This window comes from Marmota monax, unplaced genomic scaffold (genome assembly GCF_021218885.2).
Source record: "Marmota monax isolate L192 unplaced genomic scaffold, Marmota_monax_Labrador192_F-V1.1 WCK01_AAM20220418_F8-fsc00023, whole genome shotgun sequence".
NCBI lineage: Eukaryota > Metazoa > Chordata > Mammalia > Rodentia > Sciuridae > Marmota > Marmota monax.
In genome coordinates this window covers 7,240,387-7,384,565 of record NW_026692907.1, presented here as the reverse complement: position 1 = coordinate 7,384,565, position 144,179 = coordinate 7,240,387, and the positions used below count along the sequence as shown (strand labels likewise).

The 144,179-nt window shown below is 45.1% G+C and overlaps 1 long non-coding RNA gene and 1 other non-coding gene across 2 annotated transcripts; one reads left to right on the top strand and one right to left on the bottom strand.

Moving 5' to 3' along the window:
- Positions 1–25,636: 25,636 nt before the first annotated feature.
- Positions 25,637–137,824, bottom strand: LOC131424421 (uncharacterized). Its single transcript, XR_009227385.1, has 5 exons — positions 137,705–137,824; positions 110,622–110,852; positions 71,111–71,210; positions 68,991–69,045; positions 25,637–26,500 (listed from the first exon to the last, which is right to left on the bottom strand). It is a non-coding gene; the product is annotated as an uncharacterized LOC131424421 (long non-coding RNA).
- Trnaa-ugc (transfer RNA alanine (anticodon UGC)) lies at positions 118,405–118,477 on the top strand. The gene has a single exon. It is a non-coding gene; the product is annotated as a tRNA-Ala (tRNA).
- Positions 137,825–144,179: the final 6,355 nt, after the last annotated feature.

The following is a 144,179-nucleotide window of genomic DNA, read 5'->3' as shown; positions in this document are numbered from 1 at the left end:
TGGGGAAAAAAAAGTAGCTGGGGAGCCTGGGAGAGCATTTGACTGTGATACAAGTCTGACCCCAAATGAAGGTGAGAGGGAATGAAGGGAGGAAGGTTGAGTGGAGGTGTCTCCGGCTACTGTGCAGTTCCAAGGAGAGTATGGCAGAGTTGGGGAGCCAGTGTCGCTCATCAGAGGAGCCCCCATCTCCCAGAGCTGGATGTTTTCATACTCCTGGATCGTCCAGTCATTGGCTGGGAGCAGCTGTGGGAGCATGGCTCCGGCACAGATGCAGAAATGGATTTCGGGACCCAGCAGCGAGGGCCCCTGTGCTCCTTACAATTGGAGATCTGAAAAGCCCATTCTCACTGCCAATATAGCAGCAGTAATCCAGGTGCTCCAAATCAGTGACTAGACTCATCGTGTCTTAGAATCAAGTCCCATGTTCCATGCTAGAGACCCACAGGTGAACAGATCCCTAGATCTTTTGTTCTATTCATCAGTAGACCAATAGATCTATTTAACCAACTCACACGTCTTTAAAGTCATTATTTTTTTATCAGTGAAAATCTTTTTAACATATATTATGCTAATCGACAAAAAACTTTTGGAGTTGAGTGGAGATAAACATAACTGAAATGTTGTCTCTGAAGTGTGGCTTCTTGACTAAATGCTGGCTAAATACCTCTGGAGTGTGTTTTTTCTGCCAAGGGCAACTGGCCATCCCAGACTTACAGTGTTCTCTGAATCATGTTAATGCAAACTAGAGAACATATAACATAGTGGTAGTCATATATGGCAAAAATCATGAAGGTGGGGCAACAATGACGAAAATCTTGGAGCTAATCTGCAGTCACCTTTTGAACTCTACCATGAGTGGTAAAATTACTGTTGTGATATTTCATCATATTACTATTTGATAGAGTTTTGTAGTACTATGGAAAGAAGGGACAACCAGGATTTCCTCATTTCTCTGCCAAGGTATGCACAGACGCCAGCAGAGGATGAAGCTTATGGTATTCAGGGTAAGAAAAGAGGGCTGAACCTGTGTGTGTATAACATACATGGGATGTGTATGGACAAGTGTCTGGATTAGGTGAATACTAGGAGGGGAGGCTACACCCCTAACTCTGTGCACAGGTGTGTCACAGGGGGATCACCGGGAAGACACTACCATTCAGGTGGAACTTCTGATGGATCCGCATCTGTGTCAACATTACAATGAATATTTACACAGCCTTTGCAGTTTTTAAAACCTTATCCCACACTTATCTAATCATCATATCCCTTCAAGACAAGTGGTATTTTTTTCTGCACTTTATAGGTAAAGTTTCAAACATATCATTTATTTATTTATTTTTAGTTAGACATAATATTGGGATTCATCTGGACAAAATTATAAAAGCCTGGAATATAATTTGTTCTAATTCCATCCCTAGTACTTCCCCCTTTTCTTTTCCTTCTCCCTCCCCCTCTTCCCTTCCCTCTACAGATCTTTCTGCTATTTTTTTAAATTAATGTCTTGTGGATATTCATAATAGTGAGATTCACTGTGGTATATTCATACGCGTACATAGAAAACTTAGGTCAGATTCACACCACTGTTCTTCCTTACTCCATCCCTCCTCCCTTCCCCTCATTATCTTTTGTCAATTTCACTGATTTTTTTTCTATTTTTTACTCCCCCGCCACCTTTGGATTAGCTTCTGCATATCAGAGAAAATATTCACCCGTTAACTTTCTGGGACTGGTTTACTTCACTTGGCCTCGTAGTCTCCAGTTCCATCCATTTACTGGCAAATGGCATGTCATTCTTCTTCATGTCTGAATAATACTCAGTTGTATATATATACCACATGATAGTCATCGTGAAGCTGAATAAGAAGCCAGTTTCTTCTGTCTTCCAGACTCACATTCATCTATCACCTGCCATCACTAGTTAGTGTTAAGAATACAGAAGTAACAGAGCACGTTCTGTGCTCCCAAAGAACTCTTCTCTACAAGAATTCCTTGAAAATACAGCAGCACCCCACTTATCTTTGTGGAATACATTTCAAGGTGGATATTTGAAGCCACAGGTAGGACCAAATCCTGTAGATACTGTGTTTTTTCCTGTACACACACACCCCTGTGATAAAGTTTAATGTATAAGTTAGGCACAGTAAGATTAATGATAACACATAATAATTTTAGAACAGTTATAGCAATAGCTATAATAAAAGTTCATTAATATTTATGAATTATTTATTTCTGGAATTTTCCATTTGATATTTTTGGATCGTGGTTGGCCACAGGTAGCTGAAACCATAGAACATGAAACGGTGGCTGAGGGGGACTACTGTATTTGGCACTGTTGGGAATTCTGAGAAGATGGAGAAAAAATACAAATTATGGTCTTTTCCTTGGAAGAGTTCACAGTCTTAGAGTTGTTTTTTTTTTTTTTATTTTTAACTTTTCATTTTGGAACAATTTTAGATGTATAAGAAAGTTACAAAGCTGGTGTAGGGAGTCCCCATCTACCCTTTCTTCGGCTTCCCTCCATGTTAACATTTTACATAACTGTAGTGTATTTGTCAAAACTAAGAAATTAACACTGGTACATTCCTGTTAACTAGACTGCAGATATGATTCCGGCTTCATCAATTGTCCCACCAGTTCTTATTTCTGCTCCAGGCTACAATCTTGGATTCGACTTTGTGGTCTCCTGTCTCCGTTCTTTAGTTTTGATCTGTGACAGTTTCTTCCTCTTTCTCGTCTTTCATGACCTGGACCTTGGTACCAGGCAGATATTTTTGTGGAAGGCCCTTCAGTTTGGGCTTGCCTGGTGTTTCTTTCATGATTAGGCTGAAGCTATGAATCTTTGCCGCCTCATCTCCTGGTACAGGTGGGTGCACAATGTCAGTGTGACCTGCCACTGGGGGACTCAACCTTGGTCATTTAGAGAAGGTGGTGCCTGCCAGCTTTCTCTACTGTAGAGCTCTCTTTCGCTCTTCCTGTGCTCTGTTCATTAACAGTGAGTCATTAAGGCTAGCCCACTCTCAGAGGTAAGGGAGGGAATGACATCCCACCTCTTGGAGAGAAATTGTCAAGTAATTTAAGACACACGCCAAAACCCTCACAGCAATATATACTATTCTGAACGAGATAGTGTGGGGCCATACAAACATCCTCTTCCTACTTAAATTCTCCCCCATTAATATTAGCATTTGTTAATGGATCTGACCTGAGAAAAATCAATACTATTCTAGTGGCGATTTTCTATTTCCCTCTTCCTTTCGTACTTCTTAGGATTCTTCTGCAAGGGAAATTTGACCCTTTTCCTCATTACTTTATTATTCAGTTGTTCTTTCATTTGTATTAGGAGAGACTCATGGATTTTATTCTTTCAGTTATACTCCTAAATAATTGCTATTATTTTGTTGCTGAAGTTATCCTAGTTTTGACCACAGGGAGCTATTTGAGGTTGGACCCATGTCTCTTTGATGTGCTTCATTCTCTTTTTTTAACACTTTCTTATTTTTTGTCATTACAAGCTACCGCAGGCTTATCTTGTATTTCTCCCAGGACTCCTGATTTATTTTGCCGGAGAATGGTATTTAGAAACCAGTACCTGGACACGTACATCGTTCTTGTTGCTGAGATCATTGCTTCTCAGTCTTGATGGCCAGAGCTGGGGAAAGTATGCATGTTTACTAAGCCATGGACACCCACATGTCTGTCCACATGGATCTTCCTTAATCTAACTGGGGCTGCATCCTGATGTCTCTGATACTAGCCCAGCATACAGTTTTGCTTGTTGGCTCTTTCCTTCTCCAACCATGAGACACCTCAGAGAGGTTTGTAAGCTAGAAAAAGATTCTACAATCATATGGATGATGAACTGACTCTGCATAGAAGAAATAGGAAGTTGAACAGTTGGCCCTAGAACCCATCTTGCACGTGAACTGCAGGAGACTCTATTGTGTAAGGCAGATTTGCCCAAACTGCAGAATCCTTGAGAGATATCCAAAGGGTTCCGGGTGGGGGGTGGGGAGTCACATGTAATTCAAAGTACATATGAAAGGTTCTCTAATGTGAAGTCCAAGCAAAGTTACTTTCTTTTCTTAAAAAAAAAAAAAAAAAAAAAAAAATTCCCTGGATCCCAACTCCTTCCCCCACTTGACTCCAAGATCAAGACATAAGGTGACTGGTTGACAAGGGTCCCCAGCCAGGACCATCCGGGGAGACAGCAATCTGAGTAACTTGCCCGGGGCACACAACTCCCTTGGAGGAGGCTCCTATAGAGCAGATCTAGAACTCAGATCTTGATTCCTAAGCCTGTGCTCTGTTCATAACACTACATTGCCTCTGATTGGTTCTCTCTAATTACCTGCTGAAGATGACTAGCTCTAGGGGTATATGTGTGTGGGGGTGTGTGTGTGTATAATCCCAATAGAAGGGAGAGTTTTGTATCTGTGTATGGGGAGGAGGCGAGCGTAGGCAGCAGGCCAGCATCTCTGGCTAGGGTAATAACCCTTTCAAAGCCAGTACCTGCCTGTCCTCCAGCTGGGATGACCCAGGCCTCTTTCTTGGGAGGGAACTGAGGCATCTTCTGCAGCTCTAGCAAAAAGTAGGGCACAGGAAATCAGGAGTCTGCAGACACTAGCATGGTTGGTACCACACAAATCTAGGCTTGACTCCCAGCCCTGCCTGTGACCTTGGGCTAGTTTATGAACTTCCCCATTTCCAGTTTGCTAGATCCAAGCCTCCTAACTGGGCTTCTTGTCTTCTCTCTTGTTGGCTTTCAGAATTGCAGTGTTGCACCCAGGAGTACTCTACTTAAAAGGTGAATCTAGGGCTGGGAATGTGGCTCAAGTGGTAGCGTGCTCGCCTGGCATGCGCGGAGCACTGGGTTTGATCCTCAGCACCACATAAAAATAAAATAAAAATGTTGTGTCCACTAAAAACTAAAAAATAAATATTAAAAAATTCTCTCTCTCTAAAAAAATGTTTAAAAAAAGGTGAATCTAATCCACTCAGGATTCCTGCAGCTCCCCCAGCCAGTTATCAATAAACCAGTCCCAAGGGTTCTCATCATACTTAGGACAAAATCTCACATCTTTCTATGGTCTGTCCCCCGTTTACCTCTCCACCTCTCCACCCCTCCCCTCTGTTCTCCAGCCCCACTCTGTCTAGGTCATTTCCTGGAACACTCCTTTCTGCCTCGGGTCCTCTGGCCTGTAGTTCCCCCAGCCTGGGACTCTTTCCCTTCTTTTCACTGAGTTAATGTCTACTCATTCTCTAAGTTCCAACTTCTCCCCCTCCTAAGAGAGACATGCCCTGAACCTTCTGCTTAAATCCAACTCCCTCCCTCATTGGTTCATGCTGCTTTCTTTTCTTTCACCTGCAGTGATTTGCCATTGTGCCTTTGAGTGCGTGGTTCCTTGTCTCCTCCCACAGGTTGTGGGTCCCTTGAGAGGAAGGAGGGATCTCTTTTGATTCATTCTGTCTATTCTTGGAGCCATTACGGTGCGTGGCACATAGTAGCTGCTCAAGAAATATGGAGTATGAAGGAACGGATAATGAAGAGTCAGATGTGAAGTTCACATAACGGAGAGCTTCAGCATATCTTTGTCTCCTTCACCCCTCTCTTCCCCCTTCTAGTGGGTGCACAGCACAGTTCTCAGGAGTGGGTGCAGACTCACCCCAATGCTCCTCTATTGAGGAGAAGTCCCTGACCCTGACCCTGACCCTGATCCTGACCCTGAGGGGTTGGCTGGATGCAGCCACAGAGGCTGTGGAGCCAGGCTAGACAGAACCGATGGTGGCCATGTCACCCCATCAGGAGTGGCCTGGAGGGAGAGGGGAATGGGTACTGGGAGCAGGCCCCCTGGGTCTTCCTCAGAATCAAGCCCTCCCTGTGCTCTTCCCCCACTGCAGGAGCCTGTCTGCCCTGTGCAATGCCCACGGAGCGACGCTGTGCTTGTTTTGTTGTGTGCGCTGCTAGGCAACTGGCCTGTTTTTGCTTATTTACCTCCCCTGGGCCGTTTCACAACACTTTGTAATAGGCGCTGCTCTCTCTGGTGCACATCTGGTTTGGATTCCGCCTGTCAGAGCCCCTCTGCAAGGAGAGAGCTTGCACTTTCCCCAGCAGTCATGGCACCGCAGGGACCCCACCTCCGGCTGCTCCTGGGTGTTGGCCCAATCCAGGCTGTCCCTCGCCCAGGCCCACTGCCCTCCGCCCTGCACTCCTACGCTTTTTCTACAGTTTACACATCTCAAAGTTTCCCAAGGAGGGAAAACTTTTGAAAAGGGCACAGGGAAACAGGGACAGACCCAAAACCAGGTTCCATGTCTCTCCCCTTCATACCGAAGCCACCAACAAGACCACCTCGAGTTAGACCAAGCGTTAGGTTCCAAGGAGATAGTAGGTTTCCCCCTCTTCTTGCCACACTTGAAGATTTCCTGTCGGATTCCTGTAAAGGAGCAATAGAGAATCAGAGGTTCAGTAGATGACATCTTAGAGGAGGAGAGAGAAGGAATAAAAGTTCTGCTTTCTTTACCCACCTGGACAGAATATAATGGCTAAGGCAGGGCAGGGCAGGGTCAGCCCCAGGTGAGTAAGTAGGGCTGGGAACAAACCCAGGGCACCTCTGTCTGCTCTCTGCTCCCAGGAAAGCCCAAAGCCTTGACAGTGGCTCACAGGGCCCTCTGGGGCCTGGCCCTGTTACCTCTCTGACCTCATCTTCCCCTCCTCCACCATAGGCAAGCAGCTCCAGCCACGTGTGCCAAGAAGCCAGAGAAGGTTGCCTTGGTGGGAAGCAACTCAGCAGCTGGCAGAGCTCAGTGAGCTGAGCAAGGACTGGGCCGCCACCCTTTCTCTACCAGCGGGGTCTCGCTGCCACCGAACAAAATGCTCAAAGAGCCGAAGCGCACGAGTCGCCTGGTTCTTCTCCATGGCATCTGTCTGCCCCTGACGTGTGGGCATATGATCTGTTTACTGCCTGTCTCCCGTTGGAATATGAGCTCTTCCTCGAGGGTGGTCCCGAAGTGCTTATGCACAGGACGATTTTGTGCAAATATCTGGCTCAATGCAGATTTGTTGGATGATGCATGAATGTATGGATTAGTTAAGTCATTTATGAGTTTGTTTTTCCTCCCCACTCTTTTACCTGATGATCTTGCCTTATTTTTACCTCTCACCTACAAAAGGGTGCAGACCTGTCATTTCAGACTGTAAGCTGCCCATGAACCCCCTCCCCCTCTGTTTCCCCTCCACCCCCCTTCCTCTGGCCTGCCTCTACCCCAGCAGACTCTGCACCTCGCAGTGGGGTTTGCCCTGGTCACTTTGCGGACTAGCATGGACCTGTTGGCAATCTCTGAGTGCCCCTGTAGTTTGCTGTGATTGTGCTGATTCCGTTCAGACGGTTCCACACTGATGAATCAACAGGGAATAAGGGGACTAGATGACCCTTAGAGCCGCCCATGGCCTTCCATCCCCAGGGTTCTCTGTTGATTCCTTCTCAGGTTGGGCAGTTGTGGACCTTACATGCAGACCTGTTGTGGGGCAAGAGTACAGAGTGAGATGCCAAACAGAACCCTGGTTTGCTTTTTTCTCCTAGGTCTTCATCTTCCTGTGACCCTCTGTGAGTGGCAACGTCATCGATTCAGTTTCCTAAGATAAGACCCAGGACTTAGCTATTGCCCCAGCCGAGCCGTTGTGCTTGTACCTCCATGATACATCTCACCTCATCTTCCTTTCTCCACGACCATAGTATAATAGATTCTCAGCCTTTTTCATGTTTACAATCCTCATATTTTTACTCTCCATTGCCCAGTAAGTGATCAGAATCAGATTTTAAAACAGAAATTCAATCATATTGCTTTATTAAAACTGCCCGAATGGCTTTCTGCTGCACTTTGAACTAAAACCCAACCCTTCAGTTGGGCCCCCAAAGCCACCACCTGGCCCCTGATGACCTCTTCAACTTTGGGTCACAATAACCCCTTCTCACCCCTTGTATAACGTGCTTTGGCTGCTCCAGTCCTCTTTCTATTCCTTGAACAGGTCATCTCCTTCCAAGATGGATGCTTTTGCATCAAGGGTCTCCTCTCCATGGAATATTCCTCCTTCACACTTTCACCTAGCTGAGTCTTTCTGATCATTCAGTTCTTGGATTCAATGACATTTCTTTAGAGCAGGCTTCCCTGACTTCTCAATGTAGAATATCAGGACCACCCTCGCCCATCCATAGGCTCAGAGCCATGGTCTCTCATCTCATCTTCTTTTAGATTTTTCCTGACATGCACCACCAGAGTTTTTTCTGTCTGTCTATCATCTCTTGTCTCATAATCACAATGAAACTCCATCAAGACAAGGACCCCAGCACCTAGAAGATGACCTGACACATAGTAGATAACCAAGATGTTTGTCAAATAAACCAGTGAGTGATTGAATGGAAGCCTGAACTGGACCAAGAGTTGGGAGTCCTGTGTTCAAGTCTAAGCTGGCTGCTCTCAAGTTGTTGGCTTTGAACATGTCATGCATGTGCTCTGGGCCTCCATCTCAACATCTGGAAAACAAAATCTGATTTCATGATCTGGAAAACCCACCCAGTTTCCTGATACACTGATCCTATCTATCTTTCCATACTGTTGACCATTAAAAGCTGTCAAAGGTGGTGATGACAGCAATAACCCAACTATACTTGATAAATTATTTTTGTAATCTCATGCAACATCCCAGGTTACATCAGTTATTTATATTTATACGTAAGCTACATATCCAAAAAGGATTTGATGCAGCTCAAGTTTCAGACCCACTTTCCCATTTCCCCAAACAAGTTCTTACTTTCTTTCTTAGGGACGAAGAGCAGGAGAAGAAGATTAACATTTAACAGGGATGAGAGGTGGGAGGGAAAGGGAGAGAGAAGGGAAATTGCATGGAAATGGAAGGAGACCCTCAGGGTTATACAGTGGAGGGGGTAGAGAGAGGGGAGGGGAGGGGAGGGGAGAGGTGGGGAGGGGAGGGGAGAGGTGGGGAGGGGGGAGGGTGGAGGATGGGAAAGGCAGCGGAGCACAACAGACACTAGTATGGCAATATGTAAATCAATGGATGTGTAACTGATGTGATTCTGCAATCTGTGTATGGGGTGAAGGGGGGAGTTCATAACCCACTTGAATCAAAGTGTGGAATATGATATGTCAAGAAATTTGTAATGTTTTGAACAAGCAACAATAAAAAATTTAAAAAAAAAGAAGAATAAAATACTCTAACTGCTGTGGTAGAATAGAGCCTTATGATTGAAAGCAAGAGAAATCTAACTCAATTAGACTATCGCAATGAGAAAAAATGCCTTGACAGCCCATGAGCTTCAGGAAAGAACTGAATCACAAGGTCAACTGGTAAGGCAGTGAGAGAGCAGGCTTCTCACTGTTGGAACCAGGTGCACAAATCCCCACTAGAGTTCCTTCCAATGCTGTTTGTTTCTATCAGTATGTTGGCTGCGTTCTCCTCTCTCAATATATCCTGGCTCTTTCCACATTGTCCCAGCACAGAATTTATCACACTCTGCCATACCTTATTTATATTTTTTTATTTTCTTGCTTACTTTCAGTCTCTTCCAGTACCACGAAGTTCATTGAGGGCAGGAACTTAATGCACATATTGTTCTGTATCTTTTGCACCCATCCCAGTGCCTGGAGCATGGAAGGTGCTCAATAAATAATAATTGGATAAATGAAGGGCAGAAAATGTAGCCGCCAACTTCTCCAGCCCTTACTATCCAACAACTTCAGGTGGGGAAAGGCCAGCAAAGCTCTCTAAAGACCCACTTTTTAAAAAAGTAATACATTAGTAAATAAATACATAAGTGAAATCTCAGGGAAGGGACTCTTTGGTCCAATTAGAATACATGCTTTCCCTTGTACCAAACAACAGAGACCATTGAACACCTTTGCATCCCATCATGTGAGGTTGGGGAGGAGGAGCTTTTTGGAAAGTGCTGTGGGAGGAAATCTCAGCAATATCGACATACACTGTTGTGCAGATCAAGTGACACGTTGCAGAAGAGCGTGCTGTTAAAAGCTATTAGGAGGTTGCCATTTCTGTAGGTCTAAATTGATCTTGTATTGGGAATTTTGTATGTTTCAGCTTTTAGAAGTGTTAAAAGTGTTGCACAGATGTAAGATAGGACAACTTTGGTCACACATCAGCAGAATAAGAAAAAAACAACATGATTTTAAGGGCTGAGTGGATTCTTTTTGTAATGAAGGTGGTAGCCAGATTCATTTACTGGGTGCTAACTCCACATAGAAGAGTGCTGTCACACTCTATGTGGACTATCTCATTAATTCTTCCACCCCCTTCCTGGAGGTAGATATGATAATTATCCCATTCAGCAGACAAGGAAGCTGAGGTTCAATTAGGTGGAGTTATTTGCCCTGGATGAAACAATTCAAAAGACAGAACCAGGATTTGAACATACATTTCTGAAATCAAAGGCCATTCATTACACTACATTGGGAAAGAGGTTGGAGGTTCAGTCCCTCCAGGCAGATTAATCCATTGCTACCAGGAAGAATGTATCTTTCTTTCTCTGTAATCTGTAGACCTGGGATAGTCTGCTTCCAAGTCATTTGCATGACTTATAACTAGTAGTGAGTGCCTATCATCCATGACCAGACATTTCTCTTTGAGGGCCCCTCTTACTCATGTTTGCACTGAAAATAAACCTTGTATTCTACTAGCATGTGAAAGGTTCTCACCACGAATTAACTGAATTAAAATAAGTGGGCAGAATACAAAAAAAAATGATTTGATATCTCCAAGGGATGTAGTATTTGGTCTAAATGTTCTGGAATAGTAAGGAAATGGTTCAATGATAATAATAATACCCACATCATGGGTAACTTTTGTTGGAAGCCTGTCAAGTTATCTCCAGTTTTTTGTACTACCTGGAAAAGTAAAGGATGGTGTCTCTGGGTCTATCTGCTTTAGAGCAGCAAAGGTGTCTCCAGAGGCTGAAAACATCTCCTCTGTGATATCAAAGCCAGGCCATGAAAATGTGTTTTCACCACATGGTTGTGCAAAGCATTGAACCGAAAACCTCTCCTAGGTTAGAATTTTACAGAATTCCATTCTGGGCAGGCTCCCTATTTCTACTGAATGCAAACCTCACCCACGCTCCAGAGCCCTACAACTCTTGTCAAATACATCCTTAACTTGATTTTGTACATGGACTTGATTCTGAGCCATGGAATTTCAGAGCTGTGCCTGCTAGTTAGGAATTTAAATATTAGCCTTCCCGACCTGTCCAGCTTTGATCTCCTAAGTTTATACTCACAAGTATTGATAGCATGGCTCTACTCACAAGCAAGAACACTGGGTCTGCAGCCCACTGTGGCTCACTGTGAGTGTGTATATAGATTTCTGCTAAGATCCAAATGGACTTAGGTTACTCAAGAGCTTATCTGATGGTGGGGGAGGCTGCCCATGAGGCAGAGAAACAGAGCTCATTTTTATTCAACCAATCTTGCTTGCTTTATCCTGCAAAATAGACTTAACAGTGAACTGTAAGTGAACCGTGGCATGACCAGGCCCTTATAACACGGCCGATTTTCCTTAATTTCGTAGAGTCTGCTGTTCATGAGGAATGAACATAGTTAGCCAGCTACCATTTGCCATAGTTGGCTACTATTTGCCAAGTATTTCTTGGTATTTCTTGTACCAGGTACCTTAAGCATTTATATAATATCAATTAGAATATGTACAATTATCTATGCCAGGTGCTATTCTGGGTTGTTTACACATTCTTTATTTTGTCTGCACAACAATCATGTGAATTTGGTACTAGTATTATCTTCATTATTCAGATGAAAACACTGAGTCTCAGAGAATGTAATTAGCAATTGTCATGCTACAAGTCAAGGGCAGAGAGGATCTGAACCCAATATCTGGCAGTATCTCTTTCCATCTTCTATGAGCCCAGTGAGGCAGCTTTAGTCATTTTGCAGAGAAGGAAAAGGAAATTAAGTAGCTTAATACACAGTCCATTAGTAGCAGAAATAAAATTCAAACTCAGGTCAAAATCTAATACCATGATTTTAAAAAGATGCCTGTTTTTGAACAGCCTGTTTCTGTATGGCCTCTGAGTTAAGAATGAATGGTCATAACATTCTTAAAGTATTGTCAAAAATAATAATAATATTCAATAGTGAGCCCAAGTGGCCCCACAAAACAGGAAATATTTGCTATCTGACCCTTTATAGAAACAGTTTGGTGACCTCCCCACTCCACTGTGTCCTCTCCATGCTGCCCTAACCTAAGGTAATGAAGATCTAAAGAAATAATGCAGGTGGGAGTGTCTTACATATTCAGGAAAACTATTTCCCCTTCACTGGGCCTGTTTCTCCATTTAGAAGGAGAATTTAGAGACCACAGGCCCGAATCTGCCCTAACAGAAGGTACCGTGTGAGGTATTCCTTTTTCTATTTCACCTCCTAGCTTATTATTCTGTCACCCACCTTATTGTAAGGAATTCAGACATGATTATTTATACTTCATTGGGGAAGAAAAACATAGCCCCCAAAATCATCTCTGAAAGCTTCAGAATGCCCCACTTTGGAACATCAGCACCTCTGCAGAGTTCCCAGAGCACAGACTGCTCCCTCTCTCAGCTCTGGGCAGGCCTTTTGGTACTCTCCAGCCTCTTGGTGTTTGAAGTTGTTATTTTCCTGAGAAACACTGGCTTCTGATCCTCCCAGTGGCTCCTACTCTCTCCTTCCCTCTCACCTCCCATAGTACTCAACACCAGCAAAAAGAAAACAGAAAAAAATGAAAGCCATCAACTAATTTCCCTTCATCTGTGTCCTGGCATCAAATGAGCACAGCTTCACCTCTTGGGTCCTTTTATTGCCCAGGCATGGTCTCCCATGTTCTAAGAACAAAGGCAGCTCCTCCTTATCTTCTGACCTCTTTTCTCCTTCTCTTTCCCGTAGGGTCCATGCACGCTTCCCCGTTTATAGATTTGCAATCTTTTCATGAACTCTCTCCACCCAGAGAGAAAACCAATCCAGAGCTCTCCCCAAGACACTATGGCCTCACTCTCCTCCTCAGCACTGGTGAGCTCCAGGGCTGAGCAGCAACCACCCTTCCTGCACACCTAGCCTTGAAAGGAGACAAAACACTGTGGAGATCGAGGTCCAGGCCCTGTGGCACCTGCAGGTCTTGCTTGTCTTCGTCTTACTCCAGGGAGGGTGGACTCCTGCCTGTTCGGACTCTTGGCCTTGTCTCTCCAGGATGGTCACAAAAGGCTCCCAACAGGTCCCTCCACTTGCAAACCTTTCTCATTCCCTGAATCATGAGCCACTCTGTAGTCAGAGGAATTGTCCCAACCTCCACCCCATGGTCTTGACCGCTTAGATGCCTTCAGGGGTCCTCAGTACCTGCAGAACGGCCTCCTAACCTAGCTGTTCATGACCCAGCCCCTGCCTGTCCAACCTCCTTTCCGTCTCTCATCCCCAGTGCCTTTGCTATCCCAAAGCACTCAGAACGCTCTAAGTGTTCCTGACCAGAGATTGCGCACCCTACCTTCCATGGATGTCCTAGGTCAGCTCTGCGATACAGGACACATCTGCGCAGTCTCTGATCTGATCTGTGCAGCACATCTTTCATTTGCATCTCTGCATTCATATTTTCCTTTCCCATCTGCTCTATAGCAGGAAGCCAATTAGTGGGGATCATTTCTACAGGTTCTTGAGCCTCTTCTTCTGTTAGATTGACCAACTAGGAGACTCAGGAAACTGAAAGGGAGGAAGGGGGATAGGTGGGAGAGATTTGATTCCCTTTTGATTCTCCTTGCCATTTTCCCAGGACAAATTTGGGTCTTGCTGTTTCTCCCAAGGTGGCAGCTCTGCAGGACTCTCCCTCCCTTTGTGGGAAGAGTTTGGCAGTTTCTAAGCTTTTATGTTCTCCCTTGTCATCCTTCTACATCTGCATCTTCACAAATAAGTCCTTTCAAAATAGGCTACTTAGTGGGAACAGCCACTGGGGCTGTTCTGACCCTAACTAGTACACAGTGACCCAGCGCAGAACTCAGGGAGTGCTCCGTAGGCACTTCTGTCAAAGATCCTGTTACAGCACTTTGCTGATTGGCTCCCTGCCCTCTGCCCTCCCATCAGACTGTTTCATTTCAGTTTGTCTTACAGAGATGCACGTGGCCTACCCACAGTTACTGAGCAGCTACTATATGCTGGACCATGGCCTAGGCACTGCAGATTCAGAGGTTAATAAATGATCCATCCTAACCTTGAAGGTCTCTGATTCTAGTGCAGGGAATGGAACTTGAGCCTCATTTGACACTGTGGCAATAAGCACAAGACCAGTTGGCCATCTGCTCAGTAAAATCCCAATTCCACCATGGATGAGCTGTGATCTGAGTGAGTTCTCTCTCTCAGCCTCAGTTTCTTCATCTGTAATTGAGTAAACAAGTTACCTTACAGGATGGTTGCAAGGACTGAAGTAGTCAGCATAGGAACCTGGCACATACTTGGCAATAAGTGTCCATTATTATTTTTATTATATAGCAGGTGTGTGGTTTGTATACATTAAATAAATGAATGAGCATTCTCATTTGTCTCCATAGCAACCCCTTCCCCACCCTTCATCTCTCTATGCATTCCTAGCAGGCAGGGGAGGATTCCTTTTCCCATTCTGCAGATGAGGAAAATGGAAATGAATGAGTGAGTGAGTGAGTGAATGAGTGACTAGCCAACCCACCCAGTCTGCTGTCTCCCACCTCCTCCTAGTGACCCCAGCTAGGATGTTTGTCTGGAAAATTGGGGCCCAGAGAAGGGATCCTGGCTTTCTGCCCAACTTTCCAGCTCCAGAAGATGGTGCCCACGGCTCTGGGTGAGCTGCTCTGGACCTGACACAGCGCACGGGCAGGTGCCCTGGAGTTTGTAAACACTGAGGCCCGAAGCTCAGGGCTTCCCAGAATCGATGGCCCCAGTTCCTGTTCAGCTGATACTCTTTCTGTAAGACCTTTACAAGCTCCACTGCCCCTTCTGGTAAGTGGGGGGCCCAGAGGGAGTTCTACTTTCACATTTGCTGTGACACCCACGGGAGGGAGATTTCTCAGTGAGGGGTGGGCGGCGGGGGGGAACTTTCCTTTCTCCTTTGCCCTAACCTCAAGTTTTCTCCTAAGCTTTCGTTTCTTCAGGAGATACTAAATTTCCCACTGAAGCTGAGGTAGGACAAAGGTCCTCACAAGAGCCAGACTTGAATCTACCCCAGAAATATGGAAACCCCTGCCCTGTGCCCGGTATGCTTTATGTACAGCGAGTCCCTCTCCTCTCATCCATGTCGTGTTCCTCCAGTTTCGGTTACCTGAGGCCAACCTCAGCCTGAAAATATTTAAATGGAAACTTTAGAAATAAATAATTCATGAATTGCAAGTAACCTTTTATTACATTTACTGTGTAATTGTTCTATTTTATTTGTAGCTATTATTAATTTCTTACTGTGCCTAATTTACAAGTTAAAATTGATCATAGATATGTATGTATAGGAAAAACTTGTATCGGTAGGGTTCAGTATTATTTGCACTTATCTTGAAACATATCCCCAGCAGATAAGCGGGGTGGGGGGGTGCCTACTGGACACTCTTGTGCTCTCCTCCCAACATGGTGGACCTGAAGACCGCTGATTGAACTTTGGGGACTGAGACTACCTAGAGTTAGAGTCAAAGGTTTAAATGAGGAAAGTTTTGACCTTTAGAAACATTTGTAAATTGCTACAGAATGGAAGTCCCCCAAATGGAATTCATCTCTGCTGCTTCTGTAGCATATACACAGCGTTATTGTTCTTCTTTCTGTAAACTGTCTGCCTGTCAGTATCCATGTCTGTGTCTTCTACTTGTCTGTCCCTCCTTGAGTAGGTGACTCACCCAGGGCCCTCTCCCTGGCCCCAGCACATGATCTGAGATAGGGGGCATGTGCCATCTTGGAGCCCAAAGCAGCATGCCTGGTGGTAGAGAATGGGTGAAGAGGAGATGTGGGGTCAGGTCACCCAGTACCCTGTAGGACACTGTGAAGGGCTGACTTTAATTCTGGGGGTGGAAGGGAGTCACTGAAGGTTTTTGAGCAGGACCCTCACATGATATCCAACGCTCATTCTGATGGCATTGCCAAGACAGGGCAGTAGGGAGGAAGCAGGATTAGAGCTCTCCCAACAGACCAGGCAAGAGCAGAGGGAATCTCTCTGGTCTCTGGTCCCCAGGCACAAACAGGCATCAGAACCTTTGCAGGATTAGGTAAAGCACAGTTTGCTGACTGGAGTTTCCCATTCAGTTGTTCTGGGAAGGGCCCAAGAGTTTGCATTTCTATCCAGGCCCCAGTTAAATTTGATGCTGCTTGTCCCCAGTCACCACCAGTTTAGAGAAGCAGAGAGGGAAAGCATGGACGAGACATAGACTTGTCCTCAAGGAGTTTTCCTCTCAAGTGAGCACTGTGTAGACGGTGAAATTCCAGAGAGGCAGAATGTCCCTTGGAGGATCCTGGGAAGGACCACTCCCCCAGTGTGGGGGTGGGGAAAGGCTTTGGAGAAGCTTCTGGAAGAACTCTTGATGGAGCTATACTGGTTAAATGGCAGTTGATCAGGTAAGGGAGGTCCCCAGGGAGGACTGGAAGGAGAGCATTCAAGGCAGAGGGCATGGCCTGAGCAAAGGCAAGGAGGCGGGAAAGATCAAGGTGTGTTGAGCAAGTGGGGCCATGAGCCAATAGAAAATGCTACAGGTAACCACTCTACCATGGCGCGTCACGTGTGCCCTTAAGGCTAAGGAGCTTGAACTTTATCCTGTACAACAGAGGTTTGCAAACTTCTGGGGGAAACGGATGCTCACAGACCTCTCTGAAAGTCTGATCAAAGTTAAAATGCATACAGAGAGAGTTAGGCATACATTCCAGGGTGTTTACAAATTCCTGAAGTCTTTCCATGAACTTCAAGTAAAGAATCCCTGTAGTAGATGATGGGTTTTAAGCAGAGAGTCAACCTAATTTATACTTGACTCATTCCTAGTCTGTGTAAAGAATGAATTTGGTTAGGCGTAACCGGGCACAGAAAATCCAGGGTTCAGTAGTCTGGGGGAGAGGTATTAAATGGTCATGCAGATGGAGACCATTTAACACCTGCAGGCAAGTGTTAGGGTGGTGAATGTCAGGATCAGACTGACTTTTTAGCAAAGTCACTCGACTCAAAAAGCATCAGCTGATTGCTGAGCTGAGAGGGCTTCTTTGCCTGGGTTGAATCCAGGCTGATGGGCAACGCAGGCCAACCCAGCAAGAACAAGCCATCTCCACCCTCACTCCACATACTGGAATCTGTTGGTCATCAGTTGGTTGGGCCAAGATACCCCCCATGCCTTTGAGGGCTGGAGGCCAGGGACGTGGAGAGAGGCAGTGCTCTGATGAGCAGGAGAAAGACTGCAAGGGCAGAAGTGGGCAGTGAGTTCCAGGGAGGCAGCTGGGGTGTCATTCCTTCCAAAGATTTCGCAACAGCCTAGGGAGCAGACAGAGCTGAGATGATTGCCTCCTTTATAGAAATGGAAAACCCAAGGTCAGTGGACAGTAAGTCTTGCCAAAAGATGTGCAGTGAGCACCAGGGTGAAACTGGGACTAGAAGGCTATCAGCACCTGACCCTTGTTTATGTAGTCAAATGATCACAATCGAGCTAATTAATATATCCATCACCTTGCAATATTTACTTTTTGAGGTAAGGCGAGAACACTTGAGACTACTATCAGCAAATTTGAAATACAATTTTCCTAACTCTAGTCACCCGCTGTACCTTAGATCCATAGAACGCATCCATCTCATAACTGCAAATGTGTATCTTTGACCAATGTGTCCCCACCCCAGCCCCTAGCAGCCACCATTCCGCTCTGTTTCTGTGAGTTCAACTTTTCTAGATTCCACATATAAGTGAGAGCTTGTGGTATTTGTCTTTCTATGTCTGGTTTATTTTACTTGGCATGATGTCCTCAGGTTCATCTATATTATGTAAAAGGCAGGATTTCCTTTTTAATGGCCAAAAGGTATTTCATGATCTGTATGTGATATATATATATATATATATATATATATATATACACACACACACACACACACACACATATACATGTGTGTTTATCACATTTTTTCCCTTCATTCATCCATCAGTGGATACCTAAGGTTTTCCATTATCTTAGCCAGTGTGAATAATTCTACAATCAACATAGTAATACCAATATTTTATATTTCATTTTCTTCAGATAAATACCCATTAGCAGACTTGCTAGATCCTATAGTAGTTCTATTTTTAGTGTTGTCCATAATAACTAAAATAATAGACCTTCCTCCCAACACTGTATAAAGATTTCCTTTTTTCTACCTTCGCCAACACTTGCTTTCTGTTATCTTTTTATCATAGTTACCCCAAAAGGTCTGGATGACATCTTGCAGGGTATGAATTTGCATTTTTCTGATGGCTAGAGATTTTGAAGCACTTTTTCACGTACTCATTGACCATTTGTATGTCTTTGTTGGGAAAATATATTTCAGTACCTTTGCTAATTTTTTGATAGGGTTATTTACTTATTTATTTTTGCTATAGACTCCTATGAATTCCCACTAATTAAAAGGATCATAAATGGGACACTCTAATGCCTCATGTGCCTCACTTTTCTTATCTAAAAATAGGACTCATATTTTTATTGTAGAACTCAGTTTCACAATAGTTGCTCAAGGAATGGTTTTTCTCCCCAGCAGTATAGTGCTGGTATGGGAAGTGATTGTGGGATCATGAATCATGGCAGATGCTTCAAGGCATGGGGGTGAGAGGAAGGTTGGTGGTAAATTTCAGGCACCTGTGGGACCCCTAAAGTTCCATTGCAGATTTGTAACTCACCTATGGGATTCAGGTTTGGGATGAAAGTTTGGCAGATGTCATTGTATTAGTAGCAGCTGAAACCACTGGGACAAGTAAAAATAGTGTTCTTTCCCTTTCCTATGGTCATATTATGCAATATTTTCATGGTACTAAGGTGTATCTTGAAGAGCAAATTAAAAATCATTTAAAGAAGTATTAAAATAAAAAATTGGTATCATATGAAATGAGGTAAAACTTGTTCCAGAATATGAGTCTCACGGAAGCCAGGGAAAGGTGTGCATTTCCTGAAAGTGTAGTTTAAAGAAAAACTGATCAACTACATGGTTGTCAGTAATCAAGGAAAAGACAGCAGTTTAGGCAGCCTGGGTCTAAATCAATGAGGCTCAAGTCCTTATCAAGGCCTTTCCCTCTATCAGCACCACCTACTTATTAAAACAGTATAGTTTCTGCTGCTTTAGGTCAGCTGATAGTGCATGAGTTGGTCAGTGTTTCTGTATCCGTGGGTGGGATTTGGTTAGAGGGTTCATGGGCTCCCTGAGAGATGCTACATACAAGTCCACTTCCATGCAAAATGTTTATGTTGTAGAGTATGTTTATGTGGAGCTGGTCAATTAGTATTTTCTCTATGAACTCCTGGTACCTGGGAATCAGCAGAACTGGGCTCCTGTCCTGGCTATCATCACCCAATGTCATCTGCAAGTTGAGATGGTGGCTCTCCATAGTTGCACAACCATATGTAGTTCGGGCCCCGCTCCATGTGACAGTCACTGATATGCTGAGATTCCAGGAAAGGGGAGCCAGGTTGAGTCAGAAGGAATAGGATGCCTGGAAAGCTTGTAGTATAAGGAAGGGCTAAAAGAAAGAATTCTTTGTATAAGCATGAATTTGGGAGGGATGTAATAATGCCTTCAAAAGTTTTAAGGGTAACTGTGAGTGAGAAATTGACTTGTTGCTCATCCACGTGGACCAGTATATGGAAGTGTCAAAGAGAGAGATTTTGGCCCATTGTTAAAGTACTTCTAAGGGCCTTTGCCATCTAACAGTGAATGGAACTGCCCTTGGAGGAGTGTCTGTCCTCAGAATGATTGATGGAAGCTTTTAGCTTGGGTTCAAGTATCAGATCTAACATTGATGAACATATTCTCCAGCCTCCTTGCTTCTCCTACCCATTATCTCTCCCTTCCCATCTCAATGGTCCTCTGGTTCTAATTCCAAGGAACAAAACTGCATGGATTTTTTTCTAAGTAGGAATCAAACTTTAGGCCCCTTTTTCTGTCAGTTTGATCCAAGATATTCATAATTTTTCCAAATGATTAACTGGGGAGGCAAATACCTCTCATTCCCCAGGGCTACTGAGGCCCATGTGGGGTCTAACCTCATCCGGGCACTGAATGGCAGCCCAGCCCTTGAGGGTGCTTTCTCCTTGGTGTACCACCCCCCAGGTCAGGGCCCATCAATTTGGCTTTGAGGGGAGGAATGTGAGGCATGTCCACCAAAAAAGGGCAGAACAGATGTTGTGTTGTTCCTTCGTGACTGCCTTTGCTGAGTGGCTTATGACTGAGTCCTGGAAAGTCAAGTCAGGAGCAGGCCTCTCTAGAACAAAGGGGAGCAATCCAGTGGGTGAGACGGAGGAGGTAAGTTGTCACAGGAGCTGGGGGACGAGAGAGCAGTTTGCAAGCTGAACAGGCCACATAGTTTGACCTCTTTGTTTTATAGATGAAGAAACTAAAGGTCACAGATGTTGACATCCTTGAAGTTGTGCACAAAGTCAGCCCTGTCAGGGCTGGAATTAAAGTCAGTCACGGGAGGCACTTGCACAACCCTGAGTGATCCCTCCTTAAGTTTTGTAGCCTAGGTACCTCTCTCAATTCACCTCATAGCAGCTGAAACCACTGGGACAACCAGTGGACCCTGGACCACCCAGGCCATGGGACACTTGCCCCACACTCAAAGGTCTTCAGAGGGATTGCTATGGTCTGAACATTTGTGTGCCCCCCACTCCCTGCTCAAAATTCATCTGCTGAAATCCTAATCCTCAAAGTGATGGAATTAGAAGATTGTTCAGGAGGTGATTAGGCCATCAGTGTGGAGCCCTTCTGAATGGCCTTAGTGCCTGTTTTAATCCATTTGTGCCTCCATATAAAAAAAAAGAAAGAAAGCCAGACTGGGTAACAATTAGAAATGTAACTCTTCCAGTTCTGAAGGTTGGAAAGTCCAAGATCAAGCTCCCAGAGGGTCTGCAGGCTGGGGAAGCTGTTCTGTGGTTCCAGGATGGCACCAAGTTACTCCACACTCCGGTAAGGACGAATACTGTGTCCTCATATGGTGGAAGGGATGGAAGGGCAGAAAAGGTCCAAATGCTTGGTGAAGATTCTTTTATAAAGGCTGTACTCTCATTCCCAAGAGAGACACCCTTCTGACCTAATGACCTCCTAAGGGCCCTACCTCTTAATACTATTGTGTTAGAGATTACATTTCCACATGTTTGGAGGGACACAAATCATAGCAGTCCCCTAACAAAAGAGCTCTAGGGAAACTCCTTTTCCTCTTCCACCACATGGGGAAACACGGCAAGAAGGTGCCATCTTTGAGGAAGTGGGCCCTCATCAGACACTGAATCTGCCTGCACCTTGATCTTAGACTTCCAAGCTTTCAGAACTGTGAGAAATAAATGTCTATTGTTATAAGCACCTAATATGTGGTATTGTTATTGTATCTGGAACAGATTAAGATAAAGGTTCCACCATGGAAGGTGCCGAATTTCCAGCAGGTGGGCTTTCCCACTGAGGCAAGATGGGCCTCTGTCTATAAGAACTTCGAAGTAGCCAGGTGGGCAGCGGAGTTGGTCTGGTGTGGGCAGCCGCCCCACTGGGGCTTGAGAAGTTGAATTGCCAATGAGTGGAGACAGTTTTAGCAGTCAAGGATAAAGTCAAGGGTTCCTCAGTTATCATTAGTTTCATTGTCTTCTACCCCCTCCTGTGATGGGAAGGGAGATGACCACCCCTATGCCTGTCCCTGCAGGTAATACAAGCACCTCTTTCACCACACACTGTTCAGATTACTGTTCACCATTGTGGGGACCCCCTGCTTCCCCATTCATTTAACAATGACTGAACACCCCAAATTTGCTAGGCACAAAGGTAAATAACATTTAGGTATTTATACTTTGGCAGGGAAGGTAGAGGCAAAAAGAGATAAGTATCACCACTTGATAGTCATAACGATAGAGAAAGCAACAGCTATTACTGGGGCTCCAGGAAAAGAGACATAAGCCATGTTGGAGAACAAAGAATGGAGGAGGAGTTGCCTGACCTGATTTTAAAGGGACTAGCAGGGTTTCAGCAAATGAGGAGCAGCAGGGAAAGCTTGTTCCAGGGTGGGTCAAAGGCACAGAGCTAAGGACCAGCATGGTTTATGTGTAAGAACTGCAAACAATTCGATGGTCGTAGGAATTTCAAACCAGGCTGGGAATAGCAAGGAGGAGCTGTAAGCCGGGCTAAGATGCTTGCACTTTGTACTCCAGGACAGCTCTCACACACTGACAGTCAAGGCTAGGCTCTCCATCCCAGGACAAGTTTGATTTAGCCCATGGGAGGTTTTAAAGAATTCTGAATTGGAATGCCTTTAGAAAACCAAGCTCCTTGCAGGCCAGGGGCCGGCAAGAACCTCTGCCTTACAAAGATTTCCTCAGGGATGGTGAAGAACAGGCTTAGAGGGACGCCCTGGGGAAGAGACGTGCTTTGGGAAGTCATTGCAAAAATCCAGGCAAAAGACATCAAGGCTTGCAGTTGTGCCAGAGGAAGAATGTGGTAAGCAGAGAGGGATTTCCCCACCCATTCTTTACTATGGACCCTTAGGCCAGGGGAAATAAAGAAGATAATTGGCTTAGAGCCAGAAATTCTATGTCTAGTGCCTCTTTAAATGACAGAAAGCTGTGAGGTTCCCTAACCTACTAGGAACAGACAATGTCCCTGAAGAATAACATTCATCTTGTAATTATCCCAACAAACCCAATCCTGCACCCACACCCATTCTACAGAGGTTCTAAGAGGTTAAATAATTCCATAAAGTGTTGGTCTGAAATTAAGACCCAGAATTATGTGACTGCAAACTGGGGTTTTGTCCTCAGCCGTGCACCTGTGTGTGTTTGTCTGGGTGTCTATGCTGCCCAGAAGCCATCAGAGTGGTTCATGACTGACAAAATAGAACTAAGGAAATACTACCCATGAAGGATGTGGACCCAGCAATCTGCTTCCACAGACCTGCTAGGGGACTCTGATTGTGCTGAAGCTTGAGAACCACTGCAGCAAATCACTTCAGTGATTCTATGTATTTTTACTATCATGTACTGAGTTTCCTACAAATGAGTGAAGACTTTCTGCAGTCACTCAGGGTTCAGAGAAATCCCAGGTGTGCCTAAGAGTGGGCATGACAGGCAGACCACTGGCAGGTTAGAATTCAATCCCTATGTTGGCCTTTTTAAAAATGTAGGTTTCCTGGTCTGTTCTCGGCTTCACTGGTGCCTCCTCCCCCTCTGGGAAGACTTCCCTGACCTTATTGGGCCAGGATGGTGGCTCCTGTCAATATTTTTTCAGAAGCATTCCCAGTTCCTCTCATCATGCTTACTAAGCCCAGTGAGGATGGAAACAGGTTTTCCTGTTTGTTCTTAAACCCCTAGAACCCAGCTGAGGGACCTCTGATAAATGTACATTTCAGGTAAACACCAGGCTCTCCTTTGCCAGGAGGGAGGGTCTTGCTAGGGTATCGCTTGGCCCTGATCATTTCTCCCAAGTCCATCCTGTAACTTGTCCCAACCTAAGCTGCTGGGTCATTTCAGCTGTGGGGGATACCACCTCCTGACCCCCAAATCAAGCTGGCATGAAACCTGTCACTAGGATCCCCACCATGTTGTAATAAACACAGAACTCATCACTACCGGAGAGTTCTGTGATATCTCTTGGTCTGCCACCACTTGTCCCCTTTATGGATGTAGGTTCCACAGTCGGGTTGCTTTGCTTTGCTCAGCTCTACCTTCAGCACATGGGAGTCCCTCGTTAGTGACTTTTGAAACAACCCTGACTTTTCACTGACTCATTTACCCAAATACTCCTACATCATCTATCTATGAAAATTTTAGAGATGGGGAGAAAACAAGCACAAGAAAGTGGGGGACTCTCCAGGTCCCACAGCCATTGGGAAGCCAACGAACTGCTGGAGCTCTCCAGGCAGTCGTCTATCACGTCCATTACCTCTTTGCTGCATTCAATTGTTTAATATTTTTCCAGTAAGTAATGGGGAGCCATTGAATATTTGAAGCTTCAAGGAAATGGCATGTGTTGTTTTTTAATGTAAGGTAAGTGCCTCTTTCCTCCCTCTTGCCACACACACTAGTCCTAATTCAAAGACTTTTCCATCTGGGGTCACAAAGTCACGGCTGCATACCATAAATCCTTCCAAATGTTTCCTCATAGCGTTTTAGTTGACAGCTCTGAATCACCAGCACTGTGACAATGCCAGGAGGGCTGTGTTGTCAAAGCCTGACAGCTCAGGACAGCCCGTGGTCGCCGATGGTTGCGCCAATGCACCTGCGCTGTGGGAGAGGCCTCCATTCTCCCTGCAGCCACAGAGAGGGTACAGTGGAGATGAAGGGATGTCACCTCAGGAGGCAGCTGATTTGTGTTAGAAGATTCAATATGACCCCACATCAAGCTCAAGTCTCCTAAGTCTCTCAAGCTTTAGAGAAAGGTTGCCCTTTCACTATCACTTGGGACAAAAGGAGAGCACAAGTGAAACATCTTTTGTAATGGCAAAAAAAAAAAAAATGGTAGGGAGTTAGTTAAAGCAACTGTCATACTTTCATAAGAAGGAATATTATGTAGCTATTCAGATCTGGTTTTTAAAAATGGGAAGACATAACTGGACTATCCTAATAAATTGGTTAGAAAAATTAGGATACAAACTGCTAAGTATCTTATAAGACTATTTTTGTTTCAGAAAAGTATGGATGGAAAAGTGGATGGATGAAAGGATGATGGATAGAAGGATCATTGATATGCAGGAAGGTATGTATAACTAGATGTATAGACATATGCATAAAATAAAAAGACACAGAAAAAACTAGAAAGACCTATGTCAACATGATAACAGGTGTTATATCTGGATGGAGGAATTAGAGTAATTTTTAAAATTCCTTACTTTTATTTTATTTCCTGATAATTTAGTAATGAGCTTATGCTGCTTTTATTAGCACAGGTTTTATCAATACAAAATATCCTAATATTCAGAGTCAAGAGCTCATCTTTTACCTGTTTCTTCTTATATTCTCTTTATTTTTCCTAAGTGGATGTTCCTAGAACCATCTGTCTATCCATCTATACATTCAGAGGCAGAATCTATGAGGACTTCAAATGACACTTACACAACCCCCTGTTGCTGTTATTTCTATCTCATGTCCTTTTCCCCTATGTGGCCAACCACACTGGCTCTCTTGTTCTTTTTCCAGACATTGGAGCCCTTGCTGTTCTCCACCAGGCCATCCTTGGTCTTTCTTGCCCACTCCCTCTCATGCTCTAAGACTTTCAGATCTCCCCTTTCAACCTTTCCCTTTATGGCTTCCATCCCTGCCCTCCTTCCCTCCTCCTGCTATGACCTTCACCAAACCTTGTACAATACTCTAGCTTAAACTTTTCAACTTGTACTTTCCTTTCTAACCACCCCCACCCACCAGCCCTGTGCTCCTAATATCCCCGCTTACTTGCAAGACAGTCTTTTTAAAAAATATTTTTAGCTGTAAGATGGACACAATACCTTTACTTTATTTATTTATTTTTATGTGGTGCTGAAGATCGAACCCAGTGCCTCATATGGGTGAGGCAAACGCTCTACCACTAAGTTACAACCCCGGTTCCGCGAGACAATCTATTTACATCTGTTACCTTATCTGTCTTCCCTACCAGGTCGGGAGCTCATGGAAAGCAGATGCCTTACCCTAACCATGCTTTACCCTAGGTACCTAGCACATTTCTGGCACGTTTTGGTACTCAGTAGATGTGTTTTAGTGACAACTGTCCTAATGGCTACTATTGGTGAAACCTTATCCAGTTGGCAGTCATTTTGATAAGCACTTACTTACTAAGAATTTGCTCATTCTCACAACAATGTGAAATAGATCATATTTCCATTTTACAGACGGAAAAGTGAGTCTTAGGAGGCGAAATGGCTCAGCCAGGTTACTTAGCCCAGAAACACTGGAGACATCAACCACATCGAGGTTTCACAGTGTTGCACCTTCTTCTTGAATTCATTTATATATTCATCCCACCAGTAATGATTGTATGCTTCCATGTACCAAGAACTATTCCAGACTGGAGGAACGTGTCTGGAAGAAGGGATGATCCCATATAGGTAAAAATGGGTGTATGATTGAAGTTCAGAGCATCTCAGAGGCATGGGCATCTTGGCTGTGGATCAGAGAGGAGCAAGGGAGCTGTGGATATGCAGTCCAGGCAGAAGAAAGGGCAATTTCAAGGACAGGGCAGAAGGCAGTGGATCCAGTCTGGATGTTGCCAACTGCATCTTGAACACACTATTTACATACGGGGATACAGCACCTGAAACTAAGCAGTCATTGAAAGTTAGATAAATGCATAATATGGGTTCCTACATTTTTAAAGAAAGACAGAAAACTTCGAATTTCAAAAAGACACCGGAAGGCTGAATGGGCAGATGAGTCTGACTTCCATGAGTCCCCCAAAGATGACCAGAAAGAAATAAATGTTTTTACCAAGAACTTCTTTGGCTCAAAACATTGCTCAGCCCCCTTTTCAAATCTGCTCCTCTATTTTAAAAATGCAAAACCAGCGCTGCCTGAGGTACTGTGGTTTTACACGTTGCTAGGATATCAGTGTATTTACCTACAACCACAGACGTCTGGCTTCGTAACAGCCCACTCAGCCCTCACATGAGGCTGGGTCGTGGGAATTCAATCAACGTGCGGTCCTGAGGGGGCTTTGAAATCAACCAGGGAGTCAGTAATTGCCTCGAGGTGCCACAACTGAAATTTTTCTCCAGGTTTTGCTATAATAAGCTTATTTTGTTGTTGTTAAGTTGATTTGCTTTGGCTTCTTTTGGGGTTTCCAATTCAGTTGTGATTTGCACCTGCTTTTTTGAAGATATATATATATATATATATATATATATGGAGAAAATGGAGTCACATTTTCCTACTCCACAGTCCCTGGGCTTTCAACCTGGGGATGCTTAGGGTCTAACAGCTCAGGGGGAATTTTGAACATTGCAGGGAGGTGGACGTTAGATGAATGTGCAGGAGATGTGGCCTAGACCAGGTTGAAATCCTAGCCCAAGTGCTGCACATTGCAAGATGTTGCCTGTGCAGTGCAGAGGGGGACTGTCCTTGGTCAATTTGCAGGACACGGGACAATCTCTATCAGGGCTAGGTACGCACCTTCCCAGTACCTCAAATGCAAGTCAATTGGACTGCATCAGGGGGAAGCAAAATAGACTCAGTCCCTGATTTTCAAAGCTCTTCTGAATCATTACACTTTCTAAACCAAACCAAACACAACGGGATTCTTCCAGCCCAGTTTGTCCTTTTTAAAAGAGCTTCCACCTTCTCTTGGTATCACCATCAACAAGGTCCCTTTATGTGACTCAGGGCTGCAAAGGCTAGTACTCGACTGTACCTGTCATTGTTGGAACAACTAAAAAATGTGTCCCATCTCACTTTCGCATGGAGCCTGGAGAAAAAATATTTCCTCTTTCATTGAAGTTGTTATTTCAACAGGCGAATAATCTTGTAATTAGGGCAGCAAGGGTGACTTAATATCCACACATCTGAAACTTTACTTTGGGCTGAGAACCACAAAAATGCAAAAAATGCAGTTGTCTCAGCCCTCAACCCTCACAATGGCTCAAGGTCCACCCCGTACCCTGTAACCTTAGTGACATAATTGGCAACTAATTCAACCTGGAAGTCTCATTGGCTAGTTATATTGTTGAAAACACATGTTCCATGATACATCATTGACATATTTTCTTCAGTTTTAAGGGGTTCCCTAAATATAACTGGCCAGTCCTGCTTTGAAAAATGTCCAGGTCTAAATCATCATGACTCTATTCAGTGGTGTATATCAGTATTTTCCAAAGCTTCCTTTGGCAAATAGTACCCGGAGAAGATCATCTGTGGTTGAATGAACTGTGATTGGATTTGATCATGAGGCTGCACAGAATCTGTTGAACAGTTCATCAGTAGAAGTTTTGAGGGTCATTATAATCTGTAGGTTGGTGTTTTTCTGCCACTCGGGTTTAGACATCTAAACTAATTTTATTTTTCTACACCTTCCTGCTTGTTCTATATTTTAATTTTAACATTTTCAAATATTATAGTAATGCAATTAACTTGGGACATTTTAACCATCACTGGGACCCCACTAACTCCTCTCCCCCTCAGAGCCTAAAATGACCCTTTCATGTTTTTACAGATTGTGTAAGAAACAACCTCTGATCTCAAAATAGACACCGAAAGAGGGCAAGTGAACCCCACATTCTGCACTTGAGCTCCCCCAGATTTGGAGAAATCATATATGCTTACATGAAGTCAGGTGTGCTGTGGATGGCTTTGCCAATCCTGATGTGCTCTAGAAATGTCTGTTAATTGGGTAAGTACAAATAGCATGACAGGCCCACAGGATGAATTCCAAATCCTCCATCTTCTGTTACTTTCTAGCTTTCACTTTTGTGAAAAAATCTTTTACTCCAGCCCAGTTGGTGTCTTCTCAGAGGTGAAGATGTCTTCTACATCACCTCCCTTCTTCAGGGCCTCTTCAGCCCCTCCTCATCCACCTACCCCAGGACGTCTCCCTCCTTTTCCCATGTTCACTCATTCAATCACTCTCTTCTTCCTCCTTTCCCTCCTTCCTCCATCCCTTCCTTCTTCCTTTCATATCTGTATCTATATATCTGCAACCACCTTATTGGGCAAGTAGCATCTGTTGCTATGATCAGTAGAAGTCCAGCTCACCTTGTCTTGGTACTAGAAGTACAAGACAGATAGGCCCTATACTCACCAGGTCAGCTCCAGTAGTGGGTGCTGATCCCAAGACCCAGCGCTACCTCCTAGCAGCTAAAGCAGTGAGACTGGGGAATACTGCCACACCAGGGGGTAAGCCTGGTGTAGACTGAGGACTCCTCATTTCTGGATGAGGAAGTGTTCCAGGCCTAAGGCCATTCTTGTGCAGAGGAGAGGGTGTGGAAACACTGCACGCACCGCACTGACTTTCCCAATACGCACCCAGATCCTCATCAGGTGTGCATACATATCCATATCTGTATCCATTCTGTATCTAAATCAACATCATCTCCCAAGTATTACCACTTGTTTTCAATTCTACTCATTTTTCTCATTTTGATACTCTTATTTCCAATGCAGATATCTTCCCTAATACAGTAGTATTAGACTGAGATTTTTGGAGATAGAGGCATGAATTACTAATTTTTGTATCTTGAACTAGCTCCAAGTAGGTTATCCAGGTATAAAAGATGCTGGAGAAAGATAGCATCTCTCTAATGTAACCCCTGTTTAGGCCATTGTCCTGGACAATTCAGACATAACATTTTGTTTATCTATCATCCCTGACTTTGTCTCCATTCTAGCAGTTAATATAGGCTTAAGCAAGGCAGGCATTTTAATGCCTTAAATCTCTCTCTGACCTTGCGCTGGCTGTCCTTTCACTGACACACTCTTCACTGCGCCCCATATTCCTCTATGGTCAGCCCTTTCTTTTCATTCTTAACTTTAGGAGTCATCTCTTCTGAGAGTCCCACTCTGACCACCTTACCCAAGGAACACAACCTGATTCCCCCACAAAGGCGTTCTGTATTCCAGGGTCCTCTTTCACTCTTCCCACAACACCTGAAGTTAGCTTGTGAATTTATTATCTTGCTTTTTTTTAATTGTCTATCTCCCCTATCCCCTTTTTCCAAATAAAACATAAGCACTATGAGGGCAGGGGTTTGCCTGCCTTGCTTAAGCCTATATTAACTGCTAGAATGGTGCCTGGCACATAGGACGTGCTCACTTATCACCCCATGAGAGACTCTGGAGGGGAAGGTGTGACGACACCTGCACTGGTTGGCCAATGTCCCTCCCAGCCTCCAGCTGACTGCTCTGATTCATGATCCCTGGATTGCAGGAAACCTGAGACAACCCAGTTTTCTGCCTGGGTCATTTTCTAGTGTGGAGTATGGTCAAGTTGTCCATTAAATTTACAAATTTCCTTGAAATTTTCAAAGCTTCTTGAAGAGTAAAAAAAAGAAGTGATTTTGTGTGTGTATGAGAAAGCCATCACCTGCGAGTGAATGTTTCAGTGCTGACCAGGGGACAAGGGCTTCCTGACCACTATGGGTTCTTATTGGACTTTAAACCAGCAGTTCCCAAACCCAAAGCAAGTTATCCCAAAACAGGGTTCCAAGGAGAAACAGAAGGCACATTCACACTGGGTTACTGGGAGATGATCTAATGAAAAGGCCGTTGTCATAGGTGCAAAGGAAACCACGGGGCTTGAGCAATAGGGACCGATTGCCATACCAACCTCAGGAGGCAAGAAGAGGCAGCACCTCCAAGAACCACAAAAAGGTGGGAGGAGCTGCCTGACAAGAGGCTGCCTTCATTAGAGGAAGGGAACCCAGCAACCCTGAGCTCAGGGAACCAACTCCCCATCCTTCCTTGCCCTCCGCCCACTTGCATCTTCTGTTGCTGCCCCCCTAGGCCAGGCCCTGTTGTTACGTTTCTAGGAAAGGAAGACTGGTGTTCTCAGGGGCAGGAGTGATCTAGAGAGGCATGAGAACTTACCAGCACAAGAGTTATAACAGCTAATAACAATTAAATCAGGATTTTGATAAATAACCGTCATAGACTACCCCCATCCCCCCCTATATCTGGACTTTGGAAGTCCTTTGTGGGTTAGCTCATTTGATCATCTCAGGAAGCCCATAGGTAGGCACTATCCGGTCTCACTGGGCAGACTGGGGAACTAGGGATTATAGAAGTCAAATGCTAGTTGGTACATGAAGGAGTATAAAGTCACGCCAGATAGACAGATCAGTACTCTTTGTCTGCTGGACCACCCCTCTGAACCCACATGAAAACTGTTGAGGTAAATCATTGCTAAAAATGTAGGGAAAAACCAAAGGTGTGGCCCAGGAGACAAGATAAAACATTTGCATAAGCATTATTTGTGTTCAATGAAGTCAAATACACTCCTTTTAAAACATGTCAGGAGGATCCCAAGTTCAAAGCCAGCCTCAGCAAGCTGAAGGCTTCCCTGGGCAACTTAGCAAGACCCTGTCTCAAAATTATAAATTTAAAAAAGAAAAAAGGCCTGGGATATAGTACAGTGGTAAAGCACCCCCAGGTTCAAACTCTAGGACTGCAAAATAAACAAAAAAAAAGAAAGAAAAAGAGAAAAATTAAAGTGCAACCCAAGAAAAGAAAGAACATGAAAAAGAGAAAGAAAGAGAAAGAGGAAGAGAGAGCCACTTGCACACAGAATACAGGCCAAATGTCTAATTATAGCTGATAAGGTCCCTCATGATCTGTGCCTACCGGACTCATCTTTCCCCATTCCCCTTGTGGCACTGTGTCCCAGCCAAAGTAAACTTTATTTAGCTCTCTTAATAGCCCACAGGTCTTTGCCCAAGTTACCAGTTCAGCCTGGAACACTTTACCACGCCTTCTATTCATCCATCTCAACTCTTATCTAACAGGTTCTAGTTTGGGCCTTTCTTTCTTCCTTCCTTCCTTCCTTCCTTCCTTCATTCCTTCCTTCCTTTAACAGATTATTGGGCAGCAGGTCCAGTAGTAGGTGTTGCTGATGTAGGTCATCCATGAGGAAACCTTATGTAGGCTGGGGGTTTCTCCTGTGTATTCTGTAGCAGCCTGGACTTAGGCTATGATAGTCTCTCTTACTCTGTGCTTGAGTACCCTGGTTATATGACTGTCTCCTCTATTTGACCAAAAGCTCCAGTATGATAGGGTACTTCTCTATGCGTATTAGTTTCCTATTGCTGCTGTAACAAATTACCATGAGTTAGTGGCTTAAAGTCATGTAAAAGTAATGATGTGAGGTTCCAGAGGTAAAAGTCTGACACATCTTGCTGCACTAAAATCAAGGTGCTGGGAGTCTGTATTCTTTTCTGGAGGTTCTGTTTTCTTGTCTTTTCCTATTATAGGCTGTCTGTATTCCACTAATGACGGCCCCTTCCTTCATCTTAAAGCCATGCATCACTACAACACTGACCCTTTGCCTCCCTCTTCCACCTTAGAAGGATGCTTGTGATTATAGTGGATCCACCCAGGTAAACCAGAATAATTAGCCATCAGTTGATTAGCAACTTCCATCTGCCATCTTAGTTCCCTTTTGCCACATGATATCACATACTCACAGGTTCCAGAGATTAGGACATGGGAAATTTGGGGGAGCTTATTCTGCTTCCCACACTATTTATCCCCAAATGCTAGCCTAGGGCAAAATTGAATGTCTGAATGTGCTGACAGGGATGTGTGTATGTGGAACATATAGAATCTCTATGTGTCTAAGGCAAGTGCTGTGCATGTGACATATGCTGGGAGTCGTTTGTGTGGGTGGTGGGGATTCAAGGGAGATACACTGTCTGATCTCATTAGTGCGGGTCAGATGTATGTATGTGTGTTGGGGGTGGGTGGGAAGACCACCTGAAGGGAGATATAGAAACAGAAACTAGACAACTGAGTACTAGTCTCCTGACAATTCAAGTTGTGAAATACTTGGATATTCCCTGTATGGACACTTTTAAAAATTGTTTTCTTTATTTTTTATTTTTAGACTTATATGACAGTAGAGTGTATTTTGACATATCATACATACATGGAGTATAACTTATTCTAATTAGGATCCCATTTTTGTGGTTGTACGTGATGTGGAATTTCACTGGTTGTGTATTCACACATGATCCACACGGACAGTTATGCTTCAGGACCTGTGCTCACATGTGCTCTGTGCTCACGTGTGCTGATGACCATGCTCAGAGTGAAGACAGCTTCCTGCCTGGGCCAGGAAGCTCTTCCAGAATGGCCTGCATGAGTCAGCATGCAGCTCAGACACTTTCAGCACTGCTAGCAATGAGGAGAGCAATTAAATTAGTTTCCCATCTTTACCGAGAGGGTGTTACAGTCCTTGATGTAGAATCCTCTATCCTTTTCAAATCCCCAGCCCGTCCCTTACCTAATTTCACAGATTCAAAACTGGCAGAGCCTTTAGGTCACATCTAGATTTCCTCCTTCATTTCACAGGTAGCATAGGGCCCAAGGAGTGGGGAGACTTATGCAGGCTTGTAGGATCATGCAGGGCATGGCCCATTTGCAGTTAAGATCTTTACAAAGTGATGTCTTCTCTGAGGACAAGGATTCTGCATCACATGCTCCTCTAACATCAGGCTTCCTTAGATCTCTCTGCTCCCCAGTTCCTTATGTTCCTAAGAGATAAAACCCAGAATGGTGCTTTGAGATGCAGTCTCTATTCTTGAGAGAAGTTTCTACTCAGGATCTCTGTTACATTTCCCACATAGGGAGCCAGGCTCGACAATCTAAAATGCTCAAGGAATGTCTTCCACACCTTTCCCTTCAGGTTTAGAACAAAACCAGACCCAAACTGGAGCTACAGGCTCAGTGTCCCTGGCCCTGCCCTGACCTCCTCCATCTCCCCAAGCAAACATTCCTTATTTGTGCATTTGTACAAAAATATCCATGGTCCCCACCAAGGGTGGACTATGCTAGATGTCAGGTACACTGCAATGAGCACACTGACATAGATTCCCTCCGTCAGGGGCTTATTAATTATAGAGCTTCTAGGTTACATCCAACTCCAGAAATCCACAAGCTGTTTCACTTTTAAAGAGAAACAGAAAGAGTGTAAGCTGCACCATAGTAAGAGGAATGGGAAAGGAGCAAAGAGATCATGAGAGCAAGATAAAGACAGTTGGGAGCACACCAAGACTCAGAAGGAGAACACTGTGATAAAAGATCTAGAAACACAGGCAGAGACTGGGCTGAAGTCACCCAACCACAAGAACCTCTCTCCATCTGCAATGAATTGCAAGAAAGGAGGGAATCCCAAGAAAGGATCTTGCCTCCAGATGAGCAATCCCTGTGGGTCTCCTTGCCATGCTCGAGAAGAAGGAGGCCAAGACAGAAAGGTTAGACCACAGACTCCATAAAATCTTCCTTGGAAGTTTCATGGTCTCACATGAAGCTCTGAGGGAGGGTTCAAGAGTACACAGTTTGACCTGACCCTAGGATTACTCTAAATTCCTCTCCTCCATGTAAACCCTTCTCATTCTCCCTGAACAGAAGCCTCTCTCTCTGAGAAAAAGCATACCAGATGTCCATACTTAGTCCACAGTTTGTGCAACCTGGTCTAGTCAGCTGTGCTTATATTGGTCATATTGGTGGTGGTCACAATGCGCCATGTTGGTCTTATTAGCCATGGTGGTGACATAGGTAAAGCACAGTCCATATTCTGTAGGTGTTTGTGCCCTTCCTTAATAAGACTTAGACATTAATATAGTCTCATTTATTTGACCAATGTTTATTGAGCACCTACTATGTGTCAGAAACAGGTGCATGCTGGTACTCCTAACCTTATCCCAGGGCTCCACAGAGCCAGCACTCATAACCTTAAACTACAGTCAGAGCAAAGATGCTGATCCCTATTATACAGTCATGGGAGAGTAAGACTCAGAGACAATTGGCAAGACTGAGATCTTCCTGGGCCTCTTTACCTCGAGTACATCCCAGAGTTGTTTTCCCTTGAAATGGACTCAGTAACATCTCTCAACACCATTTGCAGTCCCTCTCATAAGCTAGACTGTACTAGGTAGAAGGAATATAATAGTGGGAATAACTCAAACCCTGCCCACTAGAGACTCCGTCCAGGTAGGGGTGTGGGGTGGGAGAGGGGGAGTGAGTAGGTATTAGTACTTTGAAAAGATGTCTACGAACTGCTTCAGGAATTCTGACAGGGAGCAACAGATTCCATTGAGGGGGATTTGGGAAGGTCTCACAGGGGGGCTAATACGTGAATCAAATCAGGCTTTTATGGATAAGCAGATGTGTGCCAGCTGGAGAAGGGGCAGAAGAGCAGCCCAAGTCAGCGAAGCCCATCAAGCATGGAAGAGTGAGATGTGTGTTTGGGGAGTAGCCAGCCATGTGGGTGGGCGAGCAGCCCTGGACGCAGAGTGGTAGAAAACCTGGAACTGCCTTAGGGAGGGCACCGAGAACCTGCTCGAGGGCTGACCAGTCTGCATGGATGATGGGGAAGGGACACAGGCAGTTTCTAAGCAGGAAAGTAATGATCCCTGTGGGGTTAAAAAAAATTCCCACAGCTTGGGAGGTGACTGGAGGGAGGAGATTTGCAGGGAGGCCAACCAGGAGGCGGGAGCATTGGTTTTCGTGAAAAGCAATGAGTCAAATGGCTACGGGAAAAGAGTTGACAAATTCCATATCTGAGATATGGGGCAGGTAGAATGGACAGGGCCCAAGGCCTGATGAGAGAAGGGAGCTGAAGTTTGGACACCTAGTGCCTCCTGCAACAACTTTTAGTGATTAATGGTGTCCCTCATCCAAGTAGGGATTTGAGGAAAGGACAGAGTGGGAAGAAGAGAAAAAAATATTGTGTTCTGGACAGGATGGTTGAGGTTCCTTCTGGTTATCAAGTAAGATGCTAAGAGGCAGGTTCAGAACTTCAAAATAGGTCAACCTAGAAATGTGGAGCTGAGCTCCTAGAGCCACAGACTGTAAATGCCCCAAGAGACATAGGAAGAGGTTGTACAACAAACCACTGTGGCACTTAAAGCCATGTAAAAGGAGAGAATCAAACAGCATCCCCTCCTTCTGAGCCTCAGTGGCTCTCAGAACCCAGGGTTTCTATTATGAGAAACATTCTTCCATCTTCAAACTGAACTTGTGAATATCAAGAGGAGGCGCACACCTTTCAGTTAGAATAAACCATTATTTGCCCCATAATGCAAGATTTGCTAGTATACCCTAGCTACCTTTAGATGTTCTAAATCTGCATTTCCTTAAAATACACCAAATATCTGTCTGTGCTCAGAGGCAGAAAGATCCCAAGCAAAATGAAGCTTTGGGGACAGGCTGTTGCTGAACCTTGGAAACACTATGCTGCCAAAGGTCCCCGGCATGGGATAAGCAGATTTTCCACCATTACCAATTTACATATTTTTTTTTTCTTCCAGCCATCCAAAGGGGTGTTTCCGAGTTTTCCAATTTCCTTCTGGCAGGTTACACAATCAGAAAAGGCAACATGGCCCCGGTCACCAAGGCTCCCATGTGCCCAGGAGAAAATGTTTACGGTACCAGTTAGCCTGAAGCAAATCCACTGTCAGCGTTTTTCCTAAACCTCGGAGAAAGAAGAAGAAACAAAAGCTGTTGAAATGTGAAAATAATTAGAGAAGAGACTTTCCCAGGGAACAAACATGGCCCACGCTGTACAGAGGGAAGAACAAACAAACTTTGGAGGAGATTATGGAGCTGTAAAATCCTTGTTTATTTCTGAAGAAAGAAATAAAGTTGGAGAGAAGCCACTGGGTCTGCAAAATAATAAATCACGTGCTGGGGGTGGGAAGGAGGAGCTGGCCTATAAATTCAGAGACGAAAACAAAGCAGCATTCCAGCAGTCCCCGGTGGCGTGTGAACCTGCACCGTTTGATTTCTGAAGCCATCTGGCTCCTTCCCTGTGTCGCTGGGCGTTCCTCAATGTGGTCGCCCCGTCAGGAAAGCATTTGGTTTGGGTTAAGGTTTCTGAAAGGACATCTTAGCGTTGTTCGGTTTTCAAAAAGCAAGGGGGGAAACATCCAACCCTTGTTCCTTCTTCTTCTCAAGCTGAACTTTGCAGAAGAGTTTCTGCACCGACAGAAACCACAAGGACTCAGTGAGGCGAGGCCAGGGCCAGCCCAGGAAGGCCGAGAGGAAATTCCCACAGCCCAGTGCCCTTGGAAAGGGGAGCTCCCTGGTCTCTTCCCGCTTGCCCAGGGCTTTGGGTAAATTTGCCTGTGAAAGGTCACAACTCAACTGACTCTTGGCTGAGGGATTTTTTCAGGGCTAACACCTCAGGTTTCTGGGAGAGAGAGGTCCTGTTTCCTGAGAAGACTCAGGCTATCAGCATGGAGAGCAGCTAGAACCTTGGCCTTAAAAAGTGGGCTGAAGGGTGAGCCTCGCTGCAGCTTTCACAGTTGGTGAATAGCCCTGGGGCATCCCCTGCCCCAGACTTTCTGACCTTTCTCCCACTAATTTTAAATGGAAGTAAAAGTAAGGTCATTTAATTCACTGAATACTGACTACTCCCTATTATGTGCCAGGTGTGCTAAGCCACTTCCACGCACCATCTTGTTATTATATAAGATAAATGTCATTATAGCCTCCTGGTATAGTTTTCTAGTACAGATGAGGAAACCGAGGCTCAGATTTTTTCACGATCAGCCCAATTTTGCACAGCCAACAAATGGTGGCAGGAGGCTGCAGACTAAGATCTGTCTCCACCTGCATTTCTCTGAACTCTAAGCTCTGCAGTTTCAGTAACTCAAGCTTTGTGCCTACAGAAGCTAAATGGGAAGTGATTTGCCAGAGCAGAATCAGCCAAATGTTTCAAAAACCAGGATAAGCATTCAGAGCTTTTGACAGTTCCCGTAAGATTATTTCAAGCACCTACATTAGTTCCACACCTCATCCTTATTTCTTTATTTCTGCCTTTTCTTTCCCTCACTTGCTAAATTAGTTCCCTATTTATACTGTAACTAATTACTATAAGCTTGGGGGCTACCACACATTTATTTTCTTCTAGTTCAGAAGACCAGAGGTCCAAAATCAGTATCACTGGGCTGGATCCACAATGTTGGAGAGCTGCTCGCAGGTGGAGGCTTGCAGGAGACTCCAGCCTCAACTTCTCCAGCATCTTGCGCTGCTGTCCTTGTCTATCTTAGCTCATGGCCCATTCTTCCATCTTCATAGCCAGCAGCAGAGCATCTTCTCACTCTCATTTTTCTTTCTGCTTTCTTCCAACCCATGGCCTTCTTCTCCTCTGGAGTAGTCAAATCTCCCTCTCTGCTTCCATTCACACACTGCCTTCTCTTCTGTCTGTGTCAGGTCTCTCGATACTTCTGTCTCATCCTTAATGCTGGGATTGTATTTAGGACCCATCTGGATCATCCAAAATAATGTCCCCAACTCAGGATTCTTAACTTGATCAGATCTTTTTCATGTAAGGTAATACTCACAGCCCCCAGCAGTAGAGTCTAGTATCTTTAGGGGACATTTTTCTGCCTATCAAGACCTGCTTTCCCTGTGAAAGTTGCACTTTGCATTATGTTTCCAGGAGTGGAAGTAGAATTCAGTCTGACAGTCCACATCCTCTTGCTATGAGCACTCTCCAGTCACCTATTTCTTTGCTGTTGTCCAATTTGGTGTGCCAGGTGTCCATTAGAGTCTTGTCCTTGGTGTTCTCCCTTACAAACAGTTGCTGAGAAAGTTATAAGACAGTGCCTGGTCTACAGTAAAGTACAAGGAATTAAACTTAAGAGAAGGTGAAATTCAGAAAACAAAGGGATCCAGCGGATTCAGAGAGGTCACAAAAACTTCCTGGAGGGACTGCTGCCTATTTTAATCCAGTTTTGAACATTAGATTTGTGAGAAGTAGAGGCAGCTACGGTGTAGAACAGCTTGCATAGGCTGGCTCAGCCTTATATAACTGCCACCTCATTTTCTTTCCATCAGCACCCGGTGTGGTGGGTGTTATATGTTTAAAGATGAGGAAACTGAGGCTTGATGATCAGAGAGATCATGTCCCTTGCTCATTTGTAGGTGATGGAGCTGAGACTGAACCTTGGACTTCCGATTACAGCTTCTACACCCCAGCATCCTTGACCTGTAACCTTGGCCTTAGGCTAAGAAATGGTAGCAAAATGGTGGTGTTCAGTGGGCATAGGAAAGAAGATGCTCAGATTGCAATAAACAGAGGAACAGAAACCATCTGGCATGAACAGTCAGACCAGCAGAGATTGTACACTAATGGCCCACAAACTATATAAGACCTGAAGATATATATTTGGAGGGGTTTACCCAAGATTTAAAGAAAATCTAAAACTAATCCCTCCTGTTAAATGCAAAAAATAGCCATCAGCATGGGGAAAGAGGTAGATTTTCATTCCTGCCTGACAAAGGTCAGGTGGCATTAGATTGGACAGGAGCTCACTGCCACTTTCAGGCATTAATCTCCTGACTTTGACATGCATGTGAGTTGGAGACTCCTGATAAACTATGTCTTAGCATCCAGCCACCCATTTTGAGAAACAAAATCAGATATCTTCTACTTTCAATGTTAATGGAAATTTCTAAATAATGCCACTGTGCTGACTGAGGACCAATCAGAGCACCATGTGTTTCCAGCCACACCTACTACAGATCTCTCACAGGCCACTTCTTGGGCATCACTGACACAACGCTATTTAAGATTAAGGATAACCCTTGCCAAACACGTATGACTTTTTGCAAAGCATTTTCATATTCCTTAGTCCTTTTTGTCCTCAGAACAATGCTAGGAGTTAAAGAATAATGATAAAGTCTCCAAAGGTTGTTGTTAAGGAGAAATAAAAACACGAGGGTGAGGAGCCTGGCACTGTGCATAAAGGCAGCCATTGTTGTTAGAGTGTGACTGGGTTTTGCAGAAATTGAATGTGGTTCAATTCCTGTTGCTGATGGACCTGAACAGGAATGAAGTACATAGAGTGGGGCCAGGAATCATGATGGGCAGCTCTAGAAGCTCCTAGTTCCAGAGGCTCTGGAACCCATTTCACCCAAACACATCAAAATAAATAAAATAATAATAATAAAAAGTCAATGACCACATGTTCAAACCTCTCATTGGTTTTGCCTTTACTTTCCCCACATACTGTCTCTAGGAAGAGCTGTCTCAGCCATCGCCCTGCCAAGGAAATAGGGTGGTTCCCCTGACCACTGGCCTCCACTCTGTGCCTTTTCCTAAGCTTTGGTGCACAAGCCCACAACTGATCTTAGAAAATTATAAAATGCTGCTCTATAAATATACTCTTCTGCTTTTTGCTGTAGGTCTTGGAGGGATGAGCTTCCTGTTCTTTTGAACTCTCTATGGGCTAAGTTTCCTTCCACAGAAGAACTGCATGTGGTGAAGTGAGGGATATTCTGGAGAATCACCCACCATTGTGTTTTTCACTGGTGCAGGAATGGCAAAGTTCCAAACTTAAAGACCCACCACTGCACAGCAACATGCACGCATGCCCTCCCTGGAATACCCCATCTCCACTTGCCCTAGAGATTCTACTATTGCTGCCCTGATATCTCAGAGCCAGACAAATTAAGAATTTGCAAGGATTTACTTGGTGACCCAGAGAAGCAGATAGAAGATGAGTTTTGGAATCAAGAGACCTGGATTTGAATTTTGACTTTGCTTCTGATTAGCTGTGTGACCCTGGACAAAAGACCCACATAGCCTCGTGCAAGTTACTTAGCATCTATGTGCCTGCCTCTGTTTCTTCGTCTTGAAAATGAATATACATAGTCTATAATTCATGGAGCTCTAGTGAGAATTATCTGAAAAATGCATTGAATGCCCTAAGCACACAGTAGGTGTTCAATAAGTGGTCATTGTCACCAGATCATAAGTTCTCAACATGACTAATTATCAGTAAGGTAAAGAAGGCTCACCTTACTGTGACTTGAAAGTAGATTTAATGAAGGGAAAATTTACAGGGATGGGGCGGGTTAAGGGAACCACTAAGGGTGCACCTGATAACTGCAGCAGTGGGAACCCACCACCTCTGCACCTAAGGGGACAAGAGGAGTGAGGTGTGACTGATCTCAGTTAGCGGTGGAGCTGTAGAAACAGGCCACAGGCAGGAGCTGGGTGGCAGAGGAACACAGTCAGTGACACATGCTGGCTCAGAAGCACAAGGAGCAGTGGGGAAATCCCCAAGCTCCCTCTCCTCCTTTAGTGTCTTGCTGATGCCCACCAGGTCAAGCCCAGCAGATAGAGGCCGGGGAGTTCCCCTGATTCAGTCATGGGACTAACCCTCCCTATGGCACAGTACAGACCAGAAGAACAGATCTGAGTGGGATTGGGGTGCAAATGGAGAAATGGCCGCCCGGTCAGAGAGAATTCCATTTGGGCTCATACTAATCCACCATATGCAAAACTCCTGCAAAAATCCTACACTGATCATTGCAACCTCCTCACTCCCCCTCCCCTACATTAGTTCCCCAGTAATAAATGCCCCCCATCCTGTTCCAGGGCTTCTCTCCAGATTCGCCTTATGCTTCCCCCCTCCTTCTGTCTCTGGAACGCATGTGTCCTGCCTCGCTTCTCTGGTTCCCAGGTGTAGACCACTGGAAACTTTTGATTGGTGAAAATGTGACTGATCAAAGTCCTTGCTCATCCTTTCTCTGCTTGGCTAAGTTCCTGACATCTTCCAATATTAGGGCTGGGCATCACCTGATCCGTCCTCCTCTGTGTTCCCATTCACAGGAAGCAGAGTGTCACAAACAAGACTCTGGAGCCAGACTGCCTTGCTTGCAATTCCTGCCTGCCCTGTTTCCTGCTGCCGTGTGCCCCTACCACACTGTGCTTTCTGTGCCTCAGAACCATCATCTGTAAAATGGGCTGTTAATAGTACCAATCTCACTGGGACTTTCCTAAGGGTTGAACAAGCAGGGTAATGGTGGCGCACGCCTGTAATCCCAGCAGCTCTGGAGGCTGAGGCAGGAGGATTGCAAGTTCAAAGCCAGCCTCAGCAAAAGCAAGGTGCTAAGCAGCTCATTGAGACCCTGTCTCTAAATAAAATACAAAATAGGGCTGGGGATGTGACTCAGTAGTCTAGTACCTCTGAGTTCATTCCCTGGTACCTCCTGTCCCCTCAAAAGCAATGACTGACATATAATATGAGTGTGGAAGTAATAAATAATGGACAATTTATGTGTATTATCAGTATGCACCATTGAATGTAAAACAGTATAGAATAATTCAAAGTTTATTTCATCCTACCATTGATTCAGTGAACAATTCAAGGATGGGCTCTACATGCATATTCCCAATGCCTGACATAGTATTTGGCACTCACTAAATAAATGATCAATGGTGCTCAATAAATGATCAATGGGTGGATGAACAAGTGATACGAGGACTTAAGTCTTTGGAATCTGGGTTTTCATGTGACACATATCATAGGCCTTTTCTCAAGAAGTTAGGTCCAAAAAATTCAAAACCCTCCAGAGCAAGAAGGGGGCCACCCAGCAGAGAGATTCTCCTATAGGCCTCATCCGGGTGGGTCCCTGCCCTGAACAACCAGCCAGTTTCTAATCTAATTATGTGCTAAAAGAAACAGCTCCTCCACCCTTCACACTTCCTCCTCCCACATTAGAAACCAAGAGTAATGAGGTGTATTTGTGCCAGAGCCCCAGCCATCTCTGGGGAAGACACACACCCCCCACCCTCCCCACCCTCACCCAAGCAAGATCACCATCAGGACGTGCATGCACGGAGGCCCTGATTGGAGAACCTCGTGGGTGCTGGCAGCTCCAAGGACAGATGAAGTCCTAGTACTGGTGTATGCTTGAGGAGGGGACTCGCAGAGGCTCTGCTCAGCCCGCAGCAGCTGGGATACCTTTCGGGGCTTCCGGGACCCTCCCTCCTTCCACTCACTCCTACGTGTCCTCCCATCATGTTCCAGCATCTCCATTGAAAATAAAATGCACAGTCCTGCATGGCCTGCTTGCTGGCTGCCCTTCAGCCCTCATTCCCTCCCCAAGTTCTCACCCACCCCTGCAGGCAGGCAGGCCCACGGCTGTTTTTTGAGAAGCAATACCCTTGCTATTTCCTTGATCAGAAGACTCTGGCTTCAGGCATCCTTGCTTCTATCCTCCCCATCCACTTATTATCTCTTCAATGTAACAGACAACTATTTTAAAATATATATATATATATATTTTTTTTTCACTGTGGTAGCATAAGCATCACATAAAATTCAGGATTTTACCCATGTTGAAGAGTCCAACGCCACGGCATGAACGCCAATGAACGCCAATGCCTGACATAGTATTTGGCACTCACTAAATGTAAATGATGGCCACCGTCCATCCACGGAGCTCTTTTCATCTTGCAAAACTGAAACTTCTAACCCATTCAACAGTAATTTTCCATTTCCTCTTCCCTCCAGTCCCTGGCAACCATCATTCTACTTTCTGTTTCTATAAATTCTGTTAGTCTAGGTCCTTCCCAGGAGTGGAATCATTCAATATGAAATATGGCTTTACTTCACTTAACCATAACGTTCCATGGATGTACCCCATGGTTCATCCATGTTGTAGCACACGACAGATTACTTTTTAGAGGCCAAATAATACTCCCTTATGTGTTGATGGCACATTTTATTTATCTAGGTAACTTGATGACTCTTGAGTTGCTTCCACCTCTCAGCTAATGGTGAATAAGGCGGCTGTGAACCTGGGTGTGGAAATATCCATTCAAGTGCCTGCTCTCATTTCTTTTGGATATACATCCATACATCCATAAGTGGAATTGCTGGATCATAGGGCGATTCCGTACTCTTTGAGGAACTGCCATTCCGTTTGCAGAGTGACTACGTTATTTTGCATCCTCATCAGCAATGTGCAAGAGTTATGACTCTCCACATCCTCATCAGCACTTGTTAATTTCTATCTCCTTCCCTCCCTCTGTCCTTCCTTACTTCCTTCCCCTTCTCTGATGGTGGCCATTCTAGTGGACATGATATGGTATCTCACTGTGGTTTAACAGACCATTTTGGAGTGCCCACTATGATCTGAATCTAAACTGGATGATTGTCACGGCATGCAAATAGAATCCAGTCCCTGACTGCCAGGAGGGGAGGGAGCAGCAAGATTAACCTGCAGTGAACTATATATGAAACTAAGCCCTTGCTGATATTATCTCATTTAATCCTGTCTTCCAAAGGAGAGCATGATTACCCCCAGGAAACCAAGATTTTAGGGAAGAAACCAAGACTCACCGAAGTCCAGTGACTTGCCTCCTCATTATAGAGCTAATACATGTGACAAAATAGAAAACACATGTTTTGAGTCTTAAAAGCGTATACTCTTTTCTCTGTGACTATTGTTCTCAGATTTTTTTTAAAAAAAAATTAACTGAGCAGAAAAATATAAAAATAACTTTGAGGCACCCAGAGAATTGCCAAATTTTTATTTGGTAAAATAAGAACACTGGAAAGCAACTGATTTAACATTTAATGTCACTATCTCTGCATCAAAAGAAATTTTAGGCACATACCCCCTTTGGAAAACACACACAATCAAGAAAAGTTTGTGCAACTGAATACACTGAGCTCCATGACAGCCCCTGTCTACACTCGCCTGCCCCAGCATTGAGGATTGTGTCCTAAACCATGGCAAGTCCTTGACTGTTAGATGTCAGGCGATCCAGCCTCGCAGGTCCTCTGCTCTGTGCTGTGAGAGACTCCAGGTTGAGCACTGCCTTCAGAACTGCAGGTGGAAATGCAGACATGCTCACAGCCAGGAGAATTCAGTGCCTCCCAGCTCAGCCAGCCTATGCTGTAAGTGATAAGGAAGTAGGAAATGTCACCAAATCCTGCCCTTTCTGCAGCTTTCATGACTCCACTTGAGCTTCTCTCCTTCTCTCCCACCACCAGCTCAAGGCCCATTTTCCAGAGGGAGTTAAAGACTTCTATACAACAAAAGCCACCGTGAATCAAGGGAAAAGGTAAGGCCTGCCTGGGGTGGATAATTGCCAAACAGAACACAAAACAAAGGTTTGCATTAAGAATATAGAAAAATTCAGCAAGAAAATCAGTAAGGAAAAAGAGGCCAGATAAGAATGTTCCTCTACCTCTCTACCTCCATTCTTGCCTGGGTCTACACTGCTGCCCACACCACAGAGCAATCACTCCCAAGTAGAGCAGGCTGTGGTTTGTTCACACGCTAATCAGCTCAGTATTTAGGACCGGACTTCAAAGTTTTCCTGCCAGCAGTACCTAACTACTGAGCCGTTTTTTTCTTTTCTTTTTTTTAATTTTGAGACAGGGCCTTGCTAAGTTGCTGAGGCTGGCTTTGAACTTGTGATTCTCCTGCCTCAGCCTTCTGAGCCACTGGAATTACAATTGTGCAGCACTGTGCCCAGCTCAATTTCTCTACCTACACATGGGAATACACGCAACAGGTTGTTGCATGAAGTAAGTAAATTACTGCTTCTAGAACTTACTTCTTTAAGTGTTGCCTGGCATTAGCAACAACTTCAGAAAGCCCTCCAAGACCAGCCTTCTTTCTTCCTTCCCAAGGCTTTGTGTCTTCATAAAATAAAGTCCTGAATGTGCTTAACTCATAGTATTGATATACTTTAAATATAGAGTATTTATGTATATTTTTAAATTATAAAATATCAATAATCTAGAAAAATATAGAAGGCACTATAATTAGTAGTCATGCCTCTTCTTCTCTTCTCTTCAAATCTTATCATTTTGTTATGTTTGATTCAGGTTTTAAAATGGAATTCCAGCATTACAGCAAAGCAGTGCAGTAACATGGGCCAATCCTTTAGCCTTTTCCTCTTTTCTCACCTTCAGGAGAGGTCTCCACTCTTATTTTAATGTCTGTCATTCCCTTGGCACCCCCACACTCTGCCTTGCAGGGTCTACGCTTTCTTAGCCTCTAGCCAGAGAGAAAAAGTTTGTCTTGGAGTTTTCACTGTCCACGTTTACTGCATAGTTCAGGGATTCAGGCTGCCCTAGCATCCAAGCTGACTTAGGAGGAGGGGGAACAGAAAACACCGAGTGTAGTTCATTTTATCTGTCAAATTGACTGGGCTACACAGGACACCATACATTTGGTAAAATGTCTCTAAGATGTTTCTGAGTCAGATTAAATTTGAGTTGGTTCACTGAATAAAGCAGATCGCCCTCCCCCTTGTGGGTGGGCCTCATCAAATCCTTTGAAGATCTGAATAGAATAAAAATTTAAATCTCTCATAAGGAGAAAGTATTTCCTCCTGACTTTCTGCCAGGAATGTTTTGTTGGTTTGTTTTTGCTTTGTTTTTATTTAGTTGTTTTTTGTTTGTTTTGTTTTCCCTGCCCTTCAAGATCAAAATGAAACATCAGCTCCCCCAGGTCTCCAGCCTCTAGACTGGAACCACAGCCCATGAACTTACTGCATCTTAATTTCAACCTGGACTTCCCAGTTCACCTAACTAGTGTACAGCCTTAGCATTCCTCTGCATAGATGTGCTGTAATTCTTTTCTCTATTGATAGGCATTAGGGATGTTTCTGCATAGTCTTTGTGAATGTGTATGCAACTTCTCCAGAATACATATTTGCAAGTGAAATTGCTGAGAGGTAAGGCATATCCACCACCAAATCTACCAAATAGACAGGGCAAGGCCCTCTCCAAAGTGAGGGTAAAAATTTCTACTTCAACCATCAAGGCATGACTCGTCTCGTTGTTTTAGATGCTCATCAGCTTTTGGTATTGCTGGATTCTTAAGATTTTGCCAATGTGGCAGGTGTAAAATGGAACCTTCCTGCTTTAGCTCACTGAATACTAGTGAGATTGAGCTTTTCAAAAGTTTGTTGCCCATTTACATCTCCTCATCTGCAATTCATTTATATGCATTCTCTTTTGCCGTTAATTTTTTTTCTGACTGATATTCTCATTTCAATGCTTACATATAGTCTATTATCTTTCGTGTATGTAGCAAATACCTTCCCCCATCAATCTCTTGTCTTTCTCTGTTTATAGTGACTTTTACAGAACTCTTACAAAAAACTTTTACAAAATCATGTTTTGATGCCAGAAGAGGGAAACACTGTAGATACTTTCTTCTCCCTCGCCCTCTACATTGAATTAGTTTCTAATCCCTGTGGGTTTTTTCCTCCTACCTTTGCCATCTATCCCATATTAACTGGGTTACCCTGGCCCAGGCTCCCCATGACTTTCTCTCTAGGACAATTGCCTTTTTTTGCTCAAGAGCGTCCCCTATATCCACGCTGACCCAGACATAGAGTCCCTCCAGAGGACTTTCAGGAACACAGGTCTAGCTATTCTTCATATATCCCCTTCATCTTTGGGGCTAAGCATAAGCTACTCCCCTGAAAAATTGTGACAAGGCACTGCTCTGGGCCCCGGCCACTGCAGTCCCTCCAGCCCAAGGTCTCACTTCAGCTCATACCTGTGCTCCAGAGACACTTCTCGTTGTGTCTTCCTCTTCACACCCTGACTTCCTGACACCTTTATGTTTAAAATAACCAGTGCCAACGCCCCTCTGCCCTGCTTCCAGGTAATATTTCCAAGGCTTCAAGGTAGAAGTAGGAGGCTCTGGCCTGGAAATTAATAGCTACTGTGTACACAACAGAGATTCACACCTTTGTTACAGCCACATTTAATTCTCCCATTGACCTCATTTTACAGGCTCAAAGATGTCAAGTGACTTGTAAAAGACACAGCTAGAAAGCAGCAGAACCAGAGGGAGATTCCAAATATTCGGTGGCCTAGGATGGACCCAGAGCCCTTCCTGGCCTACGAGGACTGGATGTGAGTCCTGGCTCTGCCACACTCCCTGGCTTTGTGATCTGGGGTAAGTCACTTCCCTTCTCTAAGCTTGCATTTCCCTCTTTGAAAGAAGATTGAACCTGATGAACTTGATGGTCTGTTCTGCTCTTTCTTCCTAGAGAAGTCTAAGCCTCCACGGTGCCCAGAAGGTCTGCAGATTCCTCCAGTCCAGGGCTTCCCATTCAGAGCAGTCAGTAGGATTCCGGAGTCAGCAGAACCCCACAATCCTCCCCCACTCCTGTTAAGTCTTTACACCTGTCTCTGAACTAGCACAGCGACTCTGCCACCTGTGACGTGCCTGGGCTCATGCCCGACTTACTGCATCTCCTCCTGGAGCCAGAAACCCATCAGGAGAAGGGAGATGGTAAACCCAGACACAACATTCTCATGGAATTACATTAAACTCTGCTTACTTCCTGACTATGTGCAACCCAGGGTCCTGCTGAGTCTTGACATCCTCATTTACATAGCAGGGCTTGGTTAAAGAAGACAGAGGTCCCTTCCAGGTCTCACTTTTCTGATGCTGGGACAATACAAACAACCTGTGGTGAGAACTTACTAGTCAAGGAGTGATCCTCCCACCAAGGCCCACTCTCCTAGGGAGAACCTGACTTCAGTAAGTTCAAGGTGTCTCTCTGGGAATTATTGGCTACTATTCCAAATTCCAAGTCAAGCTTCAGTGAAAGTTCCCAAAAGAGCAGGGATTTTTCAACTGAAGAGAGGAGGAAGGCAAGAGATTCAAGCAAAGTTCCATCCAACCAAGTCAGGGCCATCAGGATGGCAGAGGGGTTGGATTGTCTTTAAAGTCAGGCAGCCTCAGATTCAACTCTCCATCCCATCACTGTGTATCCTTAGGCATTCCACATAACCTCTCTGGGCTAATTTCTTCATTGTGGAAAAAATAGGCTAATCACATTTACTTACAATTACTAGTGAGGCTTCAAGGAGATGGGATGTGAAAGTGGCTGTTTACTACTATGGAGATGTTCAAAAATGACCACCGGAATATTATCCTTGTGTGTTTTCTATTTAAAGGGAATCAGGGACTGCCAAGAAGACACGAGAAAATTTAAGGCCAGATGTTTTCAGAAAAACAATATCTGTGGGAAAAAAAATGTGCTCTGGTAGCATCCTGAAGCAGAGTCCTAAAACTGGAAGTGGCTTTAGCAATGATACGATTCAGAGTAATTACCAAGCTTAACATTCTATTCCCCACTGTCCACTACTACTTGGGTGCTGGCACTGATTGGGGGGCCGGGGATGTTCATTTCTTTTCAGAATTCAGAGAGGCATGTTGGGGCAAATCATTGAAGCTTGGAATGTCAGATCCAAGAGCCTTTTTATAGTGAAGCCTCCCTATCTCCTTTATAATCTGACAACCACCAAAACACATCAGTCTTCAGCCTACCCCAGGCTTTACCATTCTACCACGACTTGGTATTTTCTGGGATGCCCTCTCCTCCTTGCCCTCTTCTTCAAGTAGGAAGACTCATACTCACCATTGAAGATGCAGCTCAAATATCTCCACTTCTGCAAGGTCCTCAGTGACCTCCCCAGCCCAAGCTTCTCTGTCCCCCCAGCTCCTGTTTGTAACAGAGCAGCGCTAAGTGACATTATCTGTTTGTACTGGTCTAGACTAGACTCTGGTTCCCCCAAAGTGGGAGCCTTCACTTCACACCCCTATGTCCCTAGTTCCTCCCACAGGACCTGACTCCATGCACAAATGCTGTGTGAGGAGTTGAGCCCCCCAAAGGGATGGCAAAGTCTGCACATAGGAGGCGAAGGTTGTGCTGCCCAGGAGGGTCTACGGCAGTGGGTGTAGCTGGATCTGGTCTCCTGAATGGGAGAGGTCTTCATTTTTAAAAATCTCTGGCTGCTGTTTTGGCTTTAGCCTGCATGCCACCAGCTGAAGTTAAGAAAGAACCTGTTCACAGCACCACAAGGGGCTTTGCTCTCTCCCTCCATCAGCTCTGCCCAACAAACGGGCAGAATGCTTGACTCAAGTTTCAACCAAACTGTACTCCGCAAACAAGATGCACAGGACATTGTGGTGTGAAGCCATTAAGTTGTGGCCAAGTCACTCAATAACTTGAGAGAAGCAGGGATGAACAATGTTTTGATGCATGTACTGGATACAGTGGCAAGTGCTTGCTACACTTCATCTATAATAAAGCTGTAGGGTGAGGGATTGCTATCTAGTTCACACTTGCAGAAACTAATGCTAAATAGGTGTCAACTAGTCCCACATCTAGGAGAAGACCTACCGAGCTATAATCCAAAATGCTTTTTTTTTTTTTTTTACAGTTCTATAACCAATGTGGAAGAGATGATTGTAAATCACCTACCAAACATCTATGTCACCGCACCCTGCTGAGATTCAGAACTGCTGTTCTCTGCTGGGCAAATTGCCATCTAGAATGTAGACATTTCCATGTCCTCTTTATAGCTGGAGAGGGCCCAAGGCAGGTTCTGTGCAGTGGTTTGTAATCAGAAGGACCAAGTGGGGCTTCAGTGAAGGCTCCTCACAAAGAATAATGTGTGTCCTTTTTTTTCAGAATTTCTCCTGTTGCTACACTAGAGCCAAATATGGCACATGCACTGCCTGAAACCTTATGGATCTGGAGTTGAATTTGAGGAAGGAAGCCATGTGCTAGAGCAGGGCTTCCCTGATAACTCTGGACCCTTCAACCAACCCCAGATCTGCAGATAGCTGCTACACATCAGAGGACATCTTCATGTGGTTAAACCTCTGTTCCTGAGACGTAAAATACTCACGAAGTCTCAACTAGATCACAAGTTCACAAGGGACTTTAGGCAAGTTAGATAAACATTTAAGAACTTGGTTGTTGTTTTTTTTTTCCCCAATCAATACAATAAATAAATCGAATTCAAGTGGCATTTTCAAAGTTTTTTTTTTTCTCATGTTAAGGTACCAATCACAATTACTGAGCAACCAAGAGTGGTTCTAAAAATACCATGAAAGATCAGCCCTTTTTCCAAGAAGATGTCCATTCATCCATTCATCCATCCATCCATCCAGTGCAATGGATCCTGTTATGCCATGCTACCCAATTGCCCAATGAAGGTCATTTCCCTACTTACCAACAGCACTGGTGGCTGACAACTTACAGTGCTGCCCCAAGCAACATTATGCTCACTCTCTAGGGGCCATCCATATCAATGCATAGATTCGTGTGAAAGATCTGCTCACTTCACTTTGTTACAACTCAGAAAGGCCATACAAGCTGCAGAGCCTCTAGCAACTGCATCTCAGGTCAATGTCCCCCTGCAGCCAGTCCTGCCTTGATTGCTCCCTTGTGGCTGGTGTCTTCTAAAGCACTCGCCTATAAACTTTCCACAAGCAAATACCTGCCTCTGGGTCTGTTTCCCAAGGCACCCAGGCTAAGACAGTGGTACCAGGAGTGGCTTTACACTAGGACGTTGGCACTGGATCACCTGCCAGCTGGCTGGCAGTTAGGATCCCTTCGCTGAGGTAGAGAGCATACTGATAGCACCTGGCTCAGTGTCGCCTACAGTTGAAGAAGTTTTGCTCTTGAAAAACCAAGGAATATAATCTAAGACCATCCGTAATTACACACTGCACATCCCTTGTGGGAAGAGTACTGTGATTGTATCTAGGATCTTAAGATGAATAGCGTTGGTTCTGATGGTCTCTGAGATGGTTCCCATGGGAAGCTGTGATTTTGACATAACGAGACTGATACCTAAAAACAAAATCCACTCACAGTAAATGTATCCAAATCAGTGTGACTCTTCTAAAAAGCCCCCCTCTACCCCGAGATTTCAGGCATCTCACTATTGTGGAGGAAAGACAGGGGAGGTAGAGTCATGTAGACCTGGGTTTAAGTCTGATTTTGTTCTAACTTCCTTTAGACCCACAGACCAAATCTGTATGACCTTGGAAAAATGTTTTAACTTCTCTGATCCCTAAATTTCTCATCTGTAAAACTCAAAGAAATATCTGTTCCAATGAGGTATTATTCCATTTAAATTAAAGCAAATCACATGAGCATCATGCCTCGTTCAGTAAAGATATTCTAAACACTCAGTAAAGGCTGGCTCCTTTTTCTTTTCATGTTTCTGCATATTACTCTGCCAACTCGCTTTGGTAAAGTGCCACTTAAGTTTAGTTTAAAACCAAAATAAGCAAGTGTGTCTTGCTTTTTTCTTCCTGCTTTCCCTTCCTCATTTCTTCATTTATTTATTAAGCATGGCTGGGGCATCTGTTAGGAGCCAGTCACGACTCCCCTGACTCCCTTTTCCTCCTTGCTTGGTTCCAAAAGACTTTTTGGCATTTCTGCACAATCAGGTGACAGTTTGCCCCTCTAGGATACAAAGAAGACCACACCTTTGGATCTGAAACGGCTGGGAACTCAGGAGCCACTGCAGCTTCCCAGGAATACACCTTGATCTTCATAATATGTGACATGTTTTGCAACTGGTCCTGATCGGGATGCCCGACTTACACATCCAAAGATGAGAAAAGAATGAAGTAAAAGTGCAGAGCAATGAATGCAAAGAAGAATTAGCTGTAAAATATTGACAAACCAAACATTTAGGTGTAGACAGACAGAGATGCTGGACAGGTGCAACAACAGGGAGACAATGGTGACTGAGATAGCTTCTGAGAGCTGAGTCTAGTGGGGGAAGCCAGGCTCATGAGTAATTAACCAATACACTGGAAGCAGTTCTCTCTGTCCAGGCAGTCAGCAGGCTTCTGGTGGGAGACATGAATCTTAAGCATGAGATGGGCTGGACCAGGAGGGTGGCATTTCAGGCAGAAAAAATAGCACGTGAAAAGCAGAGGGCCAGAACTAGCAAGAGACACTTGGTAAACTGCAAATTGTTCACCATATGCTGGAAAACATCTGCAGAGGGGTGGGAAGGTCCCCCAGGAACTGTATGCCTGTGGTTTGCTGAGTGCCATCCTAGTTTATTTTTTAACGATTTTCCCATCATTTTTATCATTGCCTTATAATCATACATAATAGTGGGATTTGTTTTACAGATTCGTACATGCACATGATATGACAATATAATTTGGTCAATAGCATTCCCCAGTATTTCCCCTATCTTTGTCCTTCTCCTTCCCCTGGCCCTTTCCTCTACTCTACTGATCTCCCTTCCATTTTCATGAGATCCCTTCACTTTTCTTTTCTTTTTTTTTTCCTTTCTCACTTCCACATATGAAAGAAAACATATGACCCTTGACCTTCTGAGTTTGGCTTATTTTGCTTAACACAATGCTCTCATTGCATCCATTTTCTGCAAATGTCCTAATTTCATTCTTCTTTATGGCTGAGTAAAACTGCATTGTGTATATGTACCACATTCTCTATCCATTGATCCATTGATGGACACCTAGGCTGGTTCCATAGTTTGGCAGTGGTGAATTGTGCTACCACACACACAGGTGTGCAAATATCATTATAGTATGCTGACTTTAATTCTTTAGGTTGGACACCAAGGAGTGATAGCTAGGTCATATGGTGGTCCCATGCCTAGTCTCCTGAGGAAACTCCACACTGATTTCCATAGTGGCTGTACTAATAAACAATCCTGCCAACAGTATAAAAGTGTTCCTTTCCCCACACATCCTCTGGCACTTCAAGATTGGGTTTAAATGGTAAGAGAGGCATGAGGTGAACATGGTGTGAAGTGGGGATAACCAGGGAGTGCAATGAGAACACCTGAAATGAAAAAGCTCTTGCCTGCCATGTCAGCAGCCACAGCTACCATCAATCCAGTAGCAGTTCACATGTGTTTCCTCTCTTCTTCCTTTGGATGTCATACATGTCCCTGGAACATGTTAAGGCTATGTGTTAACCTGTGTTTCCAGAGCATTCGAGCACAACCCTGGAAGCCTTTCCACATGCACAGAAAGGCTCAGTGGAGAGTCTGTGTCTTCCTACACCATCTGCTCCCAAGAGCACCATCCACCCTTACAGTTTTGGGGCTTAGAACAGCAAAGACACACAATAGTGTTGGCAGATTGTTTGGACAGAGGCTCAGAAGGATTGAGGGACTTGCCCAAGTTCACATGGGGAGCAGGAGCTGACACTGAGGCTTCAGTGTAAGACTCTAGGACCCTACTCTTGCCACTGTACAATGTGGCTCCAGCTACAGATCAGTGCCCAACGCAGAAATAGTGTTGTGAGGCATTATAGCTGAAAAGCCATTCCGACTGCAGAGGGTTTACATCTATCTCTCAGCCTCTCCTTGAGGAATCCTCTCCTTTGTACGTCTCTGGTGGCAGGTCCCTCAGTCCAGAATGACCTTCCCCTTCTATCCTCCACAAAATCTCGCACATCCTTCAGGGGCCAGCCAGAGTATCCCTCCTCTATGGTTCTCTTCCTACCTCTCTGGCCAAATGATCAAGCCTTCCTCTGTGCCATAGCATTATGAGCAAATAGCAACCATCAGCATGGGGTACAGTGGGGTTCTTACAAGGAGGAGTACATAGTAATATCTACCCTCTATGCCATGATATGAGCCCTTTGGGGACAGGGAGCTCTATTTTACTTATCTTTATACCCACAGCACCCAGAATAGCTCCTGGTATTTGATGAATATTTGTTGAATGTAAGAAAGAATGAAAGGATGAATCAATGGATCTGCCCAGCCCTTATCAGGGCTCTCGCTGGGATCCTATGCTAATTGTACCCTCACCTTATCAGCTTTTCAGTTGGGTTCAGCCCATGGGAGGCTCTAGCAGATCAGAGGCTGGGAGGAGAAAGGTGAGCTATTTATTTCTTTTCCTGCTTGTCAAACTTAGAGTAAGGTACATTCAGTTTCTAGGGCCGCCATAACTACAGACTGGGTGGCTTAAACAACAGAAACCTGTGTTCTCATAGCCCTAGAGCTGGAAGTCTGAGATCAAAGTTTCTCCAGAAGTCTTTCTTCTTGGCTTGTGAATAGCCATGTTTCCTGTGTCCTCATATGACCCTTCCCATATGTCTGTGTCCAAATTTCCTCCTCTGATACAAAAGCAGTCATATTCAGTTAGAACCCCCACTCATGACCTCTTTCCTACTTAACCATCTACTTGAAGACCCTATCTCCAAACAAAGATTCTGAGATACTGGGGTTAGGTCTTTAAAATATGAATTTGGGGGACAGGCCACAATTCAGTCCATAACAGGTGCTAATGGCTCCCCACTGTAGCCAGTGCCCAGGTGTTCCTCTCCAGCCCTCCCTGCACCTGTGCAATAAATTCTTTTTAATCTGAGCCCATTGTGAGTGTTCGGCTGTCTCTAGCAGGCTTGTTGACAGCTATGGTGGTGAGAATCTATAACCACTACTAAGTTCCTTGGAAAGGACAGAGTTTAATGCCAAGTTTAGTGAAAAATTCAAAGTCAAAGAATAGATGCTTCCCTCTTTGTGCCTCATTCTCCCTGTCTGCAAAGCAGGGACACTAGAAAAAGACCTCTCACATGACCCCTGAGGGAGTCCACTGTGATAAAGTGGGTGAGAGATTTGCCAACTGAAGAGAGAAGCAAGAGTGAAGGGTTTGAGTCCACAGAGTGAGCCTGCTATGCCAGAAGCAAGCAATGCCACAACTCTAGATGCCAGGCTGGGACACAACCACTCACGCTGCAGAAAGGAGAGAGGCCACCCAACGGACCAGGCCCAGCTGCTAATCGAGGGAGAGGGGTGGGGGGCGGGCGGGGTGCTTTTTAATGGACTTCAGTCAAGAAGGCCTCTTGTCAGGGTAAGGGAGGACCTCCTTGCTCCTGTTAGTAATAATGACCTGCTTCACGGGTTTGCTGGGTATCTATGGAAAATAGTCCAGGCAGAGATCCTGGATACGTTTATTTATGATGCTGTTGACATAGAGAAGACCAGTACATTCATGGAGAGGCCATGTTTCCTGTGTCTATAAACATCTCCAATGTGAGAAAAGGCTTCAATTGGTCCATGGGTACAATTTATAGTTTGCTCTGTTGCCAACATAAATCAAGCATGAATACCATCCCAATGAAATCATGCAGATCATTGATTTAGGGTGATGAGGACTACAAGCAGGGTGGATTTCCAAGGTAGCTTATTCCTGCACCCCTGTTGAGCAGCTCGCCTTCCTCTTGGGGAGAAGTGAGGACCAGTCTGGCTACGATGTGCAGTCAAAATGGGCATGAGCTTTGGGGGTCAGCAGTGTGGGCTCACAGCTGGTGTGGGACCTTGTTGAATGCTTCAAACTTTAGTTTTCTCTTCTTTAAGACTGGGCTAGTGGGGTCACCTCCAGAGATATTTGGGTGGGGGCTAAATGAGGTCACAAGGGCTTAGCAGGTGCTACTTAAATGGTAAATATTGACTCTCTTTCTCTAAGATCCTGCACTTTTGTATGTCCTGGAATTTTCAGTTGGTCTCCAAACTGGCAGAAGTTGAGCTAGTCACAAAGGTAACCTCCAAGGCAAAGTGAAGCACTCGCCATGTGCTTAGAATCAGTGAAAAGGGCCCCAAGCCCCAGTTAGGAGTTTGTCCAACAAAACCCTTCCATTTGAATGATTTGTTGTATGCTGATTCTCATGATCACCTTCAAATGGAAGCAAGCAGCTTTAACTACGTTTTAATAATGATTATAAATAATAAGGATGGAACATTAGTTTAGCATCCAGAGAAGTCAAGTTTCAGTCCATAGCATTGCTCCTTCTAGGGAGTAAACAGATTCACTGGGGATCCTTGGTAGTGTCTAAGAGTGTAGTTTCAACCTCCCTTACACAATCTATTAAAATTGAGTTTACGTGCATCCTCCAAGGGCCATTTTTCTCCCCAGTCTGTTCAACACCTGCATTACCCTAGGGTGGTCCATTTCCTAGAAGGAGCCTTGGGGAGCGCTGGGCTTGATGGAGTCACACCTAACTTTGACCCAACTCCAAAGCTCAGGCACTGTGAGACATTGTGCAATCACTTCCCCACACTCAGCCATAGTTTCTTCACCGAGGCAATGAAGTGTCATTCCAATCCTAACCAACTCAGGTCACCCAGTGAGAAGAGTGGCGAGCTGTGAATGGTGGCCACGTGGCCCCTCAGCTGTTACAGGGCTAAGAAAAGCGTGCATATTGCCAAATCCCGAATCTCAGCCTCACCCCACTTCAGTCAAAGGCACCACGGCCTCGTCCAATAAGCCCTTGATTTCTTCACCCACCACATCTTTCCCCAGCAAGTCCACCCACTGCTTCCTTAGGTGTACAGGGAACATTTTGATTTGTAATATATTTATTTCAATACCTTTTATTTAAAAATAATCCTGACTTATAGAAATGTCACAACATTTACACACACACACACAAAAAATTCAATGTGCTCTTCACTGAACTTCCTAAATGTGAACATTTTACTGGGTTTGGGTTAGCTTCTCCACACCCCTCTCTTTCTCTCTCTCTCTCTCTCTCTCTCTCTCTCTCTCTCTCTCTCTCTCTCTCTCTTTTCAAAGGTCGCCTTCCTCAGCTCATGACCCCACCCTATGGTCCCAGCCCCTTGTAGTCTTCTACTGAGCACTGAACTCCCTCTGCTATTTTTCTTGGCTATTCCTTACTGGTTGCCTCCCTGACTGCCCCACAGGAGGGAAGCCTTATGAGACTACTGGCCATGTGTCACTCGTCTGGTTCACTGCTGAATCCTCAGAACCTAGGACACCCCTGCACAGCCCTGGCACTCAATCGCAGTTGTTTCACTGAATAAGAGAACTGGAGAATGGCCGTGTCTGCGCAGGCAGGATCCTAAGAGGAACACTGCTGGCTCTCTGTCCTCCAGGCGCGGGCGTCCGTCCTCCAGAGCCCATCCTGGGTGGGACCTCTACTCTATCGTGGAAATATTTGCCTTATTTTGTCCTAGGGGGTGGTGATTACACAGCTAACATTTGGGTGTGACTCTTCTAAGAAAGACAGAGAACTGTACACACGTGCGCACCCACCCAGGAAGAGACAGCACGGCTAGCTTGGAGAGGCCACGAGTTGTAGAGAATAGTGCTGTATTCCCAAAGAGTAACTGCTGTGTGATCTTATACAGATTACACAGATACTCTGTGTCATCATCTCCTTGTGTGTAAAATAGAGACAATGAAAATATCTCCATCATAAACTTATTGCATGGCTAGATGTATTAATATATTTTAAATACTTGGAGCTAAGCCTGACACATGGTGAATATTCACTAAATGTCATTGTAATATATAGTTACATAACTGAGAGCAGATAGTACACACCGTCTTATAGCCTTTTATTTTTTCAGCTGGCACAATTTCTTAAATATTCCACATCAACAAATACATATTTTTTTTCTGTCAAAGAGACACATGTGTTTCCCTACTTACCCCCACTGCTAGGGATTTAGGCTGCTTCTGATTTTTTTCTAATACCAACACCACCATGTGGAAGACCCTGAACAAATATCTTCCCATGCACCAGCAACTACTTCTCATCTTTTTCTAGAAATGGAATTGTTGGGTGAAAGGCTGCGCATACATTCTGACCTGAGATACGGATTCCAGGTGCCCGAGACACCGAATACCAATAGAGGCGTTGCCTGGGGACTCAGGTCCAGAGGCCAGGGCGGCTCCTATCTCGCCATCGCCCTGCTGTCCTGCCGCCCTGCCGCCCAGCGCCAGCCAGGCTGCAGCCGGTGTGCCCAGCAGAGGCCACCGCAGGCTCCAGTAATCCTGTTTACTCAGCTCTGGGCAGGAACACAACCTGGATGTCCTCTCCTCAGGGAATATCAGGAACTTTTGCTTTGAACTTTATCTAGGAGAATAAAAACAACCGCACGCACCACGCCTGCCATTTCCCTGCTGGCCTTTCCCCTCCTGCTTGACCGCCCGCCACGCTGCTCCCAACAGCACCTGCACTTTAAGACCCTTCTCCACTGGGGCTTCTCCTGTGTTACTCAGCAGCAGGCCTTCTGTTCAGGATGTTGAGCTCAGGAGCCAGTTCTTTCCAGAAGCCAGTCAACCCCCTTCAATGTGTGCACCCCGATATGGGGAGGGAGCCGCCTGGGCAGTGGCATCAAGCACCGAGCAGAGCCACACCTCAACTCCTCCGCCACTGTAGCACCAGTCCTCAGCTGTCCCTTTCTGTTCTCAGGGTCCCTTCATGAAGCCACAGGTGAAACCCTGATCCTAATGCAAATCTCTCGGTGTCATTGTGGGACAGCATCTTTAGATCCTCCTGGGAGTCACTGTGTCAGGGTGAGTGATTAGGGAAGGGCCTGGTGTCTTTGAGCTGCTTTGGGTGTGTGTGGTTTGTGAGGCATGAGTGGGCACAAGAGCCCTCTCCCACGTCCCCCAGGGAAGGGGAGGCCGCTCTTTTCCTTGGGAGGGCTGGTCTGTCCTCTCACATCGTCTCCCCTCTTTCCTGTCAGAGGATCAGTGGTTCCAGAGAAGAAACAGGACAAGCTGGAACTCAAGTTGAAAGAGGGAATGGCCTGACCCCAGCAGGGATCCTCCAGTGGCTGCTGCTATTTCCAACAAGGAGGTGCACGGTGCACCCTGATAGTCCCCAAGTCCCAAGGAGTAGAACCTCTGAAAGAGCAAAGAAAAAGCCAAAAGACCTCACAGGAGGAGCCACGGCACCAGAGCTGACCAGGCCAGCTGTCCGGGGCCTGTGTGGAAGGGGTCTGGCCCCTTTGAGTAGAGTCCAGTCAATCTAGGTCTTGGGGGTTGGGGAACAGCTAAAGTGCATACATTTGGGGGACCTTTCTTTAAAATCACAACTACAAAATGTCCATCGTTACAGCAACTTACCTAACAGGAGGGGATGTGGGGGTGGAAGGCAACAGCAATCTTCACCCTTTGGTGTTAAAGTACAATACTTTTACAAATTTCATATTAATATTCAACTGTGTGGACACCTTGTTAGGGCCTCTCCCAGAAGGAACCTGTGCAATGAGAGTCCCTGAAGACTAAGTTCATTAATGTCATTTTTGTAGCTGGGAACTGAAAACAGAGACAGAGCTTACCTAACCCTATTCCTCATAAGCCCTCAGAATTCAGAGAACTTCCACCCCATAAAGCCAAGATAGAATTTTCTGCCAAATGAAGTGAGGGTGGTAAGCCAGACTTATCTATTTTAGAAATACAAGTAAGTGTTCCTTTTGCACAGATGTGTCACAAAACCTCCTATGGACACCATGCTCCGAAAATACTTTTGTTTTTAAAAGGTGGTCAAATGACATATGCCAACATATCCTTTCTTGAGACTCAGTTTCTCCCTCTCACACACAGGGATGATAAAACCCACCGCCCTGGTTTGGTGTAAGAATGAGATCAGTGAAGTGGAAAGATCCTGGCTTGGGGAGGCAGCTATTTCCTAAGCATCCACTTGGGGCCTGACCCTTGGATTGGTTCTGGGAAGACAGAGATGAATTAAGCCAGTTCCTATTTTTCCAGAGACTCATAATTTGGCCTGTATGTGTCCGTTACAGGGAGTTAGCTGTGCAAAGCAGGGTAGGACACTGGCCTGGTAACTGTCCTTTAATATGGGTTCCAAGAGTACTGGGAATGCTGGCTAACTTTGGGAGCCAACTGGATACAGCAGTCTGGTGCAGACCTGAGGGGTGCCCTGAATGGTCGGGTGTGTCCTTCAGTGAACCATTCACCCTTGGGAATCTGAGCACCTTCCAGACTTCTGGGAGAATGTGAAAAAGACTGAGATAAAGCACAGAGCTAGTGTTCCCTAGGTGGCCACAGGTTCTGTCAAACCCATTTCTACCCTTGTGGAGATCTTGTAAAATTCTTCTTCATTTCCCGGGAGGCCATTTCTGAATCCTTTTCAGCAAGGAGTCAATTTCAAGGTCCATGTAGAGGGTGCTTCCCCCTTCCACTTCATTCTACTGAATTCTATTTAAATAAAGCATCCACCTTCAAGGAGGAAATCCAAACCACTTCCTCCTACTAGAGATGTTTTCAATGTCCACTTTTCTTAAGGTTGGGCCCGACGCCCAGCTGAGAAGAGTCAGTGTCCATTGATCCAGGGGAGGTTCTGTGGCACTTTTTCTTGGTTCCTTTGCTGGCTCAAGGTCTTGCCCCCAAAGCCCGAGTCTCCCAATGCCAAGCTCCTCCCCTTCGCCCTCCCTGTTCCTTTCTTACTCTAAGCATCCTGGTGTCCAAGCAACCTGCTGCCAAGACTTGGCCAAACTCCAGTGACTTTTGTTCCATGCCAGTCTCTTGTCTCTCAATGGCCGACTCCCACTCCACCAGCTGTATTTTTGGTGCTGCCTTTGAGATGAGGACAAGGGACATCCTGATATCACAGGCCAAGTCTGAACTGAGAGTCAGGAGACCTCCATCCATCAACAATGTGTGCAGCCCCAGGGATGTCCCTGAGTTCCCACTGGACCAGACTGGCCGAAGGGGGTCTCCTCATCCTCCTGCTCTTTCTTTTGAGGACTCCACTCCCTATCCACTCCCAAATCCCATATGAGGTTCTGAAGATATTTAAATAAGTAATATAGTACTTCCAAGGAGATCAAAGATGAAAAAATATGAACTTTTGAAAATTATAAGCAAGGGAATAATTCCTAGGAATGAACATAGGCCTCTCAGAAGTTTTGTCCCAAATGAAGATATACATTGGGTGTTGAAGACTCAATCTCTGAGCTTAGTAGAGGTAAAGGAACAATGTTTTATGAGACGGGAACAGCACATGCAAAGACGAAGAGCCAGCTCAGAATTAATTCAGCGTGGTAGCAGAAGGGTCCAGGAAAGAGGACAGAGCCTATGCCGTGGGTCCCTGGACCTTGACCCTCCCCTATAGAAAAAGAAGCCTCTGTCTGGTGGTCATCTGTGGAAGTTTCCAATGCAATCTAATGTCAAGGGACTCACCAAATGCAGAAAGCAGAAAAAAACTTCCAAGCACACCAGCACAATTTATTTTGAACCCTGGGACTCTGGGTTTCACAGCAGAATTTCTGACGAAGACTTGAAGAAAACAGTCTTAGAACTAAGACAAATATTTAGAGTTTTAAGAGCTCAGCCTACAAATTAGGAAGAATAGGGAACTTGAATGTCAGATGTGTAACTTTGTTCTCCTTAATTTAAAGCAGACTTTGTTTTCTGGTGGAAGATAGATTGACATCCTCCTGCCTGCTCAATAATACAGTAGAAACCACTTCTGAAGAGCCAATGTTTTATGTTATAGACAACCAAATTTAATAAGGTAGCAGAAGAGAGAAAAGTGACGTCAATATGGCTTTAGCTGAGAATCAAAAGAAATACATTGTTGACTTGACTGAAGTTGTTCCAGTCTTAAATTGTAGTAGAAGGGAAAAGTGAAGTTTTCCATCTCCTTAGGTTCTCCATCCTGACCCTAATGCATTCATTCCAAAAAATAAGAGCTTGTCAGCAAAACGAAGATGGAGTTCACTTCTTTCCTCCATCCCTTCTTAACATAGGAGGAAACTGGTATTTCCTGAGTACCTGCTGGAAATTTACCTACATTTACTGATTTCCTCCATTGTAAAGATGAAGCAACCAAGGCTCAGAGAGGTTAAATGAATTGGCGAAGTTCATATAGCTCAGGTAACATTACGTATGATGGACAGGATCTCAACCCCCATACTTTTCTGACCCCAAAGCTCACGTTCTTTCCACCTGCCCCACTGCCTTCCTGTAGTCCAGAGATTTGGTTCATGGAGAGTGACTATTCATAGTGTCTGTCAATGAACAGCCTCAAAGAAACTGAATAGAATATGCTTCGTTTAAACATTTGTTCACTTGACAAATAATCGTTGGTCATAATGGTGTGCCAGCCGTCACTCTAGGCTCTGAGAATACAGCAATGAATCCAACACATGAACCCTTCTCCTTTTGTAATTCATATTGCAAGGACAAAATGACGGGTGGGTGTGAGTAAGGACTCTGGAGGAAGGCTCCCAGGATCACATGGTCATTCTGCCACTTGCAAGTTATGTGACCTCGGACGGGTTGCCTAACCTCCCTGTACTTGTTTCCTCATTTGTATAGAAAGGGCAAAAGGTAGTATCTCCCTTTAAAATTGTTATGAGGATTGAATGGGCTGGTATTTAGGAAGCAGTTGAGCATAGAGCACTGTTTAATAACTAGTAGAGAAACATAGGCACTAGCAAAGTAAGTCAGCTATAGAGTGTATCACATGATACTAGGTGAAGAGGAACAACAAATCAGGAAACAGTGATGGGGTCCATTGAAGGGCTTGCAATTTCAGTTAATAGGCTGGCCAGGGAGGCCACACTGAAAAGTGTCATTTGAGCAAGGACCTGAAGGCTTGCGAGCCCACAAGAGCCACATTTGGGCCTTTCACTGATGGTTCAGGAGGTATAGAGCCCACCACAGAGGATTTGCTAAGAATGTCAATGATCCTCCAGTGACCAGTGCAGGGACATGGTGAATAGAATATATCCTTCCATCATGATGTGATTACCTTCATGTGTTGCTAGAAGAAAAGCCAGGACCCTGAAGGACAAAGTCATTTCTAGAACATTCCTTCGCAATACAAAGCTAAGCCATGGATTATAAGGTGCACTCAATGTCCTTATCACAGAGATAAAGCTTGTCCGGGCTGGCTGGCCCAGGGCCGCCACCCCGTGCCTGCAGCTACTCGTGACTCTCTGACCACACCTGGCTGAGTCCTTAGCTGGCGAGAGGGAGATGGGTGAGAGGACACTGCTGGGTCAAGTCCTGCCTGGGTGAAAAGCATCGGGTCCACTCCAGCCCATTGCCCTGACCCTACAGGAATGCTGCTTCAAAGGACTTTCTGGAGGCTGCAATGCTTGAGGCACAGTATCACGAGAGTCTATTCCCTCCGAGCTGTCTGAGAATTATCTTTTTATGCCTTCAAGTTCCAGAATTTAGAGATATGGTTAAAAGTCACATCCTTCTTATGGTGTTATGAAATAAGAGCACTGTAGGGGGTTGGCCTCGAGCCCTGGCTCTGCAAACAACTCCGATGACGTGTCACTAGACACCACAGCTCCTGAGCTCCTGTCTCCGGTTCTCCTCTCTGTGTGTATAAAATGATGGGGGGGGGGAGGGGGGGCGGGGGGGGGGGAGGGAAGGGCAACCAGCCACATGCACACTGCTGCCCACTGCTGGGCTTCTCTGGGCCTGGTATATCACATACACCATCCCATGCCAAAGTCAGTGTCACAACCCCAAGCAGTCAGCACTGTGACCAAGCTACAGGTGCAAGGGGGTGCATGGTGAAGGCAGTGCAGAAAAGGAGCCCAGGCCTGACGCCAGCTGCCAAGGTGCCATTGCTTAAGTTTTGCCATGGGCAGAATATCTGTGTCCCTGCAAAATATATGCGTTGAATCTTTACCCTCAAGGGATGGCGTGAGGATGCAAGGCCTTTGGGAGGTGAGTAGGTCAGGAGGGTAGAGATCTTACAAATGCCATTGGTGCCCTTATGAAAAGGACTCCGGGGAGCTCACTTGCCCCTTTCACCAAGTGAGGGTACAGAAGGAAGATGGCTGTCCACGAACCAGGAAGAGAGTCCTCAGCAGATATGGAACGGACTGGTACCCTGATCTTGAACTTCCTAGCTGCCAGAACTCTGAGCGGTACATTTCTATTGTTGATAAGCCCCCTCCTCGGTGGTACTTTTGTTACAGCAGCCCAAATGAACAAGGCAGCTTTCCAAGTATCTTTCCAAGACCCCTGATTTTAGCAGTCTGGCTTCCCCTTCTCCTTGATGATTTCTTTCCTCCAGCTTGAGTAATAGATTGTCCCTCCAGTGCCTAGTCATGGGTTTCATTCTGGCCATGAAGACCCTCCGGTAAAAGGAAAACTTAATGACAGATTCCCATGCAAGTGACCATAGCTGTCCAAGGCAATCCTCCAGCTCACCAGGTCACCCCTGGAGGCAGCCCAGACTAAACACGGAAACAGCACTTCAGAGGAGGGGTGAGAAGTCTCCCCAGGGTGATCCAGATGGTTTCATAAGAGGACTGTTCTCCTGGGGTCAGAAGTCAGCCTTGAGAACTTTGTCTGAAAGCCTATTTTATGTCATTGCAAAGGGAGGGGGGGTGTGGTCTCAGGGAGAGATAGTGATGCTGAAATCACCTGGCCCTGGTGTAGCACACCTTGTAATTTTCCATTTGTCTTTGGGCAAGTCGATTCCTACATTATTCCAGGTAAGGCATTGGAGCTGGTGTAGGCAGACAGTTTAGAGTTTGGGAGTGAGGCAGAATGGGTTTGGATCATAGTTCTGCCATTTATCAGTGGGTCTGAGATGTGAGCTTCCTCATCTGTAAAATGCATAGCATAATAAAGGTAATGGTGGAAATTAAGAGTCATGTACACAAAGCTTCTCACACTGTAGGCCCTTAGTAACTACTGCATCAACCATTGGCCCTCCCCACTCAACCGGATCAAACTGCCTTAAGAAATGCTTCTGGAGTCCTCAGCATTCAGGGATCAGGTCCATGGTGAACCAAACTACATCCATTCATTGGCTTACAAATCCTATCCCTATAGGCTAACTCATCCAGGAGTACAAACAGGAGCGCACCATCCAGCTTCCGTGCCTGTTCGGTGGAGATATAGGAGGTTCTGCGTCACCATGGACACTCCCTCAAGGGCCAGGCATGGATACAACAGGGCGACTCAACAATGCTGACACCCCAGTGGACAATGGGCCTCGCTACTATAGAATGCAGAAATCGGATTCAATCTGAGTTCAGGAATTGGATGGCTTCCCCAAATCAAGATCATTCCAATCCTTTCAATGGGCTGAGCAAGTGACAGTAAGGAAGAGATACTGTCCCTGCTCTCGTGGACCTTAGATCCCAGAACAGGGTCAATTCGAGCAGATTCTGTGGGTGATTCTAACTTTCTCCTCTATTGGGATTATTACACACCCAGTGGATTTATGTCAGAGCTTTTATTGGTTTCCTTCTACCAGAAGGAACGAACATCCCCTGTCCAAGTGTCAAATCACATCTCAGGGTGTCACAGGGGCTCTGATTAGACATTTGGGTGTGGTCCTATCAGGGTATGTAAAATGGAGGGCTTCTTCCTGGGGGCAAGAAAGTAGTCAGAGTTTTAAAGGATGAATAGGTACTTTGCAGGCCGTCACAGGAGGAGGAAGGGCACTGTAGACAAAAGCTACAACATGTGCAAACACCTGGAGGTAAGAATTAGGTGCTTGTCCTCAAAGCAACCATGAGAAGCTCCAGCATGGTTCAGTCTCAGGAGGGGAGGGGTGCCGGGGCTGTGAGGGATTTCCTAACATCTACCAAGGATCTCAATCACACCTGAATCTGCCTCTTACGTTGTTTTATATGGTTCCTGCCAGCTCTGCGAGTTTCGTTAATAATTCCCATTTTATAGGGCAGAAAACTGAGGCTTGGGATGGTTGAGAATGGCTCAAAGCCATGCAGTTAAGTTAGGATTTCAGACCCAGGTACATCAGAGGACGAGACCCATGCTTCGTCTCCTCTGCAAGCACTATCCAGCTTTCATGCCTCAGTCAATATTTGTTGAGCCCTGCTGGGTGCCAGGTACCATTCCAGCCTGGGGCCAGAGCAGCAGACCAGAGAAGGACCCTGCCTTCACAGAGTGAGCACTGTGATAGAGGGAGGAGGGAAAGGGGCATGTGGACAAATGCCCATGCTAATTTTGAAGGAATGAAGTGCTCTGAAGAAAAATTATAAATGAGAATGAGAGTCTGTGTTGGCCAAGGCTGGAGAGATGGAACCTTTCCCCCGAGTAGGTGGGGAAGTCTTTCTGAAGAGGTGACACATAGCCAGACCTGAGTGATGAGGAGTCAGACATGAGGAGATCTAGAGGGACACAGGGCAGACACTCTGCACACAGAGGAAAGTGCAAAGATCCTGCACATGTGCCACCTTGCGTATCCAAGGGACATAAAGCAGGCCAGCATGGAACAGAGAGAGCCATGTGGTCCAGAGGATCAAGAAAGGCCCGTTCACATGCTTCAGGGAAAGCAGTTTATCCTGGGTCAAGAGGATTTAAGGCCAGAATGTGGAGTAAGGCAGAGGTCCTATTGTCAGGGTTACAGGGGTAGCTTCCCTGGGAGAGTTGGCCTGGGACAAAGGAAATATCCCCCACTCTGCCTCTTCCCCACTGTGTGACCCTAGGCTAGTAATTTAACCTCTCTGAACTTCAGCCTCTTCCCATGGATAGTGGAGATTATAATACCCGCCTCGCAGACTGCTAATGGGACTGGGCACCAGACACTGGACCATCTATTTGTCCCTGCTAGGGAGTTAATGGAAAATCCCCTTGGAGATCATGGACCCTCCAGTGTGCTCTTGAAGGGCCACTAGTAGGACTCAGAAAATCAATTGCTTAACAAATAATCGCTTGCCCATCCTGATAATCGACAGACTTGTCCAAGCAGCCCTGGCCAGTAGAAGTACTGGCCTTAGAGGCTGTTGCACTCTTCAAATATCCCAAGGCAAGACTTCATAGTTAACCTTTGATGACCAAAAGCAACCTCAAGTCTTTCTGAGTGTTCCTTTTTAAACTTTAATGTGCTCATGAATTATCTAGGATCTGGTTACAGTGCAGATTCTGATGGAGCAGGACTGAGTGGGCCTGAGCTGCTCCATTTCTTACATGTTCCCAAGTAATGGAGGTTCATCCAGGGACCAGACTTTGAGGAGCAAGGATTTAGAGCCAAATGGTTTCCATTGCACAGACAACATTGGACCCACCCCAGGAAGATTACCAAGTGACAGCTTGTCTTTAGTATTTTCTTATTGAATCCATTAGATAAATAAGTACTCCTAGAATGCCCTTTATGCACAAGGCATCATCTGGGAAGTTGGACTTCAGTGAGAAGCAAGGGCCACGGCTGCCCTTACAGAGCATTTATCCTAGTAGCTGAGAACCAATTAAGCAAGTGATTGGGATAATCTAAATGTGGGACTTGGGGGTCCAGGGTGTCAGCTCAAGGGAGTCTGGAAGACCTGGATGAAGTGGCATTTAGGCAGAGTGTTGGTCCTGGGGAGGTGTACAGGCACAGGGGCCAGCACCGCCAGGGGCCAAGGCTACCCAGCCTGTCAGAGGTACCAACTCAGATTCCAATCAGATCTGCCGGATCCAAAGACTTGCTCTGGCTAGTAACTTCCATGCTGCATGAATCAAGTCTTGCAAAAGAGAAGCTGCCAGCTGTCCTTCCCCGGAGATGTCCGAGCAGCTGGCCCCAGACTGGAAAAATATCTGGGGAGCAGAAACCTCGGCATCACCTGACAGGCGTGGCGATTATGAAACTTGCCTCCACACCAAACACATTGCACCACCGACACTGTCCAGGCATTGCTTCAAATGTCCTTCCTCCCAGTGGCTTGTGACTGAGAAGTGTGATCACCCTCTGATCGCTGCTAAGAATAGTCCTTTATTTTGCCTGTCACATTAGTTGGTTATCCCTGGGGTGAAGTTCATCAGAAAGTAAAAGTCCAACGACCTGGGAATTTCCAGGACTCTTCCAAGGGAAAGAGACAGAAATTTACCTGAAACAAACACACTCTGTGCCAGATAAAGCACATCAATACCTTATTTAAATTAAGCAGAGGTGGCAGATTGGTCTGGGAAGAAACTAAATGCTGCTGTGTGACTCTGGCAAAGTCTCTGATCTCTACTAACCTCAGTTTCCTCGTCTGTTAAATGGGAGACGAATTCCTACCTCACCAACTTTATAGGAGTCAATGTTCATGAAATGTTAAGCTCAGCAATGATATATGAGGATGGGGAAAAGTCTTCATTACAATCTGGAGAGGTAAGAAAAGATGAGGAGACTGAGAGTCAAAAAGGTTGAGTTCTTGAGTCTCCAAAGTAAACATATGGTAAACCAGATTTGAAGTCCAGTCTACTTCTGAATCCCAATATCTTTCTCCATTCATTCTCTTCACAACCTCCTTATGTTAGAATTATATGCTTTTCCAATTGGCTTTGTTTGGCTGCTATAATTTGGATATGAAGTGTCCCTAAAGACTCGTGTTGAAGGCTTGGTCCCCAATTTCAGCAATGTTCAGAGGTGGGGCTTTTGGGAATTGATTGGCTCATGAGGGCTCTGACCTCATTAGTGGATTGATTCATTGAGAGATTCATAGCTGAATGTATATTTGGGAGGTGGTGAAAACTCTACTGTCATGTATATCTAAAAAGAACCAATTTTTTAAAAGTATATGGTATAATAAATAAATAGATAAATAAAACAGGCAAATATATTTTCCTGCCCAGAAATATTAGGCTTGACCATTGACTTATCTCAGGCAAAGGAATGTGGATAGAAATGACAGCATGGGAGTTTTGAGCTGACACCTTCAGGGGCATGTCTGTTTCCCCTCCTGTCTTGCCCCCATATACTATGAGAAGAGCAAGCCAGAAACCCTTTAAGCCTGGCCCCCAAATCACCCAATAGGAGCAGACCCAGACCTTACCCAAAGCCACACCAGCCTGCAACTTGAACCAGAGCTTCTCAGCCAATCCTCAAACCTGTGAGAAAAATAAATGCTTGTAATTGTAAGCAACTGAATTTGGGAAGGTTTGTTACCCAGCATAATTATGTCATATCTGACTAATACACAACTATAACATAACCAAGTTGGGCCAGCTCAGTAAGAATTTTCAAGTATACCTACTATGTGCAATGGAAAGTAATAAGTTCATATTATCTCTACCATCAAAGATATTGTTATTGCTTTTTATATCTCTTCTGCCTAGAATAATCTTGATACAGGGTAGAAAAATCACTCCATTTTGTATGAAAAATTAAATAAATGGGTGCATGGAATGTATATTGTGGAAGAGCAAAGCGCAGCTCCATTAAAAGAGACCTGGCATTGTTGAGGCAAATATTGTCCAGGATCTCAGTGTGGTCTCAGAACAGCCTATCCAGAACATGTGAGACTCAGCTGATCCTAGGAGGACAGGAAGGGTTTAAGGGAGTAGAGCATAGTCCCCCAGCCACATCACTACTGGGCTGGAGAAAAATCAGACACAGTGGGTACAAATCTTCAGGCTGCCACGCCTAGCTGTGTGACCTTGGACAAGTCACATGTCTCTGAACTTCAGATGAGTTCCTCTCTTCCCTTGGCCCATGAGGGCCTCCTCCTCCTATGTCTGCCTATAAAGTCTTTCTTGAGTCCCTCCTCCCTCCCCTGAGGTGTCAACTACCCCCAACAGAAATGATCTGGTCCCCACCATCCTTTGGGGTCCTCTCTGCATGCATCTTTTCCCTGTGTGGATGATGGGCTACCTCAGGGCAGTCCCTTCCTCAGCCCTGGATGTGTGCAGCCCTAGCACAGTGCTTGCACCTAACAGCCTATTGGTAAATCCTTGCCAACTTTGACTAAGCCAAAGGAGATTGCACCTAATCTGTTTATATATTGTTTTCAAGAAGGGTCTCAGGGTTAAATATATATGTTTTTTTTTTCTTTTTAATACACGCTGAAAAACTCATCCACACAAACAAACATGGATGCAAACCAACATGTCCAACACGGCTCGAGGAGGTTTTTGCAGACTTGTCTCCCATTTAAGGCCTGTAATTTCCCTCTTGGCCGACACTGGCTTTGGCCTGGACCATGTTTCTCAGTCTCATGGCAGGCAGCCTGCTTGGGTTTGGGTTTAGTGTTGCTTCTTTTTTTTCTTCCTCGGATCTGAAACTGAAGCCGCAGGCCTTTCCAAAATCCTTTCTCAGCCGTTAGCTGCCATGTCTCATGTCACCTGCGTACCCCTTCTAGGCCGTGTGGATCCATAATTGTATCCAGAGGTCCAGTAACAAGCTGGCAAAGTGAATTTGTTCTAGAAGGGACGAATGGGAGGGACCCACCTGGGGACTATGTGTGACACATGCAAGCCCTCTGCTGTCCCAGAGCCAGCTCTATATCTGATGGGCTGGCCTGCCAGTCAACCTCCAGCATCAAAGAGGTTAGGGAGAGTGGAGGTAAACTGAGGCATGCAAAAACAAAACAACTGGATTGTGCTGCTGAGAGGGCTCATGAGGACTAACCCCTGGGCAGGCAGCAGAGCTGGCTGATGAGACAGCGCTCCAGGGTCAAGCATGGCTGTGTACAAATGCCGGCACTGCTGATCCTGCTGAGCAGGTTCTTGTACTTCTCTGAGCCTCATTTCCCCTCCTGTGAACTGGTAATTCCTACCTTGAGGGGCTGATGCGAGTTCTGAATGAGTTCCTGTGGGTGAGGGGCTAAGCACTCTGTGAGAAATGAATGAATGGTGATTTCCGTTGCTGTAACAGAACCTCCAGTTTCAGAACTGGAAGAGCCTGTCCTGATCCTCCCTACCCTCATCAAGTCAGCTTCATGGCTCCTCCCACAACCTGGGCTCACAGCTCTTATAATGGGCCTCCCTGTTAGAAAGTTCCTCCTCAGGCTGATCAGATGGTCTCCCTGAGTTTTCACCTGATGATCCTTCTCACTCAGGACCACAAAAACAATCTAGACCCTCACCCTGCATTGTGGCCCTCTGCAGAGAAGGCAGCTCTCAGGTGCCAACAGAATTATCGAGGCTCTAATTAGGTATGTACATATACATATACCTGTGTGAACATAAAGAAAGAAAGGCTCGCATATATGATCAGCTCTCCACGTCCCTGGGTTCCACATCCATGGATTCAACTGACCATGGATCAAAAATACCTGGAGAAAAAAAAAAAAAAAGCATCTGTACTGAGCATGTGTACCCATCTATTTGGGACAACTGTTTACACATGTATAAGCAGTTGCAAGGCACATATAAGAGGTGTGCTTAGTCTAAGAGGCCCAGGAGAGCATCTCAGAGGAAGTCGTGTTTAAAGTGAGCAGGAGCTGGGAAGTGGGTGTGCAAAGACCTGTACCTAATAGTGATGAAACAGACACCCACGCACACCCCCTGAGTGTTTGAGGCTGCATATTATAATTGTCAGATTTTCAGTGTTATTTGTCTCTTTAGGCCCAGTGTCCTCCACTGCCACAGCCCCTGTATTTCTGCATTAACTTCTGCACAGTCAAGGAGAGCTGGGTTTGGGTCCAGGCTCTGCCACTCACAAGCTAGGTGACCATTTCTCCAGGGCTCTGCCTCCACAGGGTAGAAAGGGGACGGTGATGCCTCCTCCTGGCCGCTGTGTGGACTGGATGAGGCAGCACACGGAAAGTGGCCCTGCAGGTGGCACATGCTTGGCAGACGCTGGCTTTCTTTCCTTGTTTGACAAGATAATGCCAGCCCATCTGACATTACACCTCTCTGATGGCAGCTAGTGTCAGACTCTGAGACAGTTCCAGTACATTTGGGTTGGAACCAGGTCATTCCAGCCAGTTTGGGGATGTGAGACACCCTAGGTCTGGTGGGCTTAGGACCCAGAGTGAACACTGAGGCACAGGACTAACCTTGCAGAGGCATTGAAGGTCACGGAAGTCAACCTTGATAGTCACTACTATGAAGTTTCATGCTCACAAAGGGAAGGAAGAATTTAATCCAAAGTGGAGTGATTAGTGGAAGCTTCGTGGTGGAGGTGGTAGGAGTGGCAGACATCCCTAATGGTAGTAGCAGAGCCACAGGAACCACAGTGCTAGATCCCAAAAGTCTTCCCCAGGCTTCTCTCAATTGCTAGAACTCTCTCTCTCTCTCTCTCTCTCTCTCTCTCTCTCTCTCTCTCTCTCTCTGTAAAAGGATCTTCCAAGATTATAATGCACTCCCCAACTCTCAATCACCCTTGACTGTTCTTACAATAAATCCAAAATGCCACCCCATGTCTTGAAGGCCCTCTTGTGCTCCCTCCACCAGGGGCCTGATGTCCTCTTCTAACTTCACAAACAGGTGGATGGGGCCTATAGGAGCCAGGCTGCAGTAGTCCCCTGGCAGGAGTGCCCACGTGGCACCTCTGCCTCAGTGACCTCAGGGAAGGCATCAAGGCTACCAGAGGGCAAGCAGAAAAGCAGACTGCGAACCGCGTGCCTACTACTGCAGGGCCTCTCCGAGCAACCCTGCAGACCCTCTCAGGAGGTTCCAATCACAATTATGGCCTGAAGGAGCATGCAAAGGGACATCGTTGAAAAGAATTGAATGCCAGGACTGAGTTTAGAGGTGAGGGCAGGGTTACGAAAACTAGCCAGAGAGGCTGGCAGAGCTTGGAGCTGGCCACAGGGGGAAGCCTAGACCCCTCCACAGGTGCAGGAACAGCTGAGAAATGTGTCCTGAGGCCTGAGAACTGAAGCTAGGACAAGCCCCTGCACCCTCCCCCAGAAGTTATGGCCATTTTGGTTCCAGTCAGTGCCAGAACCGTGGCAAAAAAAAAAAAGGAGTTCAGGAGGAAGAGAGGGACAGAGCCCTGGCCTCTCTTCCCACGCTCCTCTCTCCCACCCTCTTCCTTTTGGCCAGTTATAGGATGGAATTGGGATTTAAAGGGTAAGGGAGTCTGGGTAATGCAGTGTTAGGGAGTAACCTTCTAGCCTAACCTTCTAGGGCTCAGAGCAGGCAGGGAAGAGCATTAAAAGAGAAGGCATAGGAAGGGCCACAAAAAAGAATCACCAATACAGCAAGTGCCCTGCATCCTACAAAGAGTAGGAACAGCCAACCCCAGGGGGTGAACTCTTCCCCAAGAGAGAGAATGCCATTTAAGGGGAAGAGTGAGCCTGTCTGGCAGGCAGTTTTCCCAGCCAGGCCAGAGTGTTCACATAGCACCCGGGTCCTGTGTCTGGTGCATTTGCCAGAATATTCCACACAGCCACAAACATCACATACTTTGGCCCACGCACAGCTATGGAGGGCACAGGGGTTGTTCTCCAATCGAAACCCTACCCATCTTCCCCAGGACCCAGATCTGGGCTGGCAACAAGTGACTTCAGTGCCACCATGACAGAGGCAATGATGATTCAGATCCAAGAACAAAATAATGTGAGTCACGATGGTGGGAAGAAGCAGGTAAGTGTGGGAAGAAGCAGGTAAGTAGCCTGCTGAGATCATTGCATGGATGGAGAAGTCAAGCCCAAGTCTGCCAGCTGCAAGGGCAGGCTGTTGGCCACCATGCCAAACTGTCCTCCATGCCACCTGGAGCCCACAGACAGGCAGTAGAGAGGCAGGAGTCCTGCCCATGGCTTACGCAACACTTCAGGGTCAGAGGGTCAAAGCCTGCCACTCCAGAGTGGTTTTACATCATTGGCCCTGTGCCTCAATTTTCCAGCCAAGTTAATCTCTGTGGTATCCTAAGCTCATCCTGCTTTCTCTAACCCCTGGACCTTTGCACAAGCTGTTCCATTTGCCTGGGACATTGCCTCCCCACTAAATCCTCTTGCAACTGGACTAACTTCACCCTGGTTTAGTATCACTTGCTCCACAAAGCCCTCCAGGGCACCCCAAGTTCTGGAAAGAAGCTTCTCTTGGAAGTGCTGCCTGTCTCTCATATTGTTGCCCACAGGACTCAACCATTCTTTGGATGGTTCTGGCTCTTGGCCTGTGTCCCACACCAGACACAAGCCCTGTAAAGGCTGAGACAGCTGTCTTGCTTGCCCCTGTGTCCTTGGAGCCCAGCTGAGTGGCAAACACGTGGAGCAAGTGGGTGTTGCTGGTACAGGTCCAGCCACACTGGGAAGCACAGCTGATGCTGTAGGAGCAAGTAGAAGCGAATTTCTCCTGTGAGGGAGCAAAGGGCAACCAGGACCCCAGGGAGGGACCCCCAGAGCAGGAGCTGCCTAGCTGAGAACCCCACATGGGCAGGTTTCTATTGAGCACAAGAGAAAAGGTATCCCCAGGAGATGAAAGAGCATGCGCCAAGGCTGGGGGGTGATGGGTGCATCACTCCAGTTACAGGAAGTGAATAAAAGGGGATTATGGAGAGGAGCCTGGGAGAAGGGAGACAGGGCTGGGTGAGAGGAGACCACGTGGGGACCTAGAGGGACAACTGTGTAGTGAAGAGCACAGCTAAGGCTTAGAAAGACCTGAGTTGGGCTCCAGGTTTTGCTATTTTCTGGCAACGTCTAGCTTTTGTGGAACCAAGGATAAGCTGCCTAACCTTTCTAAGCCTCAGATTCTTCCTTATAAAATGGGATAATACTAATTCCTGTCCCTTAGAGAATTAAGTGAGATAATACATGTGAGGGCTTTGCACAGTAAACGGCTCGTGGCAAGCCTCAACAAGTGACGACCCTTGGTGGCTTGGCTGTCCTTTGTGGCCATGGGAGGTGGGGTTTGCTATTACAGGTTTTGTCAACTAGAGAGAAGTTGCTTGGAAAGGATACGTGGAAGGGAAGAAGAGAGGGAAAGTTTTGAGCAGGATCTTGAAAACTAGGTTTCAAGAGGTGACATGGGGGCAGGAGGAGCATGAGCTGGGATTGAGGGCACTGAAGTGCAGGGGCTGTCTGGGGCCAGCTCGGAGGCCAGCCATGCAGTGCACTGGATGGAGAGGGCTTTGGAGTCAGGTAGGGCAGGGCGTGTCTTAAAACACCTCAGGCTTCCTCCCTGAGAAATGGGCTGGTCATCCCTGGCTCCATTATGGTGGTCATAGTCACTGGGGGATGGCATAGTCATTTGTGCGGTGTCCCCGTGCTATAGGGGAGACCAGAGAGAAGGCTGAGCCCACAGCTCGGGGAGGCAGGGCTTCTGTGTCTCCCCTCCCCCACAGGGACTGCCTGAGCCTAGTGCCCTTCCCTCCCCAGCCCTGGGGACAAAGGCCTCCCTGAGCCCCTCAGCAACCTCACTTCCTGCCCCACCCACTCTAAACAGGTGAACCACAATGACCATAGCCTCCTTTTAGGGTGCTGGATTCCCATGGAGACTCTCTGGGGAGAAGGACTGAGAAGAGGAAGCCAATGGCGCTCAGAAGGCTCAGTCCCAGTTGTGGGAGCATCTTCTGGAAGTTCTTCTGGAACTTCTTCTCCCTGGCCTCATCCACCTGGGCGGGATGATATGCTAAAGTCCTTAAAAGGCCAGGCATCTTGGACTCCCAAGTCAGACCCAAAGGCTCATTGCTCAAATAGGGTCAGGGGTGTTCAGAGAGGGACAGGACACTGCTCAGGGCCACGCAGACTGCATTATGATGCAGCCTCCGCTTGGCCTCCCAACCAGCCCTTGCAGCCACTCTTCAGACTTACTGGAATTCCCTTTTTTTAAAGGCAAAGCTGAACGACTTTACCCAGATCTCACAGATAAGAGAAGGGGACCCAGCACCTCTCATTGTGCTATGTGGCCTGAAGAAGCAGTCCAACAATTAAGTCATCTGGCAACTTCAAAATCGGCCTGACACCTCCTCACTCTGTACCCTGCCAAACTTTGCTGCATACAATCTGCACATGTCATCCCCCATCAGCAAGTTGATGTGACCTTGTGCAAGTTATTTAAAATCTCTGTGCCTCTGGTAGCTTTTGACCCAGACCTTGCCTACCCCAGCCTCAGCCTCCTCTCCTGTTATTCTCCCTTCCCCTGCCTCCAGATGCCAAGGCCATTCCCAGGTGTCATAACATCTTCCTATTCCACCATCGTGATAACAAAAGCGACAACTTCTCTCTACTGAGTGCGAATACCATGCTAACAGTATCTCTGCAAGGTCTCTTCAAACTAGCTCTCTCTCCTCTCTCCCTCCCAGCTGCCTAATAGGCCAGGCTTCCAGCTCCAAGGCCACCCTATCCTCCAGACTGGCCAGGGCAAGTCCTCCCACAACCAGTAACGTATTGTACAGGCTCTACTTCCTGTCTCCCCTCTTTTCTATTTTGAGCTCCTTGGGAGGTACTGATGTATTAATCATTGTGTCATTGAGAGCATCTAAGTGTTTGACATAGTGCAAATTAGCCCTTTAGTAAAATGTTGGAGAAAAGAATGAATAGATGCCTCCTGCCACGCTATTCACCTCCTCTAGCCAAAGCTGCTCTTTTCAACTCTCCTCCAACATCAGGGGAGCAGTTACCCTTGGGAGGTGCCTGCTTAGTCAGGATCCAGACCGCAAGTAGGGAGAGAGGTAAGGGGTAGTTCTAAGTAGCGTCAGTCTCCCTGCACAGTGGATTCTGTTATTACACCCATTAAATAGATGAAGAAAACAAGACATGAGGGTTAAAACCTGCCCTAACTTCACTTCTGGTATGCTAGCAGGTGGAATTAGGATGGACCTGGGGTTTGAAGGTAAGTAGACTTCCTCTAGAGAGACTGTGCACTTGACTACCCTCTCTGCTGTCTTGTACATTTATTAAGCACTTCCTGTGTACCAGCACCGTGCACATACTCCACATGCAATACTGATTCACTGTTGTGGCATGCCTGGGATGTTCTACTGGTTGCCCTGCTTTAGAGATTGCTTTACAGATTGGGAGCTATGTCTGGGCTAATGCTTCGCACTTGCAGGAAGGAGTCTTCTGGCCAAAGGGCAAGAGTTAGCTTTGACCTTTATTCAAGGCTCAACTGAGGAAAAGGTCTCTGGGATAAAAGTTAATCTTGGGAACAATGTGAATTTCTATCTGCAATGGGTCCTGTCCCCTTGCTCCATCTCAAATCTAGTCTGGACAGTTGCCAAGAAATAGTTTGTAAAAATAAATAAAGAAATAAAAGAATGTGTTTGGAGAATAGGCCCTAGCTCCATTACCCTGCTCCTCTCTCAGCTCCTCAGGGACTGGATAGCATTCCCTTTCAGGAGAAAAAGAACTCTGGATCCATTGCATGATGCCCCTGGAGTCCTCACTACAACATTCAAAGATCTGAGCAACCCAGGCAACTTGCCATTAAATACAGCAAGTATGGCACCTCAGTCCATCAGACTTCAGCTGGAAGAAAATGTGTTAGTATGCAATATTAATATGTTTGCCTTATTACTGACACAGTTGTAAAAATATAATTTCATTATATTTCTTTTTCTGGAGAAAGGAGTTCACAAGAAGTGCCTAGGGCCCGGGAAAATCATAATGCAGCCTGACTCCTTTTTGTCATCTGTAAAACACAAATCATCACACTTTACACATCATTCCACCTCCCATTTCCAGACTTGAGGATTGGAAGGCTCCCCAAGGAGACAGAGGAGAACACCTGGATTCCCCCAGCATTGCGTTTGAAGCTCTCCACTGGTGTCTGCCTTGAGCTCTTACTGATTTCCCCCCAAGCACAACTCTCCCTCCAGAAATACTGTGGTTCACACTTCCAGCACAGGCTGAGCCTTGTGTGCCAGCAGGCCTGTGTACCCTCAGGACCTGTTTGCTTCCTCAGAACATGGCTCTACCTAATTGGCAGAGTTCAATGCAAAATAAAAATGCAGAGTCCCTTGCTCAAAAAAAAAAAAAAATTACTTCAAGACAGAAAAGCAGAACATCCCATCATATACAGGGCTCTTCTGAGCTCAGGAGCCCATATGACTGCATAGCTTACATGCCCATGAAGCCAACCCTGCCCACTCCTCTTTCCTGGTCAGCTCAAATCTCACTTGCCCTACTCCCCAAGACAGTGGGAAGTCACAGAATACAGCACTTAGATTCTAGGCATGGTGCCAAGTGTTTTACAGTCAGGGAGCACATAGATAGCATTGTGGTCCCTATTTTGTAAATGGGGAAACTGAGGCTTAGTCAGCAGGTGGCAGAACTGGCATTTTAACCAAGGGTTGCCTGAGTCCAGAGCTCTAGCAACCCTTCTGAGCCTGTGGCCTTTCAATCTTGCCTCTGCCTTTAGCTTCTGTGGACCTCAGGCCCTATCTCTGTTCCCTTAGGCTCTGGGCATCATCATTGTTTTTGGTCCCCCAATACCCCAAGAGGCCAATGGTCTTCTTATAAGCCCAGAGTAGTTTGGGGTTCACAGGACCAGTTTTGAATCTAAACACGTTTTTCCTTGGACACTTGAGACTTATCATCAACTTCCCCACCTTCCCTGTGTCCCCAAGTCCAGTCAGTTTAACCTTAAGGTCTCTTGAGCCCCAAGTCTCACCCCAGGGCCAGTGTTATTCAGGCCATTTTATCCCTGCTTGATGTCAGCGTTCCCCTCACCAACCTCTCTCTCTCTCTCTCTCTCTCTCTCTCTCTCTCTCTCTCTCTCTCTCTCTCTCTCTCCATCTGACATCTTGTCTTTAAAAAAATTCAGACTTGACAAGTCATCCCTCTTTAGAGTTCCTCTGTGGCTCCCTACCACCTCTGGTCCCTTAGCCTGCCACCAAGACCCCACCTATCCCTTAACTTGAACCCTCCCACATGACCATCACTAATTGATTACTTGAAATTCGAAGGATGAGTCATGCTTCGTCATGCTCGGTGCTGAGTTGCAGGATGTTCTCCCACCTGGAATCCCTTCCCAGAACTCTTAGAAAGCTGCTCCTACCAAGTCGAGACATGTCCATCATCATCTCTCACAGGAATTCTTCCTCAACTCCTGGCCTTCCCATGGGCTGAGGTGGGGGCTTCTCTCCTGGGCCCTCACAACTCTCCAAGCTCACATCTGGCCCAGGTTAACCCTCCTGGGCCTGGAGTCTTTGCAGGTCAGAAGGGCAACTAATTCATGTCTATACCACCAGCCTCTAGCACTGGGCTTCTCTGAGATTTAGAGGGACAAAGGAAGTATTCACAGATAAAATCTATAGGTGAATGATAGTTGAGCTCACCAGACTGGCATGAGGGACCTTATCAAAACAGTCTGGACACAGTTATATCTCTGAATTAGGCAGAACAAGACCCAGATTAGAGCAGGAACTTTGAAGACACCAGAGAAATAAGATGAAGGGGTTGCTTACCTGATGTGGTTGAAGGTCCCGAGAGGAGACCGACATTTCCCACAAAGGAGATAGATGCATATACTTAGTAAATGAAGCAAGTAGATTTAGAAAATTAGACATCACTTTCAGCCAAAATAATAGGTCATACAAAAGGCAAAAGTTTAATCACAACACAATATGGCTCAGCCGGGATTTATGTGGTCACTATGTTGTAAACACTAATCTAACCCAAAATTATATTGTAACTAGATCGAAGAGTTGGGGGATAGTGTTGTGGCTATGTGGGGGAACAGAGTAAGTTTTCCTTCCATAATAGAAAGTCAGCAGGGCATACCTCAAGCTGAAAAGTGAAGGAAGATGCATAAACATATTGTTTAGAAATATGGGGTTAAATAATTGGAAGAAATATTAGGTAGTGCTATCTAATAAGATTTGGGGGCAGAAGGGAAGGGGGTTGGGGAATGAGCTGTAAAGAGCCATCTGACTTTTTGAACCAAATCTATGACATTGGTAAAGGACACATATAATTTTAAAATATAATCTGTGTTGAAGGTGAGGACTATAGGAAGACAAGCATCTCTATCAAATCAGTGTGACTAATGTCCCTGACACAACTTGGGCAGCTAGCTCATCAGAGCCCTCCCAGATCCAGGAGCCAGACTGGGCCAGGCCACTTGACATGCCCTTGGTGACCAGCCCCACCCTCCCACATTCAACGTCATTCATGCCCATAAACTGGCCTCCTCCCAGGCCTCCTGCAGATACCACGTCTTCTGCCTCTTGGATTTTGCTCAGGCTGTGCCCTCTTCTTCTGTTGATATCCTTCCTTACCTCTGCTTCCCCAGCTCCTCCCACCAACAGGCCATCAGGGACAACTGTGCTCACCTGAGCCCAGCATAGCTCTGCAGCTACTTGTTGGAGATTTGGGAGCTGTACTCAGCCTCTCCTGGGCCTTTACCTTTTTGCTCATGAGATTTGCATGAGAAGCCCTGAGGAGCTTGGTGGCAGGCCCACCTCTACTGTGTCACAGCTGAGGTCCTCTCTGTCTTCTCATCTGGAAAATCAAGAACTTCTGGCCTACTTGCCAGGGTGTTTGTGAAAGCAGTTGATGAGAGGTTTGGGAGAGAACTAGTGCTAACCACCCATCTCCAGGCTCTCTTCCCCAGAGGGCCCCATCTCTCAGCAACAGCAGCAGTTTATAAAGTGTTCACAGAGTGTCTGACTCTCCCCTGGGGCATCCTTATCTCATTTAACTCCTTCAGTGGGCGGCCTATCAGCCTTCCATATGGCGGAAACAGGCTCATCAAAGGCAGGTGCATTTGCATGTTCCTCTTCTCCATTAGACCACAAGTGGCCCAGAGGCAGGGAGAAGGGCACATTCACTTTCTCGGCAGCATTGTGCACAGAGCCAAAAGATGGAGGCCACCCAAGTGTCCATCATAAGCAAAATGCAGTATGACCACACAGTAGAATGTTATTCAGCCTTAAACAGGAAGAAATTTTTGCCACCTGCTACAGCACGAATGAGGACATGAAATAGACCAGTAGCTAAAGGACAAATACCATGAGATTCTGCCGATATGAAGTACCTGGAGTAGTCAAATCTGTGGAGACAGGAAGCAAGATGGTGGTTACCAGGGGCTGGGAGAAGGGGGAGTGAGGAGTTAGTATTTAGAGGGTCCAAAATTTTACTTTGGGGAAATGGAAAAGTTCTGGAAATGGATGGGGGTGATGATCATTCAACCATGTGAGTGTACTTATCACTGCTGAAATGCATATTTAAAAATTGTTAAAATGATGAATTCTATGTTCTGTGTATTTTGCTACAATTAAAAACAGAAAACTTTTAAAATGTAGTTAGAGATGTAAAGCAGAATAGAGGTTGGTAGGTACCAGGGAGAGAGAGACAAATTTTGCTGGGAATAATGAAAGCTTTGGGTGTAGAGAGAGATGATAGTTTCCCAAAGTTATGAATGTATTTAATGTTATTTCACAGCATGCTTATGAATGGTAAAGGTGATAAATATTATGTTTGGATATTTTAATACAATCAGAAGGAAAAATCTGGGCTCCTCTATGCCTCTTTGATATCTTTGGATGCAGAGTGTCATGCAAAGTGTAGCACACAGTAGGTGCTTAGGGAATTGGTTGGTTTGAGTAGACATCTTTTGGAAAGCTGCCCATCATTCAGCTTGGGAGACAGCAAACACCATCAGGACTCTGACTTGAGTCATCTCTGTGCCACCTCTAGGTTTCAAGAGTATGCAAGATTTCCCAAGACAGGGACCGCAATAACTGCGGTAGTACAGAGAGCAGCTATTCATTGCTAGACTTTTTTTTACATGCTTATTATAATAGCTAACAATTATTGAATAATTACTTGATGCTAGATACTATTCTAAACATTTTGGGGGGCCTTACTATTACTACAACACCTCTTAGATTGTTAGTATTAGAATTTTTTTTGTGTGTGTGTGTATGTGTGTGTGGTGTGTGTGACTGAGACAACTGAGAGGTTGAGTAATTTACCAAAGGTCACATAGTCAAATTGTAGGGTTGATTGCCACAGTTGCCCCCCCAGGTGATCTGATCTACCTAATGATGATAACAAGGGCTTCAGCAACCCTCTGGTGTCCCCTGCATTTCCTCTATCCCTGCCCAGAATGAAAAGAGAACACTTTCAAATGGAAACAGGAAAGAAAGAGGAAGGCTTCAGAGGCAGGAGGCTGTAGTGTGGCTCCACATTGAGTGTTGATCCCATTGACTTGGTTTGAGGCCTGGCCAGGTGCTTTTTTTGATTCTGTGGCCCAGGACAAGCTACTATAACTCTCTAATCCTCCATGTCCTCACCTGCAATGTGTCAATTGCAACAGTATCTGGCCTGTGGAGTTTTATGGGGATTAAATCAATTAGTAAGTATAAACCTTTTTAGTGAGTGTGGTGCTGGGGTGAGCACCCACTGGTTGAGAGTTAGGTGTCTGCTCACCTACTTCCTGGAATGATCTTGGGCAACTCTTCCTCCCAGAACCTTACTGATCTCAGCTAGGAAACAGAATTACCCAAACCAGCCCCACAGGTCTGTCACGAAGATTCAAGGAATACTGTTTCATACTAACATCTATTTATAACTTTAATGTGCTCTCCCAAAGCATCGGAGGCACCCAACAGCAATGCAAGATTATTTTCACTGGGAAAGAAAGAATTGGGGACTCAGAGAAAGGATGGCAAGAAAAAAGAAGAGCAAATGAGATCATTTTGTAAATGACCTGACCACCCTGACATGTGTTCAGCACTCCATGAATTTTGTTGTCTTTTGGTTGTAATTTTTGGCCCCAGTGATCTGGACACCCAAGATATAGCTAGTACAGGCTCATTCAGTGTTAGAGGGGAGAGGGATGTAGGCCGTCAAACCAAGCAGAGACAAGCTTAGAAGTTCTGGGTCCCATCTCAAGCTTCAGAGATGCTCAGATCTTAGTTTCATGATAAATTGGGCTTCTGAGTACAATTTCATTTGATGAAAGGGTACCACTATTAGATAAAAGGAAAAAAAAGAAGAGAAAGGAAAATAAAAGCAAGCAAAAAAGACATTCATAATTCTAATTCCCTGATTTTACAGAGGCATATATTGGGACCCAACGAGAAAGCAAGTTAAAATATAACTGGCCATTTATATATCTTGGAGAGTTTTTCATGGGGAGAAATCTACCAATCACAAAATAAATCCTTTATCAGTTTCTCTCCATTAGCAAACATAGAGCATTTTCTACGTTCACGCCCCTGTGCTGGGATCTAAGACCTGAGTGAGCCCTTTCTGCCCTTTAGGAGCTCAGTCTCGAGGTGGGGTCAGAGGCACTTAGATGCAGAGAGACAGGTACTGTCACAGGCTTGGAGTCCTTTGATATGGGCAAGACCGCCCAGGTTAGGGGCCCAGGGTTGCCTCATGAAGAGGAGAGGTCATGTCGAGGAAGAAGAATAGGCACTTGTCAGGCAGCCAGGGTGCTGAGAGTCCCCCTGGTTTTCAGCATTTCAGTGCTGCCACCTCCCTGTCCCCTCTCCAGGCTGGAAGGAATGTGTGGACAGGAGTACAGTCCGCTTGCCCCTCCTATAGCCAATGCCCCCAGAACGGAGAAGGAAAGGAAGTAGGGAGAGAGGGAGGAGGGAATTCTAGGCAGAAGGAAGAGCACAGGCAAAACCAGAGGTAGAAAGCAACATGGTTCTGAGAACACTGAGTGGTTGGGGATGAAACTGGCCTCAGCAGATGACTCAAGTTAGATTAGACAGAGAAAGGCTGGATTCTGTTTTGTAGATAATAAGGAATCCAGTGTCTTCATTTTGGACTCCTATCTTAGAGTATTATTATGAATGGAGAATAAAATGCTGCACAGTGCAGCAAACATTTGGAGAACTAAGGAACAAATAAAGTTGATGTGTCATGACCACTTCCTGCTAGATGAGCAGGCCTAGGGCTTTATGAGCACAATATCATCTAACCTCGTGGCAGAGGGTACTGGTTCTTCTACCCGGAGGTGCAGACTTTATGTGACTTGTCCACAATCTCGGCCCAACTGGCAGAGCTGGCGTTCATACTCAGGTTTCTCTCACTTTAGAAACAGATCTCTTACCTGCTCTGCTCTTATGCCACACAAAACCGTTAACTGACAGTGTTTTAAACAACTCCGTTGAGATTCTATTTCCATCCCCTGAAATCACACTGTGGAAAAATCATGGGAATGAGACGATGGCCATCCTGGCTTATCTGCTAATGGTAATAACGGTGGGCAAGTCTCCTCTTCTCTCTGGACTGGGGGGCTGTGATCTATGTCTAGGCCACAGTTGGGGAAGACCCACGGGTATGTCCTGAAAGAAACTGCTGAAGAGTTGGATAGGCGAGGGGGAACTTGTAATTTCCTCATGTCTAGCTACTGGCCTCTGGCCCCCTGGCAGAGGCTTCCTGGGGCAGGTCCACTCAGCCCCTCCTTCTCTCCTGAGGGCATGCTTCCCAGGAGAGATGCTGAAGTGGGGGATCCCTGTACCCCTTGGTGGCAGCAGGTGATGTCTGCTTGCACCAGGTGGTCACTGTGCTGAAGGGCATGGCCATAGGACAATGATGCTGGCCTCTCCTCTCCCTGCTATTATAGGGGAAAACCAACACACAAACACCCCAAAACAACACCTCTGCTGGCCTCGAGGATTTACTTCACTCTCTCTGTACAGAGAAGACTTGCATTTCCTGGTGGCATGAAACATCAGAAACAACCAGAGGGCCAGGAACTCAAGTAGGTCAGAAGAAGAGGAAACCTCAACCCAGAACTCTTCCCGGCTGTGCAGGGCAGAGGTTAGCAGCGTGGGCTTAGCCATCAGATGCCTGTGGCATGGGCTTTGTTCTGCCACCCACTAGCTGCGTGACCTGCTCAGGTCATTTAATGACTATCAGTTTCCTAATTTATAAGACATAGATGATGATGATACCTGTTTTGTGAGTCTATGTGAGGGGCAAAGGCAGGTAAAGACAAAGGTTGGCCACGGGATAAATATGCAGTAAATCCATATTCGTGCTCAACCCAAAGCTGACCACTCTTGAGAACTTCTTGGTCTCCTCCTATTTCCACCTAATCCAGTTCTTCCAACTATACTGAGCAGTTGCCAACTTCCAGGTCCTTCTGAGCATTGGGTATGCAGGGATACAGAAGAAAAGGAATTCATAGTCTCAAATTCTAAAAATCCTCGTTGACCTTGCCACCCATATGCTAATAGCAAAAATGATGATGATGATGATGTTAATAATAATAATAAACACTTTATGCCATTTTGGGGGCAATAATGTAGTGCTGGACACTACATTATCTTATTGGATGCTAACATCCATCACAGTCCTTGGGGATATGTACAGATATTCCCATTGCTGAGGGAGCTGAGGCTGGAGGAGTGAGGCGATTAAGTTACTTGCCATTGGTTCTGCCGCTGAGAAGTGTAAACCTCGGATTCCAACCCAGCTCCTGTAGGTTCTAATGAATCCCTCTCCTTCCAAGTTGCCTTTGTCTGAGTTCAAAGTTTTCACATCTGGGCTGGCACTTCTGAAGGATTTAGTCCCCCAACCATCCAGCAAGGCAGGCACCTTTATTCCCAGATTCATTTCCTGAATGAGGGCGCCAAGAGCAGGCTCAGTACGGGGCCTGCCATAGCTCAGCTAGCAGGAGATGCTGTCTGTCTTAAGATCAAGCAAAAGGCAGCTCTGAGGCTGCCACTTGGTGAGGAGCCTTCTGCAGAGGCGAAAAATATGTGCAAACAAAACCAACAGCTTTCTTTATGTTCCCTAAAGTTGCTAAAAATGCCTGTGGGTTTGCACACAGGCAGATGCTGTGCTCACAATGCTGTGTGGCTTCTGTCTTCTTGGCTCTGGCAAGAAGAGACCTGGCAGGTATTTCTCACATCTTTGTTAAACACACAATCAGACAAGGAAGGAGTTCCAAGGTAGTTCCAGGGTGTGGATTTCTGCCAAGTCTCCTTTTATTTGTTGTTAAGTTAAGGGGAGAAAAAGAAAAGAAATGAAAGAAAAGAAAAGGTACCTCATGGATGAGCCTATGATCCCTGGGTAACTCTGGTGTGGAAAAAATACATTTCCTCTACTTGCTCTCAGATGGCCCTGCACTTAGTCTGAATTATTTTACCTGTAAGCTCTGTGACCTTGGCCAGCTGAGCCAACCCCAGGCTTCCCACCTGGCAATACTTTCTGCAGAAATGTAAGCTCTGCTGAGGGCCTGTCTGTCATTTTTCTGCATTTCAGTGCCTAGAACAGTGCCTGGCACTGTGTCTCACTTAGTTGAATGAATGAATGAATGAATGAGTTAGTTAGTTGCTATCTTATGGGGCTAAAAGACCATGAGTGTGAAATTGCTTCTGAAAATTGTTACACAAATGTATGGATCTGTGATTGTCACAGAACATGGTCTGGGTTCTAATAAAGAAATGTACTCAGTCCGACAGTGAGTGCTTTATGAGCTTTCACTTGGTCTGACATTGGGATACAAAGAAATACGACACCGGGCCCTTCCCTCACAGGCTCCAAGTTCAGTAGGAAGATACACAAGTAAATTAAGTCCTGCAAGACAGCAGAGGTAAGCATGGGCGCTGTGGGAACAGACAGGAGAGAGTGACTAATGCACACTGCAAAAGGGTGGATCAGGGAACTTTCTGGAAGAGGCGTTCTGGGACAGTACCAATTTCAAATCTATCATCAGACTTTTCCCAGCAAATCTGAGCCCCAGGGCCACTGGCTTCCATATCACCCTCCCTTCAGCCCTCCTGTTGTCATCTTCTATGCACATTCCCTTCTTCCCACATGATGGATCAAAATGCTGGGCAAAACCCCCACCCCGGTTAGAGTGACTCCACCTACTCTGCTGCCACCCGTGCAATTGACCATGACCTGAAAAAAAAACCTTCCAGACACAGTAACTGGCCTGGCGAGCCATTCACTCCCTGACCATCAATGACTGCCGACCTACCCTCGTATCTTCTGAGCTCCGGGGCTCCCCCTTGGTCAGCGTCACTTCAGCTCAAGAGCTTGCTCCTACCTCACTGAGGAAATAGCAGCCCAAGTCTCCCCACTGTGACTGGTGAGAAGGGCAGGCCTCACTCTGCCTCAGGGCAGAGCTGACGGGAGACTTCCAGAGACATTCTCCCAGCAGACAGGACACTCGAAAGTCTGGAGGTGTGAGCGGGAGCACGTACCAGGGGAGAGTCAGCTGTGTCCCCTCGTTGACTCACTGGGCATGTGGCGGCCAAGGCTGGAGACGGGAAAGCTACTGAGGGGCAGAGAGAGGCAGGTGGACTGAAGTGATCTGGAGGGGCTGTGGGGAGAAGGTAGGTGTTTAGGTGGACACTGAGAGAAATCATGGCGGGGTTTGTGGGCAGCACAGAACCCATAGTGGGAGGGGGAGGCCATGTCTTGTGAGGCCAACCGCCCCATATGTGCCCTGACTTAGAAGAACAAGGCTTCCTGAAGAAGGTGATGTCCGCAGCCCAGGCCGCTGGCTCCTGTGCTGGCACTCTTCACCTGCTCCTTCACCCTTGGCTTGCTTGATCCTCTGTCAAATGTTCCTGAGAAGCAGTGGAAGGTTCTCCAAGGGGTACCGAGGGGGAAGTTTGCATGGAGAAGTGTCAGCTTCTTCCCTCATGATAAGCAGAAGAAGATAAAGCCAACAGAAATCACTTGTTCCAGTTGTCAGAGTGCTGACCGTGTATGTGACTGGCAGTTAAAAAAAAAAAAAAAAAAACCTGTCTGAACACCCCTCAGGCATGATGCTCGCATTCCACTGAGGGCTGACTGGAGGTGAAGGAGGAAAACACCCAGGGTGCCTGGGTGGAGGTAGACCGAGAGGAAAAGAAAAGCAGAAGAGAAAAGAAGAAGCAAACAAAACAGAGAGAACTGAGGGATGGGGGAGGTCAAGAAGGCCCTTACTGAGAAGGTGGCCTGGAGCTGAGAGCCCTGTGCTGCCTCCAAGGGGGGCAGGGAGGTACCTCGCAGCAGCAGTAGCAGCAGCGAGGAGCCAGTATGGCAGGGACCGAGGGAAGGGCAGGAGGAAAACGTGGGTCTGTAGGGTGCTGGGGAAGGGGAGATAGATCACAGAGGACTTTTCGGGCCATTGTAACTCTGGCTTTTATTACTCTGAGCAGAGTTGGATCCTGAGCAGAGAGACTGACTTGATGGATTTGTGTTTTAACAGGGTTTTCCTGGGGACTGTGTTGAGAACAGAGTAAAGCGGGACAGAGCTGGGAGCAGGGAGCCCTGTTGTTGAAGATGTGCCGATGATCCAGGTGACAGGCAATGGTGCCCAGACTTGGGTGGCAGAGGTAGTAAGAAGTGGTCAAATCCTGAATATTTCTAAAGGGAAAACCAACAATGTTTACTGACAGATTGGAGAGGTGCTGAGAAGTGAAGAAGGTCCCCAAGGATTTTGTACCTGAGCAAATGGAAAGATTGAACTACTATTAGCTGAAGTGGGAAAGAAGCCATTTGGGGTTGTTGGGGAAAGTAGGAGTCAGGAAATCGGTTTTTAACATATTAAATTCAAGATGCCTAAAGACACCCACATGGAGGGATTGACTAGGCAGGGGAAAGCTGGGCTAGAAGACCATGTGGATGTCCACAGTATGAGTGGACAGGAGCATGGATGCTCTCACAGTGGAGGAAAATGCACGGAGGAAAAGAGGACCACGTACTGAACCCTGCGCCTCCAGGGTGGAGAGTTTGGAAAGATGGGGAGGAGCCAATAGTAGACACTGAGGAGAAGCCAGTGAGGTAGGAAAGGACCAAGAAGCTGTTGATCCTGAAAGCCAAGTGCAGAAAGAGCTTCATGGAGGAAGAGGTGATCAGCTGGGTCACATGCTGCTGCCTTATTGGTTAATATCAAGACTGAGACTTGACCAAGACTTGACTGCTGGACTTGCAGTGAAGGATCACTGTGAACTTTAACAAGAGCAGTTTTAGAGGTGGGATGACGGCAAGAGCCCAGCCAGGGTTGATTTAAGAACAGGAGGGAAGAGAGGATTTGGAAACAGGGCGTATATTCATGGAGCTTTGCTGTAAAGAGGAGCAAATAAACAGACTGGTAGCAGGAGGAGATTGTGCGCTCATCAAAAAGGTCTGTGTGTGTGTGTGTGTGTGTGAGTGAACTGGCAGTATGTTTGTATGCTGATAGAAATTATTTGTCTTAAAGACAAAAATTGACGATATGGTCAGAAAGGAGAGAATTGCTGGAGCAATGACCTTGGCAGATGAGAGGGCCTGGGATCTGGTACCCAGTGGAGGAGCAGGTGTTTGCTAGGCACACAGGTGTGCATCCCTAGTGGAAGAAAGTAGAGGGAGGCAGGGAGGTGTGCTCTTCGTCTCCACTCAGAGTCACAGAAACCCACACCTGCACAGCATGAATAATGCACCAGGTTCTCCTCTTAGTTGATTATATTTACTAACTTCAAGTTGTCACAACACTAGAAGGTAGATGCTGTTGCTGTGCCCATTTTACCTAGAGAATACTAAAGCCCAGAGATGTTAAGAATTTTTCCCAAAGTCATATAAACTGTAAATGGTACAGCCTGACAGAAGGCCACTACTCACTTGTATCTGTATGAATGGAGGGGTGACAGGGGGAGTGGGCGGGTAGAAGGGGGCTGCCTCATTTCGTGAGCACAGCTTGGGGTGTGCTAATTAGTCTCTCCTGAGACACCTACTCATTTGCAAAGCACTTTTCAGTCACTGGTTACTGAGTCAGGAGCCAAGGTACGTAGAGAATAGAGCTGGTGCCAGTTTCCATCTTGGGCCATGGTGAAGTCTAGAAGTGTTGGTTCCTCCACATTGCTATGTGTCTTCCAGGGACTCCCACATGGGATTGTTGGGACTCTTACTATTTTCCTCTTTAGAGACATCTCTGGGATTCTGAGACATCTTTAGAGACATCTCTGGGGATAATGGTCCCTAGTCTTCCTGTGGAGTTGAAGGAAAAGAGAAGAAAACTGGGGAAGCCATAGACCTTATTCTGATGCTGGCCAGCAGAAAGATCATGACCTCTGTCCTTTAGTTACCTCTGTCCTCATTCTCTGGGCCTCAGCTATAAAACACCGGGGAGGCTAGGATGACATCCCAAGCCATGGTCTTTATGGTTTGGATGTGAGGTATCCCCCAAACGCTCATATGTGAGACAATGCAAGAGGGTTTAGAGGAGAAATGATTGGGTTATGAGTTATTTGGAGGAGGTGGGTCCCTGGGGGCGTGCTTTTGGGGTATCTGGCAAGTGAGTCTCTCTGTCTGCTTCCTGATAATCATGTGAGCTGCTTCCCTCCGCCACGCTTTTCTGCCATGATATTCTGGCTCGTCTTGAACCCTGAGGAATGGAGCCAGCCTTCTATGGATTGAAACTTCTGGAACCATAAGCCCCTAAATAAACTTTTCCGTCTCTACAATTGTTCTGGTCAGGTCTTTTAGTCACAGCAGTGACAAAAATCTAACTAAACCAGTCTTGAACCTTCCATCAACATAATACTTCCTGAGTATATGTGTGTATAACTGGCAGCGCACAGAGCACCATGGATACAACAATGGGGACAACCTCTGACTTGGTGGAGATGGCAGTCCTTGGGAGGAGGATCAACTGTGACATTTCTGAGTATTATGACATACACTCTTCTAAGCATTGCACATACATGGTTTCACATTTGATCTACGTAACAGTCGTTACAAGTGGGTTCTTTCTTATCTCCATTTGCCTATTGTGGAAACTGAAGCTCAGAAATGAAAAATGCCATTGGCATCACAGTATTGCAGAGGATTCTCCTTCATTCTCATAAAACTAGGACAGGTGCCTGACAGAAACCTGAGAACTGTCAAACCAGGTGCCCTCCAAGCCTTTCTGATTGCTCCTCTCTCTCAGCAAATAATGATTATATATTTTTCTACCATCAATCTACATAGCAAATACTAGTAAAGATTAATTTCTTAAATGAGGCAAAATTAAATGTACATAGATTTAGTATAAAAGTGTCATTGAGCGCTTGGAGATCCCTTACCCACCTGGTTTTTTACAGGGGAGGACAATGAAGGCCAGAGAGGCCAAGCAACTTATTCAAACTGCTCTGTTGGGAGACCTGCCCCAGGTGACATAGGACAATGTTTGGCAACAGTTCTCACTGTCATATTTTATGTATGGGAAGTTGGGTTGTGCTACTAGCATCTAGTGAGTAGGGGCCAGGGATGCTGCTGACAATGACCAGGATGGTCCCCATAACAATGAATTATCCAGGCCAAAATGTCCATCGTGCTGATACCGAGAAACTCTGGTCTAGACTATAAAACTTGGACTAAAATTAGATAAATACACGGTATCTGGAGCCAGATGACCTGAGTTTGAATCTGCGCTCTACCACTATCCAGAGACTGGACAAGTTACTTAACCTCTGACCTTCAGTTTTTCAATACTAAAAGGAGGTTAATAATACCACAGTGAGGAGGCTGTGGCATTTAATGAGAAACTTTCTTCATGAAAGGCCACAGGTTAATTTTCACCTTGTTCTCCCATGCTCTTATCTTAAGTGACCTTAACTCTTTGGTGAAGTTTACTTATTTCCCAGAGTGATTTAGAGGGTAGGCTGAAAGCCATCAAGGTTTGGGAGCCACAGAAGCATGCCTACTGAATGCTGAAGATGTAGTCCAATAGGACTGAACAACTCCAAAGGCCTGTTTGGGTCATTTGGAGACCCTGAGGCAGAAACCAGCTTAAGGTGTGAGCATTAGTGACAAGGCACACAGGTGTGCATCCCTAGTTCATGTATAGGAAGAATCTGCAGTTTCACTGCTGCTCCAGCCCCACCTGAAGCGTGCTCTTTCACCTCTTGGGGATCTGTCCCTTTCCATTCCTGGCCATCACTGGCAAAAAGACATGTAATCCTTTACTATCAGGCATCCCAGGTACAGAGAGAGCACTATAAAAGAGGTGGTCAATAATGCCTGAGAATAGAAAGAGGATTTGGGAAAAGAATTCTTGGAGGAGCTTAAAGGCTCCCTCCCCCACCCATCTCTGACCAGGTTAGATGTTTTCATACTAGGCTGTCAATAGACTATAAGCACCATGTGGTCAGGGACTTCTATTTTTCCCCCTGATGCAGCCACAGAACCTAAAAATGGCTAGTACACAGTGGGCACTCAATAAGTATTTTTGGAATGACTCAAAAGCATTTTGAAAGATGACTAGGGACTGGATGAGTGGACCTAGAAGGGAAGGGAAGACCATTCCAAGCACCGGGAACAGAATGAAGAAAGGCAGAATGATGAAATTGTGAAGGATACAGGAGGAAATGATACCTGGGAGAGACAGTCAGTCAGTCAGCAGGGCAGGTGGGAGAGGCCCTGTGTGTGCGTGGCAAGGCATTTGAAGTTATCTTAGGGATAGAAGACCTCTTTTTTTTTTTTTTTTTGCAGGAAAAAGTTTGAGCAGGAATGCATCTAGGCAACATTTCTTTGGCAATATTTACCGAGTGCCTATTAAGTGCTGGCTCTGTGCTGGCCTCTGGTTCTTGAGAAGGTTGAGTTAACCCAGAAGAAAGAGCTGGGACCAGCAATGATGAGGATGCAACTCAGCACATGGGCTCACACACGTGCTGCACGCTGCTAGCCACCTGGTGGGAATTGGCTGAGGGGTGCTGCGAGGGAGAAGGATGGGGCAAAGAGGACTCCAGCTTATATCATAGTAACTGACAGAGTGCTGTAGTCAACAGTGAAACAGAAGCTACAAAAGGAAAAGAGTTTCAGCAGAAAGGGCTCGTGTGACTTTTGGGAGTCTCAGTTATTATTCTTAAATGATGTTGTCATGGTTTTATACCAGGCCTGGATTATATACTTTCATTTCATTTGTCCTTATAAGAACCCTGCAAAGGAGATATTATCTTCCTCAATTTACAAATGAGAAAACTAAGGCGCAGAAGTTAAAATGATTTGTCTGAGGCCAGCTGTGCTTCCAATACTTTGCATGGGACTCGGGGAACCGACAGCGCTTTGGGTTTGGAGCTGGAAGGCAGGTTGATTGACAGGTCAAGGGAAGAGTGTTCTGGGTGTTGGGGAGAAATCATAGGTCTCATATCTGCAGATGTCTGGGACTTTACCCCTGGTGCCACCTGCAACTTCAATCCCAGGGACTGGCTACTTTCCTGCCCCACCCATGGGATGGGTGGAGAAGCTGAGTCAGGGCTGCTGCTGAGGATGCTGTCTGGAGAGGAGAAACATCACTCTCTGTCTGTTTGACTGTCTGGGGCTCCAGGGAAAACTGCCTGGAGGTGGGGGAGGTTGCATGTCATCTGCTTATGTAGCCAGGAGAATGAATGGATGGAGGCTCCAAAGAGGAGTCCCTGCCTCAGCTCCCCCAGGCTTTCTCATTGACTCCTCAATGCTTTCCTCCATGTAGCCAAGGATGGTGAAACTGTGGCCTGGTTGATGAGCTTCAGCCTGGTCCTCCTACTTTCCCGACTTTGGCAGTGGATGGACCTGGGTTGGAGAGCAAGAGAGCAAAGGGAGGAGGAGCTATTTGGGACACAAGAATAGGTCTGGCCTAACTGACCTTTCAAATCCCCTTTCTCCAGGCCCCAGGTCCCTTCTTACTAGGAATGAATAAATGAATGAATGAATGTTCAACCTTTACTAGTCTAAGGAAGTCACTCATACCTATGCCCTCTAATTCCCATAGTAAGGAAGTAGAAACAAACTGCTAAATCCAGGAGGAAAAATTATGAGAAATGGCACCTGCAGATAAATTTGGATAAATTAATTGAGAAAGTTCCTACTTGGTTGCTTTTGTTTTCTCTCTGAAGGCTGAGGATTTGGTGGGATGAAGGCTGGCGTTTGGAGACACTACTGTCCAGAAGGGAAGGGATCTGATTGGGAATTTGCAGATACATTGGAAGGTAGTGCATGACCCCTATAATTTTTTGGTGGATAAGAGTAATAGCTGGCCAGGTACAGTGGTACATGCCTATAATCCCAGTGGCTCAGGAGGCTGAGGCAGGAGGATCACAAGTTCAAAGCCAGCCTTAGCAAAAGCGGGGCTCTCAGCAACTCAGTGAGTCCCTGTCTCTAAATAAAATACAAAATAAGGCTGGGGATGCGGCTCAGTGGTCAAGTGCCCTAAGTGCAATCCCCAGTCCCCCCCCCACCCCCGCGCACAAAAAGAATAATAGCTAATGTTTCTGAAATTATTACTACAGACCCAGCCCTGAGTTCTGTGCTCTATTTACACGACCTCTTTCATCTTCCCATCCAGGCCATGCCACAGGGATATTTAAGCTTAACAGGCTTTCCAAACACACGGCTTATTTCTTGCTCATGTTATATGTCCACCCATCAAAGAGGCAGGAAAGAGCTATGATGATTTGCACATCTGAAAGGCCAAGAAGTTCTGGAAGACTGAGAAGGAAAGGAAGGAGGGGTCCAGAGCCTGGAATTCAGGCAGAGGTCAAAGAGCCAGTCTAGAAAAAGCCCTGGAAAGATAAAAGGGAGGGGTCAGAGAGCAGGCGCCCAGCTATTTGAGATTTCAGAGGTGGAGCAGTAGCCAACCAAGATAAAAGCCAGGTGTGGTTGAGTGTGGGTGGCTGGAGTTAGTAAAGGCAAAGGTCCTGGAGCTGAGGAGGTCAAAGGGACAGCAGATGGAGGCTTGCTGCTCTTCTTGGGGAAAAAGTCCATGGAAGGATATTGCAGCTTCCTGGGGGTATATGTGTTATAAGGATATGTTTGGAAGTGGTGTTCCTTAATGGTCAAACATGGAAACAAAAATGTAAGACCTCAAAGAGAGGTATGCATGAAGCCCGCAACCCTCTTCAGTAGAAAATTGGAGAAATGCTGGATGTGGAGGAGCCGCCTGAAGTCATAGGTGACAGCAACCACAAGGACTAGAGATGCCAACAGCTGAGGACTGGAACCTTCTATATTTCCATTCAGTGATAATAATAGTAATATCTAGCAGGGCACTGGAGTTTGATATATGCTAGCTTATGTTCCAAACACTTAACATGTGTAGCTATTTCAGTTCTCTCAGGATGCCCTGCAAGGATGTATCATTTTTTTTCTTTCTAACTTAGAGATGAAGAAAAAGAAGTGCAGAGGTTACAGAACTTGGCCAAGGTTGGATTCCTAGCGTATGTCACAAGTGGGATCTGGACTCAGGTGAACTGGCTTTATAGCCCCTGGTGTTCAGTGCTGTATTAGTAGCTACACCCTGGCTCAGTCCAACAGGAGTGAGCATCAGCAATGCCTGGGTGGGGTGGAGTAGGGGTGGGGGCTCATTAAAGCAGAATGTTGGGTCCCTCCCCTAGAGTTTCTGATTTAATTGTTCTGAGGTGGAGCCCAAGAATTTTCACTTCTAGTTCCCTGATGATCCTTGAGTTTCTGGTCCCAAGACTACACTCTAGGAACTTCTGTTCCACTTCATGGTAACTGAGAAATAGGCACACCCCACAACTGTCGAGGGCACAGTGAACTCAGCATTGCTTTCCAAACATGGCTAAAAATGTGTGGTAGCGTGTGTGAGTGTGTGTGTATGTCTGTCATAGGAGCATGGAGGATTAAGGGCTAGGTAGCACTTGGGGACAAAATAGAAGCCAAATCTGCTTCTTGACCTGAGGTTATAGGGGTACGGAACAATGAACCATCTTCATGGAGAGATCACAATACAGCTCTACTAAAGGTCCAGAGACAGAGGCATGCAGAGCAATGGGTTTGTAAGTGGAGTGTGTTCAGCACAGTTCAGAGGACCCCAAGGGCACAGCGAGAAGAGGGAGCAAAGGAGTCGGCAGCAACAGGCAAGAATGTGCTGAGCGGGGCTGTTAGGAAGGAAGGCTGTAGTTGTTTGATGATGATAACTTTGAACACAGAGGTGCAAATAGGCGGGCCCTAAAGGTCTTCCTGAAGTTGCTGCTCTTCCTTCCACTTCCAGAGTGTCCCCAGGGGACAGTGACCACGGTAAGATAGAGCTGGTCCCTGAAAAGAAGTCAAAGAGCTTGAGGCCTCTCAGGGAAAAAGGAAGAGAGAGAAATTCGGAGCCAGTCAAAATCAGGTGTCAACCTCTGCAGAGCTGGTTTTGTAAAGTTTAAAGTCACTTGTAATCACAGTGACCAGCTTTTCCTGTCCTGAAGAAAATCCACTCTTCTCATTCATGGCCTTTCCGTGAGCATGTGGGGCCACCTCAGTTCCCCAGCCACCGTCTCTCCTGCAGTCTATGGTCCAGCTTAATTAAGAACTCTGCCAGTCGATTAGTCTCAATCACCTCTAATTGGGCCCCAGCTGTGTTTTCTCTTGACAAGGACCCCTTTATGGCACCTCTAAAATGTATGACATGAAAAAAACATAACAGCTTCAGGGTTACATGATCACAAAACCAGGAACACTTGTGTTCACAGACGGAGAGTGCATCTCCATGTTCCAGAAAATATTTTTGAAAAGCAGGGAGGAAGGGAATTGAACAGCAAATTCTTCATTTGTTTAGGTTCTGAATATGAACGTTGATTGTGGCTTTGCATAATCCCAGGTGTTGGGGCATAAAGAGTTGAGAAGTTTCCTGGCAGAAATGTGAGACATGAAAACTTGAACCATGAATGGCTCCATTTATGAAAAGTCTCCAGTGATTGACAGAATGGCTATTAGTAGCTAATACTGGTTGAGCTCTTCATATGGAATTAACTCTGTGCGAGGCACTTGACATGGGTTATCTGGCTTAAACCTGGCAAAATATTTCTGAGCTGGGTATGCATACTCTCACCATTTTCATAGATGAGGGCCAGGCAGGTGATATAACTTGTATTCAAAGTCAAGCCATTTGCCATTAAGTGGCTGAAATAAAACAGAAACTCAGATTTATCTAATGCCAAAATTCCTCTCGGCTTCTCTCTAACTAAACAATGCAATGGGCTTGTGGATCTAAAGTGCTCTGTTTGCAACAACTGCAATATCAACAATGACCTCTCACATTGTACAGAGCTTCAGTCATAAGTTCTTTATGGATTGCTCTCATGTGATATGATAACCCTTCGAGATAAACAGAAGAATTACCATAATCCCATAACACAAAGGAGGGAACCAAGGTACTAGGAGGCTGGATTATTTACCCAGGTGAACACTGCCAGTAAAGAGTGGAGTATGATCTTTCTGACTCCTACTCCCAATCCACCCTCCCAATGTGGAGTTTCCCCTTGAGGAAACAGACAATTACATATATTACAACCATTCATTCATCCACTCATTCGTATTACACTTTCTGTTTCCCTATCCTTACTATTTTTTTTTTTTTGGTATATATATGTATCTACTCGGTTGCTGTATATCTCCTCTCTGGGATGTAAACTTCAGGTATATATTTTCAGGCCCAAAATAGTGCCTAAACTTAGGAGGTTCTCAATGAATATTGTTAAACTCACTCAAACAAATATTGATTCATTCACTCAATGAACACTGATTGAACATCCACTATGTACCAAGCACAATTAGGTTTGATGGATACTGAAGTGTACCAGACAGACATGGTTTCCATCTCCGTAGTGTTCTCATTCCAGTGGAGGGGGAGGAGTGGGACTTACAGATCAGTAAATGAGAGCATTACTGATTGGGATTTGAGGCAAGTGGGACTTATCAGAGGGATGTGACACAAAGTTCTTGTCCTAGAGCTGTTCACATGCTAGCAGGGCTGGCCTCATGTGAGTGGTGGGGTTTGGCAAACTCAGAGGCAGCGCACCTGGAGTAGGAGGTTTGGGTGGGGTGCTGGGGGCATCCCAAGGGGACAGGTCTGTGTGATTTTAAAGACAAGTAGGAGTTATCTAGGAAAGAGGTGGGGAGAATACAGGCCTGTGTGAGGACAGGTGGCCAGAGTCCAGCTGGCTTAGTGCCAGGGATGACAGCCTAGCATGTGGGGTGGTGAGAAAAAGAAAAAGGGGAAAAGGTAGGGGAACGAGCCGAGTATGGCTTGGGTCGAAAAGTGCCATGTTGGGATGGTTTGTTTTTCCTGTTTACAGGGCTGGGTGCAGACATTTGATCAAACATAAAGCTAGGTGTTATATGAAGGCATTTTATAGTTATACTTAGCATCTTTTATCAATTGACTCTGAAGAACAGAGACTCTACCCAATTATCTGGGTGGTCCTCAACCGGTTGTTTAATTAGGCCTTTCAAAATAAAGCAGGCCTAGCTGGACACAGTGGTGCATGCCTGTAATCCCAGCAACTTGGGAGGCTGAGGCAGGAAAATTGCAAGTTAGAGAGCAGCCTCAGCAACTTAGCAAGACCCTGTCTCAAAAACAGGATTTGGGGATGTGGGTTCAATCCCCGGGATAAGAAGGAGGAGGAAAAAGAAGAGAGAGAAGGAATTCTACCTGTGGACCTCAGCCTCAGCCCCAGTCCTAAAGGTTTCCAGCTGACCAGCCATGGTGGGTTTACACAAAGGAGTAGCAGAACCTCATTGGCATTGTTAAAGAATGGCTCTGGCTGCTGCGAAAGTGGACTGGAAGGGGCAAGACTGAAGGCTGGTAGACCAGGTTGGAAGCAATGGCCCCAATTAAGTCACAACAATCAGAATGGTGGCCTGGAGAGAAGGGACCAATTCGAGTGATATTGCAAAGAAAGATTTCTCGGGGCTTGGTGTCCAATTATACGTGGAGGGTGAGGGAAAAGGGGGTTGTGATGAGCCCCTGACTGTGGACATCTGGTAGATGGAACGTAATGGCCATGGGAGCAGGAACTACATTCTCTTCCTTGCAGATCAGTAGAATAAATAGTGGTGCAATTCTCTAACACGCAGATCATAGATTGACTATCTGGTAGTGGAGGTAAGACACACTATGCTGTTTGGGTGTACCGAATTTGATAGGGCTGTCAGACTCCCAGGTCCAGGGTCCAGCGTTGGAGAAAGTGTCTGAGTGCAGGAGCAAACTGTGGGGATAGAGGCTGAGCAATGAGAATGAGATAGAGTGTGTGTGTGTGTGTGTGTGTGTGTGTGTGTGTGTGAAGAGGAGGCTGGGCACTGAATCTTGGAGAAATTGTACCATGTAAGGATTGGAGCAGGGAGAGCATCCCCAAAAGGAGAGGGAGGAGGAAAATCTAGAGAATACAGGGGTTTTCTTGGGTTGGAGAGGACTGAGGACACTGCAGACACTTAGGGCAGGCGTGGGAAGCAAGGCAGGGGAGGCGGCACCTCCGATGGTCTCTCCCAGTTTTCCTTCCAAATAATTGACGGTTCATTATCACCCTATTTTAAAGGGACTGAAACAGGCACAGAGAGAGGAAGTTGGTTCAAAGTCATCACACCGCCTATGGGGACTGTGCTATGAGACAACAGCTGTTCAGACCACAGGTTACCTTTTATGACGAGACAGGATGCAGACTTTGCAAAGAATGGTTGTACAGGGTGGGGCGCAGGCCCTGTCCAGGCTGATCACTGCAACGTGCAGGGCAAGAGTCTCCAGGGCGTGCGAGAACATTTTCTCAAGGGGAACCACCTTCCCTTGAAACAGCTTGTTCTGCTGACTTGACAGGAGAGAGGAATGGGGACTCCTCAGTCCCGGGCCGCCTGCCAAAGCACAGAGCAGAGACACAGGGAGGCGGGGTCTGGATGCAGTCTCCGGGCCTGAGTGGGCCATGCCAGTTCTTCTCCCTTCTCAGGGAGGAGGGGAGGCTGCATGCCTGGGGTTTTGTTTGTTCTTAACTGACATTAACTGAGCCCTTGCTATGGGCAGGGCTCTGTCTGCATCATATTTTGGACTTGAGTTCGCTTCATCCTCACGCATTCTGTAAAGAATATACACTGCTGTGCTTATTTAAGGATGAAGAACTAAGGCATAGAGAGGCAAAGTCCTGGTTCAAGCCTTCACAGATAGCTTTTAGCTCTTGAGTGTGTGGATGGACAACTACTTAGCCCTGGATATAATAATCGATAGGATGGGGAGGGGGGTTAGGTCAGGCTTTGCTCTCTGGCTCTGGAACATTAGGTAAATTGCATCACCTCTCTGAGACTCAGTTTCTTCATCTGTAAAACGGAGGTAATGTTGCCCCCTCCCAGAAGATAGAAGAAAACAAAAAAGTCTCATGGAGACTGTCCATTCTGGAATTATCCTTCCCCTTTCTTTTCTTTTGAGGAAGATTTTGGCTGAAACTTAGGTTGGCAGGTAAGGGCAGGAGCTTTGGATTCCATATCAGATCAGTGGGAGTCTAATGTGCTTCTGATGTCTACTAGTCATTTGACTTCATTTTCAAGTCGTTTTCCCTCTGTAAGGTCTCAGTTTTCCCAAACCTAATATATGGGAAGATCAACTTGGGCTAGGATGGCACTTGAGTCCCAGCGACCCTCTCCATCCTATGCAGACATCACAAATTGGCCAGAATGGCACCTGAGAACCCTCTTCAATGGGCTTCCTAGAGTTTGACTATGGCAAGGTTGCAGTTGCATCGTGGGATAAGTTAAAGCATCTCAACAAGGTGTTTTCTGTCCCACGAAGCCCTCTGATACAGGTAACAGATTCATCTTGGTATACATTTGCTTTACTAAGGATAAATTCTTCTAGTTTATATAGTACATAGGATCATTTTATTTTTTTTACCAGCAAGCACACATAAATTTGCTGTTGTGGTTTTGTATACAGGTTTTGTTCTGTTTTAAGTCAGGTAGGGTAAAGATGAATAAGCCTGGGACCGAAAGTTGATCTGCATATTCAAAGGAGACAGGAAAAGGGACACTTAGTGTGAGGAGGATTCTTTAACCCCAATATACTAACGAGAATACTGTGTACAGGGAAATGAATCAGCTAAGTGACCTGTCTATGATCACAGCTAGGAAACGGCTGAGGTTCAAACCCAAGCAGGTCACCTCCAGAGCTGACATGCTTCAAATGCAAAAATCTATGTACGTAGCCCCCAAATGATTACTGAATGTCGTCTCGACACCAGGTCCTGTTTTTCAAGGCTGTGAATGCAATAGTGAACAAAGTTGTCCAAATGCCTTGCTCTCATGGAGCTTAGAGGCACATTTACTGGCACCTGTTATACACCTCATTACCAGCGCTGAGGCAGTGAGGCGCGATGTCAATGGTGCTATTGACATTGACTGGAACATGTGTTTGAATCTTAGCTCGATGGCTTCTTATTAGTGAGGAAAGTCACCCTTTCCCTTTGTTCTTAAATTCCCTGAAACATGAGAATAATAACAACTACTTCCAAAAGTTCCTGTGAGGTTCAAGCAAGATGATATTTATAAAACCTGCAATACTACAAATTTTAGAGGCTTAATAAATTGCAATTAGTATTAATATGAAGTTGGTGCTATTTTGTTCATTGGCACAGATGAAAATGGAGTCTTGGAGAGTTTAACTCTCAGGGAGGTTAGATAATGTTCCCAAGGACATGCAGCTAACCCTTGGTAGAACTGACATTCAAGTTCAGAACTACTCCACTCCATTGCCCATATGTAACGCCATGACCACATGTTTTCCAAACTCACAATTGGGCTAGCTGCGAGGCGACAAAAACCGTGTTCCTCTTTGGCATCTTATGCAACAAACCATATGGACCCTCGAGCTCTTACATAACGGGCCCAATGCTAACAAGAGGAAGTTTAACAACAACACAAAAAACAGATCACATTCACAACAGACCACCATATGTTCCCCCGTTCCCTGACAGCAGCCGTCCCAACTCCTACTTAAGCGCCCACAGAAATCTTCTCGCCGAAAACAGTTTTATTCCCAAGTGACTCAAAAGATTGATGCCTTTATAAAAAGAAGGGGGGACGATTCTGCACATCTTCAAAAGAAATTAGTCTTATTAACTCCTTAGGAAAACCCAGAAACCCTCAGCCTCCATTCTTTGGTCTTTGCTTGGAACCTGGTGGCTTCTCTGGAGACAGCATGGCCTCTATGGCACACAGCTCACTTTGTTGAGGGAAGCTGATGACGATTCCTAGTTTCCACAGCCACAAGCCAAAGAACCCAGGTTCTTTGGCATGAACCCAGGCTCATTCTGCTTCTCCTGGTCTTGGACTCTTTTATATCTTGGTGAGTTTGAGCTCAGCTCAGGAGCCTCAAGTTTGCTGGGGGCTTTCTGGACGTCAAGTCTAGAGGCTAGTTTGAACTGTGAACTTCATGCGTATGAGGAGGGGATCCTACAGACAGCTCCATGCCAGGCTCCAACTTCCCACTCTATGATCTTTTACCCAGTTTCCTGCCTCATCAGCCCTCCGTCCATCCCCCACCCAGCAGCTAGAGCATTCATGCTACTGTGTGAATCTCGTTGTGTGACTCCATCCCATAACTCATGTCACTGAGTCCTTGGGCTGGGAGGAAGGACTCCCCCTTCCAGGTGGGCCCTGTGTTCCTGCACATTCTTCCTCCTCACCTCCCTTGTACCCTCTTTCCCTCACCCTCTGAGCCCCAGCCGCATTGGCATTCCTTTCCATGCCTGTGGCTTTGCACTTGCTCTTCCTCTGCTTGACCCATTGTCCCCCTTCTACTCAACTTCATCATCACCTCCCAGAGAAGCGTCCCTGTCCTCCTTGGTCCTAATTCAGTGGCTGGTTGAGATATGACTCTTCCACAGCTCTGATCTCAACTAGCCGTGAGCCTCCTAAGCACCAGAGATTTATAGGCGCCATGATTTGTGCATTGTCCCTTTCTTCTACTTGATCTATAAGCTCCATGACAGTAAGACCAAGAGATAGCATGGAGCAGGAGCTTCATAAAAATTTGTTGGATATGAAGAGAAATGAAGAGGTCAAGGAGAGAGCACAGGCCAAGGGGAGCAAGAGTCCAGCCTGGTATAGCAGCCTGCCATACCCAGCTGAGCAGCAGGACACTGACCCTGAGTAGCAGCAGCAGCTGCACCAGAGGGGTTCATGCTCTTAAGAGAGAACCCTTGTGCTATAGTAATGAATCACCAAGAACTTACCACAGATAGCAAGCAGACCTCCCCCAAGGGAAATACAGATTGCTAGGATGACTTCGAAAGCCCAATGACCTCAGCCATCTGTGGCCAGCAAAATTGAGGTCAGTAAAACCCAAAGACTGACCACTATGGGAGTCCATATCAACTTAATAAGTTATAGGTATAACCCCAGGTTCCCATCCTCTGGCCTAGCTTTGAGCTCAGCCAGTGGACATTTCACTTTTCTCTAGCTGTCTATTTTGGTGGATTTCATAGTCCAGAGACAAAGGTAAGAGACTGAACAGCACTGGGGAACCACATAGCAAAATTACAGATGCATCCAGGAGTGGTGTCACACCCATGGAATCCCAGTGACTCCGGAGGCTGAGGCAGGAGGATCACAAGTTTGAGGTCAGCCTAGGCAATATAGCAAGACACTGTCTCAAAAAGTGTGGGGGTAGGGGCTAGGGATATAGCTCAGGGATAGAGCACCCCTGGATTCAATCCCAAAGACTGGGAATAAAAAGATTGCAGATGCAGAGCCCTGAAGAAAGCAGCTAACTCCTCACCTCTTTACCACAGTGAATTCAACTGAATCCAACTCCACAATCAAGGATAGAGCAATATTCATCGCTGAGGCAGAAGAGAGATGGTGAGCAGGATAGAGCCCTCCATTTCAGAAAGTCCCCCAGTGAGCAGGGGCAGAGGTGACGAAGGAAATACAAACAAATGGGTTATCAAGGGAAAGAAAATGTCACAGAAACACGGTGAGGAGGGGGCTCATGATTAGAGGGGAGAAGAAATGGGAGAATAATAAAGGGACTGTAATATTTAAGCAGTGGCTGTGCACCAGTGCACCAGGCTGGTGAAGGATGTTCAGAGGTGGGGTAGAAGGGCATGCTTGGTGCTGAGGACAAGGCCCTGTAGCCTGCCTGGAGAGTGGTGGAAAGGCCCTCTGACCTCTGTGTGCAGATAGTGGAGGCATCACACACTGAGAAGGCTCTGGAGACAGCAGGCACAAACACAGGACTCTGGGAGCCTACTTCATTGGGCAGGGTAAAGATGGGGCCTTTAGATAGAGGAAGGACATCCATAAAAACATAAGTCTTTCACATATTGGCCTGACTCACATCTCACTTCATTCAGGCCTCCACTCACATAGCCTCCCCTAGGAGAACACTCTGTCTCAAAAGGCAGCCCACACCCAGCTTTATTCTTCTGCATGGCTCCTCTCCTTCCTGGCATTATTCCATACATGTTTGTGCTCATCTTCATATCACATGCTTATTATCTGGATCCCTCATCAATTTTGGCTCACCCTTGTATTGGCAGCTCTGGGCACATTGCCAGGAATGGCAGCTGTCTGTATATAATTGAATGAAGAATGGATGAAGGATGGATGGATGGATGGATGAAGTTTTTGTGCATTAGGAGAGCCCTGGAATCATAACACTAAGGTATAAGGTGCCTGTCCATTATTCTTGGACTGTATGATTTGTATCATTTCTCTGAGCCTCAGTTTCCTCATTTAGGAACTGGGGTTTAAGAGTAACACTTACCTGCCTATTACACGGCAACGTTGTGATGCTCCAATAAGAAAATGTCTGCAACGGCTTTTCATAAACCACCAAATTTTATTCAAATGTAACTAACACTGTTGGTTAGACTTCAGAAAGAAAAGGAGTAGGAATTAGTAGGAATTAGGAGAGGGCAGAGATCAGTTATCTCTAATTCTCCTCCTACCATCTGCTTTTCATGTGACCCTGAGCAAGGTGCCCAATAGCTTCAGCTGTAGAATGGGAAGAAGATCTTTCTAAACTCAGGGTCAGTTCTGGGCCAAAGCACCTTCAAAATCCTTTTCTGTGCTGATGGCTGAGGTTGAAATTACAGTCCCCGGATATGTACTGTGCTTAAGATCCTTTCCCACAGCTCAACTCCTCAACTCCTAGCCCACATCTTATGAGGTGGGCAACACAGGATTCACGACTTTCCAGTCCTAGACATAGGCAGAACCACCAGCTGCCTGACCCTTGTACTTAACTGTCCTCCACTCCTGCAGTGAACAAGACAGGGATGTGCTGGTGTCTCCCTTCGCCAGTCTCATCTCCACTCAGCTTCTGCCGCCCTTTTCCCCCCAAAACACACAAAATTAACTATTATGATTAATTCCTTTCATGTCTCTCCATATTTCCTATGTATACATATGTAAGTACAAATACATATTCTTATTTTTCACTGCAATTGTTACTCCTAAGTATTGTAGCATGATATAGTGTTTTATTTAGCAGTATAACTTGAGGTTTTCAAAATCAGCATGTGAGTTCTCTTATTCTTTCTTTCTAGTACTCTATTGGATGAACACATCATACTGATTTTACCAAACTCCCTTACATGAATGTTTACCCTGATTATAATCGTTTATTATTAGAAATAATGTTACTATGAAGCCTTGTACATTGGCCATTTTACAGATTGTTGGGTGGATAATTCCCAGAAGTATGATTTCTGAATCATTTGTAATTTTGATAAATATTCAAACTCACATCCCCCGGTGATGGTTATATTAGTTTGACAGGACTTCTGGGAAAAATACCATAGACTGGGTGGCTCAAACAAAACAAATTTATATCATCACTTCCGGGCTTTACTTTGGTAAGTTGCATTTTCTTCAAAAATTATCTATTTCACCTAGATTTTTACAAAATATCTTTGCAAAGAAGCTTCTTCTTATTATTTCATTCTTGTGTTTCTTGGTTTCACCCTCCTATTTCTTATTATAGGTAATTGCTCTTTCTCTCCCCTAGAAAGAAGACTAGATAAGCTAACTGGTTCATCCACTTCATTAACTTTTTTATTTAAAAAAAAAAGTCTTCATAATGATATCTTTATTTATTCTGCTTTTTCTGTTTTCTAATTTATTTTTTCATTTTTTTCTTCCTTAATCTATTTTCTGCTTCCAATAAGTTTGCTTAGTTATTCTTTCTTTTTTTAACTTTTGATATTTGCTTGGTCTATTTTTTTTTTCTCTACTTATTTATCGATGTCAACATTGAGGCATGAATTTTCCTGAGACTGTTTATTACAGTATTCCATGGCTTTAATATATAATATTTTCCTTATGATGTTTAAAAAATTCCATCTAAATTAAGCTATTCAGCTGAAGTATGTACCTCTCCAAATTAATTTTTAATCTTATTATAAATATATAATTTTATTGCTTTGTTGAGAATACCATAAGTATAATATAATACCTTGTTTCTTATGATGTTGAGCATCTTTTCATGTGCTTACTTGCCATCCACCAATGTCCTTTGCAGAGGTGTCAGCGTATTGGTTTTCTTGTTATTGGTTTGAGAGGTATATTTTTAGACTTTACACAGGTTCTTTATCAGATATATGCTTTGTACATATTTTCTCCCAGTCTGTGGCTTGCCTTTCATCCTTTCATTCTCTTAATAGTATCTTTCAAAGAAATAAGTAGTTCTTAATTTTTATGAATTCCAAATTCTCAATTTATCTTGTGGATCATGCTTCTGGTTATGTCTTTAAGAAATCTTTTTTTTTTCCTCCTCCAAGTTTTAAAGCTTTCAGTTTCACATTCAGGTCTATAATTCATTTGGAGTTAGTGTTTCCATATGATGGTAGATATGGATCAAGGTTAATATTTTTACATATCGGTTACCCAATTGTTCTAGTATCATTTGTTGGAAAGATTATACTTTCCTAAATTGCCTTTGCCCTTTTGTGAAAATTCAATTGTTCATGTTTGTGTGGATCTGCTTCTTAATTCTTCTATTTTGTTGGTCTTTGTGTCTACCTTTACACTAATACCACACAGTTCTGACCACTGCAGCTTCATAATTTGCTTTGAAATCAGGTTGTGCTAGCCCTCCCATTTTGTTGTTTTTCAACATTGTTTTGGATATTCAAAGTGCTTGATATTCCCTGATGAATTTAAAAAAGAACATGTAGATCTGAACAGAACTTCTGCTGAGACTGTGATTCTGCTGACTCTGCAGATGGAATTGAGAAGCACTGATATCTTACCCCTGACATCTCTACACCCAAGAATAAGGTGCATCTCTCCATTTACTAAAATCCTCCTTACTTTTCCTAGGCAATGTTTTGTAGTTTGCAAAGTACAGGTTTCACATATCTTTTGTCATATTATCCCTGAGTATTTCACTTTATTTGATGCTCTTGTAAATTTTTTACCATCTACATTTCTAATTTTTATTGCAACTGTAGTGAGAAACAATTGATATTTAATATTATTCTTGCATCCTGCAATCATGCTGAACTCTCTGGTTAGTCATCGTAGTGTTTTTTATAAATTCCATGCAATTTGCTACCTAGGCAATCATGTTTTCTAAGAATAAAGAATTTTCTTTCTTTCTTTCCAATCTGAATTCTCTTTATTTTTTTTCCTTGCCTTATTGCATTGGATAGAAACTTCATGACAATGTTAAAAAGAAATGGAAAATAAATATCATTTTCTTTCTTTTTTTTTAATATTAGGGAGGAAGCATTTAGTCTTTCACCATTAACGACAATGTTGTCTGTGAGCTTTTCATAGAAAATCTTTGCCAGGTTGTGGAAGCTCCCTTCTTAGTCCTATTTTGCTGAGAGATTTTACCAGAAATGGATGTTTCATCTAATAAGACAAAATATGTTTTTTTTCTTTTTTTTAACCTTGTTAATATGATAAATATTGTTGGCTTTCTAATACTAGATCAACTTTTTACTCCTGAAATAAATCCTAATGGGGCATTGTATTTTTGCTTTTATAATACTTCTTTTCAACATTTATTTCATACACACACACACACACACACACACACTAAATTTTATTGGAAATTTTTTAATCTATCTCTATTATCTTTTTTCTTTTAATGTCTTTGATTTTATTATCAAGGTAAGTCTGGCATCATAAAATGAGCTGGAAAGCATTCTCTTCTCTTCAGTTTTCTGGAAGAGTTTGTGTTGAATTTGTGATTCTTCCTTAAGTGTTTGGTAGAATTCATTAGTGAAGCCAATTGAGATTGGAATTATATTTGTGTGAAGGTTTTCAGCTACAAATTCAATTTCTTTAGTAGATAAAAGACAATTCAGGTTATCTATCTCTTCCGAAGTGAACTTTAGTAGTTTGTGCCTTTCCAGCAATGTATCTATTTCATCTTGGTTGTCATAGTTATTGGCATGGAGTTTTTCATAATATTCCCTAAAAATCCTTTTGCCTTTTGTAATTATGTCATCTTCTTGTTCCTGACATTGAAAACTCGTGTCGTCTCCTCCCGCTCCTCCTCCTCCTCTTCCTCTTCTTCCTCCTCCTCCTCCTCTTTCTTCTTCTTCTTTCCATTCTGATGGGCCCAACTAGAGGTTTATTGTTTCTCAAAGAACCAGTTTTCTGTCTCATTGCCTTTCTTCACTTTCTTCGTTATTTTCTGCTCTCTCTCTCTCTCTCTCTCTCTCTCTCTCTCTCTCTCTCTCCTACTTATTATTTTCATGATTTCCTTTATTCTGTTCACTTTGGGCTTGATTTGCTCTTTTCTTCCTATCTCTTAATGTTAAGCTGAAATAATTGATTTGCCTTATTGAATTGGATAGAAACATCTTGACAATGTTGAATACAATCCAGGCACTCAGTGCTACAGACTTTTCTGGAAGTATTATTTTAGTGGCATTCCCCAGATGTTGATATAAGGTATTTTTATTTTCATTCAGCTCAAAATATTTTATTATTTCCCTTAGATGTCTTCTTTGAGTTATTCACAAATCTGAGAGTGCTGGGTATGTTTCCCTATAATTCTTTCAGTGGGTTCTTTCCCCAGCCTTGGAGAGCTTCCTTCCATGTGTGTGCTAACCAGAAGCCTCTACAGATCTTCAAAGTTCTCCATCTGTGAGGCTGTATCTTCTCCAGTCCTTGGTTCTGTGAATCTGTCTACCTGGGTCTCTCTGAACTTTCAGTTTCATCTCAATTCTGGGACTCTACTGAGCTCTCTCTATATTTCTTCCTCATGCCACAGCCTAGAAACTCTCTCCAAATGGGAACAGTTGTGGGACTCACCTTAGTTATTTTCTGCCTTCTAGAAGTGACTCACTGTCTTTCATTGACTGATGTACAGTATCTTGAAAACAATTACCTTTTATTTTGTCTGTCTTTTTGGTTGTCAAGTATGAAAATAAATCCATGTCCTTTTCTACACCTTGGCCAGAATCAGAAGTTAAGGTAGCTTGCATTTATTAATATAATCTGCTCTGATTAGTTACTTGTGTTCATAGTTTTCGAATGGTTTGTATTTCAGTTCTAGTGGTTACCATTGAATTGTATCTTTATATACCATCCTTAGTTTTACTTTTCTGACAACATCTATTAGATTAGTGATGAAACAATTATTGTACTTGTCTTTCTATTCTTAACAAACCAATTTCAATCAACATTATTTTTAGTATAGTATGTTGGTATAGATACTTAATTAAGTTTATTTTTAATTAAGCTTATTTTTCTATTGTTTGCATCTTCTGTGTCTTCCCCCAATTCTTATTATGTCTAAAGTATAACTTCCTGGTAGGAGAAGGTGGGAAATGTTAGCATATTTGTAGTGCTGGTCCCCAAAGCATCACTTGGGATATAGAGAAATGCTTCTGATCCCTGGCTCTCTTATTACCAGCTCTACTCTGACCTTTGTGTAACCTATCACAGTCAGTTTCCTAGAATGGGATACCTATCTTTTAAGCTTGTTAAGAACCTTACACCCTTACACATGGAAAATACTTAGCATAAAACCAGATGCACAGGAGTACTTAGATAATTTCAATTATTATTATGAATAAAAATAAAATTTAACAGGCAAACATATATAGTATATACATATATATATATACATAGTGGACACTGTGCTAGCCTCCTTATATCCCTATTCCACTTAATCTTCACAATAAATATATGCCAAATGCAGTGTCTCATTTCAGGGCTGAGGGGGCTGTGAGAGGTTAAGAATATACCCAGTCACCCAGCACATAAATGACAGTGGTGAAATTAAGACCCAAATGATGCCAAAGTCAGAGGTCACTCCCCTACCCCACAGCTGCCTTTAATATGCTGCACCCTGCCATGCCAATGAAAGAACAAACACATACACATACACACATGTGCAAGCACACACCTGCATGTGTGCACTCACTTTATTCTGAGAACAAACTTGGCCTTACACTTGGTCTATAGACAGGATACACCTGGACGCATATAACTTGCCTGTTTTTCCAAACGCTGGTTCAGAGTCTGGCTTGCAGACAATGTGCAGATGGAAATCTTCCTGGACTTAAGCCAAGAAGAGGAGAAAGGGTGGAAAAAGTCTTGCCCCATGGCCCACAGTAGCATCCAGGGCACCCAGATAAGACAGATACTTGGATATTAGCTGTAAGAATCATGCCATCAATACCTTTGGCCTTTTCAGTACTTTACAGTTTGCAAAGTTCTTCAGCATCCAGCTCCCTCAGACTTTCCACAGCAGCTTTAAATCTGAGGAAATGGTGGTTCAGAGAGGCTAATGGCTCACCCAAGGTCACCCAGGCAGTTGGTAATAGAGCCTGGACAACAATCCAGATCTCCTAACCATTTGTCCAGTGTTTTTCTCATGATACAGTTTTGACTTCATGGATAATATAAATCCTGTCATAGTTTTATTGGGGGTATGATTGTACCCCATAGGTGGGTAAGAAAAGAATCAATATGTAACCAGTACTACATGTCCTCAGCACTATGATGTGAGTGACAACAAATAAAAAGACTCAAAGCCTGGTCCTTGTTCTTAATACAAATTCATTCATTCACTCATTCATTCATTCAAAGAGTTCCCTTGGTGTCCATCCCTGTTGAGAGTTAGAAAGAACTCCTCAAGGAGCTCACAGTGTAATGAAGGAGACAGACTCAAAGGTCAGCTGTTCCAATTCCACGGGAGAAAAGCTAAAATAAAAGTACCTGTGGTCTGATGAGCATACTGTTGACAGCTCTTCCGCTTGCCCGTGGGATCCTAGAAGGCATTGCAGAAGGGAACGGAGTATGGAAGGATCCACAGGAGCCCAAGGATCCACATGCCCAAGAAGTGGGCATGTTGCGTTCAGAGGACCACCAGTAGCCCAGGACAAGGGCAAGGGCTTGACAGGTACCACATGCAGAGGCCTCCTGGTCACACTGAGATCAGACTCTTCCCTGTGGATGATGGAAAGCCATTGTAAGATGTGAAACAGGCAGTAACAAAACAGAATTGATTAAAAAGCTCACCATGGCACAGGCAGGAATTAATGCAATGACTGATCAAGGTGCGGACCCATACGGAACATGGGCAGGAAAAGGGTGGGTGACTCTGGCTTAATCTAAGGTCAGCATCGATGGCAGCTCAATGAGGGCCTTTAGACCTAGCTAGAAGTTCCTCCTCTGGCACCCAGGAACCCCTCTCCCATGCTCTGGAAGCAGCGACAGAGTTTAGTAGAGGTTAACAACAACTGCTTTTAAGCTGTCATTTTAAGACATTGTATGCCGTCTCCACTTCTCAGGCTGTGTGATTTTGGACAAGTTGCTTCCTTATTTAGGAAGTAGAGATGATAATAGTACCCATATCCTTGATTATTATAAGGGTTAAATAATTTAATACATATAAAGCACTTCAACAATGTCTGACCGTGATTAAGCATGCAATAAAAATGGATTTGTATTAGCACTACATGCATTTGCCATTGGGCAGTTGTGTTTATGGATGTACCTGACCAATCAGGGAGCTCTTTGGGGACAGGTACCCATGCCAGCCTGGGACACAGCAGGTTCTTGATGAGTATTTGCTGAGCACATTGGATGCTAAGCTGAAGATGCATTCAACAGATTCAATCACTTGACTGATTAAACATTAGGCAGAGAGTTAAAGACGAAAATACAAGGATTCTGAGGTTTCTGAACTGGGATAGGTGATGTCATGGCTGAGATGGGGAATCAGAGAGATAAGTAGCTAATTTGCCCAAGATCAAATCTGGGAACTGAAGAAACAGAGGTCTGAACCAGGTCTGTCAGAGTTCGTGTTCCATTAAAAACAGTTTACATAACTTGCATGTCTGAGCTTAGCACAGTTCCCAATGCAGCAGGTTTCTAATGCATATGTCAAATGAGTCGGTGAAGCCTAGAGCAAATGGCTTTCTTTTTGTAGATGCCAGGATGCCAGGGTTGCTTTTCTTTTCAATGATAGAGGTCTGTGGAGGTCAAAGAAAGAAGAGAAAACCAAATGTTCCAGGAAGAACTAGTAACCAATATTTCTGGTGAATGAGCGTGAGGATCCACCTGCCTTCTCTTCTCCTTTTTTCTCACACATCAGGACATCTTCTGTGATCCCCGGTGGCGTCATAATAGACTCTTGCAAACTGCTAGGAAGGATGACTAGAACTGCCTACCAGGAAGTTTTGCCCACATCAAAAAAAAAAAAAGTGTGCTTGGTGACAGGGGACCAGTCATGCGGACTCCTCCACATATGATCCTGTCTCAATCACCACCTCCTCAGAGGACAGGCTTCTTTCATCAAGCCACTTGTAGGATTGACACCTGAATATCACATAATGATATATTTATTGGTCAAGATGGATGGCATACAAGATGTGGTTCCATAAGATTATATCATCTAGTGACACTGTAGCCCACTTGGTGTGCCTAAGCACACTGTGATGTTCACACAAGGACAAAAATCACCTAATGACACATTTCTCAGAACACAGCCTGTCATTAAGCGATGCATGACTGTATTAGAACAGAATCGTCTGCATACTTCCTATTTGAAATCTATGACCTTCCTTCAATTCAAGTCTGGGTCGGGACAGTGATAATAATTATAATCATGTATTAATTTATTGAATGTTTACTACTTCCAAAATCCAGTGAGTGCTTTATGTTTAATATTTCATTCAAACTTCACCAAATTCTGTAAGAAACAGTTATCATCACTCAAAAGAGCAAAAGGGAATGGAATTTCAGCCTCAGAGAAGCTGAGCAGCTGACCAAAGGCACTCAGCAAATGAGTGAGGAATCAGGATCAGAGCCCCAGCTTGGCTGACTCCAAAACCCACAATGCATCCACGCACCAATTTTCTCTTTGCCTCCTTTGAATTTAGGACTGTGCATAGTTTAACTTGATCCAAATAAATCCAGTGGAGGCATGGAGCTCACATTCTAATTCCAGGGATAACAAGATAAGAGTATCCCTGCTCAGATGCCTTCTAACAATCCAAAAGAATCAGAGGAGGGCTGCACAGGGATCAGGAGACAAGATTCAGAGATCTGGGTTCAAAGGTCAACTGTGCCACTTACTAGCCATGAGGCTTCTGTTGAATCACTTAAATTATTTGGACCCCTTTTGTTTGTTAGTTTTACATGTCCTCTTCCCCCAACACACTTTTTGAAATATAAAATAAATGGGTTTATCTAAATAGCCTCTGAATGCTCTTAGAAAAACTATTTGTTCTGTTTCCAAATTTATGTTTTTAGTGAACTTTTCCAGTTAAAAATTAATATCTATTAAAGAAAAGCATACTTGTTACAGAGAAAGTAATAAAAAAGATATAGAAGACTAGAAAGAAAAAAATCTGATTCTGTTTTAGCACAAAAGAGTGATTATTGAAAATTTGAACTTAAAGGACTATCAAAGAGGCTTAACAAAGCTTTGGACATTTAACAACAACAGCAAGGATGTTCGGGCTTTTCTTGTAACTTTCCTAAACATTTTTTGGCCTTCTTTTAGAAGCATTTGTATTTCATGTCTCCTTTCCAGTGATCAGATATACAGACTTAACATGTTCTTTTTTTTTTTAATCAGAAATATCAATTGAGCCTCCTAGCTTTGTTTTATTTATTTATTTGTTTTAATGTGGTGCTGATGATCAAACCCAGTGCCTCTCACATGCAAGGCAAGCCCTCAACCACTGAGCTACAACCCGAGCCCTGGACTTAACATGTTCTTATGAACCTTTTTATTTTTTTGATGACTAGAAATAAATAAAATAAATTAAAAAAAAAAAAAACTCTTAGTAATATTTCACTCCACAACCTCTTGCTGAGAACCTACAATGTCTGAGACTTGTTCAAGGAGATATGCAGAATAAGGCTGTCCTCAGTGGGGAGCAGCAATGTCCAATTCAGGGAAAGCCCAGAAGGACACGTGAGTGATTGGAGTGGAGCACCCAGCGCTGGGCAAAGACAGCTACCAATTTTGTCACAAAGGAGGCTACAAAGGCTGGGTCCTGAAGCATGAACTAGAGTCCAACAAATGACAAAGTCTTAGAAAATCAACTACCTACTACCTACACCAGCTCCTGTTTGGTCATCTAGTGTCAGAGTGACCATGTGGAAATTATAGTCTGATTAACAGATAAGGAAACTGAGGCTCCTAGAGCACGTGGTGAAACTAATATTTAAAAGTCATGAAGCTAATATAAAAATGACAGCATTACTCTTTTCAACAATTCAGGATGTTAACAATGGGCAGGCCTGAAAGATACGAGGCTGCTTGTCCCCAGAGGGGTTTGAATAAGCATGCACTAGGACTCTTGCTGGTGGTGGGAATTAGAGTCTTTCAAATGAGCCTCCTGCTCCCTGCTCAACTAGTCATAGGCTATTTAACCTGGGAGCCTCTATTTCCTCAGCTGTAGAATAGGAGTGTGGCAATTTCTTCTTTACAAGGTCCTGGAGAAAAATAAAGAGGGAAAGGATGGCCCTTGGACTTGTAAAAGCTGGCAATTATTACAGTTGTACAATTATCTACCTGTGGATTCATGGCAACCAGTTGTTGGGCTTCAGGCTTCCGGTAGCAACCAATTATCTCTTTGTATGAGCTCTAACATGGAATATTGCGCTAATAAAAGTCTTAGAGAAAAGCTGGGCGTGGTGGTACATGCCTGTAATCCCAGCAGCTCAGGAGGCTGAGGCAGGAGGACCACGTGTTCAAAGCCAGCCTCAGCTATGGTGAGGTCCTAAGCAACCCAGTAAGACCCTGTGTCTAAATCAAATACAAAACAGGGCTGGGATGTGGCTCAGTGGTTGAGTGCCCCTGAGTTCAATCTCCAGTACCAAAAAAAAAAAAAAAGTCTTAGATACAAAGATGGAGCCAAAGTTCTCCTTTTGCACACAGGGAAATAAATTCCAAGAGAGGAAGGGGTAGGTCCAAGTCCATACATGAAGTTAGAAACAGGATGGAAGCCATGGTCTCTGATGCCTACCCAAGCTCTAAATTCGGCTTTCATTTTCTGTTACTAAGCAGTTCCCAGGACCTTCAGGATCCTGTCTTTATTCATTGAGCATCTGTCACTTACAGGTTCAAAGGATTTTCTACATATTCACTATTCAATCCAAATAGCAACCCGATGAGACTGATCTTATTGCTAATCTCCATGTTATGGATAAAGGAAATGCAGCAGAGAAAGGTGAAGTCACTTATTATAGACTCAACCAGTGCAATAGTAAAGCCAAGATTCGTACCTGGGCAGCTGGGCTCCTGGACCTGTACCTTAACCACAACACCATATGGACTCTCAAAGTGAAAAGGTGTGTAGCGGCTGCCTGGGAAAGGCTGTCTCCAGAGGGGAGAAGGAAGTGGTGTGTTACAGGCACCAGGAGAAGAAAGGAAGGAAGGGTCAGTTGAGGGAATTGAGAAAGTCCAGGCCTCTTGGAGTAGGTGATCTTTGTCTGGTTTCAGACCCACCTAAGTTTCCTCCAGGTTGGTAAGTGGGAGAAGGGAGGAAGGCACTCTGCAGATGGAACCACCTTTGCTAAGGCAAGTAGGCCCCAGGCAGCCTAGGGCTTAAGGGGCGCAGTCAAGGCGCTAGAGAGACAAAGACAGGGAGAGATACATAAGGGCCAGGGCACCAGGCACTAGCCAGTGAGTGAAGTGAGCAAATCACTCCATCTATAGGAGCCTCAATTTCCTTATCTGTAGATGAGGATAATAATGCCTACTTTATGAAGCTGTAGAATACTGAGGTGTGTTTATACATCCTAACCCACTGCTATTTCTCTTTCTTTATTTGCTGCTCATAAAACTATTTCCCTCAGTAAAAAAATTTTAATTGAGCCTATTTTTTACACTTATACTCAAAGTAGCATTAATAACCCTAAGTGTCATGATTAGTCACTCGTAATAACAATATAATTAATAATAATGTTAATTGCCATTGATTGCAGGCACTAAGTGCTTAATATGTATAATCTGTGTTTATCTAATCTAATCCTCGGAACATATCTTAAAGATAGGTATCATTATCCCCATTTCATGGATGAGGATGATGAGTTTGAGGAAGATTAAGAAATGTACACAAAGGTCACCCAGCAGGGACAGACTGGCTATGACCCTCAGGTCGGTCTGTCTGAAAAACACGCCCCGCGCAGGGAATGCTGCGTGTTTGTCCCTCTGCTTCTTTCTCAGAAAGCAAACAAGCATTCCAGGAGGCCTGCTGCACGCAGGGACAGGAGTGCCAGAGTGGGAGGGACAGGGCCTGCGGAGGCAGAGGCGGGAGGCGCCTGCAGAGCCAGGGCGGTGGCCACGCTGGCCTCTCCGCGGGAGCCCACATGTCCTGCAGGGAGCCTGGCTTGACCCGGACCTCGGGTGTCCAGGGGCCGGTGCGCGTCGGGCCCGCGGGGACGTGGCCGCAGCGCCGCGCCCGGGCAGCGCGCCGTGGGTGGGTGGCTCCCTGCGGCGGGGAGTTCTGTGCTATCTGCTGGAAGGCTTCCAGAACCCTCCTCCCGCCTCCGCCCAGGGCCGGCTCTTCAGAAACTGAAACCGGCAGACCGCCGGGGCGCCAGCGCTCGCGGGACGCAGCCCGGCGTTGCCTTGTTTGGGGAGGCCGCGGGGCTGGGCGGAGCGCGGCTGACGTGGCCCCCCGCCCCGGCCTGGCCTCGGCCGACTCCAGGCGGCCACCTCCGCCGCGCTGCAACGCTGGCCCCCTTGTGTGCGGGATCCGGATCCCCGCCGCCGGCTATCTGCCAGCGGAGGGACCGCGGAGCAGCGTCCCCTTTGACTATATGCTGGAGATTAATAAATTCAGCCACCTGTGCCACAAGAAGTGCCCAGGGTATGGGCACTGCGTTGGCATCCTTGTTGCAGTGGGGGCTGAGCAGGCTGCCTAGTGAGATGGGTGTTCAAGCACAAGTTGAACGAGATGGGAAAGCAACGGAAACAGCAGGAAAGAACCCCAAATTTGCCATCCCTACCCACATGCTCATCTGGGTACCTGAGAACTACCTGGAAAGCTCAGGCCTGACTCCATCTGAAGTCCTGAAGGCAAACTCCTTTAAAAGCATACCACTGATCTAAGCCATTAGTCCCCCATTTGCTTCTTCAAAGACCCTTATATTATTTCTTCCCACCCCATTAATTGCATGGAGTGAGATATTTTGTTAACCACCCTAGATTTATTAATTTACTTACTCTCTAAGTTAATCAAAGGCACAGAGTTCACTCAACAAATTTTCAACAAATATCTATTCATTCAACACATATTTATTGAGTACCTACTGTGTTTGTGGTAGAGACCGAGGACAAGGACTTTGTCCCATGGAGTTTGCTGACTGGTGAGGGAAAACAGAATATGAACAAGAATTCAAATACTGTCATTTAAGCCAAGACAATCCAGCTAAACATGAGACACCCTCTAGGTTTTTCATTGAGAGATGTGGTTTTAGTCAAAAGTAAATTAAGTTCATCTATTGTTCCCTTATGTGGCTCCATTATACAGAAATGGAGTAGGGGTTCCTCCTCAACACAGAAGCACTCACACATACACCACAGTACTGATGCTTCCATAGACTCCCTAAATCCACCATCATCTAAGGCCTGGGAAAGAGACAGGTGGAAGGAAAGCTGGCATACAGAAAGACCCTAGAGCTGGATTCCTGCCTGTGTGGCCAGTCTCATGGCCCTCACTATGAGGAACTCCTAGCAGTTACTGCCAAACACTGAGCATTGGGTGGCTAAGAGTGTGGGCTTTGAAGCCAGGCTGCCCAAGGTGGAATTCTAGCTCTTCCTTACTAAATCACAGACAAGGTCCTTAACCTCTATGTGTCTGTGTTTCCTCCTCTATAACATGGTCTGGATAATACCTACTTTAAGAATTGTGGGAATTGGAGAGATGATGCTTAAAGCAGGTAGCAGCCACTCAGTGTGTAAGCAGTTACACTGCTTCATCTTGGCTTGGATGCCCTCTTTACCTGAAGCAGTCACCCCCACCTTTTTCTCTGCCTAGAGAGTTTATAATTATAATCCAATGTCTCTTCCTCTCTAAAGCTCTCCTTGCTTTATTCACCAGGTAATTTGATGTTTTTTCTTCTATGTTCCTGGAGCTCTTTTTATAGTCCCTTTATAGTACCTCTCATGTTGCAATCATTTTTCTTATTGTTGTTTAGGTGTTTATCTTTTTCACTGGACTGTAAGTTCTTGAAGAGGAGGAAGTAGATTGTATAGATCTTTTCATTTCAAGGAACAAGATAATCCTTAGGGTAGAGTAAGCATTAATGGGTGGATAGGAGGATGGATGGATGGATGAGTGGGGTGAAGTGATTTCCTCAGGATCACAGAGTTCTAATCTAGAGTTTAGTTCATGTTGGAAATATTATTTTTCTGAGCCTCTGGTTTCCCATCTGGGAAAAAAGATCCAATAATAAGCCATCTATATTTTGGGATTGGAATGGTTTAAAAAAAGGCACATATAAGAGGGTATTCAAGAATATAAGCTATGGGGCTGGGGATATAGCTCAGTTGGTAGAGTGCTTGCCTTGCATGCACAAGGCCCTGGGTTCAATCCCCAGTACTGCCCCCCCACCCCCCACTCAAAAGAAAGAGCATAAGCTACAGAGTCAAATTGCTTAGGTTTCAGTCCTAGCTCTGCCACTTGTGAGATATATGATCTTAGACCAATTCTTACCCTTGCTATGCCCAGCGAAGACAGAACACATTAGTGGACTCTTCAGATAATTAAGAGACTGTAAAGTCCCCAGTGCCTATCACAGGGTAGGTGTTCAGTAAATAAATATTGGTTCCCTTCCCCCAACCTCCACCTTCTCCCTTCTTCAGATGTATGGGCCTTGGGCTCTGAAAACCCAAAACAGCTGTTCAGATGCCACATTTTGCTCCTAGTGACTAATGCCCCTAAGCCACGGTTGGAAAGCTGACTCCAGAACTGAGCTTACACTTGAATGCTGAGTTAGACACAGGGAATGTGGCTGACTGATTTATTTAATAAATAGGAAAACTTTGAAAAGGAGCAGTTTAGAATCAACAAACATGCCAAGGAAATTGAAAAGCAAGAGTTTTTACAATTTCGATGTGGGTTTTACCTACCATCGGGAGAGTCTTTACATAAATGTATGAATAGTAGGGTCATTCAAACCCATATGTTTCACAAACTTTTACAGGAGTGATCAAAATTGTTTGGGGAATAAGCTAATCAATTAATCAGCTTAACAATTCTTGAATTTCCTACTACTTTATCCACAATATATTCTAATAAGATTATTATTCAAAATTTTCTAATAGTCATGTAACAATTACTAAGCCAAATGATATGGAAGAGAAAGGACAAGAAGAGTTTTATTTTGACCTGGAATCCCATCACACTCCTACGTGAATCTCCTCAAATCTCCTTCTTACAGTGGAATTTAGAAGAGGCTGATATGGGGGTCCCCATGGCCCTGGGAAATAAGCCATTTGCCCTAAGGGTGCCCAGAGCCCTGGGAGCTGAAGCTGTCAGGGGACTCAGCCAGCAAGCACTTGGCAGTTTAGTTCAAAGAAGAAATCTGAGAGGGCAGGGGCCTAGGCTGGACCTGAAGGGATGATCTGCACCAAGGGGGAAGGAGAAGGGAAGAAATCTTATTAGCAAAACCAGCTGCTGCCAAGTAGGGCGTGTGTCTGAATTTCCCAAGAAAAGAGAGGATTGCAGCTGTTGGCTTTAACCTCAGCCTCCAAAAATTGAGAAAAAAGGTTTTTTTGGTTTTTTTTTTTTTGTGTGTGTGTGTGTGTGTGATATTCTACTCTCTTTTACCCTACCAGACTCTCTCTACATCTTCCATACCTTGAGCCATGTTGAACCCCTGATCCAAAAACAGAGGCTGAGCTCTCCCATCTGGGAATGAGTTTTTCTCCTCTTCTCCCATGAGCACATAGTACTTAGGCTCACATTAAAAAAACGCTTATGGTTACTTAATTATATGCCAGCCAACTTCCTTCAATCTCCCCCAACTTATCTTCCTCTTTGGTAATAGCTTTATGGAGGTGTAATTGGCATACAATAAAGTACACATATTTAAAATGTCCAATTTTATATGTACAGACCCGTGAAACACTCCCCACATCCAGATAGTGAACATATCCACCACCCCCAAAATTTCCTTTCCTCCTGTCTCCGTTCCCCCAAGTAACTGTCATCTGCTTTCTGTCATTGTAGTTATCCGCTTCCATTTCTAGAGTTTCCACAAGTGGGATTATACAGGGTAGCTCTTCTTGACCAGCTTGCTTCACTGAGATCCATCCATTCTACCTTCTCTTGTCACTGGATTGTTGACCACTCTGGCTCACACAGGGCTTGGAGCTAAGTGCTGGGCACAAAGGAACATTGTGGCAAAGGACACTGTAGGGGATAGGAAGATCTCTGAATTTGGAGCCAGAATATACATTGTCCTCAGTCCAGACTCAACGATTCTAGCTGTGCACCCAGGAGCCTGTCACTCACCCTTGGGGTCTTGGTTTTCTCATCTGTAAATTGGGGGTGATAATAAACCTCCCTTCTCTCAGGAGGGTTCTGTGAAACTCCACTGAGCCAGGAGATAAAGTGCTCTGTAAACTGTGAAAGGTCAGTCCTGGGCAAGGGATTAGGTCTGGATCAAGCCAGGAGTGCACTGGGAATGCCCCAGCTCCCAGAGCTATTTAAAGATAGCCCAGTCACCCAGGGAAGTTGCATGGATTTGTCATTCCTTGTAGAAATGGCCAATAAGGGCTATGCCTGGTGGCCTTTAATCCTAGCCCAGTCACTAAAATGTCAAGGATTCTTTTCCCTTGACCCTCCCCCTTCCTCTGTGTGGGCTGTGTTTATTTACAAGGTCTCCCTCCCTCTGGGAGCCACATGTGACCGGAGGATTCCTCTTCTGGCCTGGAGCCGGCTGATAAGGGCAGCCCATCTGCTGGGGGCTCCTAGGACCTGCAGGAACAGGAACCAAGCCTGAGGGGAGAGGGGAAGCCTGCCAGTCCTGGTTGCAGATTCCTTTGGCCAGGACTAGGGACAACAAGGAAAAGAAGAAAATATTTGTCTCCCATTTAAAATTGACCCATAAAACCACACCAAACTTGGGGAGGCTTCTTATCTTTCCTGGTGAACTGGATTTCTTACATGCTATTGTTGGTAAAGAGAATGAGGTAAACTAGAGGGCCCACAGACCCAGATTCAAGGCCTCCTATGATCGTTAATCAATGTCCTGTGTGAGTTTGGCAAAGCTGGTTTCCCTCTCAGGGCTGTACTTAAAATTAGAATCACTGTTCTTTGAATAACTACTATATATCAGCCACCACACTGCATTTTCTATATGCTTTTTAAAATATGATCTTTAAAGCTCTCCTGAGTGATAAATATTCTTCCTTTCATTTTCCACTTGATGAAAGTAGAGTAACATGTCCAAGGTCGTCTACAAAATAGCCAGAATATGAACTCAGTGCTGTCTGGCAAGAGAATCCACATTCTTTGGAGAACTTGAGGATAGCAATTCTCAAGGAATGAACTTAACAATAAATTATTTCCTGGTCATGCTATATGAAAAGAAGTCCCTGTGTCCAATTTAATACAGGGGAAAACTGCATTCACAAAGACCCAACATTTAACCCGAGGAGTGCTGCAGACAGCATTCAGAAAGACCCACAGTTTACTTCCATGTCTAGAAGGCACTGAGAAGTCTTAGATTAAAGGGATTAACTTTTTTTAAGCAAGAATTTCCCACATGAAATCGATCACTAGCCTTTTTTCCTATGACATCTCATATTCCAAGGAACAAGTGCTCCTCAGAGCCCTGTCTGGGAACTGTCGTTGAGTCAGAGTTGGAGGGATTAGAGATTTATCCATCTAGCTATGAGAACTTCATCAACATAGGCTTTTTTCAGACAACTCCAGAGATGAGAGGCTCATTACCTGGAGAGAACCTGTTCTGTTGTTACATTAATGCCTTTGTTAGAACAGCACTGCCCAACAGAAAGTTGTATGCAATACACATATGTGATTTAAATTTCTCCAGGAGCCACAGGCTAAAATTAAAAAGAAATGTAAGCCAGGTGCCATGGTGCATGCCTGTAATTTCAGCTATTCAGGAGGCTGAGGCTGAAGGATCACAAGTTCAAGGTCAACCTCAGCAACTTAGCAAGAACCTGTCTCAAAAGAAAAATTTTAAAATGGTTAGAAATGTAGTTAGGTGATAGAGTGCCCCTGAGTACCACACCACACCACACACAGTACCACACAAGACATATACATACACACGAAAAATTTTAATCACATATCCTAATTAACCCAATAGACCTGAAAATATCATTTCAATGGGTAACCAGTTAAAAATTATCAATGAGATAGTTCACATTCTTTTTACAATGAAGTCTTTGAAATTTGGACTAGCCACATCCCCAGTATTCAGTAGCCATATTTGGCTAGTGTTTACCAAATTGGACAGCACACAGCTAGAAGATTCTTCAGGTAGAGCAAAGTTCTTCCTGCTTGTGCCTCTCCTCCATGGTCCTTCGGTCCAAGGGCATGGTCTACAGATGTCTCACACCCCAGCCACCAATCCCTAGGGTGAGTCCTATTTGGCTGTATCCTTGCTCATGCCCATCAAGTGTCCCCCACCATAGAGCTCAGTCCTCTGGTAGTCATCTGCTGAGTCTGTCTCCTAGAAAGTGCTTTCCAAGCTTTAATGTGCCACATAAATGAAGGACTTTCTTCTCCTGACACCTAAATGGATCAGACCTAGAGCCACCTCGGATTTTTAGTGGTCTTATCACAGTGTTAAGATGGTATCTGACCTGGGGCAACTCCTTTCTGCATCCTGGGCCTCAGTTTCCCCATATGTCAAATAACAGGCTTGACTTTCTATGATTCAGATGCTTCCAGCCTCTTATCCACCCCACTGTCTGACGACCTACTAAATTTCCCATTTAAACTGAGTATTCAGCTATTCAGAAAATAGTCATATCCCCCCTATACCATGATAATCAGCATTAGAGTGTTGACCATGTATGTATAAGGCACCACATGAAGAGCCTTCCCTACAGCATCACAGTTAATCCTCTCCATAGCCAAGTGTGGTAAACCCTATTATTGTCCCCTCATTTAATTGTGGAAACTGAGGCATCAAGTGGCTGAGTCATGGGTCACAGGCCTAATGAGGGAACAGCTGGAGATTCCTGCCCAGTAGTCCCCTCCCAGCTCCCTGCTCAGGCTATGAATCAGGTCCAGCCTGTGAACCTGAGTGAGGTCCAGGCCTCATTTTATACAAGCAGGAACTGGGGCCCAGGCAACCTGTGTTTTGTCTCACAATGTTGTTGTTAAAACCCATGGAGTGTCCGCCTCCTGTTCTGCAGAGGAAGGAAATATTGTTCTACTTTCTTTGCTGAGGAAATCCTACTCTTTCCAATGGACTTTCTTCCCATCCCCTTGACCTTTCAGGAAAAGGACAAGGCCCCCAGGAGGGCTCTGGAGGAGGCCTGAGGGCTCAGCATGCCCTGTCCAGAGCAGGGGTATTTTTAGAGCTGGCTGCACACTGTTTACAAGGAAGCCGGTCCCCTGAGCCTGCCCTCTCCCTACAGGGAACACTGACTGCCAGCCCCACCCAGGGGCCAGCTCCTGCCACCTGCCCTCCCTCCCTCTCTCCCTCCCTCCCTCCTGCTGCTCCTCTCCTGTCTCCCTCAGCACTTGGACTCCATCAGAATGTGGGTTTGCTGTCATCACCACCCTGGGAGCTTCCTAGGGAGGACCCAATGTGACCTGGCCCTGGAAAACAAAGAAACTGCCATCAGTTGAGGAGATGAGTGGAAATCCTGCAAAGGGGTATTCCTCCCTGAAACACTTCAGAAAGGATGGGTGTGGGGATGAAGAGGCCATAGACCCCCAGCCTGGAGGGCTCAGCAATGCCATGGGACAATGCTCTGGAGGTACTTATCCTCCCCTGCCTGCCTCATTTTCCATAGCTGTAAAGCCAGGGAGCTTGACTGGTGTGTGTTGGTGGCGAGGGTGATATCTCCATCCAGTGACTGAATGTCTGAGCTTCTTGATAATGAAATGTGAGCACTTAGGCCCACCTCATGCAGGTGGAGGTGAGTGTTTCGTTGGACAGTGGTGCAAAGTCCCCGGCACATGGTGAACAGGAAGAGCATAAGGCCACTGGTGATGATTTCCTATCTCCAGCACTTCTCCTGGCTCTCACACAAAGAAGGCACTCAAAGGAGGATGCTTTTCTTTATTTTCGCAGTTCAGAGTTCTTTTACCTCCAGGTCTACACGAAACTCTTTCCAGTTATGCTTTTTTTTTAAAAAAAAAAAAAAAAACTTAGGTACTTATTCCTTATTCCTTCTCCCCCAGCTCTGCACACATCGGTCCCCCTGTGGTTCAGGAATATTACAGAAGGTGCCTAACACCCTTGTCCACGTCACACTCTGGGGCAGACTGCACGCCCTCACCCTAGCCTTACTGGCTGCTAAGAGCATCATCCTGACCTAGTGTCAAGTGACCTGGACCAGGTGAGCCAGGCTTCCCAGAGTCTGACCCTAAGCTGGCAGTGCTGAGCAGGAAACCAGATCCAGGTGGCTGGGCAGTGCATCACTGAGCAAGCTTCCCTGAATGGGGGCATGCAGATTATAAGGCCTCAGGCTTCTTAGAGGAAGTGTCCTCTCACCTCTGTCCTGTGGGCAGGCTAGACTTCTCCTCCTGCAGCTGCCAGAGGTTGCAGGCGCTTATTAGAGGTAGCTGAATTCCCACTGGGCCTCCTCCTCCTCCTCCAACTCCTCTCGCACTTCCAACTTCCCTCCCCAGTCCTGTTCCTTTCCCCCTCCGCTTCCTCCTTCTCCTCTTCCTCATGCCTGGGTCTCTCCTCCTTCTCTTCCCCACAGCTGTGCTCTTGACCCAACTGACAACCTACTTAAATTCCTAAGGGGGAGTCCCAGCAGAGGAGGGAAGGATGCACTTCTCTGTGACTTCACATCTCCTCTTCTCTTCGTCCTTTCACAGAGATATTCTGGTGGCCTCTGATGTGTGTGCCAGGCACCAGGCCAGGGGCGTGGGGCCAGGGTGGCAGTCTTGGCTGGCTGGGAGGTTGCAAATGAGAAGTGTGTCACCTTTGACCACCTCTCCTGTCTCAAGATCTTGCATTCACACTCTTTCTAGTGTCATTTACTGTGTCTCATCAACTGTCATAATAATGGATTACCTCAACCTGAAGCAGCAGGTGCTGCTTTGGGAATATGTGATTATGGAAAGAGGTGTCCTCCCTGCTTTCTCTGCATCTCTTGCCCCCCAGGAAGGGGAAGCAGTGTGTTTATCAGTACAAAAGTCTGAGCAAGTCCAGGGGCCAGCGCCAACAAAGGTAGCTTGAAAGTAGAGGATGGGTAAGGGACAGTGTCAGGAGAGGAGCCTGGAGACACCGTCTGTGACAAATCATGCTAGCAGCAACCAAGGAAAGCACTGGCCCTTCCTGTTCTGCCACAGGGGTTGACTCTAGCAAGGTGTAGAAGCTGGGCTGGGGAAGGGAGAGAGCAGCAGCCAGACCTCATGGGTAATAATGACAATTCTTGCCTGTTGAACTTCTTGAATCCCAAATCCTTTCTCTGAAACTATTCTCAACTGCAAATCTTAAGGGTCAGGAGGGGTGTGTTCTTTCCCAACCCACTTCCACACCCACCTTCCATGCCTTACTAGCTGGGTGACCATAGGCAAGTCCTTTAATCTCTCTGGCTTTATTTTCTCCATCTGTAAATCAGAAATTAAGTGTGCTTGTGTGTGCATGAGGACACACAGACACCCTGCAAGAGTTTTCACAAAGTTTTAATAAATAAGACAATGTGGAAGGAGAGCTCTTTGGAAAGCACACGCCGTTCTCTCTCTCTCTCTCTCTCTCTCTCTCTCTCTCTCTCTCTCTCTCTCTCTCTCTCTCTCAGACTTCAGCTGCTATTCTCATTCTACAAGGGGAAATCCTCACCCGGAAAACCTTGTTCACACTGGCACAGGTCCCAGGGCGTGAGCCCCTGTGGAGGCTGCGTCTCTCCCTTTCCATTTCCCTTGTTGACTTCCAGTGTGACTGTTGTGGGCTCACAGATGGACACGCAGTTCTCTTTGACTTGCCAGCCACTGGGCTGAGTTCCCCCCTTGCTTCCCCAGGGAAATTGAGAACCCCTGCCGAGGCTGACACTCTCCGAGACCCAGAGGAATCCAAGGGGGCCTCTGCACAAGCCCAGGGAGCTCAGGGTTCTGGACAGACTTAGACAAGGATTTTTTAGGTTCAGGCTGAAACTCTGGTAACCTGCCATTTCCAGGAAGGCCTCCAAGCAAGACAGAAGAAGAGAAATAGGTGAGGTGACCTGGGATCCAGAAAAGAGGAGGCAACACCCAGGAGAGGGAGTCTCAGGAAAAGAGGGAGCTCTTGCAAAGGCAAAGAGGTTTGCAGCACACGCAGCCATCCCCAGAGCACAGAGGACCGGTTGAGGACTTGCACTTGGCTGCGATCCCTCCCTCTGCCTGATCCATCCCCATCTATACCAAGTTCTTTGAAGGTTGCAGCATGTTAGGTATCTCAGAGGCCCATCTCCTCTTCTCTGCCTCTGTGGGCAGTTTTCTGACCACATAGCTGCTTCTGACCTCGCTGGTCTCCAACCTCTACATTCCAATCCATTACTTCACAATATGATCTTTCTGATGTACACATCTGACCATAATGTGTTCCTCTTCCTTACTTCCTCAAAGACTCCCCACAACGTTTTGGATCAATGCTATAGTTCAGGACCCGCTATTCTTCATTATCTAACTCCCTCATCTTTTGTTCCTGGCCTTATTCCCACCAAAACCTACATAAACACTCTTTTCCTGCCACCCTAAACTTCAGTTCCCCAAACGATACATATGACGCCAGGATACCTACTCTTTGTTTTCCTCGCATCCCCTGTGCCCACTCTCTCTCAGAACCCTGCTAAGGTACCACCTGCTCTGGAAATGTTCTTCTGCTCCCCCCACCCCACTCTTTCATGCTTTCATAGTCCACCATACAAGACCTTTAGCCCTGGGGTTCTTAGCCTCAGGCCAGATCAGAAGTTTTGTGAACTTGCATGGGGGAAACGCATGTTCACTCTCCTCTACCTGAAATTTAATATTTCCTTCAATTACAAATTCAGGCACAATTCACAGTGGTTCCAGTGATACCCGACATTCATTGCCTCCAAAATCAGTTGTTTTTTTTTCATTCACTTTCCAGTTGTTACAGATTTTTCTCAAAGACGTGTCTCAACTCATCTGTATTTTAAAATTATAATAGTTTAGATCTGTAGATCTATTATTGAATGTGTAAATAAAAAGCATATAAATCATTACCAATTTGGATTTTGACTACATATTTTGTGAACTTCTGAAAAATAATTGGCTTGCTTTCCAATCACCTGCATTTTATTTTACATGTTTTAAGATGTTGTTCTGAAAAGAGGCCCATAGGCTCCCCAAACCACCTGGGGTTTCTGCATCGAATGGTTACCCTTTCTCTGGCATAAACCCCAAATACCTTCCACTGAAACTCTAGATTGATCTTGGGCATTTCTGTTGATAGTTTTGCACATCTTGAAAGCAAGAGGCCCTCTTCCAATCTACGATTTAATACAATGCGTATCACCTAGCATGGTGCTAAAAACACATTTTGGAATAAATAAAAAGAAGACAAAAAGGAAGGAAAGAAGGGGAAAGGAGTCAATTTGATCTTCAAAGACCATCTGCTCTACTTTCGCTTCACTCAGATGACTCCATGGCTTAGCCCCTTGTCTTCTTTACCTCTCTGCTCTGAGATCATCTTTTCAGGGAGACCTTTGTCAGCACTGTATTTAAAATTATACTTCCATCCCTACAGCCCCAGGATCACCCTGTCCCTGACCCCTGCTTTGACTTCCTAACACTCATCACCATCCCACAGATTATGTGCTTCTCTCTGATTTTTATTACTTTATTTCCTCCCCTTTTACTGGAATGTAAGCTCCATGAAGGTGAGAAATTAATCTCATTCATTCATTTCTACAGCCCCAGCACCTGCTGTCCACCCAGTGGATAATAAGCATTAAGTAGCAGGACAGAATGGCAGTGAACAAGGGGTGAGGTTTGCAGCATCTGCAAGTGTCTGTTCCCACTCTGCAGATAAGGAGGCTGAGGCTGGGAGAGGTTAAGTTCTGGCAGGAGCCAATAGCAGGTCTGCATAGATATGAGTGAGTGGTGGGAAGAAGCCTGGGTTGTCTACCCTGGGTGTGGATGGAGGGACTTGGAGTCTCAGGCTGGGAAGTCTCGTCCTAAGGCACAGTACCTATTTTCAGTGGAGAAGTGGCAGAGCTCCAGGAAGATTGGCCTGATCTGGAGCTACTGGGAAGCAGGATGGAGGCTCATTGGGAATGTGTCTTATTTTTAAGCCATTGCTGTTTGATCAACAGTATGCATGTGTAAAAATCCTGCCACTCTGTCTGATTTTCTCAGTCTCCGGGAAAAGCCAAAGCTTGTTCATCCTGTGTGAGGTCTAAGTTAAAAGGATTGTTGAAAGATTCAAGAACCATAAAGGATGGCTCCCCTGAGACTCCTCTGGGCTCTCTATGCAAACCTTGCCCATAGTGCTCACCCAGCTGGTTGTGATGTCCCCTTTTGTGTGGCTGTCTCCTCCACTCAACCAAAAGCTCATTTATAATAGGATGCCACAGTTTTCTTTCTTTGGCAGAGCAAGACTGTGTGACCTGACATACAGTAGATTTTTAGTTAGTACTTATTGAAAAAAAATGTGAATAGAAAATTGCTGATCACTAGATGCAAACATAGGAAAAAGTGAACTTTGAGTTCCTACTAAAGACCAGGTACTGGCAGGGTACCTAAGCAACAGAGGTAAGTGAAAGGGGCCTGTGACTTCCAGGAATTCATGAGAGAGCAGACTGATACACATGTGGGCAATGAAAATAGTGTGCCAAGGCCAAAGGGGGTCCCCTAGGAGGGTCTACCCCCATTCTTCTGGCATTTACCAAACTGAAATCATATCATTATTTAATGACCTATGTTCTGTCTTCCCAGAAGAATGAAATCTCCAAGAAGGGCTTTGTCTCACTCACTGCTTGACTCCAGTATATAGTAGATGCTCACTTATGAAACCTCAGAGTTGCCCCAATGTAAGTTCAATAAATATCTGTGAATAAGAGCATGACTTGAAGAAACACAGAGAGCCATGGGTGCATGACCCAATCCAGGAATGGGGGCCAATCACTTTCCAAGAGGAACATGGTGTTCCAAAGTTTACTCCCTCCTTCAGCATTTCCTCATTCATGACTTCCCCACAACCTAGGGAGGCCACACCCATTTATGAATGAAGAAACAAAAAAAGAAAGAAAGGACCTTGGTAAAGGTCAATCATCTGGCATACCAAAGACTTGAGCCCACATCTCCCAAGGAAAGTCTGTGCTTTCCACACACATTATTCTGCCAACACAGAAGAGGTCTCATGATGAGACAGAGTGACCCACTGGTCATGCTGCTCCTGAGGGACCAGTGACCATTATCATGGGCCTGAGTAAAGAGGACAGATGACCACATCACCACCACCATCATTTTTATGGCAATTAAGAAGTACTTATTGCCTTGTGATCTAGGTTTAATTACTGTTCTCAACTTATGGATGAGGAAACTGAGGTACTATTAGATAAACTTCTGAGGTCATACTGGCAATAAGGACTCAAACCCACATAGCCTGATTTCAAAGCCTAAGAGATATCTTACCTGTTTATCTTCTCCTGCAACAGATCATACCCACCTAGTCCAGCTCTGGATGGTTGCTAGGAGGTTCACAGTAGCACACTCTTTATGTGCTCAACTTTACATTGTCCTAGGTGCTGTGTGAGAAAGCTACAAAGAAGTTCCCAAAGTCCCTGCCTTCAAGGAGTACCAATCCAGGAAGGAAGATAGACAAGCAATCATGGAAACTAAAATAGGCACAGAGGAGTGTGTTTGCAGAAGACAGCCATTTAAGTCACCTATTTTCGTGAGATCCTCCCTTTATTTTTTCTTTTTCCTCTCTAGCTTCCAATATGAGAGAAAACATATGACCCTTGACTTTCTAAGTTTGGTTTATTTCACTTAACATAATGTTCTCAAGTTCCATTCATTTTCTTGCAAATGATATAATTTCAATTTTCTTTATGGTTGAATAAAACTTCATTGTGTATATTTACCACATTTTCTTTATCCATTCATTTATTGATGGACACCTAGGATGGTTCCATAATTTGGCTGTTGTGAATTGTGCTGCTATAAGCATGGGTATGCATGTATATCATTATAATATGCTCACTTGAATTCTTTAGGATAATTAGAAAGGAGTGGTATAGCTGGTTTATTTGGTGGTTTCATGCCAAGTTTTTTGAGGACCTTCTGTACTGATTTCCATAGTGGTTAATTTATAATTCTTCCAACAATGTAAAAGTGTTCCTCTTTTTCCATATCCTCTCCAGTATGTAATATGTATTATTGTCTGTATTATTATTATTTTTTTTAATCAGGGATTGAACCCAGGGATGCTTAACCACTGAGCCATAACCCCAGCCCATTTTTATTTTTTATTCTGAAACAGGGTCTTGCTAAATTGCTTAGGGGCTCCCTGAGTTGCTGAGGTTGACTTTGAACTTGCAATCCTCATGCCTCAGTGTCCTAAACCACTGGGATTACAGACTTGCACCACCACACCAGGCTGTCTATATTCTTTTTTTTTTAAGTGTTTATTTTTTAGTTGTAGTTGGACTCAATATCTTTATTTATTTTTATGTGGTGCTGAGGATCGAACCCAGGGCCTCACACGTGCTAGGCGAGCGCTCTACCACTGAGCCACAACCTCAGCCCAGGCTATCTATATTCTTGATGGTTGCCATTCTAACTGGAGTGAGATGAAATCTCAGTGTAGTTTCACTTTCTGTTTCCCACATTGTTAAGGACATTGAACATTTTTTTTTCATATATTTTTTGACCATTTGTATTTCTTCTTTTGAAAAGTATCTGTTTACTTCATTTGCTCATTTATTGATTAGATTATTTGGGGTTTTGGTGTTAAGTTTTTTGAGTTCTTTATACATTCTTAGTATTAATTCTCTGTCAGAAGTGTAGGTAGCAAAGATTTTTTTTCCATTCTTTAGATTCCTTTCCTTATTCTTAATTCTTTATTTGCTGTACAGAAGACTTTTAACTTGATGCTATCCCATATATTAATTCTTAGGAGTCCTACTGAGAAAGTTGTTGCCTGTACCTATATGTTGGAGTCCTAATCCTAGATTTTCTCCTAAGAGTTCCACAGTTTCTGTTCTAGTTGCTAGGTCTTTGATCCATTTCAAGTTAACTTTTGTGCAGGGTGAAAGATAAGGATCTGGTCTCATTATTCTACATATAAATGATCAGTTTTCCCAGCACCAGCACCGTTTGTTTAAAAGACTGTCTTTTCTTCAAAATGTTTTTTGGCACCTTTGTCAAAAATCAGATGACTATCTGTGTGAGTTTGTTTCTTTGTCTTCTACTCTGCTCCATTGGTCCATGTGTCTGTTTTTTTATGCCACTACCATGCAGTTTTTGTTACCATAGCTCTGCAGTATCACCTGAAGTCAGGTATTGTGATGCTTCCACCATTGATTTTTTGGCTTAGAATTGCTTTGGCTATTCTTGGTCTACTAATATTGCAAAAGCATTTTAGGACTGTTTTCTTTAGTTCTGTGAAGAATGTCCTGGGTATTTCGATGAAGATTGCATTGAATGTGTATATTGTTTTTGGCAGGATGGCCATGTTAACAATAGCAATTCCACTTTTCCATGAACATGGGATGTCTTTCCATTTTCTTGTGTGTTTTTCAATTTCTTCCTTCAGGGTTCAGTAGTTTTCATTGCAGGTTTTTAACCTCCTTGGTGAAATTTATTCCAAGTGTTCTTTTTCATTTTATTTTATTTTAATTTATTTTATTTTTTGAGACTAAAATGAGATTGTTTTTCTGATTTCTTTATCAGCAGATTTATTACTGACATATAGGAAAGTTAATGATTTTTTATGTTGATTTTGTAAATTGGTACTTTGCTGAATTTGTTCAATACCTCTAGTAGTCTTCTGGTGGAACATTGTGGATCTTTCAAATATAGGATCATATCATCTGCAGTGATTATTTGATTTCTTTGTGTTGTTATCCTTCTTATTTCCTTCTCTTATATAATTTCTCTGGCTAGAATTTCTAGTACTATATTCAATAGGAGTAGTGACAGTGAACAACCTTGTCTTATTCTGGATTTTAAAGAAAATGCTTTCAATTTTTCTCCTTTCATCATGATATCAGTTTTGGGTTTTTTTGTATGTAGCATTTATGATGTTGAAGAAATTCTTTCTATCCCTAGTTTCTTCAATGTTTTAATCACAAGTGCGTGCTCTGAACTTTATAAGAGGATTTCTCTCCATCTATTGAGAAGACTATGTAATTTTTGTACTTATTTCTGTTTATGAATTTGTGTATGTTAAACCATCCTTGCAATTCTGAAATAAAATCAACTTGGTTGTGTTGTGCAATCTGCTTAGTATGATTTGCTAATATTTTTTGAGAGTGTTTTTATTTAAGTTCATCAAGGATATTTGTCTGTAGTTTTCTTTCCTTGATATGTCCTTATCTAGTTTTTGGTATCAGGGTGATACTGGCTTCATAGAATGAATTTGGAAGGGTTTGTCTCCTTCTGTTTCATGGAATAATTTGAGGAGTGTTGGCATTAGTTCTTCTTTAAAGGTCTAGTACAATTCAGTTAAGAAATTGTCTAGTCCTAAGCTTTACTTTTTTGGAAATTATTTTTTTATTAATGCTTGTATCTCATTGCTCATTATTGATCTGTGTAGGTTTCCTATGTCCTCCCAATTCAATTTTGTCAGGTTTTATGTGGACACCACTTCTTGATAGCAAGAAGAGTCAAGGCACAAAAACTAAGCAGCATGCATAATGATGGGATGGATCGGGAGTAGTTTGTTAGAAGACCATTTTTGTGAAAAGCCAAGCAAAAAAATAACTGTTGTTTAATCTAGGAGATGGAAGAATAAATGGAAAAAATAATCTGAATATATCAGAGACATATGCAGAAGATTATTGTGAGAGAGAAAAAAGGATTCAGGGTACCTTCTAGGTTTTTAGCCAGCATAACTAGGCAGGTGTTTCCTCATATCAATAAAGAAAACCAAAAGGAGAAGCAGGTTTGGGAAATATAAATACAGTTCAGATGAGTCCCCAGGGGTCCAAGAGTGTGTCACCTTCCTTTCTTGGAGAAGAAGCTCTTCACCCAACCCTCTCTCTGCTCTGACCATGTTTTCCAAGTGGAAAGTGAGATCACTTGTATGACCCTACTTTCCTAGCAGTAGTGATTGACCAGGTGTTGGCGTCTGATCCAGACAGGGCTAATGAGAGTGCCCCAATCCACATCCATTGCCAAACATGTCTACCTCATACTGCTGTGTTGGTTGTGCTCTGGAAAAGCCTGTCTGGTAGGGAAGAGTGGTGATTAGAATCCAGCCCATGTTCTGCAGGACAAGCTATGCATCTGTGGAGCTGCAGATACTCAAAGGATGGCACTTTTTCATATTTCACAGAGGTGCTATATGTGCTGCCAGTCCCTGGGGACTGTTCCAGGGATGGGCCCATGTGCCATGTAAAGTAACTTTAGGTAAGCTGGATTCTCCTGGAATTTATTCTGTTGAAGTACATGGGAAAATGAATGTTTTACTCAGGTCCTAAAATTGTATAGATAGGAGTTTGTAGCTATCCCTGTCCATGTGGATATGGAGGAAACAACTGAGAGATAATGAAATGGTACATCAATGGACTCGGGAGAGGGAGATGAAAGAGAAAAAGAGCTGTTAGAATCAGAGCTCCCTGTTTCAACCAACCCTACCCTTCTTGGGACTTGGAAGTTGGGTTTCTCCATTAATTCTGTGATTGCCCCTGTATTCTTCTGATTTAATTTCCCCTCTTTTGCTTAAGTTCAAGTTGAGTTGTTGCTCCTTGTAACCAATGCAACCAGTCTTAAACAGAGAAGTTCACGTGTTCATATTTGTAGAAGAGAGAATGGGATGAAAGATAGATCAGAGGCTAAACTGAAAGGATGCAGTGGACAATTTCATGAGTCACATGAGAGAGGGGTGTCCTAGGAGTTCCAGGCTCTTAGCTTCAGAGACTGGAAAGAGGTGGTGATGTCTTTGACAGAAGTAGGCAATCCAGAAAATATTGGACTAGAAGAAAGGAAAATGCATTTTTCCATTTATTGATTTATTCACCAACCTACATTTGGACACTGAGGACTGAGCAGTGGATAAGATGAGTTCATATTTGGATAAAGTCTGTGGGGCCTTATTGACTGATGTACCTACTCTGAGCCAGGCACTGGATATAGAGCTGAGTGTACATAAGTCTAGCAGTGATATCTGCAAGAAGCTGGGAGGAGAGAGCTGGCATTTTGGTTGTAACTATCATCCCCATGGAGATAATTTTGGAAGTGATGGGAGAGAATGCATGGAGAAATCTAGTTCTACAGCCCTTCAGGCCTCGGCTTCATCCATGGGCTAGAGAACAGTGTTGCTTGGGTCTGTGTGACCGAGAGGCAGATGCAGAAAGAACATGGCTTTAGAGGCCCAGTCAGGAGCCAGCCCAGCCTTACTCCTTGGCCCCACCAGGTAGCAGTGTGCATGACCTTGAATGAGCTGGAGCCTCTCTTTCCTTGGCTACAGAATGGGGATGTGAATGTTTATCCCAGTATTAAGTATAAGAAAGCATGCTTGTGGAAGTTCATCCCTTCAACCACAAATAGGTATTGGACACCTACATGCCCCAAGTTCTAGAATAAAGGATTCGAATGGGAGCCAGTAAAAGAGCCTTCATTTAAGAAGGATACAGAACTATTTCTGGCTTCCATAGCTGGGTTCTGACTCCTTTCAAGCATCCCAGGTCTCTGCCCACCACCCATCAATACCAGTCTGCCCCTTGCCTAGACCTTGTGAAAAGCAATATTTTGTTGTGTTTTGTTCTTTTTTTTATGATTAGTAAAGAAAGAGAAAAGCGTGTGTGAGCTGTCCTCTGGAGAGCTGGTTTCCAGAGAGGCAGAAAAAGGGCCCACGTGAACCAAGCTGTTCTTGGCAGCCACCTCCGTGTGCCTCACAGCCAGAGGCTTAAAGCTTTATTTGTGGTTTGGGTTACAAGCAAGGGCGAAAACCCCAGAAAGGAGAGGGGGGAGGAGAAAACATTTGAAAAGTTGAGAAAATTACCCTGCGTTCTCAAGTGCAGGTAATTTGTCTAAACACCTGAGCTCTGTAGAATCCTAGTGGTCTGACTGTGGCTTTAGACCTGGGCTCTCTGGCTCGGTGTCAAGCCTGGGGGACTTTTTTTTTCATACATTAAGCAAAAATACAAAATCACCTTTTACAAGATATTAATGAGTACCTTTACTGCTTCAATGGTAACATTGTTGGAGGTTTTGAAAAAAAAAATACAGGTTCAGGTTTAGGGGTGGTTTTGTTTTGAAGGTTGCTATATAAAGCACTTTGGTCATGGAATGGCACATTTGGGTGTTGAGTCCCAGGACCCCAAGTGAAGGACACAAACCATTTTAGAAATAGAAGAGCCCTCTAAGGGCTCCAAGACCAACCCCTCCTCACCTGGATGATACAAACAAAGCCCAGAAAAAGTAAAATATGTGCAAAGCAACACATCACGCTCATAGTAGAAACAAGTCTGGACCCAGGACTCAGGTCTTGGAAGATTACTCCAGCAGCCTTTGAGGCAACCCAGAGGTGACATTTCCCCTCAGAAACTATGACTAGACTCCCCCCCATGTTGACATTTCTGCAGCAGTGACTTTGAAAGCTGCCTTTTATAGCCCTGGCTTTGGAAGGGCAAACACTGTTATCAGTAAAACAACACAGGTGCCTCATAGAATTGGATCCAGGTGGAGCCAGGCAGGAAGCAAGACCCCCAGACATAGGCAGACATCACCCCATCACCTGTCTGGGTTGGAAGGGCGCAAAGAACTTTCTTGGGAATAGGAGGAGAGGCGACTATGTTGGTGAAGGGCTTGGCTTTGGGGCCAGACAAGAAGGTTCAGTCCCAGAGATCTACTTGCAAATCTCAATGAGCTCCCTGGTTGGGTCTCAGTTTCCTTAGCTATGAACCAGGGAAAGAGAGAGCTCAGTCACATAAGTCACATTTCAAGTGATCAATAGTCTCATAAGGCTAGTGGCTATTGTATTGGACAGTGCCGATCTAGAATTTTCACAGAAAATCTTGCTGGACAATGCTCTTGAGTGTTCTGGGCTCCTGACATTGGTTCTAGATCTCACCAACTGCAGCCACCTGGAAACAGAGGACGGGTCAGTCCAGTTCAGCCCTAAGGGCTCAGCTCTGACATCTAGGACTCCTACCTGTCCCCTCTGCCTCAGTCTGATCAATACTACAGGATTTGGCTTCAAAGTTGGAGAATGACTGAGTGCTCTCCTGAGGCTTCCCTTAGCAGAATCCCAGGGCAGGAGGACATGTGGGGTGAGGGGCAAGAGGCTGGGCAATGCCTCACATGAATATTGGTTTTCAGAGTCTGGAAGACTTGGATGTAAGTTCTGGTTCAGCCACTCAAGTATTAGTGATTCATTAAACCTCTCTGAGCTTCAGTTTTCAAATCAGAGCTTTCCCTGACTTCAAGTCAGATACTTCAGGGATCATGAAAGTAGAAACACTGTGATCTGGAAGAATGAGAAACTTCTAAAAGTAAGGATTTGGCTTCTTCCTTCCTCTGCCTCTTTCTTCACGAAAAAGGGGATTTAGATGGAGGCAGGTGGCCTCCATCTATAAAGAGGTTGCATTGTTTGGAAACATTCTGCAGAAGTCTGGAAGTTAGAAGAACCTCGTAACCCAGAGACAGGAAGAAAGAAGGGAGCAGGAGAGAAAGGAAAAATATTCTTCAAACACCTATTATATTCTAGATACGATGGCAGTCATTTTCAGATATGCGGAGATGATGATAACGGTGGCAAACTTTCTTAAGTACTTATTGTGTGCTAGGTATAGTTCCAAGTGCTTTGGATATATGATTCCTCTTTACAGATGAAGAAACTGAGGCACTGCAAAGTTAACGTCCGTCTCCAAGGTCACTCTAAACTAAGATTTAAATCCCAGCAGTCAGATTGCATGCACAACCACCTCTGCACTGAAAAGGCAGAGCCAGCCCTTAACCCCACACCCCAGCTCCAGAAAGGCAAAGTCACCTTCGTTATTTGACACACTATGCTCCTAGTGATACATTAGCTCTTCCAGCAACTACCACCACTCTGCTGACTCACAGCTCTCTCATGGCCCACTTTCCTATCTGCTGTCCTTTCTTCTACATGGCCTGATTTCTCAAGGCCTAAGTCACATGACACTGGCACTCCAAAGGGCTTCCCCCAGTGGTTACCTTAGCTGATCCACACCTTCTAAGTGTATCTCTTCAAAGCCCCTGAAGGTAGCAGGATCCAGGGGTGGCAGGGAATGCCTTTTGATCCCCCCGCCCCAGGAGAACCACAGTCAGAGGGCTTTTACATAAAGCCAGATCTGATCCACAAGGGCCTGGAAAACACCCTTCCCAGGAGCAATTGCTGTGGCTGCCTTGACTGAGGCTCAGTTTCAGAAGAGTTTGGAAGCTACAGTTCGGTCACACAAAGCATTCGTTTTCACACCGTGGTTTGTCATTTGGGCTTTGAAGACAGATAGGCCTAGATTCAAAACCACTCACCAGCTTTGTGACTTCAGACCAAGTCCCAACTTCCTTAGGCCTCAGTCTCTCTCCGGGAACCTGGAGCCCTGATGGGATTTACTTCATGGTGATGGCAAGTAGGTGAGAGAGAAGGCGGAAGTGAACCGCTGACCCTGGCCTTGGCGCACAGTGAGGGCTCAGCATTGGCTGAAGTTGCTTCAGGGCTGTGTTCTCCCAGTCAAGCATTTGTTTGGCCAATGTTCAAGAGTCTGCCAGGGCAGCTGGGCACCACAGCAGAGAGAACCCAGACACACACAACAGCCAGCACGCAGGATGGGGCTCTGGTGGGTGCAGAGGTTTCTGGCCCAGCCAAGTGCTTTACAGGGATTTGCTGTGGTTCTGCATTTGGACCACAGGGCTCCCCACTGTTCATTCCCCCATTCCTAACACACACACCCCATCTCCTCAGCCGTTTCTGAGTTTGAATCTTTTCAGATCACTCTCCATGTGACCTTGGGCAAATCCCACAACTCATCTCAGCCCATGGCACGTTTCCTATAAAATAGATAAGGATACACCAGGCCAAGCCCTTGTAGTCGATGAGCTGATAACAAATGTGAATGGCCCAGCCAAGCCTGGCATGTGGCAGATGCTCTGTAACTTCTAACTGCATTCCCCACAACCTAGGCCACCAGCCATCCCTCTGATGCTATGTGCCAAGCTTGGGATGGATACTGGGAGGTCAGACATTTTAGGGAATTTCAAGTTTAGTGGGTAAAATAAACATTTGAGCCATTATAGCTGATAGAGAATGCTAAGGGCTGCGATGGAAACATGTATAAAAGGTTAAGAAACGCCAGGAAGGGCACGACACTTTGCCTGGTTGCCTCCGTTTTCCTCTTCTGTCAACTGGTTACTACCTCACGTGAAACGAATCAAGCCAGTTCTACTATTGAGTTTAGTTCTATGCTGAGTGTTTCCACTTAGACTTGTTTCCCATGAGAACTTTGTCCCCTTGACGGACGACCTCTTATCCATTCATTCCTCTGTTCCCAGAACATTGGCAAAGAACAGGTGTCCAATCGACATCAGTTGAGTCAACTGACAAGAAAATTTATTATCTAATTTCATTCCCCTCAGAGCCTAGAGAGGTATTCCCATTTGATAGAAGGAGAGAGAGAGAGAGAGAGAGAGAGAGAGAGAGAGAGAGAGAGAGAGAGAGAAAGACAAGTACCAAGTTCAATGAGGTATTTGGCAGTCAATGACCCAGCCAGATTGTCAGACCCATTGCGGTGACTTTCTGTTAGATCACACAAGCTCAGGCCATTCTGGTTCAGGTGGGGTGACACTCTAGGACTGCACATGACTCACACCTCCCTGTGGGTCCTTGAACTAATCCATTAGTCTCCCGCACTGAATCACAGCTAGGGTGAACTTAAGACCTGAGGCAGGAGCACCTGTTGGACAGGTGTGCCTAGGCATCCCTAAGGCCAGCCAAGGCACAGTCTGGGGAAATCTTTTGTGGAGGGCAGTGGGGCAAAGGGGACAGGACTAGTATAGGGATGTCACTCTGGGTCCACTCCTCACCCCCTCAAGAGTGTCACAGGACAATGTCTGTCCAGTCACTGTATCTGCTGGGCTCTAAATCAGAGGCATACCATCTCCACCCCCAGTGTCTGCACTCTAATTGTCAGCCCTGGTCATCTTTGGTCTTGACTTTAGGCTCCCAGCCTCCAAGGAACTCTATGAATGTTCCTTCTAAGGAAGTTGAGAATTTGCCAGTCACAAATGGCAGCAGGTCCCATGGTGGAGTACACATTAGAAGGAGAGATCACATGGTGAGACAAAGAGCCAGAGAAGGAAGGGGCCAGGCTTACTCTTTTTAACAATTCCTCTTGTGGGAATGAACTGGAGTTCATGAGTACTATGTTAATCATTTCCAAGAGTAGCATCCCCAAGGACCTAAACTTCTCCCCACCTCTTATAGATTCCACACCATCCCTCAACATCACCACACTGGGGACCAAGCTCCCAACACAGAAACCCCACGGAAAAATCACTTCCAAACCATAGTAGTGGTATTATGAGGATTACGGTCAGCTGTGCATGACAGAAAACTCACCATAACCCTGAAGCTTAATTCTCTCATACATAACAGAAGACCAGAGGGAGGTGATCTTGGGCTGAAACTGCATCTATGGTGGCAGAGGCACACGTTGCTTCTCAGATGCTGCCCTGCCATCCTCAATGAGTTTTCCATCTTCTGGCTCTCTCTGGCAAGGAGGAGGAAGGATGGGACAAAGGGCCCTGCATGTAGGAACACATCCCAGAGGTTGCACATACCACTTCCGCTTACATCCCCTGGACAAGAACTTAGTTATAGAGCAACACCCAGTTGTAATGGAGACCAACATGGTGGACTTCATTTCTAACAGCCACTTGCTCTGCTAAAAAGCAGGGGTTCTGTTGTTAAGGAGGCCACAGATATGATTTGTTTTCAGATTGTATCTGTTCTGCTGTCTAAAACAGATTCACAACTAGATAAGTCTCATTTCTGACACCTCTTGGGCCCTCTTAGAGGATATCAATACATGCTGAGGGAAGACAATTAACTATTCGTTAGAGACCCAATTTCCAAACCAAATCCTTCATGAGCTTTCTCTCTGGAAAGGTCCAGCTGTGTGATCGTGTGCAAATGAATAACTCTCTCTGAGTCATGTGACATTAGGAAAGTCATTTTACCACTGTAATCTGATTCTCCATTAGCTAAATGGTGATAAGAATAATATCAACCTTAGGTTATTGGACAGCTTTTGTAGCATTATGATAAATGCGAAAAAAAACATAATTTTGATAATACATTTTGTACAAACCAATATATTCAAAATCCTGTCTCAGCATGTAATCAATTGAAGTTGCTAATCAGATATTTTACATTCTGTTTTTCATAGGAAGGTTTTGGAATTCAGTGTGTGTTTTATAGCACATCTTGGTTCCGACTAGTCAGTATCATACAATAGCCACTAGAGGCTACAGATTTAGGCCAGGCAGGTTGAGACTAATATAAGTACCCTTGCTGGGTGTTCCCCTAGCAGTCTGCACTTGCAAACGAAGAAGCAATTCTTTCTGTGGTAAGTGTCTGTTCACTTAGCTTATCCACAAGCAATTCCCATGAGGGGATAGAATAAATGTCACCCCCAAACCCCAACATAGTACCTGGCATAGAGCAAGCACTCAATAAATGCTTGTTAAACAAATATTATTCATTTCTCTATCCCCAGTGCTCAGCCCAGTGCCTGACCCTCAGTAGGCATTTAATAAAGACTTAACTAAATTAATGAAGCAATGACCCAGTGTTTTAATGGTAAATGAATTTGCAATTTGACAGCAGGTGAAAACCAGGCAGTTTATTGCAGAGGAGACAATGGTACCTTTCTAACCCTCCAAGTAACACCTGCCATTAAGTCCAATTTCCTTCACTGCCTCCTCTCTCCCAAACAGAACTGGAGCCAAACTCTCAGGTCATGGGCCTTCGCATTCTGGTGAAATCGCACAATGCCTGTCTGCAATGATAAGCAAGCATATTGAGTTCCCATGAACAAATAAAATGAACCTCCAATTTTTCCATTTCACTGTATTTTTTTTTCTGACAGGTTGACTCAGTGCAGGGAAAGGTGAGAGGCTCCAAAAAGTGTCCAGCTCTGGTCCCCCTCAATCTAGAGAACTTTACAGTAATACCAATAGTATCATAATAATCAGATATTCAATGCCCGCTCACCCCTTCCCAATTTGATATGATCTGAAGCAATTCTTCTGTTGCCTTTTATGACCATTCATCATTTCTTCTCACCTGCAAGATGACAGGGATGGCATAGAGTTGTCTGTCCATACTGCCGTGAGGACCCTGGGACAGGCCCCTCATGCCCAGTGCCCCGTAACCTGGCACGGTTCTCCTGAACAATACTCACAAAGTGACACTGAGCATCATTTTTGTCTTGACAAGCAGCCAGAGACTGGGTGATTTTCTTAGAGTCCTGTGGAGCTTCCCATCCGCCCCTCCTTGTGGACAACTGAAACACAAACACTCTTTAGAAAGCCCTGGGCCGAGTCATCTCTTTGGAGCTGGTCACAAAGGCTTCATTCAGCTGCAGCTACAGCAGCCTGACGGGGCAGGGGCCTTGTCCCAAACATTCTTGATGGGGCTTCTGGGGGGAAGGTGTTACCAGCCTCCAAATATTTGTTGCTCTGTTTCCATAGCAACCACAGGGGCCATGGCAAAACCCCTGAAACTGCACATGGAAATGGGAGGTGCTGCAAAGTGAAGCCTGATGGGGAGGAGGCCTTCTCTGGGCCCTTTCCCTCCCCACAAACTGAAGATTTTTCCAGGCTCCTTTCAAAGGGTGTTAAGGAGAAGCTGTTATACTGGCTTCATGCAGACGACTACGGCTGCTCTGATGGAAAAGGAATGTGCAAGACTGTACCAATTGGCCTCGATAGGTTTTAGGAAACTTAAACCTAATTGGGAAGCCTGCTTATTGTCTACAGAGCTCTTTCAGCCTGGTGTACTGACTCTGGTTCTGGCACAAGACAGTGCCAGTAACACCACCCACTACCTGTGCAACATTGGGAAAGTCATGTACTGTCACTAAGTCCCTTCTGCTGAAATTGAGTTCAATTTAATAAAAAAACTATGGCTGCCTACTCTGAGCTAGATGCCAGAGTTTGCAAGCTAAAAACACCAGCTTCTTGCCCTCAGGAGCTCATAGAGCCTACTGGGCAGAGCTGTATTGAATAGAGGGGCCATATACCCTGTGCTCACTGTCTGGAATCCATTGGTATTGGTTGTACAATAAAAGTTTTATTTCCTTCCCTCTTCAAACTGGATTATGCCAAAGAAAACCCTGAGATGAGCAAGAGCCCAGGTAGTCTTATAACATTCTTCTTGTAATCAGGATAAATTTACCAATTTGGACATGACTGGAAGGAACTGATCTTTTAATAATTTTGTCCATCTGTCTTTGTGACAGCAGGCTTCCCCAGTCCCTATCCTATTGGACTTAATCATCCTCTAATTTGGGGAGGACAAAAATGGCTATGTCCACTCCAGATTGAAGGTGATCAAGCATAAGGTGAAATGGGTTTCCCAGGCCACAGAGGGAATTACAGGGAGAGCTGGATTCAAACACATTTTCCAATTTATTCTTTCAGCAAATATTTCTGGAGCAGCTTCTAGGCACCATCATTTTTCTAGACACTGGAGTTAGAGGCAGTAAACCAACCAATTTGTCCAAGGGAGCATAAGGTCCAGGGAGAAGAAAGTAGACTAACAGACACATAAAAAATTATACTGTTTCTGGAAGTGGCAAGTATTTTGAGGAAAGTTATCGGAGTGCAGAGAACAGTGGTATGGAATACTGTTGTATATAGTCACCTGGGAAGTCCTTGCCAAAGAGACCCAAGAGAAACAAGGAGCTGGCCATGTGGTTGCTGTGGTGGGCAAGCGCAGGTAGGAGGGACAGCAATGGGTAAGGTCTGAGGTAGGGGTGTGTTGGTTTGGTATGGAACAGGAAGAAGGCCAACATTGCTAGAGCAGAGAGAAGAATCGGGAGATTGGCAGAAGATAAGCCAAGAAGAAGTGAGAACCCCAGCTCATGAGGACCTCGGAGTGGGTGGAACAAATGTTGTATTTTACCCTGAGTGAGATGGGAGTCATTGGAAGGCTGTGGGCAAAGAAGTGGCTGTGATGTGACCTAGCATGTTAAAAGATCCTTCTGGCTCCCACATGAACAACAGTCTGGAGGGCAGCAAAGATGAAAATGGGGAGAGGGAGGAGGCTACTATGACAATCCAGGCAAGAATGAGGGTGTCCTCAAGAGGATGGAACCCCCGGGGCAATGAGGAGTGTGACGCTGGAACTCTTTCTCAGGAAGAGGGTTACAGGATTTGCTGATGGTAGAAGGTGGGGCAGGAACAAGAAGAGTAAATGGTGACTCTGGAGCTGAGAAACAAAGAATGAAGCTGCCACTTTCAGAGGTGGGAAATTCTGGGGGAGGAACCGAGTAGGGGGTGAAAATGAAGATTTTTTGTTTTAAATATATTATATTTAAGATGCATGCTAGAGATTCCATGGAGAAGCCAGGAAGGTGGAAAGAGACAACTTGGAGATATTCATTTGTCATTCTTCAGAACCCATATTATTTAAATCCACAAGCTGGGTTGAAATCCCCAGGGAAGGGAGTGGACATGCAGAAGACACCAGTCCCTGGACCATTCCAATGACTAAAGTTAGTAAGAGAAAGAGGATCCAGGAGGGGCCTGTTAAGGTAGGAAGAAAACCTAGAAGATCCTTCCAAAAAGTCAAGTGAAGAGTGTGCTTTAAGATAAGAGAGATTCAGGAGGCCTCAGCAGAGCTAGGTAAGGGTGAAGGCTGAAAACCAACCTTCAGAGTTGGCCAAGTGTGGTCCTTAGTGTCCTTGGCAACATCTGTTTCATTGAAGTGGTGGGGACACACACC